A 144,179-nucleotide genomic window follows, 5' to 3' on the forward strand; every position below is an offset into this window, starting at 1 on the left:
CTGTTAAACATCAAATAAAATTATTTTACAAAATTTACAAAAATTGCCTCATAAATCAATTATATATATTAAAATATCATAGTCAACTGTTTTTCTTTTTTTTTTAGTGTGAATGTGCAATTATCTAGCCGTGCATTTGTCCTTTTGCGATTTGTAGCCCTTCAAAGGATTGTGTGTTCGGATCTGCAATATCTGGGTGGAGTCCTGAGGGTTCGACCCTTCCTTAAAGGTATGTTTCCACGTTCAGGAAACACTGCGTGTTTGACGCTGCGTAGAGCCGCAGCGTCAAACACGCAGCGTCCAGATGTTACAGCATAATGGAGGGGATTTCATGAAATCCCATCTCCACTATGCATTAAAAGACGCATGCGGTATACCCACGGAAAAGGACATGCGGCGCGTCTTTTTGTCCTTACAATGCTGAGACAACGCAGGTGACCTGCCAGTGACCTCAGGTGCAGATTTGGTCAGGATTTTACCTGAGTAAAATCCTGATCAAATCCTGAACGTGGACACATACCCCAAGGCCGGGATCACACATACGCGAGATACGGCTGAGTCTCGCAGGTGAAATCGCTCCTCTGGCGCCGGCACTCCAGAGCGGAGCATGCTGGCGCACAGCAATACATGGAGCTGCACGCTCCGCTCCCAAGTGCCAGCGCCAGAGGAGCGATTTCACCTGCGAGACTTGGCCGTATCTCGTGTATGTGTGATCCCGGCCTAAGACTTTTACATGCCGTGATAGAACATATAGAAATGAGCCGGGAAAAGACATCCCCTTCAAGGCCTCATGAACACAACTGGCACGTGTCATTCTTTATGATGTTATCTTAACATGTGCACAAGTGGCAGGCATGGTTTTTCTTATAACAGGAGTTGGCAAATATTTGTAGATGTGAACGCGGAGAACTTGTCACATATATATGTGAACTACTCGCGAAAAGAACGAAAGGCTGTAGCTCTTTACAGCTACCACATGGTGGCGGCGAGTCTGCTTCATGTTGATTCATGGAGCGATAATATCCCGTCACAATGTGAGGTCAGAATTATCCTTTCTTTAATCTTCGGATATTGTTACACATGATGACTTCTTATAATGACTGAATGACTTGGATCTGGGCAGGAGAAGGAAGGGAAAATGCTTTACAAAGTGAAGGAACGCAGAAGCAGAGCTTTACTATTTTTGGAATTTTTCTGCTATAAATTTGATTTTCTGTTCGTGAAATGTTGAAAAAAAGTCAAAAATTTAATTTAGTCTGATGGATGAGGATACTACTTCTGTGACCAACACTGATGGAGAGAGAGAGTGAGTGACGGTAGCTGCGTCGAGGAGAGAGTGACAGCAGCCGCGTCGAGAAGAGAGTGACGTCAGCCGCGTTGAGGAGTGACAGCGCCGCGTCAAGGAGAGAGAGTGACGCGCCCTGTCGAGGAGAGAGAGTGACGGCTGCTGCGTCGAGGAGAGTGACGGCCGCTGCATAGAGGAGAGAGAGTGACGGCCATCGAGGAGAGAGCAGCCGCTTCCAGGAGAGAGAGTGCCGGCAGCTGCATCCAGGAGAGTGACAGCTGCCGCATCCAGGAGAGAGTGAGTGGGGAGATGGACGCAGCTCACAGTTTCCCCACAGCTCTGCCCGATGGCAGACACAGACAGAACAGGCCCTTGTGCAAGAAGAATTTATGGGCCCTTTACAGTAAAATAGCTCCTCATTATGCACAATTCCCCCTGCCTTGTAGGTGTTGGTAGCCCCAGGGGTGAATTAAGGGAAGCCAGGGCCACGGGCTGTTCAGACACTGTGTCCCCCCCCTCCTTCATGTGACGGGGGTCATGTGACGGGGGTCATGATATACCTGAACCAGATTATTCCAGAAAAATCGCCGGGCCCTACTCTACTGTAACCTATTAAATATTTGTTAAAATATGCAATACAATTTAGGTATATTTTGATTTATTTTTCAATTTTTAAAATGACCAATATCACATACAAGGAACAAATACCACCGCACCATGACCAGACCACAAATTACAACCACAGTGATCGAATAATATCACATACAAGGAACAAATACCACCGCACCATGTCAAGACCACATATTACCACCACTTGGTGACCAAATAGCACATACAAGGGACAAATACCGCAACACCATTTCCAGACCACATATTACCACCACATAGTGACTGAATACTACAATACTGATCAGTAATAATAAAAAAAAACCACAATACTATCACCATAAGTGCCAGTATTAACAGGAGATCTGTACTTAGTATGCAGTGTCTGTGTAGAGCAGAGGTGTCAAACTGCATTCCTCGAGGGCCGCAAACAGGTCATGTTTTCAGGATTTCCCTGTATTGCACAGGGTGCTGGAATCATTCTGTGCAGGTGATTAAATTATCACCTGTGCAATACAAGGAAATCCTGAAAACATGACCTGTTTGCGGCCCACGAGGAATGCAGTTTGACACCTCTGGTGTAGAGGTAATACAGAGATCACTGGTGGTATTATACACAGGAGCTCTGTATATAATGTATAGGTAATACAGTGATCACTGGTGACATTGTACACAGGACCTCTGAATATAGTATACAGTGTATAGTGTCAGTGTATAGGTAACACTGACTCACCAGTGACGTCTCTAGGTGAAGTCCTTCATCTTCATCCAGCACAGACCGCCATCATTTCTTCCAGCCAGGACTCGTTTCTGCAGGAAATAACACAGTTATCTCAAGCTCCGCTTGCAGAACACATTAATTAATTTTTCACAACTACTACATTACACCAAATGAAGAAAAAAGGCGATATAGTGTCACTCTGCACAGTAACAGGACCGCCCCCCCCCCCATTTAAAACAGTATACTCAAAAAATAAAATAAATACATCAATGCAGTAATAATATCCCTTAATTAGCCCCTATGGTAATAATAATATCCCCCATCCTGGCCCTGTGTATCTCATTCCTGGCTCCAGCCATATGTTCTCGCATCCTGCACTCATGAGTATCCATTCTACCCCATATGATCTCCCCATCCTGCCCCATCTGTCTCCATCGTATCCATCCTGCCCCATGATCCAATCCTGCCCCATGTCTTTCATTCTGCCCCTTGTCTCCAATCATGCCCCGTATCTACATTCTTCCCATGCCTCCAGTCCTGCCCCCAGTGTGTCCAGCAATCTTTCCCAGTGTGTCCAGCATATTACCCCCAGTGTGTCCAGCATATTACCCCCAGTGTGTCCAGCAATCTGCCCCAGTATGTCCAGCATATTGCCCCAGTGTCCAGCAATCTGCCCCAGTGTGTCCAGCAATCTGCCCCAGTGTGTCCAGCATATTACCCCCCAGTATGTCCAGCATATTGCCCCAGTGTCCAGCAATCTGCCCCAGTGTGTCCAGCATTGCCCCAGACAGTGTGTCCAGCAATCTGCCCCAGTGTGTCCAGCAATTTGCCCCAGTGTGTCCAGCATTGCCCCCAGACAGTGTGTCCAGCAATCTGCCCCAGTGTGTCCAGCAATCTGCCCCAGTGTGTCCAGCATATTACCCCCCAGTATGTCCAGCATATTGCCACAGTGTCCAGCAATCTGCCCCAGTGTGTCCAGCATTGCCCCAGACAGTGTGTCCAGTAATCTGCCCCAGTGTGTCCAGCAATTTGCCCCAGTGTGTCCAGCATTGCCCCAGACAGTGTGTCAAGCAATCTGCCCCAGTATGTCCAGCATATTGCCCCAGTGTGTCCAGCATTGCCCCCAGACAGTGTGTCCAGCAATATGCCCCAGTGCCTCCAGCATTGCCCCAGTGTGTCCAGCAATCATCTGCCCCAGTGTGTCCTCCAGCATTGCCCCCAGTGTGTGCAGCAAACTGCCCCAGTGTGTCTAGCAATCTGCCCCAGTGTCTCCAGCATTGCCCCAGTGTGTCCAGCAATCATCTGCCCCAGTGTGTCCAGCATTGCCCCCAGTGTGTCCAGCAATCTGCCCCAGTGTGTCCAGCATTGCCCCCAGACAGTGTGTCCAGCAATCTGCCCCAGTGTGTCCAGCATATTACCACCAGTGTGTCCAGCAATCTGCCCCAGTATGTCCAGCATTTCCCCCAGTGTGTCCAGCAATCTGCCCCAGTATGTCCAATTGTCCAGCACTGCCCCAGTGTGTCCAGCAATCTGCCCCAGTGTGTCCAGCATTGCCCCAGTGTGTCCAGCAATCTGCCCCAGTGTGTCCAGCAATCTGCCCCAGTGTCCAGCAATCTGCCCCAGTGTCTCCAACATTGCCCCAGTGTGTCCAGCAATCATCTGCCCCAGTGTGTCCTCTAGCATTGCCCCAGTGTGTCCAGCAATCTGCCCCAGTGTGTCCAGCAATCTGCCCCAGTGTCTCCAGCATTGCCCCAGTGTGTACAGCAATCATTTGCCCCAGTGTGTCCAGCATTGCCCCCAGTGTGTCCAGCAATCTGCCCCAGTGTGTCCAGCATTGCCCCCAGACAGTGTGTCCAGCAATCTGCCCCAGTATGTCCAGCATATTGCCCCAGTGTGTCCAGCATTGCCCCCAGACAGTGTGTCCAGCAATCTGCCTCAGTGTGTCCAGCAATCTGCCCCAATATGTCCAGCATTGCCCCCAGTGTGTCCAGCAATCTGCCCCAGTATGTCCAATTGTCCAGCATTGCCCCCAGTGTGTCCAGCAATCTGCCCCAGTGTGTCCAGCATTGCCCCAGTGTGTCCAGCATTGCCCCAGACAGTGTGTCCAGTAATCTGCCCCAGTGTGTCCAGCAATCTGCCCCAGTGTCTCCAGCATTGCCCCAGTGTGTCCAGCAATCATCTGCCCCAGTGTGTCCTCTAGCATTGCCCCAGTGTGTCCAGCAATCTGCCCCAGTGTGTCCAGCAATCTGCCCCAGTGTCTCCAGCATTGCCCCAGTGTGTCCAGCAATCATCTGCCCCAGTGTGTCCTCTAGCATTGCCCCAGTGTGTCCAGCAATCTGCCCCAGTGTGTCCAGCAATCTGCCCCAGTGTCTCCAGCATTGCCCCAGTGTGTCCAGCAATCATCTGCCCCAGTGTGTCCAGCATTGCCCCCAGTGTGTCCAGCAATCTGCCCCAGTGTGTCCAGCATTGCCCCCAGACAGTGTGTACAGCAATCTGCCCCAGTATGTCCAGCATATTGCCCCAGTGTGTCCAGCATTGCCCCCAGACAGTGTGTCCAGCAATCTTTCTCAGTGTGTCCAGCAATCTGCCCCAATATGTCCAGCATTGCCCCCAGTGTGTCCAGCAATCTGCCCCAGTATGTCCAACTGTCCAGCATTGCCCCCAGTGTGTCCAGCAATCTGCCCCAGTGTGTCCAGCAATCTGCCCCATTGTGTCCAGCATTGCCCCAGTGTGTCCAGCAATCTGCCCCAGTGTGTCCAGCAATCTGCCCCAGTATGTCCAGCAATCTGCCCCAGTGTGTCCAGCAATCTGCCCCAGTGTGTCCAGCAATCTGCCCCAGTGTGTCCAGCAATCTGCCCCAGTGTCTCCAGCATTTCCCCAGTGTGTCCAGCAATCATCTGCCCCAGTGTGTCCTCCGGCTCCAGCATATTGCCCCCAGTCAGACAGTGTCACGGTCCAGCATTCTGGCCCGCCCGGATTGCCGTTAGCAAAAAAGCAAAAAAAAAAACGAGTTCTCCTCACCTGACCAGCGCTCCGGGTGGCGAGCTCCCTCCAGCAGCGCGCACTCGCCAGCGACTGACAATGATGTCAGACGCCGGCGACGTGTGCGCTTTGCCTGTGGCCGACTTCAGCTGCCAGCCTCCAATTGGCTGGCGGCTGTTGTTAACTATTGACGTGCAGGCGTGCGCACGCACGTCAATAGGTGAAACCGCCGCAGCGCCGGTAGGGGCCCGGTGAGCAGATGAGATGGGGCCCGATGTGGGCCCCCTCTCTGTCCACCGGGCCCATAAATGATATGCCAGTGAGGGCACGGGCAGTAATGCCCTGATGGCGGCGGGCAATCTGTGCGGTAGCCCAGGGTCCCCCCACACCACTGGGCCCTGGGCTACCGCCCAGATTGACCCTCTTATAATCCACCCCTGGGTGGCCCTCATACTTCTTGGGCCCCTGCACGGTTGCACAGGTTACACCAATGATATGTCCGCCCTTGTCTGCCATATAAGTGGCCAACTTGTCATTTTTCCTTTTGCATCACACAACACTACAAAAATCCACCTTTTGTATCATCTTCGGCTGTTACAGTTGGGGGTTTTATGTTAAGGTCTCTGCTCCTCTATGTCATTTCTATGCCCTGTGTGGACATGGGTGTAGAAACACTCCTTATGGAACACGTCCGGTAGATACATCTATACATCTCTTGCAGGGCTGGCATCAGGGGCAGGCAGACCAGGCAGCTGCCTAGGGCCCCAGGGGACCCCAGCTAGCGGCCCATCATGCAGCCGCTATGGGGCTTGCCGCCAGCGCCGACTGCCCCGCCGCTACATTGAACTATACCGGCGTCTGCCAGTACAGTTCAAAGCAATGATGGAGGAGAGAGTGTCAGCTGACGCTCCCTCTCCCATCATTCCCCGTTCTGCCTCTGACACTGCAGGTTCACGATGATGTCATCACGCACTCACTGTGTGCCAGACAGTGCAGCCGCTGAGGCGGGAGCAGCGCAGGCACCAGGAGAGGTGAGGATTGTGTGTTTTTTTGTTTGTTTTTTTAACTATAACAGTGAGTACTGGACTGTGGGTCCATTCTCGGGGGTGGGGGGATGTGGGCTGTGCTATATACTATGCGGGCTGTGCTATATACTATGCGGGCTGTGTTATATACTATGCGGGCTGTTCTATATACTATGATGAGCTGTGCTATATACTATGTGGGCTGTGTTATATACTATGCGGGCTGTTCTATATACTATGATGAGCTGTGCTATATACTATGCGGGCTGTGTTATATACTATGCAGGCTGTGTTATTTACTATGCAGGCTGTGCTATATTCTATGCAGGCTGTGTTATGTACTATGCGGGCTGTGTTATATACTATGGGGTATATTATATTCTATGGGGGAGGCTGTGTTATATACTATGTGGCTGTGTTATATACTATTGGGGGTATATTATATTCTATGGGGAGGCTGTGCTGTATACTATGCAGGCTGTGCTATATACTGTGCGGGCTGTGCTATATACTATGCGGGCTGTGTTATATACTATGCGGGCTGTGTTATATACTATGCGGGCTGTGTTATATACTATGCGAGCTGTGTTATATACTATGTGGGCTATGCTATATACTATGCAGGCTGTGCTATATACTATGTGGGCTGTGTTATCTGCTATGAAGCTGTGCTATATACGTTGCGGGCTATGTTATATTCTATGCAGGCTGTGGTATATACTATGGGGGGTATATTATTCTATGGGGAGGCTGTGTTATATACTATGTGGCTGTGTTATATACTATGGGGGTGAATGTACTACATGGATGACTATGGCGGTGCATTATACTATATCAAGCACTATGAGGAGTGTATTATACTATGTGGAGGACTGAGCAGTGTATTTTAATATATGGAGGACTATGAAGAGTGTGTTATACTATATGGAGGACTATGGGAAGTGTGTAATACTATCTAGAGGACTGAGGAATGTATTATACTATATGGTGGACTATGGGGCATATTATGTTATATGGAGAACTATGGGGTGTGCATTTTACAATATGGAGGACTGTGGTGCACATTATACTATGTGGAGGACTATGGGGTATATTATACTAGCAAAATGCTGCATATTCATCAAGTGATGGGATTGTTTATGCCGAAGCAAAAATAATTGTTCTCAGCAGCACATCGCCGGCGTAAACTGTAGATATGCTACTGATAATATGATACAGTATGGTGATCTGTTAGTGATCTATTAGTGATTGTTCTGTTCCCATTATTCTTTCTCAGATGGTGGAAAGAGGCCGGGAAACAAGCGTTGAATGATTTCAATATTGTCGATCACACTCATTTAGCGGCCTGAACTCCGTGCATGTAAATTCAACCGAAATGCTTCTGTGTGATGTGCAATATGTTAGCATTTGGGGCCCCATTTTAAACTTTGCCTAGGGCCCCATTTTTCCTAAAACTGGCCCAAGAAAGGAGGCAACCAGGGCATGTTCCAGGTGCCAGATTGCTATCTATAAATCACTTTGCCATAGCAAGAGTATTTAGTTAAAAGACTAGCGCAGCAAACTAAACTTTAAATGATGGAAAGTTGAACTTTGGTTCTGCCCAGGATTATTTTTGCACTTCCGACTGACAAACATCCGACTGACATTTCCATGACTGACTCTGACTCCACCAAAATGGGCTCCGACTCAGACTCTGACTCAACAGCCCCGCCTGAAATGGAGCAGAATTAGTGAGGGGTAGGTTCTGCGCCTTAATGCAGGTGTAGGCATTTTGGCCCTCTAAAACGGGCTCTGGAGAGCATGTGGCATGCCACTTTAGACTTCAGAGCTGAAATCTCCCAGCACTGCTAGCTGACTCAGTATCTGCTCTGGTGATATTGATTTAGCAATTTATATTCATTTTTGCACTGGGCAGAGTAATCTGCTGTAGGAAATGGTAATTATCAAAGCTCAGCTAAATTGTGGACTGTTTCCAGTGCCAGCCAGCAGAATTATGATTACAGCTCTGGAACCATTGGTGTACCAAGAAAGGAGGCAACCAGGGCATGTTCCAGGTGCCAGATTGCTATCTATAAATCACTTTGCCATAGCAAGAGTATTTAGTTAAAAGACTAGCGCAGCAAACTAAACTTTAAATGATGGAAAGTTGAACTTTGGTTCTGCCCAGGATTATTTTTGCACTTCACGATATCTTCTTATGTAGGGGGCCTCTAGAAGTTGATTCTGCATATTTATTCAGTCTGCATTGATTAATTTCGTCCTTATCCCTGACTTGCTACCCCATCTACGTGCACCTACAGGCCTCACTCACAGGTATATCTGGTTCATCGTGCAGAACCTGTCCCGTGGCGTAGGCAATGCAATAATTGTAGCTAGGAGGAATCAGAAAAGCAAAGAAATAGTTTATTAGATCATGAGAGAGCAAAAATCATTGTGTATATCTGTTACAGGTCGGTAAATAAAGGCTCTTGCTGAACTGTTAACCTTATGTTTGAGGAGCAGCGACTGTTGATCTGTGCTTGACAATTCTTCACAATATCTGGCACGGAGTCACGGCTGTTATCTGGAAACGTTCTGCATCAAAACTAAATTGCTATTGACTAAGTTGATGATTTACGTCTAATCTGCAATACATATATTATTGCCAGAAAAAAAAAATTACATATAAAGAAATCATAATTTTTTTCCTTTCCTTTAATTGCTCACATTCCTTTAGGAATCCACTCCAGATTTTATTCAAAATAACTGCATCAAAAAGTGTTTCATACAAATGGAAAAAAATAATCCCAGAAACTCGTTTAATAGTACACACGCTAGTGAAAGTGGCTTGCTAAATGTTATGCCACCATCATAGTCCACCTCACCGTGGCAATAGATCCCCCTTTATTTTATTTTTTTAATTAAATGCATGTATTTGGGGTTAAATAAAAAAAAATATTTTTACAACTGGGTTTTATTAAAAATGTTGCACCATTTGCCTTCCATAGTCTCGGTGTTCTGGCAGCAGAATGAGTTAACTGAGAATCTGTTAGTAAGCTCATTTAACAGGGAGAGATAAGTACAATTTATCATTAATTCTGTTTTTTAAGTCACTTTATTTTCCCCTACTATGTTATTTGTTGCTGTTTTTGATGCCAAGATGGCACACGCAAGTTCGGGAGTTTTACCCAAATTAAAAAAATGCTTTTTACTTTTGTCTTCTTTTTAGTGCAAAATGTTGTGTGAACTGTTACATGTCTATGCATTGTGGAAAAAATGGCATAGAAGAAAAATAACTCCAAGGAACTCTTAAAGCCCAGATTCATCAAGACCGGTGAGAAAATCGAGGGGGCATTGGCAGCATGAATCAGTCTGAATACATGATTGCAGCTAGGTATATAGGTATATTTTTCTCTGAAATGGTCTGGTGTTTCGACGTGGAAGATGCAACTGGAGACCATAGGAATAGGCCATATTAGGGCTCATATTCTCATGCGAGAAACTCGGATGAGTCTCACATGTTAATATCCGGCACTGCACTCGGCACTCAGATCGTAACATGCGGCCGTGTAGCAATACATGCAGCCGCACGCTCTGCTCCTGAGTGCCAGGTGCAGTGCTGGGTATTGACGAGCGAGACTCATCCGAATTTCTCGCATGTGAGTATGAGCTCTTAGTGCAGCACTGCCCCCATTTGGCTTTTCCTAGGGCTCCTGCAGGTGATTGACAGGTCTCTCCCTATATACACACATAGGAGACACCTGTCTATCAACTAGGCTGGTGTGGGGAGATGCTGGTTGGGGATGTTACTGTCACCAGCTATGGTCCCCAGCTGGATTTTCAAAGTATATTTCCTCTGAAACAGTGTAGCATTTCACCACCAGGCTCTTATTCATGAATTGAGTGACCGGTTCCCTTTAAATATGGAAAGAAACATGCAGTTCACAACAAGTTTCCATGCCAGGCTGTCTGCAGTATAGTTACTTCTCCATCCGAAAGCCACTTCCCTTACAGAATTGGATTGGATTGGACCGGCCTCATATTCAGAAAAGGGAAAACCGTTCATGAGTCAGATCCTGGCAGAGAGAATGGCCATTCCTGCCAATATATTCTCATTAACAAACCAAACGTCAAAATAGCTTACAGGCTTAATACCAGGAGGTAACTTTGTTGCGGGGACTCCAAAAGATTGAGGAGATTAAAACTGCAGCCTAAAAATACATAAAAGTTTATTAAAGAGATTCATAGTAATGTTAGGTAACCACGCAACTGAACTGCACCTGATTTAGTCATTGTTTGCTAGTTACTTGCCCTCGGTATTGCCTTGCCACACCCGACAACTGCCTGTGCGGCCATCCGTCCATTATTGTAACTGATACAAATAGAATGCAGCACACCCGCCTCCACTTTGCTCTGATTCCGCAGTCTATGACCGCCATTTATCATTGCTGTTTTTCCAGTTTTCTGACTAATTTTCTCCTTATTATTGGCTTTAGTTTTGCGCCTTCTCCTCCATTTTTAAGTCGCCTTTCTCTTTTATTTTTCCTCTACATCGTTGCTTATCCATATGTTTTATAAAGATTTGCTAAAGGCGATATTTTTCCAAAAGTTTCTGGTGCATTCCTTACTTTGGCGCAGTTTAAGACTAATGGGCTTCATTTTTACGGCTATGGTCACATTCATCCTTTTTTTTTCTGCTGTCTTGGCAGTAAAAAAAAAAACTATGTTCAAAATGCAGGTGCTGCTGCCTTTTTGGCTTTTTTTTGTTGTTTTTTTTTTTTGGAGGGGGAGCGGTGGACAGATTACATGTGTGATTTACGTATAGTACATGTTCGTTTTGTTCACCAATAACGCAGCTTTTAAAAAAAAAAATACACCAACACCGATTTACCATGTTTTTTGTTTTATTTTTCTTTGCTTTAGTGGGTGAAAAAAAACAGGAAAAAACACTGAAAAAGAATTGACATGTTGCAGTTCTCAATTTCATTCCTTTAAGAAAAAAAAATGAGTGTGCAAGAGATTTCTGGAATTTAATGGCTTTTGCTGCTGCTGTAAAACGCAGCTTTTCTGCATAAAATAACCAACAAAAATGGTTTATGTGAACATAGCCGGAAGTTTAATGTGACTTTTTTTCCAACAAAAAGAGTCACAAAACTAGATGAATACAGCTTTTTTAAATTTAGAGCCAAAATAATGAACCACATGAATTTGGCACAAAAAAAATCATCAGGGATGACACCATTAATCGCAAATGATCAGCTGTTACTTGAGGATGTTTTTATCTAGCCATACATCTAGATTGCCATAAAGGCTCATAAAGTGGAGTTTTGAACAAGAGGTCACGCTCTATAATATCCATATGTACTGTTATACATAAGAAGAGAGGTTTTCTTGATTATAATACCTCTTTTAAGGGTTATCTTCAGTCGCATACATAAGATGGTGAGACCTGGCCACCTAGGACAGAAAAGTGTAGCACTTGTTCCTCTGCTTACTTATCGTGGGTTTGTTTGCTAATAAGCAGTTCCTCAGGGGAGGGGAGTCCGAATTCCTGGTGTGCGTTTGTTTCTAGCTTGAAATGGGCTGTGACTGAACCTTTTAACCTTTTGAATTATTATGACAACATAAAGTTTTTTGGCTAATTCATAGCAAAAGACACACACCACAAAAAGTTAAATATATATACTACCGTTCAAAAGTTTAGGGTCATCCAGACAATTTTGTGTTTTCCATGAGAAATATACTTTTATTAATCAAATGAGTTGTCAAATGAATTTAAAATCTAGTCCAGACATTGACAAGGTTAGAAAAAAAGATTTTTATTTGAAATAATAATTTTCTCTTTCAAACTTAGCTTTCATCAAAGAATGCTCTCTTTGCAGCAATTACAGCATTGCAGACCTTTGGCATTCTAGTAGTAAGTTTGCTGAGGTAATCTGGAAAAATTTCACCCCATGCTTCCAGAAACCCCTCCCACACATTGGTTTGGCTTGATGGGCACTTTTTGCATACCATACGATCAAGCTGCTCAATGGGATTGAGATCTGGTGACTACGCTGGCCACTCCATTACAGATAGAATACCAGCTGCCTGCTTCTGCCCTACATAGTTCTTGCATAATTTGGAGGTGTAATTTGGCTCATTGTCCTGTTGTAGGATGAAATTGGCTCCAATCAAGCACTGTTCACCTGGTATGGCATGACGTTGCAAAATGGAGTGATAGCCTTCCTTATTCAATATCCCTTTTACCTTGTACAAATCTCCCACTTTACCTGCAACAAAGCAACCCCAGACCATCACATTACCTCCACCATGCTTGACAGATGGTGTCAGGCACTCTTCCAGCATCTTTTCAGTTGTTCTGCGTCTCACAAATGTTTTTCTGTGTGATTCAAACACCTCAAACTTGGATTAGTCTGTCCATAACACTTTTTTCCAATCTTCCTCTGTCCAATGTCTGTGTTCTTTTGCCCATATTAATCTTTTCCTTTTATTAGGTAGTCTCAGATATGGCTTTTTCTTTGCCACTCTGCCCTGAGGGCCAGCATCTCGGAGTCGCCTCTTCACTGTAGACGTTGACTCTGGCGTTTAGCGTGTACTATTTAATGAAGCTGCCAGTTGAGGACCTGTGAGACATCGATTTCTCAAACTCTCAAAAGACTCTAATGTACTTGTCTTGTTGCTCAGTTGTGCAGCGGGGCCTACCACTTCTCTTTCTACTCTGGTTAGAGCCTGTTTGTGCTCTCCTCTGAAGGGAGTAGTACACACCGTGTAGGAAATCTTCAGTTTCTTGGCAATTTCTCGCATGGAATAGCCTTCATTTCTAAGAACAAGAATAGTCTGTTGAGTTTCACATGAAAGTTCTTTTTTTCTGACCATTTTGAGGGTTTAATGGAACCAACAAATATAATGCTCCAGATTCTCAACTACCTCAAAGGAAGGTCAGGTTTATAGGTTCTCTAATCAGCCAAACTGTTTTCAGCTGTGCTAACATACTTGCACAAGGGTTTTCAAGGATATTCTAACCATCCATTAGCCTTCTTACACAGTTAGCAAACACAAAGTACCATAAGAACACTGGAGTGATGGTTGTTGGAAATGGGCCTCTATACTCCTATGAAGATATTGCATTACAAACCAGACGTTTGCAGCTAGAATTGTCATTTACCACATTAACAATGTATAGACTGCATTTCTGAATCATTTAATATTAGCTTCATTGGAAAAAACTGCTTTTCTTTCAAAAGTAAGGAAAATTCTAAGTGACCCTAAACTTTTGAACGGTAATGTATAACTTGTTCAAATGTAAAATATAACAAACATATATATTCCAAATCTGGGAAATATAAAAAGGTATAAGAGGACTTGTTAAGGGGAATGGTATAGCAAATTATTATGTATAATATCTAAAATCAATGGATGGAGACATAATTCAGGAAAGCATGTAACATCCAGGTGGATATAATGAATTCAATAAATTAATTTGCAAAAAATGGCATATAAAATGATGTGTAACGAAACGTGAAGGAGCCACACCTCGCCACCCCACCTGTTGTCAACATTACATCAGCGGGATCATGTGGTAAGGTCTCCCCATTTGTACCAAAGTGACGTTCCGCACCCCCTGGGGACACGTAATGTCAACTAGTCACAGTTATACATAGACCCCTGTCCACATGGGCCCAGAGAGGTATGGTGAGTGGTGAGAGAAGGTGGCCCACGCAGTCACTGACATGGCACCACACTCGTCCACATCCCTGACAGGCTAAGAGGCCCCTTTCACTACCCTCAGTGAAACAGGACCTAATCAGCCCAGTAGCACTGCCACCAGTTCCTCGTTCAATATACATCTGGTCCGTTAAAACGGTTATATCGGGCCAGAAACCTGCCCCAGTTGGCATGTGAATTTTGGCCGGAAAACGGACGTGGGGATTCGTGGATCGAGATAAAACATTAGCCCAAAGTTAAATTATATATTTAATCACCTTAAGGGCACACTAAATAATGCACTATATATACACAATGGTTATACATATAAAATGGTCAGATATGCAAATAGTGGTAGGACAAAAGGTATAAGCCAAACATATGGTCATTTACCAGTTAGGCTACTTTCAAACTTCCGTCTTCTGGGCTCCGTCGCAATCCGTCGTTATGGGAAAAAAACGCATCCTACAAATGTGCTTGCAGGATGCGTTTTTTGTCCATACACTTGTATTAGCGACGGATCGCGACGGATGGGCACACGTCGCATCCGTCGTTCGACAGATCCGTCGTGTTTTGGCGGACGCGACACACAAAAAAATGTTCAATGTAACTTTTTTTGTGCGACGTGTCCGCTATTTCCGGCCAGAACTCCGCCCTCTCCTCCCCGCTCATCACAATGGGCAGCGGATGCGTTGTAAAACTGCATCCACTGCCCACGTTGTGCTACAATTAGCACAATGTTCGTCGGTACGTCGGGCCGACGGTTTGCGACGGCCCCGTACCGACGGAAATGTGAAAGTAGCCTTAGATGAAACGCCTGGCTTGTGGGGGAGGAGCTGCCACATGGAAGGCTTGTGTTCCCCTTGGAGTGTGACTTGTCCTCACACAATGTCCTTGTGATGTCCCAGGGAAAAAGCCATAGGAAATGCTTCACACAAGCATTTAACCCTTTGGGTCACTCCCCTCCTGCCCTCTGGCCTGATCCTAATTCTCCTCCCCTGGAAGTTTGGAGATAAATCTCCCAAAACCTATGAAATATCATAACTCCTTTCTGGGTGGTCCTAGGGCAGCGGTTCTGGCGCCATCAGATCTGACTGGGACTCTGCTATTCATAGAGACTAAACACTATTTTGCTACCTAGCTGCTAGTGGCTGTTCTATGTATCTCACTTCCTGTGCATGTTAGAATGACTTGAGACTCAGACAAGCGCCTGTCTTGGTCTGGGGATCTCAGAAATGTATACGATGTATAGCTAGGACGTATAGTATTTCCATAACTCCTTTATGAAATCCTAGCTGGCTGAACAAAAGACTCAGGCTGTATGGCTTGGATCTACCCCCTGTCTTCCTGTAGAAGGTTGCATACCAGCTAGCTAGGTGGGGGTGTGAATCCTTTGTCTGAGCTGTCCAGGTACCATGTTACCAAAGCATTTCATACCCAATAGTATACAGGTGATTGGCATGGAATTATGTCTCTAATATTATTCACAATAAGTATAAACATATAGTCCACAGCATGATCAAGGTATAATACCTAAATGTAACCCAAATCGGCACTTACAATATCCATGCCCAGAAGCATGTTTCACATCAGACAGGGGTGCGGATATGATAAGAATGAAACATTATAACTACGAAAATAAAAAAAAACTGCTTCGGAAAGAACTGTGTGAGATTTTTTTTTAAATACTTGTCATAATACTCATATTCAGCATGCAGAGATTTTGAAATTGTGAGGAACATTTACTAACACAAGGTTCACTGCTTTCTATACATTAACCGTCCTTTAACAACAACACTGTAAAAATCACATGATCCTGGAATGCCATTATTATTATTATTATTATTATAATTTATTGTTATAGCGCCATTTATTCCATGGCGCTTTACATGTGAGGAGGGGTATACATAATAAAAACAAGTACAATAATCTTAAACAATACAAGTCATAACTGGTACAGGAGGAGTGAGGACCCTGCCCGCGAAGGCTCACAATCTACAAGGGATGGGTGAGGATACAGTAGGCAAGGATAGAGCTGGTCATGCAGCGGTTTGGTCGATCGGTGGTTACTGCAGGTTGTAGGCTTGTCGGAAGAGGTGGGTCATTAATCCGGAATGTCATAAAAAGTCCCAACCCAGATGTCTATGAGTAAAACATCCGACAGTTTCGAAATTCTAGTAATTGAAATTAACTATTTTTGCTTTACTCGATAGTACTTTGCTAGTTTTCCAGTTAGTGCTGGTTCTGCGCCCATTCGACCATCGAGAACCAGTTTTTTTTGTTTGTTTTCTAGTTACTAACAATGTACGTATTATGTAAAGCCTGGTTTATGTAATGCAGTCTAAATAGATACCAACACTGGTGCCGCACCTTTAGATTAGTCATCCATAGACATCTGCAGAATCCTACCTCTGGGCTAATGGGGTAAACAACCCCAAAGGTGTATTCATACTAAGGGTTTTTTCAAGAGTCTTTAACCCCTTAGCGACCCCCGATACGCCTTTTAACGGCGGCCGCTAAGGGTACTTAAACCACAGCGCCGTTAATTAAAGGCGATGTGGAAAAAGTAAATAGCGCCCCCCAGAGTCGGATTTTCTCCAGGGTCTCGGCTGCCGGGGGTAGCCGAGACCCCAGAGAACATGATTCGGGGGGTTTTGTACCGACCCCACATTTGCGATCGCCGGAAATTAACCGTTTACCGGCGATCGCAAAAAAAAAAACGCGATCTCTTTTTAATTTCTCTGTCCTCCGATGTGATCGCACATCAGAGGACAGAGAAAAGGGGTCCCCAATAGCCCCCCAATACTTACCTATCTCCCCCGATGCTCCTCGTGGCTCCCGGTGGGTGCCGCCATCTTCAAAATGGCGGGCGCATGCGCAGTGTGCCCGCCGGCCTGCCTCGGGAGAATCTTTGGGGTCTCGGCTGCCGGGGGTAGCCGAGACCCCAAAGAGCATGATCGGGGTCGGTTTTACCGACCCCTGTTTTGCGATCGCCGGTAATTAACTGTTTACCGGCGACCGCAAAAAAAAAAAAAAATAGCAAAGTGTAATTCTCTGTCCTCTGATGTGATCGCACATCAGAGGACAGAGAAATAGGGGGATTCGGGGACCCTATTATACTTACCGGTGTCCCTGGGTCCTCCTGCTGCTCCTCCTGGCCGCCGGCATCTTCTGGGGAAAAGAAAATGGCGGGCGCATGCGCAGTGCGCCCGACATCTGTCTCCATCTGCCGGCCGGCAGGAGAAGAGCAGTTGGGGCTAAAATTAGGGTTAGGGCTAGGGTTAGGGCTAGGGTTAGGGTTAGGGCTAGGGCTAGGGTTAGGGTTAGGGCTAGGGTTAGGGCTAGGGTTAGGGCTAGGGTTAGGGCTAGGGTTAGGGTTAGGGCTAGGGTTAGGGCTAGGGTTAGTGTTGTGAATTCTGTTGTCGAACTACCTGCTGTGGTTGTGAATGGTACTTCGGCGAGTTCTGTCTATGGGCTCCCTCTGGTGGCTATGAGTGAAGCTGCTGCTTCTGAGGTTCCTTACACAGGTGACGTGGTTTATCCTTTGGTTGGATTCTCTATTTAACTCCTCTCAGATCGTTACTCTATGCCAGCTGTCAATGTTTTTGCATTCGTTCAGTTCGCTCCTGGATCTCTCTGGTGACCTGCCTTCTCCTGCAGAAGCTAAGTTCCTTATAGTCTTATTTTGTTCTCTGTTTTCTTGTCCAGCTGGTTTTCATGATTTTGTCTTGCTTGCTGGAAGCTCTGGGATGCAGAGTGGTCCCTCCACACCGTGAGTCGGTGCAGAGGTCTTTTTTGCACACTCTGCGTGGTCTTTTGTAGGTTTTTGTGCTGATCGCAAAGTTACCTTTCCTATCCTCTGTCTATTTAGTAAGTCTGGCCTCCCTTTGCTGAACCTGTTTCATTTCTGCGTTTGTGACTTTCTTCTTTACTCACAGTCAATATATGTGGGGAGCTTCCTTTACCTTTGGGGAATTTCTCTGAGGCAAGGTAGGCTTTATTTTCTATCTCTAGGGCTAGATAGTTCTTAGGCTGTGAGGAGGCACCTAGGTCTGGTCAGGAGCGCTCCACGGCTATTTTTAGTGTGTGTGATAGGATTAGGGCTTGCGGTCAGCAGAGCTCCCACATCCCAGAGCTCGTCCTGTATGAGGTTTAATTATCAGGTCATTCTGGGTGCTCCTAACCACCAGGTCATAACAGGTTAGGGCTAGGGCTAGGGTTAGGGTTAGGGCTAGGGCTAGGGTTAGGGCTAGGGTTAGGGCTAGGGTTAGGGTTAGGGTTAGGGCTAGGATTAGGGTTAGGGCTAGGGTTAGGGCTAGGGTTAGGGCTAAATTTAGGGTTAGGGTTGGGGCTAAATCTAGGGTTAGGGTTAGGGTTGGCGCTAAATTTAGGGTTAGGCTTCTTTCACACTTACGTCGGTACGGGGCCGTCGCAATGCATCGGCCCCTCATACCGACGCACGTTGTGAAAATTGTGCACAATGTGGGCAGCGGATGTAGTTTTTCAACGCATCCGCTGCCCAATCTATGTCCTGGGGAGGAGGGGGCGGAGTTACGGCCACGCATGCGCGGTCAGAAATGGCGGATGCGACGTACAAAAAAACGTTACATTGAACGTTTTTTTGTGCTGACGGTCCGCCAAAACACTGATCCAGTGCACGACAGACGCGACGTGTGGCTATCCGTCACGATCCGTCGGCAATACAAGTCTATGGGCAAAAAACGCATCCTGCGGGTACATTTGCAGGATCCGTTTCTTGTCCAAAACGACGGATTGCGACGGATGCCAAATGACGCAAGTGTGAAAGTAGCCTTAGGGCTAGGGTTAGGGTTGGGGCTAAAGTTAGGGTTGGGGCTAAAGTTAGGGCTAGGGTTGGGGCTAAAGTTAGGGTTAGAGTTGGGCTTAGGGTTAGGGTTTGGATTAGGGTTAGGGTTGGCATTAGGGTTACGCTTGGGATTAGGGTTAGGTTTGGGATTAGGGTTAAGGTTAGGGTTGTGATTAGGGGTGTATTGGGATTAGGGTTAGGTTTGAGGTTAGGGTTGAGATTAGGATTAGGGGTGTGTTGGATTTAGGGTTTTGATTAGGGTTATGGTTAGGGTTGACATTAGGGTTGTTTTGGGGTAAGGGTTGTGATTATCGCTAGGGTTAGTGATTAGGATTATGGATTGGGTTGGGATTAGGGTTAGGGGTGTGTTGGGGTTAGGGTTGGAGCTAGAATTGGGGGGTTTCCACTGTTTAGGTACATCAGGGGGTCTCCAAACACGACAGCCAATTTTGCGCTCAAAAAGTCAAATGGTGCTCCCTCCTTCTGAGCTCTGCCGTGCGCCCAAACAGTGGGTTACCCCCACATATGGGGCATCAGCGTACTCGGGATAAATTGTACAACAACTTCTGGGGTCCAATTTCTCCTGTTACGCTTGTGAAAATAAAAACTTGGGGGATACAAAATCTTTTTTGTGGAAAAAAAATATATTTTTTATTTTTATGACTCTGCATTATAAACTTCTGTGAAGCACTTGGGCATTCAAAGTTCTCACTACACATCTATATAAGTTCCTTGGGGGGTCTAGTTTCCAAAATGGGGTCACTTGTGGGGGGTTACTACTGTTTAGGTACATCAGGGGCTCTGCAAACGCAACATAACGCCCACAGGCCATTCTATCTAAGTCTGCATTCCAAAACGGCGCTCCTTCCCTTCCGAGCTCTGCCGTGCACCCAAACAGTGGTTTACCCCCACATATGGCGCATCAGCGTACTCGGAATAAATTGGACAACAACTATTGCAGTCCAATTTCTCCTGTTACCCTTGTGAAAATAAAAACTTGGGGGCTACAATATATTTTTTGTGGAAAAAAAAATATTTTTTATTTTCATGACTCTGCATTCTAAACTTCTGTGAAGCACTTGGGCATTCAAAGTTCTCACCACACATCTAGATAAGTTACTTGGGGGGTCTAGTTTCCAAAATGGGGTCACTTGTGGAGGGTTTCTACTGGTTAGGTACATCAGGGGCTCTGCAAACGCAACATAACGCCCGCAGACCATTCTATCTAAGTCTGCATTCCAAAACGACGCTCCTTCCTTCCGACCTCTGCCGTGCGCCCAAACAGTGGTTTACCCCCACATATGGGGTACCAGCATACTCGGGACAAATTGGACAACAACTTTTGGGGTCCAATTTCTCTTGTTACCCTTGTGAAAATAAAAACTTGGGGGCTAAAAAATCTTTTTGTGGAAAAAAAAATATTTTTTATTTTCATGACTCTACGTTATAAACGTCTTTGAAGCACATGGGGGTTCAAAGTGCTCACCACACATCTAGATAAGTTCCTTAAGGGGTCTAGTTTCCAAAATGGTGTCACTTGTGGGGGGTTTCCACTGTTTAGGCACATCAGGGGCTCTCCAAACGCGACATGGCGTACAATCTCAATTCCAGCCAATTTTACATTGAAAAAGTAAAACGGCACTCCTTCTCTTCCAAGCTCTGCGGTGCGCCCAAACAGTGGTTTACCCCCACATATTGGGTATCAACGTACTCAGGAGAAATTGCACAACAACTTTTGTGGTCTAATTTCTCCTGTTACCCTTGTAAAAATAAAAATTTGGGGGCAAAAAGATCATTTTTGTAGAAAAAATGCGATTTTTTATTTTCACGGCTCTACGTTATAAACTTCTGTGAAGCACATGGGGGTTCAAAGTGCTCACCACACATCTAGATAAGTTCCTTAAGGGGTCTAGTTTCCAAAATGGTGTCACTTGTGGGGGGTTTCCACTGTTTAGGCACATCAGGGGCTCTCTAAACGTGACATGTCGTCCGATCTCAATTCCAGCCAATTCTGCATTGAAAAAGTCAAACGGCGCTCCTTCACTTCCAAGCTCTGCGGTGCGCCCAAACAGTGGTTTACCCCCACATATGGGGTATTGGCGTATTCAGGAGAAATTACATAACAAAATTTATGGTTACATTTCTGTTTTTACACATGTGAAAATAAAAAAAATGGTTCTGAATTAAGATGTTTGCAAAAAAAAGTTAAATGTTCATTTTTTCCTTCCACATCGTTTCAGTTCCTGTGAAGCACGTAAAGGGTTAATAAACTTCTTGAATGTGGTTTTGAGAACCTTGAGGGGTTTAGTTTTTAGAATGGTGTCACACTTCGTTATTTTCTATCATATAGACCCCTCAAAATGACTTCAAATGTGATGTGGTCCCTAAAAAAAAATGGTGTTGTAAAAATGAGAAATTGCTGGTCAACTTTTAACCCTTATAACTCCCTAACAAAAAAAAATTTTGTTTCCAAAATTGTGCTGATGTAAAGTAGACATATGGGAAATGTTATTTATTAACTATTTTTCGTGACATATCTCTCTGATTTAAGGGCATAAAAATACAAATTTTGAAAATGACAAAATTTTAAAAATTTTCGCCATATTTCAGTTTTTTTCATAAATAATCGCAAGTAATATCGAAGAAATGTTACCACTAACATGAAGTACAATATGTCTCGAAAAAACAATCTCAGAATCAGCGGGATCCGTTGAAGCGTTCCAGAGTTATAACCTCATAAAGTGACAGTGGTCAGAATTGCAAAAATTGGCTCGGTCATTAAGTACCAAATTGGCTCTGTCACTAAGGGGTTAAAGCAGAAAATGAAAAAACAAACAAACAAAATAAACCTTGAGTTTTGATTAGAGAGATGGGCAATAGGCACATATCATCTTTTATGGTATGTCCACACGTAGAAAGATCCTCTGCGGATGGAAAACTGCTGCGGTTTTTACTGCGGATTTATCGCGGTTTCTATTGCGAATTCCGCTGTGGTTTTACATCTGCAGTTTTCTATCGGAGCAGGTGTAAAACCGCTGCGATTCCGCACAAAGAACTAACATGCTGCGGAAAATAATCCGCTGCATTTCCGCTCGGTTTTTACCGCAGCATGTGCACTGCAGATTTCGTTTCCCATAGGTTATTATTATTATTATTATTATTATACATTTTTATAGCGCCATTTATTCCATGGCGCTTTACATGTGAATACGGGGCAAATATAGACAAATACATTAAACATGAGCAGATAACAAGGCACACGAGTACATAAGGAGGGAGGACCCTGCCCGCGAGGGCTCACAGTCTGCAGGGGGTGGGTGAGGATACACTAGGAGAGGGAAGAGCTGGCTGTACGGCTGTTCAGTAGGTTGAGGATCACTGCAGGCTGTAGGCTTGTCGGAAGAGATGAGTCTTCAGGTTCTTTTTGAATGTTTCTATGGTAGGCGCAAGTCTGATGTGTTGGGGTAGAGAGTTCCAGAGTATGGGGGAAGCACGGGAGAAGTCTTGGATGCGGTTATGGGAAGAAGAGATGAGAGGGGAGTAGAGAAGGAGGTCTTGGGAGGATCGGAGGTCGCGTGTAGGTAGGTACCGGGAGACCATGTCACAGATGTATGGAGGAGACAGGTTGTGGATGGCTTTGTATGTCAGTGTGAGGGTTTTGAACTGGAGTCTCTGGGCGATAGGAAGCCAGTGAAGGGCTTGACACAGGGGAGAGGCTGGGGAATAGCGGGGGGACAGGTGGATTAGTCGGGCAGCAGAGTGTAGGATGGATTGGAGTGGTGCCAGAGTGCTAGAGGGGAGTCCAGAGAGTAGGAGGTTGCAGTAGTCGAGGCGGGAGATGATAAGGGCATGCACTAGCGTTTTTGCAGTGTTGCGGTCAAGGAAAGCACGGATCCGGGAAATATTTTTGAGTTTGAGACGACAGGAGGAGGCAAGGGCTTGGATATGTGGCTTGAAAGAGAGGGCAGAGTCGAGGATCACCCCGAGGCACCGGGCGTGTGGGACTGGGGATAGTGAGCAGCCATTGACATTGATGGATAGGTCTGGTGGAGGGGTAGAGTGAGATGGGGGAAAGATGATGAATTCTGTTTTGTCCATGTTCAGTTGTAGAAAGCGAGCAGAAAAGAAGGCTGAAATGGCAGACAGACAGTGCGGGATTTTGGTAAGCAAGGAGGAGAGGTCAGGTCCGGAGAGGTAGATCTGCGTGTCGTCAGCGTAGAGATGGTACTGCATACCGTGGGATTCTATGAGCTGTCCCAGGCCGAAAGTGTAGATGGAGAAGAGTAGGGGTCCTAGAACAGAGCCTTGAGGAACACCGACTGACAAGGGGCGAAGTGAGGAGGTGGTGTGGGGGAGGGAGACACTGAATGTTCGGTCTGTCAGATATGACGAGATCCAGGAGAGGGCCAAGTCTGTGATGCCAAGGGATGAGAGGATTTGTAGCAAAAGGGAGTGATCTACAGTGTCAAAGGCAGAAGACAAGTCCAGGAGAAGGAGGACAGAGTAGTGTCGCTTGCTCCTGGCAGTTAGTAGGTCATTGGTGACTTTAGTTAGGGCAGTTTCAGTTGAGTGATGGGAACGGAAGCCTGATTGTAACCGATCAAAGAGGGAGCAGGAGGAGAAGTGGGAGGACAGTTCAAGATGGACGTGTTGCTCCAACAATTTGGAGGCATAAGGGAGAAGAGATATCGGGCGATAGCTAGACACAGAGGATGGGTCGAGGGAGGGCTTTTTGAGGATGGGTGTGATCTTGGCATGCTTGAAGGATGAGGGAAAGACACCTGTTGTGAGTGAGAGGTTGAAGAGGTGCTTTAGGGTTGGGATGAAGACCGTGGAAAGGTTAGGGATGAGGTGGGATGGGAGCGGGTCAAGCGTGCAGGTGGTGAGGTGTGATCTTGACAGGAGGGTGGAGAGCTGATCTTCTGTCATGGTGGAGAAGCTGGTTTTGGAGGAGCAGGGTTGAGCAGCTAAGAGGGGCAGTGGGCGCTGTGGGCCAAAGCTTTCTCTGATCGTATCGATCTTCTGTTTACATTGTACTGTAAACTCATGGGAAACTGTTGCGGATCCGCAGCAGCAAAATCCACAACGTGTGCACATACCCTTAGATGATAAAGAGCCATTGCGTTTTACCAGGTGAACCACAACAGGCAAACACCAGCAGTCATTTTCATGAAGTGGCTTAGCCAGCGGTGTTGTCGTGCTTTTTCAGCTAGGTTATGGAGAAAACGGCGCCATGTGCACATCTCTTTGGAAGTAAGGACACGTGCACATGTTCAGTATTTGGTGAGTTTTTTTACCTCAGTATGTGTAAGCTAAAACCATGAGTGGGACAATCAGAGGAAAAGTATAATAGAAACATGGCACCACTTCTGTATTTATCACCCACTCTTGGTATTGTTTTATAACTACTGCTGTAAAAAAAATTCACCAAATACTCAAAGAGGGCACGGGGCGTTACTGCTCCAAAAACCCAATATGAACACACGCTAAGGATATGGGCACATGGCGTCTTTTTCTTTTGTAGTTTCCTATGTGGTTTCCATTGATGATTTTTATTTGGACATATTGATGTAAAATAATGGCTGCTTCCAACAAGAATGGCCAGGTCACTTTTTTGTACCTTTCCAAGCCTGAAGCTGTTTAAAGACTTTCATAAAGAATGAAAATATATGTGTGTAGCAATATGTTATATGTTCATGTGACCTCTAGGGGTCTCACTATTTTTATGTGTGTTCTATATTCTTTGTTTGGAACTTGTTGGATGTTGTTGTACTCGGAATTCATGTAATGGAGGTTGAGACATGATGTGAATAAAGAGCCTGGAGATACTCACAGAGTGTGATTTATGACAGGATTCATCAAACAGAACATGGTGGCAGCCGGGCACAGAACCTGCAAATTCTTAGAGCTTATATGAGGCTGGAACTGCACAGATCACTGCAACTGTAAGTACAGATTCCCTGACAGTACAGAAAAATGGAGACTGGTCTGAAGCCCCCTCAGAGACTGGATGTCACTTCATGTAATCTGTCCCAGACTTGGAGACATTGGAAGGAAGAGTTTACACTGTATGTGGATCTGACTGTGGGCCCCACTGATGACAAACGGAAAGTAAAGCTGTTTTATTACCTAATTGGGGAAAATGGCAGAGAATTAGCCCACACCTTGCTCCCAGACACAGACAACCTCCTCCTAGCAGACATTGTGCAGGCATTTGATAAACACTGTGACCCAAAGAAGAATGAGACAGTGGAAAGATATAAGTTTTTCACAAGACATCAGGAGGATGGTGAAAATGTGGACAGATATCTGACAGAGCTGAGGAGACTTGCGGAAACATGTGGCTTTGGAGAGATCAGGGAAAGTCTAATCAAGGACAGAATGGTGTGTGGCATAAAGGACAGTCATCTCAAAGAAAGATTACTGAGAGAGGAAGGCATGACTTTAGAGAAATGTATGCAAATCTGCAGGGCTGCTGAGCTCACAAAGCACAGCCTGAAGATGATGGCAGGCACCAGTGAGAATGATGATGACAAGGTACATGCAGTATCTATGAAAGGAAAGACAGGACCAGACTACCCTATAAACACTGTCCACTGCAAGTATTGTGGGAAAAGACATGAGAGAGACAAAACCAAGTGTCCAGCATATGGGGAAACCTGCAGGTCATGTGGCAAGAAGAATCATTCCTCTGCTGTCTGCAGGCAAGGAAGAGGCAAACAGTACAGACAGCTCCACACTGTGACACCAGACACTGACAGTGCAGAGGACATTACATGGCTACAAATACAGTCTACAACAGAGAAAGTCAATGTAGTCGGGCAGTCAGTAGTGAAGGATGCCAAGCAGCTTTATGCAACATTCTTGTTGGATGAGAAGCCCATTAGATTTCAGCTGGATTGTGGAGCAAGCTGCAATGTAATTTCATTTGATCTGCTAAACAAACAGGTTTCTATTGAGCCAACTGACAAGGTACTGGTGATGTACAACAAAAGTGTTCTGAAACCAATGGGGACATGTAAGCCAAAAATACGAAACCCATGTAACAGAAAGAGTTATAGAGTTGAATTTACCGTGTTACGGGGTGGTAACCATGTACCATTACTGGGAGTAAAAGCAGTTCAGGCAATGGACTTAATAAAAGTACAGTCTCAGAACATTATGTCTGTTGAAGTTGCCCAGGATATACAAAATCCAAAACTAAATGCAGAGCACAACTTGGACATGCAGAAAATAAAAGCAGAGTATGCTGATGTATTTGAAGGTGATGGATGCTTTGAAGGTAAATATAGGCTAGAAATTGACAACACAGTGCAGCCCACCAGATTACCTACAAGAAGAGTGCCTGTAGCGTTAATGCAACCGCTGAAAGTAGAACTGCAAGATCTACAGAGAAGAGGCATGATAGCACCAGTCCATAAGAGCACAGATTGGATCAGCAGTTTGGTCATAGTGCAGAAACCATCGGGCAAGTTAAGAATATGTATTGATCCTAAGCCACTCAACAAGGCGCTGAAACGAAATCATTACCCAATGCCAACATTAGATGATGTTCTACCAGATTTATCAAAGGCTAAAATATTTTCTGTATGTGATGTAAAAAATGGATTCTGGCATGTGGCCCTGACTGAAGATTCAAGTTTATTGACAACATTTTCTTCACCATTTGGACGCTTTAAATGGCTGAAAATGCCCATGGGACTAAAACCTGCTCCAGAGATATTCCAGCAGAAATTGATGCAGGCTTTGGAAGGACTTACTGGAGTGGAGACAATAGCGGATGATATCCTAGTAGTGGGAGAAGGTGAAAATATGGAATCTGCAATCAAGGATCACGATCAGAAGATGATACAATTTTTGGACAGATGCAGAGAAAAAAACATAAAGCTGAATTTGGACAAATTCAAATTGAAAATGACAGAAGTGGCCTATATTGGTCATCGACTGACTTCAACTGGGGTCAAAGTGGATCCTGAAAAGGTGAGAGCAATACAAGATTTGCCTACCCCTACTGATGTTTCTGGAGTACAACGATTTTTGGGCATGGTGAATTATCTCTCAAAATTTTGCAGACATCTGTCAGACATGTGTGAGCCACTGAGACAGCTAACCCACAAAGATGTGCGCTGGGAATGGACAGAAAGCCAGGAGACTGCTTTCCGAGCAGTAAAGAATGCCATTGCAGATACAGCAACCCTAAAGTATTTTGATCCAGATCGAGAAGTGGTGGTACAATGTGATGCTTCGGAAAAAGGCCTTGGAGCCACATTAATGCAGAACAAACAGCCAATTACATTTGCAAGCAGAGCCCTTACAACAACAGAGCAGGGATATGCGCAGATTGAGAAGGAACTACTGGCTGTGGTATTTGGGATGGAGAAGTTTCACCAGTACACCTACGGTCGACGGGTAACAGTGCAGTCGGATCACAAACCATTGGAGAGCATTACAAAGAAAAAATTACTAAATGCCCCAAAGAGACTACAGCGCATGCTATTGCGACTTCAGAAATATGATGTTAACATCGGGTACTGTCCAGGAAGAGACTTACTGATTGCAGATCCGCTAAGCAGAGCTTACCTTCCTATCACAAATGATGATGAGGAAGACATTGAAACCACCAATATGTGTAACTACCTTGCAGTGTCAAAAGAAAAGGTCAAGCAAATCCAGACTTTTACAGAGAAGGATAAAAGTCTCCAGAGTTTAAAGACTGTCATCTTGCAGGGCTGGCCAAAATACAAGCAGCATGCTCCGAAGGAAGTCTCACCATTCTTCCACATAAGAGATGAATTGTCAGTGCAGCAAGGAATCATCTTTAAAGGAGACAGGGCTGTTATACCTGAAGTTCTCAGAAGAGGCATATTGAAGACATTGCACTCTTCTCACTTAGGTATGGAAGGATGCCTACGTCGTGCACGAGAATCAGTTTATTGGCCAGGAATGAATGACCACATAAAAAATTACATAGCACAATGTGAAATATGTGCATCCTGCAATGATAAGCAACCAAAGGAGACATTGCAACCTCATGAAATTCCACATAGGCCTTGGTCAAAAATAGGAACAGACTTGTTCACATGGAATGACAAAGAATACCTGATTACAGTGGACTATTTCTCTAACTTCTGGGAGGTTGATTTGGTGCAGGACACAAGGGCGAGAACAGTGATTAAAAAACTCAAGGCCCATTTTGCCAGGTATGGCATTCCAGATATCGTTTTTTCTGACAATGCGGCACAGTTTACGTCGGAAGAATTCAAAACTTTCAGTAAGAAATGGGAATTTGAACACCAGACGTCTTCTCCAAGATATCCTCAGAGTAATGGGAAAGCAGAGTCAGCAGTAAAAACGGCCAAAAAACTCATGCAGAAAGCAAACCAGGCAGGTGCTGATGTATATCTGTCTATACTGGATCATAGAAACACACCCACCCAAGGCCTAGACAGCAGTCCGGCACAGAGGCTCATGAGTAGGCGTACAAAGACACTAGTACCAACTGTGTGTCATCTGTTAGAGCCAAAGCTGCTGGGAAACATCGAAGCTAAATTACAGAAGAATCAAGCTAGGCAAGCTTTCTATTACAATAAATCTGCAAAGGATCTGCCTGAGCTCCAGAGAAATGACAACATTCGGCTGCAGCCAAGCACCACATTTGACAAACACTGGCAAAAGGCAAAGGTTGTCCAGAAACTGGGACCTCGGTCTTACGACATTCTAACAGACGACGGAAGAAGACTAAGGAGGAATCGAAGATATTTGAGGAAAACGCAAGAAAGAGATGATTCATGGCCTTTTGAACAGTATCCAGACACCCAAGACAATGAGGCAGCAAGTACAAGTCAGGCACCAACAGTGACAGCTGACCATCAGGGTGAGGACTCTGGCCAGAGACAGACAATATCAGAAGAACTACCAGATGTACCAGATGTAGAAAGTGACACATCTTATATTACCAGAGCTGGCAGAATTAGCAAAAAGCCGGCGCACCTCAAAGATTATATCTAACTGGACGTACTAGGTTAATTTCTAACTTTGTCATAGTATACATTAGTTTAGTATCTTTTATTGTTCCTCTAGTTAAAAGAGAAAGGATGTAGCAATATGTTATATGTTCATGTGGCCTCTAGGGGTCTCACTACTTTTATGTGTGTTCTATATTCTTTGTTTGGAACTTGTTGGATGTTGTTGTACTCGGAATTCTTGTAATGGAGGTTGAGACATGATGTGAATAAAGAGCCTGGAGATACTCACAGAGTGTGATTTATGACAGGATTCATCAAACAGAACAATGTGGCACCCCTAGGGTCCAGTCACCACACAGAGGTACGGCACCTAACCCAGAGGTGTGGTATCCCACTCTCCGGTAAGGAGGGGGCACTACCCAGGACTCTAACACTCACATCCAACACACACCAGTTCAGTCGGGGCATCTGGGTGTACCCTTAGGGAGGAAGGCCTCATCCTAGGTTGGATAGGAATAGGTGGTGGGAGTGGGTGGGGTAAGTAGGAAAAGGGGAGGAGCTTAGAAGGTGGGAAGATAGTGCAGAAGGGAGTCTGAGAGGAAAAGTGGAGCTGAGCAGACGTGAGCAACTGCAGCTCCTGACAGCCTGAAGAGAGAATTGAGAGAGAGAGACAGAAGGAAGCTCACAGAAGGACAGAAAGGGTCCTAGGGGCACGTGTAGTGCAGAAGCCACCTGTGGGGCCCGTATCCACATGCCGACCGTAGTCGGGTGGAGGGACAAGGTCGCAGTCAGGGGACTGGCCCCTACTTAGTGGAAATCTTCAAGTTCAGCTAAGAAACCGGAGGCTGTGGCTTTTGCAAGAGTCACAGCCACATCCACCCATACTTCACCAAAAAGGCAGCGTTATAGAATCCAGGGGACTGAGAGGATGTCGCCCAACCAAGTTCGTGGCTGCTGGCTTGGGACACTGTGGGTAATGCACTGGGCAGGAGAAGTGGAAGCCAGTGAAATTAGGAAATTAGACGGCCAGAGAAAGGGATACGAAAAGAGTCCTGGAAAGGTGCATCTTAATCTACCTGGGAGTTTGCTGGACCACTGACCCAGAGAAGACAGCATCCGGTTGGCGTTTGTGGACTGGAGAACTGTGAGTAAAGTGGAAACTGCACCTTACTGTGTCCTTCCGTCATTCCTACAACACCTGCCCAGCATAATCACCACCGTCCTCTTATCATTCAACATTACCTCTGCCCTGGGGTTAGCTCTCCCGTGGAGAGCTGCACCAACTCTGCTGCATCACCATCTGCCCCAGAGGATCTGAACTGCAGCGTCGGCCACCATCTCATTGCCAAATACCACGAGTGGCGTCATGAACATTTCCCCTTTTCCCCATAACCTTTATTCCCATTTTCCATTTCCTACAAATCACCCCTTTTATTGGACACCCAGAGCCACAGACCGGGTCACTGCTGTCATGACCTTCCACTTTAAAAACCATGTCGGACCTGGTACCGAGTAGCCCACAGCCCTATGGGGGCGCTCCATATACGTACATCACTTAGAATCTATTTTTTAGCAATTTTAAACACTTTTTCATTCATAATCCTCCCGTGCTCATACCCTTGTGCTTCACACAACAGTCTATTTAGTCTTTTATGAAAACCATTCTATTTATTAGCGCAGCAGACCGATTATTGGTCCATGTGTTAGTTTTTACAATGTTTGTTGCATCCATTTTTCTTTAACCCCTTATTTCCATCGGACAGAATTGTACGTCCGATGGCAGTACCCCCCTTTGATGTGGGCTCCGGCGGTGAGCCCGCATCAAAACCGGGACATGTCAGCTGTTTTGAACAGCTGACATGTGCCCACAAGAGGCGTGGGTGGAATCGTGATCCGCCCGCGCCTATTAACTAGTTAAATGCCACTGTCAAACTCTGACGCGTCACATGATCGGGGGTCAGCGGTGAGTCGGCATGACAACCAGAGGTCTCCTGAAGACCTCTATGGTTGTTGATGCCAGATTGCTGTGAGCACCACCCTGTGGTCGGCGCTCATAGCAATGCTGTAATTCAGCTACATAGCTACATGTGATCATCACCCCTATGTAGCAGAGCCGATCAGGCTATACCAGCTTCTACCCTTCACCCCCTTTCGCACCATTCAAAATAAAACAATTAAAAATAATCAAACCTACACATATTTGGTATTGCCGAGTTCAGAATCACCCAATCTATCAATAAAAAAAAAGTTAACTTGATCGCTAAACGGCATAGCGAGAAAAAAATAAAAAATGCCAGAATTACATTTTTTTGGTCGCCACGACATTGAATTAAAATGCAATAACGGGCGATCAAAGGAACGTATCTGCACTGAAATTATATAATTAAAAATGTCAGCTCGGTGCGCAAAAGATAAGCCCTCACCCAACCCGAGATCATAAAAGTTGGAGACGCTACGGGTCTCGGAAAATTGTCCAATTTTTTTTTTTTTAAGCAAAGTTTGGATTTTTTTTTACCACTTAGATAAAAAATAACCAAGACATGTTTGATGTCTGGGAACTCGTAATGACCTGGAGAACCATAATAGCAGGTCAGTTTTAGCATTTAGTGAAACTAGCAAAAAAGCCAAACAAAAAACAAGTGTGGGATTGCACTTTTTTGCAATTTCACCGCACTTGGATTTTTTTCCCGTTTTCTAGTACACGACATGGTAAAACCAATGGTGTCATTCAAAAGTACAACTTGTCCTACTAAAAATAAGCCCTCACATGGCCATATTGAGAGGAAAATAAAAAAGTTATGGCTATGGGAAGGAGGGGAGCGAAAAACGAAAGCGCAAAACCGAAAAAAGCTCCGGTCATTAAGGGGTTAATGAAGAAACCAAATTTAACTTTCCCTTATTCATTAAATAGTAAAATAATTACATAGCATGAACTGTTCTTATTTTTCACAGGGATACAACATTCACTGACTTAAGTGGACTAACACAATAAAATATAATCGTTATTATTATCAAATAAAATTAAATTCCCAACTCCAGAATGCTATGTACAATCTATCCACTACAGCCCTTGTATACATGTCAGGGTCGTAGTATGGACAGTGTAAAAACTCCCATGTGTCCTGTCATTGTGTTTGCCTCCATTACTCTATGCCATACATTATAATCTGCAGCATTGGTGAATTCTTGATATCCCAAAATTCTACCAAAGTGTGCGGTTATTGCAAGGGTTAACTAGAAAAATATTAGGAGATCCGTCTGTTATTATTGTACCTCTGCTGTCTCAGGTATACATGAGAATATTGCTTTCGTCCTTTTATGCTATGGAGCACAACTATATTATACAAAATCCTAATCTTAGGAATTAAACTCTTGGTCCAGATCCTCAAATGACCCTGACCTAATAATCAGGACCCACAGGTGTGAACCCTACAGACTGCCCTATGTACACACTCCTATCCTGATATCAGAGCATCCTATTTACTAGCAGGGGGGTTTATTGCTCCCCTAATCCCTGTGCTAATCTTACTATCTGGTGTCTCCTCAAATATTTCACCCCCCCCCCACAACACACATTCCTGGCCACGATAAGAGCGGCACGGACGTCAGACATTTATAGATAAAATGAGTAAAAATACCCTGAAGAACAATAAAATACGCACTGTCACAACCAGGTGCGCGACATACTCCGACAAGAATGTAGACAAGAGAGAAACAGGAGTACCAAACCACCAAAAAATATAAAATCAACGCGAAATGTGCGTTGGGGCTGCATTCAACCTTGTAAACGGACCTTGTTGGGTAAGATACAAATTTAGCTATTTTGACTCACATCACACTGGGCTGCGGATATTGAACCTTGGGTCATACTTGTGGTGATCTATGCGTTTCTTTTCCTTGGATCTCTCCGTATAGCCAGTGTTAAATGGAGATATGTATATCATACTATACACCCATGGTCCTTTTTTACACTATGTAAACTTGGCTGTTTCTGTCTGTGTCCTTCACATATTTTAACCTGTCTGTCCTTTGATATATAATTTTTATTATATTGTATTGTATGTTTTACATTTATTATTAATAAACAATTGATTTTATATTTTTTGGTGGTTTGGTACTCCTGTTTCTCTCTTGTCTACATTTATAGATAAAACCCTGCCTCCATATCTTGATGTGTACTCCATCCAACCAATCATGCAGTCCTTATCTAAGAACCAATCGCGTGTGGCCACGTCAAGAACGTGTGCACTTGCGTCATCTGTGATGGAGCGGTCTCCATGGTAAAGAGATGCCAGAAAATCTATGTGGAACGCTATTGCCAGCACCCCTGCATGGTTCCACTTCCCTCTCCATGCAGGGATGCCGGCATACTCACCACCCCTGCCGCAAGGCAAGTTCCCTTGGCGTGCTCCCTGCTTCCTTCCTGTTCTGAATCCCAGAGGCACGCCTAAGTTGTGCGCGCTGTGAGGCAGGGAGGGGGATCATATGTGAGAGTCAATATGTATCCCCTCAGGATACGGACAGAATCCTATTAGACCCACGGGAGTGCCTTGTGGTCACAGCAGGATGCCTATGAGTCACAGGGCAACAGAGCCAAGTGGAGCCAAAATGCCTGACACCCCCAGCGTACAAGGTGGTGTGAGTTGCCCCTACCAGGGCCTGGGGTACACGGCACCGAGTCCGGTCGGCTATTAAAGGGGATGTCACAGTGGCTGCGACCCGGTCCGTGGCCCTGAGACTCGATTAAAGGGATTTGGTATGATGTAGTCTATTTTTGATGCCACAAGTGGTTTTCGGTCAGTAGTGGGACCAACGCTGCATTGTAGGGGTCCCCTGAAGGATGTTGAGGCAGCATGGGTGTTAAGCTTCCCACAGATGGAGCGGGGTCCCCAGGGGTCCTATTGTGTGTGGTCAAGACGATGGTATGTGCCGATGAATAAATGGAAGAGACAAGTAGTAAAGTATTTACGTGGTTTACTGTAGTTAGCATGCCACAGTCCAGGGTACCAGGCACGGATGATGGTATGGCCCGGCCGGCCCAGAGGCAATGGAGGGTTCCCTTGTTCCAGTGAGGTCCGTGAGCCTTTCCAACTAGCGCTTGCTGTAAATGGGGTCCCTGCTGCCTGAAGCTTCCTGTAGAGTCCTCTTTTCCTCCTGTCCTGAGACAGGTACATGCATGATGGGCAGCTTGAGCCTTTTTACAGGGACTCTAGCATGCCCCGGGCTCCTTAGGTGCTGCTGCGTCTCAGGTGCGGTGTGGGCCAATCACATAAAGCTCTGAGCCCTCCGGTTCTGCCTAGTGTTGTACAGTTCCATTAAGGCCTCGGGCTCCTGGTACTGAGGGTGTCCCTCCGCTGCTCCCCTCTGAGCCCTTTTCCTCTCCTTTGCTCCTTCTCTTCCGGCTCCTCCACATTCAACCACTCAGGTCTTCCGCCTTCTAGAGGCTGCAGCTCCCTCGTGGCTGCCAGGCCTCTCACGTCTGCTTCAGACGTCCTTCTACTTCAGTGTCTCACTAACTACTCACTAACTCATCCTCCAGACCAGGACATATATCCATATTTGAGGGAAGCTCCCCTGAATCCGGGTCCTGAGCTCCCCCTCCTGGCCTGGATTCAGAATGTGTTGCATGTGTGTGCCTTACCTGGTGAAGAGAACCCCATTGCCTCTGAGCATGACATTACCTTCCCGAAGGAAATGCAACATCACTGCAGCAACCGCTTACCTGGGGTGCTGCAGGTGCAGTCGCCCACGGCAACAAGTCACAGACTGTGTGTTTCCCGATTGCAATCCGGAGGATCTGATTTACTTCTTTTGTTTGTGAGTATGCTGTTTTATTAAAAGAGACTTTACTTTGAACTTTTCCTGGGCCACTTCCTCATCGCTGCACAGTGTGGATACCGCTGCACTACAGCGCATATAGAAAAATGCCCCCAGCCTATAGCTGGCAGGCAGTGTAAGACTTCACCTGCAAGATGGCTCCAGCCAATAACTGGGAGGCACCTTGTTTAAAAGGCACCCTCCTCAATAGGTACTGTTACAGAACCCCAGCATTAAGAATATGTTATGCTATATATATATTATGTATAATAGGTTCCATGTGAAATGCATCAGTCCACAGGCTGCATCCCTGGGCAGAGGGGACAAGATATTCTCCTTCTGACCTCCCCCACCTTTGTAATTCCCACAGTAAATATCAGCAGGCTCCGGCCCCCTGCGGCTATTGTAATGTATGTCTGGCCTGTTTTTTCTATTGGCCTGCCCTGTGTATCTGTGTTATATATTCTGTTTGCTGTGAATAAAGTGTGTTCTTTTAGACTGGAAATACGTGGAGTAGCAGTCAGCTTTTATATGCTCCCATGTAATCAAGGAATTCCAGCCAGCGTCCTTCATTCAGAATCCAGCAAAAGCAGAGTGGACCTCCTGAAACCCGGGGAGTGCTGAAAGAGGTACTACAGCACAGTAGATCCCGTTACACTGGTGGCAGACAGCGGGATGTGATACCCCTTCTACAGGAGGAAAGGAATCAATGGAAGACAACTACCAGAAGTTAAAGAGGACTACACTAAAAGATCTGGTGGAAGCCCGAGGGTTAATCGCCAGCAACAAAACAAAAGCGGATTTGATAGCAGCCATCATGGAACACGACAGTGCAGCGCCCCCCAATGTGAACGTGGAGGAGACTGAATTCCAGAGGGAGGTAAAGAACAGACTGGCGTTCTATGGCCCAAACCTTGCAGTAGAGATCATACGAGAGGTGATGGCTGATGTGCATACTGATCTGAAGGAAGAGATGGCCGAGCAGACCAGGATAGAGCTAACCAAGATGGAGATGGCAGAGCGGACCAAAGTGGAGCTGGCCAAGATGGAGATGGCAGAGCGGAGAGAGGAGAGTCAGCGACCAAGGGGAGCTCTGGCCTCCGCCTAGGTACCTTCAACAGTAAGCCACAAAAAGATCCAGTATAATGCCTTCCGACAGTTGGGGGAGGCAGAGGAAGACATTGATGGCTTTCTGCAGGACTTTGAGCGGCAGTGTACCCTTCATCAAGTGAAGCCGGAGGAACGGGTTAAAATTCTGGCCAGCAAGCTGACAGGCCGGGCAGCGGACGCCTATCGCACGGTACCTGATGAGGACTGTATGGACTATGAGCGGATCAAAGAAGTGATCTTGGCCCGGTATGCGCCGACACCAGAGGCATACCGCCAAAAGTTCCGCGGACATATAAAACGAGTAACCGATACCCACGCTGAATGGGCCTGTAAATTACGGCGGTCACTGCTACAGTGGGTACAAGGGAGCCAAGCAACCACTAAGGAAGACGTCCTCCAGCTTTTCTTGTTAGAACGATTCTTTAATGGACTAAATCCCGAGACACAGGAATGGCTTCAGGACAGGCGGCCAATGACTCTTGAGGAAGCCGCTCGTCTGGCCGATGAACATCATGACGCCAGGAGGCCTCAGTTGTCCGGATCAAAGATGGTCACTAGGGGTCCGCCCATGGACCTGGAGGGCCCCAAATCACCGAAGATTGTAGGGGGATCAGCTAGAAACCCGGCCTACCACAGTTCCCCTGGGGCGCGATGCCACACCTGCCGTCAGCTGGGCCACCTGCAAAGACAATGTCCCAATCGGACTCAGCATACCCAGTGGCCAAAGGCGGGAACAGCTACCTTCCGCCGGGCCGCTGTACACTGCTACCAAGGCGAAGCTGACCCGGCATTGGGGGCTACAACTAATCAAGGGGTGGAAGACATGGAGGAAGTGCTGCATGAAGTAGACCCCGTGCAGGCAGCCCGGGCAGATAATCGACAACAGCATCGACAGGTCGTGTGGGTTAATGGGAAACGCATGCAGGGACTAAGAGATTCCGGAGCAACTTTGACCCTTGTGAAGCCTCATCTCGTCCGGGTCCAAGAGAAGACAGACCGGACAGTGGCAGTCCGTGTAGCAGGGGGAGCCATACATCGACTGCCCACTGCCAGGATTCACCTGAACTGGGGAGTTGGGGATGGTCTTCTTGAGGTCGGCTTGATGGAGGATTTGCCTGCAGACGTTTTGCTGGGAAATGACTTGGGCCCCATGTTGTCTGCCTTCTCGGTTGCCCCTCTGGCTGAGACATATCCTGTGACCACCCAGAGACAAGCTCGAGCTGCGGAGGCAGAATCACACTCAGAGGAGGCCCAGGTAAGACATCCCAGCCCTACACGTATTCCTATAGCCAGACACATTTCTTGGGCCACCCCAGATGAATTTAGGAGGGAGTTACTTGAGGATCCTTCATTGGAGGTATATCGTGGGAAGGCACAGGAGGGGAGAGGGGTACTGGAAGGGGAACAGTTTATATGCAAGCAGGGACTCCTCTACTGGATCACAGGGCAGCACCACACAGGGACGAGCCCCACTATAAAACGACAGCTGGTAGTTCCCAAGAAGTATAGGCAGGAGTTACTGCGAATCTCTCATGACATACCTTTGGCTGGGCACTTCGGCGTCAGTCGCACCAGGCATCGTCTGACACAAAACTTCTTTTGGCCGGGGGTAACCTATGATGTTCGTCAATACTGCCAGACCTGTGACAGTTGCCAGCGCATTGGCAAGAGGGGAGATCGATGCAAGGCCAAATTACGCCCCCTCCCCATTGTGGAGGAACCATTTAGCCGAGTAGCGGTCGATCTGATAGGGCCGTTTGCCAAACCCAGTCCGTCAGGGAACAGGTATATATTGACAATGGTAGATTATGCCACACGGTATCCAGAGGCGGTTGCGTTACCTAACATACTGGCAGAGACGGTGGCGTCTGCCCTGCTCCATGTTTTCTCACGGGTTGGATTTCCCCGGGAGATTATCTCAGACCAGGGTACCCAGTTTACAGGAGAGGTGACCAACCAACTGTGGAAGCTATGCAGCGTAAAGTCCATTAGAAGCGCCCCGTACCACCCGCAAACCAATGGGTTGTGTGAACGCTTTAACGGGACGTTAAAACAACTCATTGGGACTTTTACCAGGACCTACAGGAACTGGGAGAAATTCTTGCCTCACCTCCTGTTTGCCTATCGAGAGGTGCCCCAAGAATCCACGGGGTTCTCCCCATTCGAACTGGTATACGGGAGACGGGTAAGGGGACCCTTATACTTAGTGCTAGAACACTGGGAAGGGGAGGGCATCATAGAAGGGGTTCCTATTGTACCCTATGTGCTGGAATTCCAGGACCGCCTACAGGAGCTGACCCAGGCTGTACGTGGGAACATGCAGGTGGCCCAGCGGCGCCAGCGCGTATGGTACGATCGGAGGGCCAGAGAGCGCACCTTGGAAATAGGGCAGAAGGTCCTGGTGTTAGAGCCCACTAGGCAGAACAAGTTCCAAGCTGCTTGGTAGGGGCCCTACCAGGTAGTGGGGAAAATAGCCGACACCACCTATAATGTCACCGATTGTGACGACCCCAGGGTTATCCGCATGTTCCACATGAATATTCTGAAGCCCTATCGGGAGCGCCCTGAAGAGGTAGTGGCCATCTGTGGACCTGAAGCAGAGGATTTAGCCGGACTTCCCTTGCCAGATGTCTTATTGGAGAGGACTCAGTCTAAAACATGGGACCAGGTACACTGGGGTGAAGACTTAGGTCCCCGGGAGAGACAGCAGGCGGAGGAGTTGTTGAGGTAGCGACAGAGGGTTTTCGGGTACACTCACCTGGCACAACACAAGGTTGAGACCCAGGATCAGACCCCCCTGCGACAACCCCCCTTCCGCGTCCCTGAGTCTGTACGAGAAGGGATGCGACAAGAGATACAAGAGATGTTGCGTTTAGGGGTCATTGAAAAGTCAGTCCCTGGGCATCCCCCGCAGTGTTAGTGCCCAAGAAGGATGGGACTACACGGTTTTGTGTAGACTATCGTAAGCTTAATGAGAAAACAGTGACGGATGCGTATCCCATGCCGCGTGTGGATGAGTTGTTAGACCGGCTGGCGGGGGCAAAGTTTTTGACCACCATCGATCTATGCAAGGGCTACTGGCAGATTCCCCTTAGTCCTGATGCTATTCTCAAGTCGGCATTTGTCACCCCATTTGGCTTATTCCAGTTTCGAGTTATGCCATTCGGGATGAAGACTGCCCCGGCGACCTTCCAGAGGCTGGCTGACCGGCTTCTGGATGGTCTCCAGGACTATGCGTGTACCTACCTGGATGACATCGCCATCTACAGCGCGACATGGGAAGAGCATCTAAATCACCTAGAGACAGTATTAGACAGGATCCACAAGGCCGGAATCACCCTGAACCCAAACAAGTGTCACGTGGGCAAAGCAGAGGTTCAGTATTTAGGGCATTGGGTGGGAAGTGGGAAACAGAGACCAGAACCAGCCAAGATTGAGGCCATAGTCAAATGGCCCACCCCACGCACTAAAATCCAGGTCATGGCATTTCTAGGGACAGCGGGGTATTACAGGAAATTCGTTCCCAATTACAGCAGCGTGGCCAAGCCCCTCACTGATCTGACCCGTAAGAACCAACCCCGCCAGGTAACCTGGACCCCAGAGTGTGAGGAAGCCTTCCGCCAGCTAAAGGACGCCCTCACCAATACCCCTGTATTGGCCGCACCCGATCCAACTAAACATTTCCTGGTTCACACAGACGCTTCTATGTTTGGATTGGGGGCAGTACTAAGCCAAGTCGGGCCGGATGGCCAAGAACACCCGGTAGCTTACCTGAGTCGGAAACTACTGCCCTGTGAAGTGAGCTATGCGGCCATCGAGATGGAGTGCCTGGCAATAGTATGGGCACTCAAAAAGTTACAACCATATTTGTATGGACGACAGTTTTCCCTCCTAACGGACCATAATCCCCTAGTCTGGCTTAATCGGGTCTCCGGAGACAACGCCAGATTACTGGGGTGGAGTTTAGCCCTACAACTTCTGGACTTCACCATCCACTACAGACCCGGCAAACAAAACGGTAATGCCGATGGACTAAGTCGACAAACGGAACTTGTACCAACCCCATAAACTTCGGTCATCCCCAAACCGATCCGTTAAGGATCAGACTGTGTATGCCGATCGCGTCGCTGAAAAGGGGAGCCGTGTTACAGAACCCCAGCACCAAGAATATGTTATGCTATATATATATATATTATGTATAATAGGTTCCATGTGAAATGCTTCAGTCCACAGGCTGCATCCCTGGGCAGAGGGGACAAGATATTCACCTTCTGACCTCCCCCACCTTTGTAATTCCCACAGTAAATACCAGCAGGCTCCGGCCCCCTGCGGCTATTGTAATGTATGTCTGGCCTGTTTTTTCTATTGGCCTGCCCTGTGTATCTGTGTTATATATTCTGTTTGCTGTGAATAAAGTCTGTTCGTTTAGACTGGAAATACGTGGAGTAACAGTCAGCTTTTATATGCTCCCATGTAATCAAGGAATTCCAGCCAGCGTCCTTCATTCAGAATCCAGCAAAAGCAGAGTGGACCTCCTGAAACCCGGGGAGTGCTGAAAGAGGTACTACAGCACAGTAGACCCCGTTACAGGTACAGTAGGTGCCCAGCAACACAGTAAATCATTAGGTATTATATTAGTTTACAAATGAGTTGTGAGGTCCCCTGGTCCTTGTGTGACCAGTGTGCTGAACCCAAAGTCCCTGTTCCTTGTGCAACCAGTCCCTAACTCAAAATCCCTGGTCCTTGTGTGGCTAGTCATGCTCCTGAACCTGAATCCCCTGTCCTTGCGTGGCCAGTGCCTGTGCGAGTATTCCATGTCTCCGGACTGCTACACCTAGTCTCTGAACACTGAAGCTGCATCGACTAATAGAATTGCATTTTACAGGGAGAAATGCAAGATTCTATATCTGGATAAGAAAAACAAAAATTACATTTACAGAATGGAAGGAATAGAACTAAGGCCTCTTTCACACTTCCGTTTTTTACAATCAGTCACAATCCGTCAAAATGTTGAAAAGATGGATCCTGTGCAGATTGTAAAAAACAGGTGCATTGGTTCCGTTTCTTTACGGATCCGTCAAGGCTATGTGCACACGTTGTGTATGCGTCTTTTTTCGCTGTGAAAACGCATACACAACACAACCCAGGTTAAAAATAATTTTAAAAAATAAAAAATCATGATATTCTTACCTTCCGGCGTCCCCGTATGCGAGACCGCTACGTCATCACAGGTCATTGTCTCGCAAGGCATTACTGGGAACGGGAGCTGCCGGCAGCATAGCGAGCATTGGGAAGGCTGCAGGGGACGCCGAAAGGTAAGAATATCACAATTTTTTTTTATTATTTTTTATTATTATTATTTTTAACATTATATCTTTTTACTATTGATGCTGCATAGGCAGCATCAATAGTAAAAAGAGAGAGCGAGAGAGAATTTCCCTGACGGGAAATTCTTCCTCGCATGCTCAGTTTCAAAAGACGGCATCCGTCGCTGGATTCCTGCTTTTGACAGTCAGCGTCCATAGGCTTCCATTATAGCCAACAACGGACAGCGCAGGATCCGTTGCTGAGCGATTTTCCGACGTACAGAAAAAACATTCCTCTGTGCATTGTCTCCGCCCGACGGACAGCAATTTTACAAAACAAGTCTATGACAAAAAAAACGGATCCAGCAGAAACATTTGACACATTGTGACGGAAAAAGAAAGACGGAAGTGTAAAAGAGGCCTAAGCAACAGCATATGTGAAAAAGACTCTGGTGTACTAATAGATCACAGACCGCACAAGAGTCAACAGTGTAATGCAGCAGCAAAAAAGGCAAACACAGTTCTAGGATGTATTAAGAGAGACATAGAGTCTAGATCACGTGAAGTAATTAACCCCCTCTACTCCTCCTTCGTCAGGCCCATCTGGAATACATTTTAAAAAAGACATTGAAAACTTGGAGCAAGTTCAGAGAAGAGCTACCAGGATGGCGAGCGAATTGCAAAGTATGGTTAAAGGATCTGGTAATGTTTAGCTTGCCAAAAAGAAGGTTAAGAGGTGACTTAATAGCTGTCTACAAATATCTGAAGGGATGTCACAGTGTAGAAGGATCATCCTTATTCTCATTTGCACATGGAAACGCAAGAAGCAATGGAATGAAATTGAAAGGGTGAAGATGTAGATTAGATATTAGAAAAAACTTGTTGACAGTGAGGGTGATCAATGAGTGGAACAGGCTGCCACGAGAGGTGGTGAGTTCTCCTTCAATGGAAGTCTTCAAATAGAGGCTGGACAGACATCTGTCTGAGATGGTTTATTGAATCCTGCATTGAGCAGGGGGTTGGACAAGATGACCCTGGAGGTCTCTTCCAACTCTAACATTCTATGATTCTATGATATATGTTTGTGTGACCCTACCCTAATCCTGATAGCGGAACACTGGGCCTGCAGGGATTGGATCATATAATAATAACAACCAAATTTGGTTAATTATTACTATTCAAACAAGTGAGTTTAAGTATCAGTTTATGAAATCCTTCATTGTTTTGCAGACCCTGCTGTACACATTACTCCAGCCATTACATAAGGCTACTTTCACACTAGCGTCGGAATCTCCCCGTCGCAATGCGTCGGGCAGAGATTCCGACGCTAGCGTTTAACGCATTGCACAATGGAGGCAGCGGATGCATTTCTCCGGCGCATCCGCTGCCCCATTGTGAGGTGCGGGGGAGGTGGGGGCGGAGTTCCGGCCGCGCATGCGCGGTCGGAAAAAGCGGTCCGTCAGGAGCAAAAAACGTTACATGTAGCGTTTTTTGCTCCCGACGGTCCGCCAAAGCACGACGCATCCGTCGCACGACGGATGCGACGTGTGGCAATCCGTCGCAATGCGTCGTTAATACAAGTCTATGGGGAAAAAACGCATCCTGCAAGCACTTTTGCAGGATGCGTTTTTTCTGCAAAACGACGCATTGTGATGGATTGCAGTTAGCGCTAGTGTGAAAGTAGCCTAACACGTACAATCCAGTTTTACAGGCTTACTTGCAAGCTCTTGAAAAATGTCAAATATTCTGCTAGCCCTGGGGCAATAAATGGGTGAATTCTGCACAGAAACATAGATCAGTTCACATACCCACGAGTGCAAGGGATCCCAGAGTCAAGGAAAGGCAGTCCGAAAAGGGAGGGAGTTGGATCTAGGGCCGATAAAATGTAAAGTTAATCCCAGCAATAAAAACATTATTCAAAACAAAATCCACATTATCCAATGAGCAGTAATATCATCCGAGGAGAAAGTCCCAAGAAAGAAATTCAAGGTCCTGGTTGACACGTTTCGAAGTGATACTGCCTATTCATAACCTGAATTCTGCCCAGGGCTTATTCTTTGCCTACAGAACAAGGCAGACGTAGTTTTATGGGTGACGACATATTGATACTAATCATTCAGCGATAGTAACAATGTGATGATGGAGGAAATGTGCCAACTTGGCACCATCATAAAACACCAAAAAGTCCTATTTTTTTCATACTATTTTGCATTCTCTGCAGTATGTGGCTTTTTGCTGTTACTATACAGATTAGTTTATCATTATACCTGCAAGCAACATCGGTCCCTTTCTATGATATTATTAGAAGTCGTATCTAGATCAACCGCAAACTATCACTTGCATTGCCATGCATGAGGGCACATTGCCATAGGTAGTAATGGCCACATCTTCGTGGTGCTATCTTAAGGAATGTGCCAGTAAATACGTTACCAGGTACAGGAACCCTAATTGTCCATCACTGGTTTAGGTGGGGCTGTATGTCGACTTTGGCCAGGTCACATGTCCAAAGCTTGCTGTATGCCGCAAAACTCTCCAAATCCTCATAAAGTCAGTGTGAACATAAGTAGTGTTGGACATCCGTGGCCACGCTGCCGGGAGGAGGGGGAGTTCTTCAAATAAAACATTAAAGGATAACTAACAACAGCCGTCCTACATGTTCTGTATTCTGAGATGCAAAGAAAGTTTTTTATACTCAGAATTCTGAAATACAAGAAACACCCCTTTAAATCAGAAGAGTAAACCTAAGGCCACGTTCACACTATCAGTATTTGGTCAGTATTTTGCATCAGTATTTGTAATCCAAAATGAGGAAAGGAACAATCTATTATTTTTGGGAGAATTGTGCACCATCAGGGAGGGTTCGTAAATATTTAGTCCTCATTAGCTTCACTGTCTAAACAAACCAGTAACCCAAGAATCCTCCATGCAAATAAGCTTCCTATCATTTCCATCCAGCCTGCAGTGATCTGTGCCTATATTTGCTGCATGTCCTATGCAAAATACAACCACCCTTTCCTGAAAAGTGGTGGTCAGGAGTGTAGACATATTTCTGGTTTTCTTGTCTGTTTTCACATTTAAAACAAAGAAACAAACACTACAGCCTAGCTGTTAACCGGAAATAATAAATATGATTGATCTGCAGTCAAAATTCTAAATATGATAGATTTTAGATTTTGTATCCCTTTAAGTGAGTGGGTTTCTAAGAAACACGCTAAATAAACATTATTCTTCCTTAAAATATGTCCCCTCCCACTAAAAGAATGCAAAAATGTCAACTTGAGGGAGAGGCGGTGCCTGGTATTGACATTTTGGGTGTGTTATGTTCAGGTTTGGGTAGATGTTCCTGGATACGTGTGGTATTACTGGGCGTGCACACCGCCCCCTTCCACAATCAAAGCCCCCTTTATATTAGAGTGCTTGCTGCTGCAGAGTTGTGCTGACTTTTTTTTTTCTGCCCTTCTGCTTGTGGTTCCTGCCTGCCTCCATCAGTGAGTATACTTTGCTTGTTCCTTATTCCTACAGCTGGTTTTAGTTTTTGATAGCCAAATTGATACTGACATATGTATAGGCTAGAAAAAGAATAAGGTTTAACGAGGGGCGGACGAGCCAAAGATGCCACTTGTCCAGTTGCCCTAGCGGTAAAGGGGTCACTTCCACCTCCAAAACTGCAAGCGAAGATACCTAAGCGGGTGCGTTCTGATGACCTGTAAAGGACCCATATACTGTTCTTGCACAGGGGCCCTATTCTGTGTGTGTCAGCCCCGGGTATATCAGAGGAAGTCCCTGTATTCTTCTGGTTTGTGGGGAGGGAGGCTTCACTAATGCTGACCCCCCTTCTCCATGGATCGCGTGATTCTGTACAGAGTATTTCCTCTTTTTCATGCTACTAAAGGGCAAAAGGGACCTTCACGGGGTGCACGGGACCCTTAGTTACGGCAAAAGGATTTAACGATTGGTAAGGAAGGGTCTTGCCTTTTTGTAATATAATGGGGTATGTGACCATCAGGGCATGAACTTTGATGTAATTAATATGCATGAATTTCTCAGATAATTACTACAGTGCTTGAAAGGATAACGACGAAGGATCTATAGAAATCTCTCCAAAGACAATCACTGTATTGTAGTGGAGTGTAGGTTCACACGTCAAATATTTGAGATTTTTTATTTTTTTGTTTAAACTACAGCTTTGCGCAGAATCTGAATCCGTGTGGTAGAAAAGTGACCTCTGCACCAAATTTGTAGTAACACACATGGATTCTGCTGCAAGAGCGCGGCGGAACAATCCACCCCAAGCACACAACGTGCGGTTCCCAGCCTAAGACCTCGTTCACACGTCTGTGTCCGACCATCAGTGTGGTCAACCATGTTTTTTTTTTTTTTTTTTATGGACGGATAAAGAAATGACAAAGCTTCTTCTATGCTTTGCAATGTTTCACACGGACTGTACATTGATTTTTATTTTTTTTTTTCTTCAAGGACACAGACTTGTATTGGCCCTTGTCATCCGTGCTGTTGAGGGGGGATGGACATGTCTCCGTGTGTTTTGCATGGGCACAATCCAAGAAAAAAACACCTGTGAACAGCAGCAATAGGTTTTAATGGTTACACCTTGTACCCTTGAAAAAAAAAAAATACTGATACAAAAAAGACGTGCAACAAAGACGTCTTTAAGTATATTTAATGGGGTTGTCCGGTCAAACCCGGTTGTATGTATCACTCATACATATCCTCCATTCTTGGGTCTGAAACTGGCAAATCCCTGCAGCGCACAGTGCATGCGCTGGGGGGATTAATAAGTCTGCAGACTTATCGTTTTTGACCAGACATCCCTTAAGGGCTCCTTCTCACTTGCGAGAAATACGTCCGAGTCTCGCAGGTTAAAACCAAGCTGTGGCGCCGGCGCTCCATGTATTGCTGTGCGGCCACACGTTCCGCTCTGGAGTGCTGGCGCCAGAGCTTGGTTTTAACCTGCGAGACTCGGACGTATTTCTCGCAAGTGAGAAGGAGCCCTTGGGTGTCTAATGGGACAGAGCACTTTACATGTGCAAGTCTTAAAATGGTTGGTTAAAATTGACATGCCATTGCTTGTTCAGTGAAACTTTGAAGGCTAAAATGATCACCTGTAATTTCTGCCTTATTACTTTAAAGTGAATGTGTCATCAGAAAATTTCCTATTGTTGAAATGATGTGCTATGATTTTTTGTCTTTAGCATTTATGTTGTGTAACTTTTTAGATATCTATATCTAGATATTTCTTGTTTGTTTACATCACCATATTAGAAAGAAACCTTGTACATTTGCTATTAGTCCTTAACGAGTTTTCCTGTTTTTGATAACTCCTGCTCCATAGCTGCAGGTTTTTCCCTTTTTTTTTTTTTTTTTTTTTTTTTTTTTTGAGCTTTACTCGCCCTCACCAGGTCTAGCACTGAGGCTTTGTTGCTGCCTTCGGTGTCTGTCTGCTGCGCTGAAGTCACATCGACAACATTGCATCCAATAACCGAGCTCAGCGACTGTGCCCGAGTTGACTGCAAGTACCGCTGTACTCACTAACTGGCTGCAGCGCTGTCATGCACGTGACCTCGCTGCTGCAGACAATAAGACAACAGGAGCAGCAACAGAGACTCAACAGTAGACCCGGGTAGAGAGGCGCTAAGTGCAGTATGTTTACCCCCCCACCAAAAAAACAAAAAACAAACCTGCAACTGGGGGACAATGGTTTTCTACAATAGCTTAACCCCATTATCTCTCACTCAATGGTTTTCATATATCTTATATTCTGTGTATGGAGACTGTCTAAGGACTTATTCACACATGAGTATCTGGTCAGTATTTTGCATCTGTATTTGTATGCCAAAACCAGAAATGGAGCTTGCAGAGAAAAATAATTGAAAAAATGCAACTTCCTCTGTGTTTTGGAGACACTCCTGGCTTTGGTATACAAATACTGATCAAAAATACTGATGTGTGAATAAAGCCTAAAGCATTTCTTCTCCTGACCAAGCCTGTATAGCAGCACGCTGACAGACGGACACTGCGCAGTGTGGCCATGACACGTCTATGTGCAGATAAACCTGCGCTCGTGACCATCATTCCATTGCAATGATTAGTGAAGCCCACCGCTGCTTCCAGTGTGCCTCTAAGTGATGTCATACAACGGAATGATTGTGAAACCCCTTCATCAGTGTGACTTTCCATCTATGGCTGAATAATGACAAGTGCACGCAATGGCACCAGACACGCGTGATATGTTGCTTATATTCTCTAAAAATTCTCTGTAAATTTAGGCCTAAACTGTGGCGTGACAAGTAATTTGTCAGATCCATCGTAACCCCTGCGGCTACATAGCGACAGTCTCACACGGGTGTGATATATGTCCATCATGTTATTGCTCGTCTTTCTCTGCGATGAAGACTTCGAATGACTCTTGGTTTCATGAATGGTTACGAAACAGACTGGGTGCGACATGTCTGCATTAGCATTTATTGTTTAACTGCAAAACACTTGTAATGTTAGATTTTATTTTTATTTGTGACCAAATTTAAATAAAAAGCAAAATATAGGTTAAAATTGTGCTGGTTAGGGCCTACAGCGTCTGTGCAGTCTTGTCTCCATGGTTACAGGCTACAAAGTCTATGTAGTTATGTGGTAATCCCTCCTGCTCCTTAGTAAGAAATGGGGGGGCAGATAGAAATGAGTAACCTAGTGACATATGACTGCAGGATCCGACTACAAAGGGATTATTTGTAGTCTGTTACTACGGCGACACAGCCGATCGCTCTTGTGTAGGCCTCTGCTGAGGGCAAAATCTCAATATAGTTCTATTAGAAATTTATCTGATGAGGTCATCAGCATGGGTTGTGGCAAATGTCTTATGTGCATCATTTACCCCCAATTTAGATGCTAGAAGAAAGACATAGATGTTCAAATAAACATGGGGGTGATTAAAGGAGAAACAGTGACAGGATATTAAAGATGGCGGTCTAGAGAAATGCTGTTTAGTAGGAACAAGACAGATCCAGCTCCTGCTGCCGTTCTTACACGGTCTATGGGCGTAACATGGCTGAAATCTGCCTACGTTCAGCTCCTCGCCTTCCCCTCAGGCTCAGTTCTCTTTATACCACAATGAGTCATGATGTTGACATATCAGTTGTCTTAAAGCACAATGCACCATTTTCTGCTTCATGTAATCCTATACAATCTACAGGTCTAGGAGGAGAATAATGTTTTAAAACAAGGATTTGGTGATTCTTAGGCCTCATTCAGACTTGCTTATTGTTCATAACGTGTAGAGAAGAATATCAGGGCATCAATTTCTGAAGCCTTTTTTGGTGTCTGACTGACCCATATAGCTATTGCACAACCTCATGCACAAAGCCAAAACATATATTAAGCTTTCAAGAAGAAGGAATGTCAGCACTCACCCAGTCTGCAGGTTAATCAGTCCATTTTTATTTTCTTAACATCCTGGACAATATCATAAAGTACGGTAGTGCTAATATTGCAGGTGCAGGGATTTCAGAAAAAAAGTGAGACATGACTGACAACGACCGTTTCGCTATTCACTAACGCAAGGCTGATGGGAGTCACCGGTCCATAATCATCGCAAGTTGCTGCACTCACTGAATGGCTGCCAATGACTTTATTGGTGAACTTTACATTTATTTTGATACTTTTTTTGCTGTTCCTCCTTGTTGTTTTAAATCAGTTGCCAGCCACCATATGAAGCATATGTGGATTACTAGTTTTTTGTAGAGACCTGAGTAAGAGATTGGACCAATCTCAAAACGCCTTGTCCTAATTTTAATAATGACCCTTGATCTTCATCTTTAGTCCTGGCGGTGCTTCTGTTAGCAGTGATTGTGTTGTGTGGGTTTTTTTTTTTGTATATTGGTATTATTGATCTGAATCGTAACACAAATTCGCCAATGCGAGTCAACTGGTCTGTAGAAAGAAAGAAAAAAAAAAAAGTTGTCATTCATGTACTGTCCATTTTTTTTCCACTTTTTACTGAGTAGGTGAAGCTTGCAAACTTTTTTTTTTTTTTTTTTTAATTAATTTTTCTCTGAAGATACCGTTTTTCACCATGATGGTTAAAAAAGGCAAAGCTCCCTGCCCTCAACAAATGTGTGAATAAGGATTTGGCCTATGAGAATGGATTCTAAGAGTGTGTTTGTGAAGGATAACCCAGGTTCTACTACTAAAAACCCATAAATGATGAATTTAGGAGTTCCAGTGTTTGGCTCGTCAATGTACAATAAACGAGCGCAGATCTAGTAGACACAAATCAGTCAGTGCTTGTTTATTGGACATAATGATGGCTGATACATTCCTTCTGAGCGAATATACTCGTTGCTCGGGTGGTCTCCGAGTATTTGACTGTCGGAGATTTAGTTTACCTTGCCTCAGCTGAATGATTTACAGCTACTAGACAGCCTGAGTACATGTGGGGGTTGCCTGGTTACTAGGGAATCCCCACATGTAATCAAGCTGTCTAGTAGCTGTAAATCATGCAGCTGGGGTAAGGTAAACTAAATCTCCGAGCAGTCACAAATACTCGGAGACCACCTGAGCAACGAGTATATTCGCTCATCACTATTTGACAGTCATCAGACTCTTGTTCCTTGGGGTATCAGATAATTTATTCCAGAAAAATATAGATCTACTGATGTAGCTGTCAATTTTGGAGGGACTGACTGAGATCTTATGTGTACAATAGCCTAGCCACCATTATCTCACAGCATGCAGAAGAGGTGTAGTTTGGGCATTTTTTTCGATTCAATATAACCGATCCCTAGTTCTTGCATTAGTGTTGAAAAGACATTCACTTTTGGCTAGGCTGAGATTGTGTATGATGCTGCTGGGGAGGTGTTCAGACCTTAGTATACATTCATTCTAAATACTTTGACAAATTAGAGCTCTTCAAAACCTGGTGCCATAGATATTGAGCTAAGAATATAGTCCAAGAAGTAGCATCTCATAAAGCAAATGCAGCAGTAGGTGTGGACCTAGTCGGAATCTTTTCAATATGGAAAGCCATTCTATTCTTTTAGGGTTTGTTGGCCCCACGGATGGGTTCATGGGGTGGTTCAGGCTGAATCTATAAATCCACACCCACATCTCAATGTGGCCACATTTCTGTCATTTTGCTTGTTTAACAGAGGACATACAATCGTCCTTTGTTTCTCCTTTCTAAAGATGAGTTTAAGATGTCTCTACCTAAAGTGATCTATGTGCATTTTATGCCATTGTAATGCCACCACTCCAGCCAATGGCCAACATTGCCACCGGTAGTAAAGTGGCTCAATAATGCATGTCCCTATGATAACAACAAATTAATTATTTTGTAACTTTTTTTTCCCCCTTCTTGCTGAGACAAATCATTTTTTTTTTTTTTTTTTTTTTTTTTTTTCCTTCTCCACTTCCATGTGATATAACTTTTTTTTTTTTTTAAGTTTACTATGACATGGCTTTATTTGGCTACGTGTCCATGATCAGCAATGGCAGCATTGTGGACGCAGCGTATGTGTGCATTCTACATGACGAGCACAGTTGATAAGATTTTATTAGTCCCATGCCCACTGTGCTTTTTTTTTTTTTCTTTTTTTTACACGCTGCATAGACTTACAATTGTGTAATGGCAGGGCTGATGGGAGACGCGGTGTGCGCGCATGCATCGGCAATATCTTCATTCAAATGCCGGTGTCGGTGATTGACAGCAGCGTTTACTCCTCAGAGCTACTGCTGTTACAGGCTTGTGCACTTTATTTAGCACTTTCTTATTTTTTGGCACAGGTCCGTTATTATTTTCACACTATTTTTCAACATTTTTACACTTTCACTAGTGTATATTTGCATATTGGTTCACTTTTTTTTTTTTTTATTATACATTGCTATTTGGGCTCTGAATGTACTTTTATATAGTCGGATGTACGTCCGTATAATTTACTATTTTTCTACAAAAATTTTACTTTTTATACTAATTATGTAATCTGGTACTGTACTTGTGCATTGTGTCCCATTTCCTGATTTTTAATTTGCCTATAGTAATAATAAAAATATATTCTTTGGACTTTTTCTTTTCATGGATTCAAAGTACACCATTGTCATCAAGTCTAAGCTCTATTTTAATTATGTATGTACTGTGAAATTTGGTGACCATCAACTTTAAAGAGATCTCTCTGCTCTTACATGTCTTGCTCAGTGATTATCTCCATTTCCAATGAAATATCAATTCTTGAGCATTTTTTTTTATTACATTGTGGGAGTGTAGCCTAACTCGTCCTGAAAATATCTGAATAAATACACTATTTGGATGTTAGCATAGACCTAAATAAATGTTATAATGTTTTTTTTCTTGTGTATATAGAGGGACTGAGCTGCACCGACCTCTCTACTGGTCACTGTTTGATTTTATAATGTTATTGAGACTTTTTTTTTTTTTTTTCCTCCTTTTCATTTCAGAAAATGTCTGACGGCTTCTCGGTAAGTGGGAAGTCTTCTTACTTGCTGATTTCTAACTGAGGTGGTGTTTGGATGGGTTTTAGGTTGTAATTACCGTTATTGTACAGATTTACGGACCTTTCCTTTTTATATTAATGTTGAAATGTCCCATTGAACTTGCATTTCTGCTATTGAAACATTTCTACCAGACAGGAAAATAGTCAGTCAGTATTTTGCGCATACATCCCACCCCGTTCTGAAACAATGGGTAACCCCTAAGACATGGGGGTCAACAACCATAAAAAGTTGCCAGTCCCTAAAGATTTGATACTGAGCCTCCTAACACAATCTAATTAGCATTTCTAATTACTTTGTTACATTAGTCACTGTGATTTTTGGCAAAACAAAACCATTTTTATGAGATTTACAGGCATGTAGCAATTAGGGAAAACTGTCCCCAAAACCTGTAAACCTACCAGAAGATTTAAGCTCTGGTGGCCGAACTTAGTAGTGTTGTACACTAACTTTTTTTCTTTTTACCAGCTCTACGATGCTGTATCTGGTCAAGGGCAGAACTCGAATAATCCTTGGGGAAGTCAGAACCCTGGACAACCTGGTTTTCCTGGTCAGCAGTACCCAGGATATCCTGGACCTGGACAAGGTCAGCAGAACCCAGGATATCCTGGATCTGGGCCAGCACAAGGTCAGCAATATCCAGGGTATCCTGGACCAGCGCAAGGACAAGGTCAGCAATATCCAGGGTATCCTGGACCAGCGCAAGGACAAGGTCAGCAATATCCAGGGTATCCTGCAGCTGGCCAACAGTATCCAGGTTATCCCGGGCCAGGACAACCCTTTGCAGCAGGGGCAACCACAAGCCCAACAGCACCTATAGTAGCTCCTGGTCCAAAGGTAAGTCTGGAAGAATGGACACCTACAAGCATTTAACAAGAACGATTTATAGTTTCGCCACTCGACCTTCATCTGGCACAAGAGCTGGTGAAACGTTTGCAAAATGATTTGTTGTTTTGACGTTAAAAAGCATCACGTTTAATTTTTTTTTTTATTTATAGGCTGTACCATGTGCCTTACCCTTACCCTCAGGATGTACCCAAGGAATGATGTTGACTATTCAAGGCGTACCGACTGGTAACAGGTAGATTGCTGATAACTTTAACACCCATCATATGTCGACTAATAGTCATAATGGCCTCAACTCCAAAGCCGTGCCAACCACCAGCAGTGTAACTCTTGACGCTTGTGAGCCCCAATGCAAAGTCTCCAACAGGGCCCCTAATCTTTAATAGAATTTGTACTTGCCCCACTCTCCCCATAAGCTTCAGGGCCTGGCCCGGATGTAACTGCATCCCCATGCGCCTATTTTGATTATTAATTTCAAAGTTATAAACATTAGAATCGTTCCATCGCATCCTTGGCAGCGCTCCTGGGAGCCAAATTTTTGTTTCCCTTATCTGAATCCCACTTTGGTTATCGTGAGCCACATGGCCTCGCCATACAAAGTGTTGGCTATACCATCCCAGCTCCATATGCAGAATTCTCACCAATTTGTTGACATGACGCTTGAAGAAAGGTGTAAGGCACTTTGGAGGTATATAAAAGTATTTGTGCGCTGTGGCTTTTTTATAATATGAACCTCGGTGTATTTATAACCCCAGTAGTGTTGACTGCGTAGGTCCAGATCCCAAAAAACGCCATGGATTTCACAAACTAAGAGGCAGAGGTACTTTGTTATGCTGACATCCAAAGATAACTTGTGTATAACCTCTACACTTGCCATTGAGCCCCTCTGCTCACAATTGAGAAGCTGAGCACTTCTGCTTTGATTTTTGCCGTCTCCAGACCAGGCCCGGAAGAACGCTCATTTATCAGCCCTGTAAGAATTCTGGCAATCGCCCAACAACCAAAATGCTTGTTAATCAGATCACGAACGCTGGTATGAAAAATCATTGTAAGGCCAGGTTCACATGGATATACATTTTTCTGAGCTTTTTTTTTTTTTTGTGGACAGTACTTGGATCGAAAATAGTGGTGTGAACATCTCTTTAGCTGCAGCACATCGCCCTCTTTCTAATGAGATGTTCTGTCGATAATATATTTTCAGCCTTGCTCGGCTTCACAGTGGGGAATATTCTGATGCTCCGTTTATTCTTCCAGGTTTTCCATTGACTATGTAGAAGGAAATGACGTTGCTTTCCACATCAATCCCCGATTTGATGAAAAACCTTATGTAGTTGTGCGCAATTCAATGATTCAAGGTAAATGGGGACAAGAGGAACGTCAATGTCCAAAGTTTCCGTTTCAGATGCAACAACCATTCAAGGTAAAAATGAAGAGAGGAATAATCTCCACTTTTATAACCTTTTAAACATGCAATGTATACTTTTTTATTTTATCATAAATGATCTAAAAATTGTGCTGATTTAGCCCCATAGAGACTAAGGTTCCAGATCTCCTAGCCATAGGAAATGGTAAAGTCTACACTTCCTGCAGCCACCAATAGGGGGAGCTTTCTGTATAATATTTATTTAACAAAATGCTGTGCAGTAAGAGCTCCCCCTGGTGGAGGCAGCAGATTATATGATTATTTTTAAATCTGTCATTTGCTGTATTATCAAACATCTTGTAAGTTGGTAGTGCAGGGGAAGATTAACTTCGTTATTAAACGTGTCTGAGCTCAGTAGTAGGGTTATGAGCCTGTACAACACTCACTGATGGTGCTTAGCAGTGTGCTTTAAAACACTTTTGTAATAGCGGTGGGGTCGCAGGACTCTGCTATATGATGGGTAAATAAAAATGGCCTCTTATCACTCATCTCATTATGTACTCCTGATTGGAGATGAGCAAATTTGCTTAGGTTCCCTCTTATTCGGCAAGCTGCAGCGGGAACCCGGCTTCCTGGATCAGTGTCATAGCTGCATGTCAGTCACGACACATGCATGGAGAGCCCAACACACAGGCTCTCCAAAGCACGCCGTGACATGCAGCTGCGGTGCTGATAAGCTGGTATGCTCCATGTATCCGGGTTCCCCTGCAGCTTATTCAGCAAGCGCTATAGCTTGCCGAATAAGAGGGAACCCGAGCAAATCTGCTCCAGATTACTGCTAAATTCATCTTGGGAGTCTATTAGTTCACTGAGGTATCACATTACAGCCACAGCCTATGAAGATAGTGAAATATAAAGCAGCCTTCCTTTTTTTTTCTCTAGTGTTTCTCACCCCATTGCAGGATTATAGCATCTGTATAACTTCCATGTTTCTGATGGAGGAGCCTGATTTTATATATTTATTTTCTCAGCTTCAAATTCTTTTTGAACCAGACGGCTATAAAGTGTCCGTGAACAATGAGACCATCTGCAAGTACCCACACAGGCTGAAAAACTTCGCCGGGATTAGGACTATACGCATTAATGGTGCCGTGACAATCAACGACGCTTCAGTTACTATGGTGTAATCTGTATCTCCATTTCCTTATTATCACATCTAGCCACATTGTCCATAATCCGGTACATATAAATCTTGTATAGCAGCAGAGCTATATATCTGCGAAGCTGGAGACTTCAAATAAAATCTATACACCACCATGTCTGAATGATTGCTCCTTGTCTATAGGTTCATGCATGTCTAGGTGGAAACAGTAACAATATGCTGCCTCTGGTATTTGTCCTCTAAGCCAGATCTGAGACCTGAACTGGTGCAATATGAAATGCCAGTTACTTCCCATTACCAAATTGTTAATTACTGTTCTGTATATCTCAAGTGATGCCACCTTTATGCTCATGTTGTCCTAGCTGTAGCCACCCTGACTTGCTGTGGTTCCACATGGGATCTGAAACAAGCCTTAAAGGGCTTTTATTGATTTATTTTACTCCCTTGTATAGCACCATTAATTCCACAACACTTTACAGACATCATGACTGTCCTAACAATCTACATTCCCCATCAGTAGGTCTATGGAGAGTGGGGGGAAAAAAAACCTAGAAGAAAATGCACACAAACCTGGTGAGAACATACAAACTCCTTGGTGGGATCTGAACCCAGGACTCCACGCACTTTTTCCCCCAAAAAAATTGTGAGGGAAAATTGGGGGTGCGTCTTACAGTTCGAATGCAGGCTTACCAGCAGTGGTAGAGGTGCGGTGAGGACAAGGCGCGGTGAGCAGGGTCCCTGCCACAGGTGAGGTGACGCCGCTGCCCAGTATCCAAGGAGAGCAGCAGAGCCAGGTGAATCACAGCTTTCTTGTTTTAGGTGGCCATCTTCCTGAGGCCGCGCGTGCGCAGATTGAGTTGTCTGCTTCAGGAAAATGGCCGCGAGTGTGCAGATTGAGACTGTGGCGGCCATTTTCCTGAAGCCGATTGAGATCTCTGCTTCTGAAAAATGGCCACAATGATCCCCATCTGCGCACGTGTGGCCTCCTGCAGCCATTTTCCTGAAGCCCTGTAAAGCAGAGCACTCAATGTGCGCACGCGCAATCTCAGGAAGATGGCCGCCGCTACCGTGAAACCGATGATTAACACAGCTCTGCTGCTCACCTTGGATACCGTGCCGTGGCGTCACCTCGCCTGAGGTGACCGCATGTCTGCCACAGCACTGCGCTAACCCCCCAATGGACATCAGGCTGTGGCATCGCCCACCTAAGCAGGAAGGGACCCTGCTCAGGTGCATGCTGTACCGCCCACTATGCCTCAACATCACCGCACCTCTGCTGACACCATGCCTCCTGTGACCCTGCTCTGCCACCGCCAGCCCTAAGGTAAGATACCGTACCTTAAATTCGAACAATAAGAAAGACCCCCATCTTATAAAAAAAAAAAATCTTTCTTTATGCAATTTTCACCCCAAACTTGGGGTGCGTCTTATAGTCCAAAAAATATGGTACATTTATGTTAAATACTGTTATTGCTCTTAAATTATGTACCCAAGCAGATACTTGGCAAGCACTTGTTATCTGCAGGGTTAAACATGCCAGTAATTACTCAAAGTACAAGCAAAACACTTAATGCATGTATAAAAACTGGCAGCAGCACACTGCAGTGTAAACCAAGGATGTGCTGTAAGTAATGGTGGCAGTGCCCCAATCATCATTGTTCATATGCCTGTGTAAAACGTCAACTGGCACTAGTTGTTAGCCTTAAAATCGACCATAAAGCACGTGATTGATAGAAGCAAATGCCACATCTGCAGATGATCGGCTGCAGCAGTTTTGTGAATGAAAGCGCTTCAGATCCCACTGGAGAATCACAGCAGCAGAGAATAAGGGGAATAATCTCATTGCATCATCTTCGAACTCTCTCAGATTAAAGATTCTGGAACATAGGTTTGTTTTTTTAAAGAATTTATACAGAAAATGTAATTTTGGTTTAAGAAGTCTTTATCCCAGACCCCAGGTAAATGTGAGCTCAGGGTCCACACACTTTACTGCATTAGTATAAGTGATCTACTTCTGAGCTGCTAGGGAAATACATTAGATGGCCGGAGGCAAAGAATACAGAACTGTCTAAAATAACATTATATACAGAGGTGGGTGTATGATGGAGGCAATGCTTACAGTAAACTCCTGATATACATGTAACAGATCTCACTATACAAGAACACTATAAACACCAGCAAAACAGACTAGGTTTGTAAGGCGAGGCTCATGGCTTCCAGTCTGTACAGGTCCGATGTCATGTCGCTGCATTCCTCTTAAAGCCGATCAGTTCTCCATAGGTGAAAAAGTCATTAAATCTGTTAGTGCAGCAACGTCGACCATCATAGGCGAATGCTGAACCTGCAAAGAAAGACCTTCAGTTAGAACTAAGGGCTGATGAAATCGTGTAAAGGAGCATTATTCCTTATCCAGGTAGGTCATGTGTATAACATACAGATGCTCTTTACAGGGCCACTTTTCTAAAATTTAAATGACTGCCTGAAATACAAAAGGAAATGTGTCCTAAACGTTGCCTTCTAGAGATCATTTGATTTTCAGCTTGTTCAATGGTTTACAATAAGTCATTTTGAGCAGAGTTGCCTAAACTTTCACATGCCCCCAATCTCTAAATGCATGGATTTGGGGTTAGAAATAATTTTTGCAATTAGATTTCATTTAAAATTGGCACAGCACTTATGAAGCAGGGAAAACTATAGATTAAAATGGGCATAATGTTTAATAAAATACAATTGCTAACATAAATGAATTTTGTTAGAGTGAAAAAGAGCAAGCTATAACTTAAAAGGGTAATCCAACACTAGACATGGCTTATCTGTAATGCCCAAGTCTGTATTTTAAGGCCGGGGTCACACTCTCGGAGTGTGTAACTGCATAGAAATACATGCAGCCACACTCCAGTCCCGAGTGCTGGTGGCAGCGCCCGTTATTGATGCAAGGGACTCGTTCGAGTTTCTCACATTGCACTCGCAAGTGTGACCCCAGCCTAAGTATGTAGATACATCACAGTTACAGAGATGGGTCCGATACAGAGCAAAAGCAACTTCTAAGACATTTACAAACCAGACCCTGATCCCATTTTATGGCAGGAGGGAGGAAAACAAAAACCGTACACACTAAGCGATAGAAAAGTTTAATGTAGAACAGAATAAAAATATTTGGAACAGCGAAGACAGAACTGAGGCTTTTGTGTATATACAAGATCTGGATCGTTCCTCGGATGGCAATGATCTACTGGGAGGAATGAAGTCATTTCTCTACCATGATCGGGGTGCAGCTTCCAAGAAAGTGGAGTGGATCGTTGGTGGTCTTCACATCTGATAAGAGAAAAAGTGCACAATCAGGTTTAGCAGCTGCTTTATTTCCAGGTGTTATGCACAATCTCCTAGGAATGATTACATGTGTTGCTGTGCCTGGCCTGGCCCCTCAGGTTGCAGTATAGGCACAGCCCCACCAGTATGCACAGCGCTGTGCCTGGATAACCAATGAAGGGGCCATGGCACCGTTGTAGTGCTGATTAGGGAGAACAAAAGCTGAAGACCACCCCTGTATAGATTAAAGGTGTTATCCCATTTAGTACATTAATAGCATATAAACATATCTCCCCCTTCTTCCTAAATCTGATGTGCATGGCTACAGTTGCTATTGAAATTCCCTTTCAAAAAGTCTAAATTATTGGGCCCTATGATCACTACATAATCTCCAGGTCTAAGGAGCCCTTGAAGCATCAAGCAAAAGATTTGCACTACCCTCATCCAGACCAGGGTGGTATTAGTTGGCATCCTCCTCACCTCTTGCATTTACCAGGCCCCGAGAGGTTATGTTTCGTCATCCTCTACAGGTAAGATCAGGATTTTGGACACAACATGCCCACGACTATCGTCGTCTTAGCTGTAGTTAAGCCTCACGTGGCCTGGTAAATGCCAAGATGCTGCGCCACAAGTTCCAGTTGCAGAAGTAAAAGCTGACCAGGGCAAGACAAAGTTTTATGTTCTTTTCCAGCTCCACTTCTGTACTTTAGGTTTGTTGATGGTGTTACTGACATGCATTATGGCCTTTTCCATAGGGTATAGGGAGATGCATACCGTCATCAGGCCCCGGTTCTGAAGTCTCCAGTAATTGGGGAGCTTGTTGTGCATGTACATCTTTTTCTGGGCTGCCCATGAAGACGTCGTCAGTAGTCACATTTATGTCAATATCCGTCTCAAGGTCACAGCTAGCTTGAGTTGTTTCGCTTGCTTCAAGGCCTAAACATTGCATGAGGCCTGGAGACTCCGCTGCTCCCATGTGGACTGCATGAGTGGGAACTAAATACTGCGTCAGGTCCACTACTGCAGGGACCTACGTGAGACACGACAAACACAGTCACATCCATTCTATATAGTACCAAGAAAGAAAAAAAAAAGATATAGTAAAACAAAATAAAAGACAACTCACAGGATCAGCTTCTGTACGCTCCAGATTCTGCACTATAGGATTCGGTTCTTGATTCTGCAGACTGAAGACACAGTTGTGGTAAGTCAGAGAGAGCTCAGAGACGAGAGTGATAGGAACCATGCATGGCACATCATACCACATAGGTAAACCTAACTTTAACTGAGTCAGGAACCAGGCTTGGTACAACACTATTTAAAGTCAAGAAGCAAAGAACGGTGCAAATTTTTTTTGTTTGTTACACAATCCCTCCATGTGTTGCAGCTGTCAAACAGCCGTGAGACATGCAGCCGTGGGGACCCTAACATAGTATTTGAGCACACCCAAGTCACTTTATTAAACACAAGAGCATGCCCAGATAACACCTTATGCCAGCAGCACACATCAGTAGCTGGCACGCATTTGACATCTTTCTGCAGAGTAGCTGCTCTGCAGCAGAAGACAATAGCAACTTCAAGTGCATGGGGCCTGCACAGTAATGTGAGGCATGGTCAGCTATGACCTAGCACAATCATAAGTTAAAGGGAACCTGTCACCCCCAAAATCGAGGGTGAGCTAAGCCGACCAGCGTCAGGGGGCTTATCTACAGCATTCTGGAATGCTGTAGATAATCTTTTAGGATACATCCGGGCTTAAGAAAAGAGGTTAGATTACACTCACCCAGGGGTGGTCCCGGTCCAGTCCGATGGGTGTCGCGGTCCGATCCGGGGCCTCCCATCTTCATAGGATGACGTCCTCTTCTGGTCTTCACAGGAGCGTGAAAACCAGAAGAGGACGTCATCCTATGAAGATGGGAGGCCCCGGACCGGACGCCCATCGGATCGGACCGCCCCTGGGTGAGTATAATCTAACCTCTTTTTCTCATCTTTCAGGATACATCGGGGGCTTATCCACAGCATTCCAGAATGCTGTAGATAAGCCCCTGATGCTGGTCAGCTTAGCTCATCCTTGATTTTGGGGGTGACAGGTTCCCTTTAATATAAAGGCTAAAGTGCACATTGCATGTGTTTTATATAACATAACGGGACCCTATAGTAGACAGACACCACAACCTTCCAGACTGAGGCCACTGATTATCTTATATACAGGGGAGTGGGTGCAAAATCCCATAAGAACTTGGCCTAAAAAGTACAACTGCCAGGTCTTCCATAAGCCATAGTAGGGTATACAGTACAGACCAAAAGTTTGGACACAACTTCTCATTTAAAGATTATTCTGTATTTTCATGACTATGAAAATTGTACATTCACACTGAAGGCATCAAAACTATGAATTAACACGTGGAATTATATACTTAACAAAAAAGTGTGAAACAACTGAAATGATGTCTTATATTCTAGGTTCTTCAAAGTAGCCACCTTTTGCTTTGATGACTGCTTTGCACACTCTTGGCATTCTCTTGATGAGCTTCATGAGGTAGTCACCAGGAATGGTTTTCACTTACCAGGTGTTCCCTGTCAGGTTTAGGCTGCCGTCACACTAGCAGTATTTTGTCAGTATTTTACATCAGTATTTGTAAGCCAAAACCAAGAGTGGGTGATAAATGCAGAAGTGGTGCATATGTTTCTATTATACTTTTCCTCTATTTGTTCCACTCCTGGTTTTGGCTTACAAATACTGATGTAAAATACTGACCAAATACTGACCGTGTGACGGCAGCCTTAATACGTGGGATTTCTTGCCTTATAAATGGGGTTGGGACCATCAGTTGTGTTGTGCAGAAGTCTGGTGGATACACAGCTGATAGTCCTACTGAATAGACTGTTAGAATTTGTATTATGGCAAGAAAAAAAAGCAGCTAAGTAAAGAAAAACGACCATCATTACTTTAAGAAATGAAGGTCAATCAGTCTGAAAAATTGGGAAAACTTTGAAAGTGTCCCCAAGTGCAGTGGCAAAAACCATCAAGCGCTACAAAGAAACTGGCTCACATGAGGACCGCCCCAGGAAAGGAAGACCAAGAGTCACCTCTGCTTCTGAGGATAAGTTTATCCGAGTCACCAGCCTCAGAAATCGCAGGTTAACAGCAGCTCAGATTAGAGACCAGGTCAATGCCACACAGAGTTCTAGCAGCAGACACATCTCTACAACAACTGTTAAGAGGAGACTTTGTGCAGCAGGCCTTCATGGTAAAATAGCTGCTAGGAAACCACTGCTAAGGACAGGCAACAAGCAGAAGAGACTTGTTTGGGCTAAAAAACACAAGGAATGGACATTAGACCAGTGGAAATCTGTGCTTTGGTCTGATGAGTCCAAATTTGAGATCTTTGGTTCCAACCACCTTGTCTTTGTGCGATGCAGAAAAGGCGAACGGATGGACTCTATATGCCTGGTTCCCACCGTGAAGCATGGAGGAGGAGGTGTGACGGTGTGGGGGTGCTTTGCTGATGACACTGTTGGGGATTTATTCAAAATTTAAGGCATACTGAACCAGCATGGCTACCACAGCATCTTTCAGCGGCATGCTATTCCATCCGGTTTGCGTTTAGTTGGACCATCATTTATTTTTCAACAGGACAATGACCCCAAACACACCTCCAGGCTGTGTAAGGGCTATTTGACAAAGAAGGAGAGTGATGGGGTGCTACGCCAGATGACCTGGCCTCCACAGTCACCAGACCTGAACCCAATTGAGATGGTTTGGGGTGAGCTGGACCGCAGAGTGAAGGCAAAAGGGCCAACAAGTGCTAAACATCTCTGGGAACTCCTTCAAGATTGTTGGAAGACCATTCCCGGTGACTACCTCTTGAAGCTCATCAAGAGAATGCCAAGAGTGTGCCAAGCAGTCATCAAAGCAAAAGGTGGATACTTTCACAATATGTCTTATATTCTAGGTTCTTCAGTTGTTTCACACTTTTTTGTTAAGTATATAATTCCACATGTCTTAATTCATAGTTTTGATGTCTTCAGTGTGAATGTACAATTTTCATAGTCATGAAAATATAGAAAAATCTTTAAATGAGAAGAAGGTGTGTCCAAACTTTTGGTCTGTACTGTATAGACGGACATGGACGCATCTCATATAATGATAAATGTATGATGAATAAAATGAAGGCTAGGACAACACAGTGACTTGACAAGGATGGTAAATGTAGCAGCCCTACATTACAATAGTCCATCTCATGGCTACACGAGTCATTTATTAGGCACCAGGTCAGACTTACAGCCAAACTGCAGAAATTACCTTTCTTCTTCTGGCATATCAAACAGGGATTTTCTTATAGGGGACTTTGCTGGGCTTGGAGACTTCTCCGGTTTCAGGTCTTCTACAGCTTCTTCTACGCAACTTGTAATTGGCGTTCCAGAGTTCTGGGCAATTTTCTTTGTTGATCTCGGCGTTTTTGGCCGACAACATCGATTTCTGCCAAGACCTAAAAAGGAAAAGCAGAAAAAAAAGTGGAAATGTTAAAAAATTATAACAAGCTCCATCTGGAGATTATGGAATTAAGTGGAAAATGTCAAGAGAAGTCTCCGCAATGCTGCGTGGCTGAACAACGACCTGCAGTGATGGAAGCCGGACAAGGCAATGAATCACTTACTGCCGGGGACTTTGGCAGGACTCTCAATCCTAAAAAATCCAGCATCAAATACGATGGGGTCCACTTGCACTGGGATTACTGGCGCCTCTGCTTCTGAGGTCGGATCCTCAGTTTTAACTTTATTTTTCATTGCAGCTTTAATTGCAGCGAGGCGACTTCTGGCGGCCGCTCTCCCAACATCTTCTTGATTCGGTTTCCCAGGTTCTGCTGGACACATTTTTTTCTGCAAACCAAAAGTTGGGGAACTCACAGATCTGTAGTACAGAGGCGATACCCGCTCCCATTGAAGCGGATGCTTCTAAAAACGGGCTTGTCCAGATCTTTGACATTTGCAGTTCCTGACAGCTAATTAACTACAAATTGCACCAAAAAGGTAAACATTAAAAAATCCTTACCCTTACAGCCTTTTTAGCTTGAGTCTGAACTGTATTTTGCTGCCAGGCGATTTCTTCTAGTTTTCCAAGATTAACAAACTTTTTATTCACATCTTCAATCTAATTTAGAAGAAAAAAAAAAAAAAATTATACAGAAAAGAAAGCTGTATTCTCATAATAGACACCACCCACTACTATAAAGGATAAACTGCCCCCTGCTGGACAATGCGTGTCACATCCACATCTGTTATGCACCAAGCACAAGATGCAATAAAGCCAAAGTGCTAAGAAGTTTTTAAACTTTACTGTTATAATCCAAACATTGCAGGAAATATATTAAAGTGCAAGTGACGCTTGAATTATATAAATGAAAGGATGACTGTCGTAGAGGAAAAGTAAAATCCATGGAGATAATCTCCGGAGAGGGGACATTTCACCCTTACATTGAACATATGGGAATAAGTATAAATGAGGAAATGAGAATGAGGAAATGAGAAAGAGCTGACATTTCAACCTCCACTGAAGTAGGGACTTCCTGCAATGATCAGATAATTACAGTGGGAGAGTTGCTCTGATAACTAGACACCACAACACGGATTCATTTACTTAGTACTCTTCCAAGGGAAGAGCTTCCTCTGTTCAAAGCACTGGTCCTCAGGCTTTTTTGGAGCCAGCGGCAATATTGGGGTTTGCATCAATCCAATATTTATGGGAGATACAATTTTGGCGCTGTGGCGAAAAGATGAACATGATGATAAATTCACTCACACTGTAAAGCCATCCTAACTCCCTCCTACTTGGTATTGGTCCGATCAATGATGCTATCCATGTTTCAGCTCTATAGAGGGATAGAAACACGATGGGAAACATGACGACAGTGACTGTCACCTGGGACCTCTAAGGGTGAAGATTTGGTGATCTCATGGAGTTCTAACAGACCTGGCACGTCCTACAAGCAGCCCCCATATGAGCTGACCAAGGGGAGGTATGTGGGTGTAACCTTGATCTAATAAAATCGGAGTTTGGGTGTCCTCTACAAAAGGATGATTACAACCTTTTACAAAACTACAAAGAGCCGTCAGAGAAAAGTAGTGTAGACATGATCTTAAGACTTTGTTAATACCCCATTCCTTTTTGCAGGAACTCACCTGAAAATAAATCATATCCCAAAAGCCATCGAGATCTGTACATGTAGTTTCCTTCTCCCCTCTCTTAAATTCACAATTGTCAACCAGTCCCTCAAACTGCTTAAACCGCTCGGTCATCAATAGTCTTGTTTGCCCCACTGTGGTTCTAATCAGGTCTTTGGCTGGAGAAAATATAAAAAGGAGACACGTTGCACCGACACCGCTCCAAACAGAAAACTAAAGTCCCATTGTATAACAGTCATATTTCATGAGAGACACAAAAGTGTGTGGTTACAGAAAGAACACAGCCAAGTCTGGTGTCAGCCAAAAGCCATAGTAAAAATTACAACAGTGCAAAACTATTTCTCCCTAAAAGGAGGCAATGCCATGTACTTTGCACCACTGGGATTTTTACCACTGCCCCCATAGATCACTGCGGTTCACACGACTTACTTGTCTTGAGCAAAGCTCACGTGGATTTGAAAAAGAATCAGCCAGTAACCAGAGGTTGGCCCTCATGTTGCCACTATGGATTTTCAGCTTTAACTGCCAAGGGTCCCCATCTGGATTCCCCTAATACACAATATGTGGCTACCAGTCGTGGTCTTTGCGCAGAGCCCAGTACAATAGATCACTGTGCTTCCCACTGTTGTATGAAGTGCTTTGAGCAGCAGATTGGACCAGATGACCTAGGAGGTCACTTCCAACTTTGTTTGTTTTGTTTTTTTGTTTTTTTTTTAATGCTGAAAAAGCACCAAAATCTGCCCGGTACTTTCAGATGTCAAAATGGAGTTTTTATCTATTTGAAAATTACCATCTTCTGGAATATCCATGTCAATCCTTTTATCCCAGCCGCTACACAACAGTGTCAGCTTCTGAATCTCAGACTTCAAGATGTCCCTAGAATTAAAAAAAAAAAAAAAAAAAAAATTGGAATCACCTAAAAGTTAAGACGCTTAGAGAATAAAACCCATGATCACACCTAACAGACTAGTTATGGAAAATGTGCAATACAATATCAGAAAACCCCATTCACACCATGTACAGAAAATCCCCACTGATCGGAGAGCACGTCTGTCTTGCTGCAGTTCCAGTAGGGTCATGCAGTGGATTTCACTTGCTGAATTCTGATCTGCAGAAAGTTTTCACCTAAACGTCATTGAGCTTTGCAATCTTTGTCGGTCCCTTGGACTTTAAAACAGAGCTCCAGGGAGTATGTCCATCCAAACTCTTGACCCCCATATGTGAGATTAGTGGGGGTCCCAGTGCTCATACCCCTTGCGTTCAGCTTATTTGCACCTCATGTATACTGAAAAGTCCTAACAGAATCTGCTGTATTCTTTGATTGATACCATTAGCCATTTGGCTTTTTGTGCTATTTTGGCCAATATAAAACTGAATATGTCCCTGTAATACATTTCCCCTATATAGGGCGTCATATACAGACGAAAGATACGCCTTGGCGGAGACTAACCTGAAGTATGGCACGTCGTGTAGTGGCTCCTGTGCTGGTATGGTCCTCTCCTCCGTGCTTGGCTCACAAGGTGGTGGTGTCAGTGCCGGACTAGTGTGTAGGGCAGAACTGGCATCACTTGTACATTCTACTATTTACACACAAGACCATTTGACAGAATGAATTAGTATTAATTATTTAACAACAAGAGTAGTTATATAAATATATTAATCATGTCATTATTTATAAAAAAATATTTATAATTACAGCTACATAAAAAAAAAAAAAAAAAAAATTATATATATATATATTTATATATATATATATATATTTTTATATATATATATATATATATATATATATATATATATATATATATATATATATATATATATATATATATATATATATATATATACATACACACACACACATACATATATACATACACACACATATATACACATATATATATATATATACACATACTCAATTATAAGCCGAGATATTATATGGAGCATCTATGGGGCCATAAAGAACTGCATGGAGCATTATATGGGGCATCTATGGGCCATAATGAACTGCATGGAGCATTATATGGAGCCATAAAGAACTGTATGGAGAATTATATGGGGCATATTGTTATATGGAGCCATAAAGAACTGCATGGAGCATTATATGGAGCATCTATGTGGCCATTAAGAACTGCATGGAGCATTATATGGGGCATCTATGGGGCCATAATGAACTGCATGGAGCATTATATGGAGCCATAAAGAACTGTATGGAGAATTATATGGGGCATATTGTTATATGGAGCCATAAAGAACTGCATGGAGCATTATATGGAGCATCTATGTGGCCATTAAGAACTGCATGGAGCATTATATGGGGCATCTATGGGGCCATAATGAACTGCATGGAGCATTATATGTGGCATCTATGGGGCCATAAAGAATTGCATGGAGCATTATATGGGGCATCTATGGGGCCATAAAGAATTGCATGGAGCATTATATGGGGCCATAATGAACTGCATGGAGCATTATATGGGGCATTTATGGGGCCACAATGAACTGCATGGAGCATTCTATGGGGCCATAAAGAACTGCATGGAGCATCTTATGGGGCCATAAAGAACTGCATGGAGCATTATATGGAGCATCTTATGGGGCCATAAAGAACTGTGTGGAGCATTATATGGGGCATCTATGTGGCCATTAAGAACTGCATGGAGCATTATATGGGGCTCCTGATTCAATATGGATATTCAAAAACACTTAACCTACTGATGTCTCAATTAATTTTACATAGTAACATAGTTTTAACATAATTTTACTCTTATTAGTATCTATTTTTATTTTTGGCCTTTATTTATACTCGAGTCAATAAGTGTTCTCAGTTTTTTGTTGCAAAATTAAGGGGTCGGCTTATACTAGAGTATATACAGTACTTTTTTTTTTTAAATACACCCTTGCTTACTGTGTCAAAATACCTTTATCCGGGGGAGGAGCATTTACATTCTGGTCCTGCTTTACTTCCATGGTTATAGGTGATGGTTCAGATGGAAACACAGAATCAGTCTCTTCTGTATTATGTTCTCGTATAACCACAAAGTCCCTACAAATAATACAATATGCATCACCAACTGGTCCAGACCACAAAACTGTAAGACCACTAAATATAAAGCCTCGCACACATCATTACCTTCTACCATCCTGGGGACTCAATGTAAAAGTAGGGGTCAGAAATGCGTTGGCTTTGTTAGGAGTCATGGGCTGAAACTTGAATGTAGACAATCCGTCCAAAGGCTGAAAGACAAAGTTGTCTGGAGCGAAGGACGGCACTCGCAACCTTTCTTTAAGGATGGTTTCGAGCTCTTGCGCTTTTTCAGGAGCTCGATCAACTACAGGAGGCTATGAAGAGAGAGTAAAGACACAACAATTTATCATAAATCAGCCTATTGAGAATTTGATAGTATGACAGAACAGGTTCCCAGACTTTGCTGTGTGACAAACTTGCTGACTGCATTCTGCAGCCTGCGTTGCTCTGTATTAGTATGCATAAAAGCTACAGAAGTCACTTTTTTAAATGAAATCCTATAAAAAAAGGTAGAGAAAAAAAAAAAAATCTTGGGCTGCACACTGAAATACATGTAAGAGTCTCACCTCACTTTTATCAACGGCCATCTTTGGGTTGGTCTCCCTTGTAACCTGTGGTTTGGCAGCTGCAGAAATAACAGTGCAGATATTAAAAAAAATGAGAGGAGGAGGAAATCACAGGACCAGCTCATCTCTGATTGGTAGAATCATTTCTTCTTAAAGGGATTTTCTCAGAGACAGCCCCATTTATACTGGACACTATCAAGCAATCAGCTGATTTTGCCCATGGGGGCTACAGCCAGTCAATTGTATTAATGTATTAAAATGATGGGCATGTAATCTTACACGGCCAGAGCTGCTTCATTCTGGACTACACTAGGGGGTCCTGAACGGGGAAACCCACCTCTGCCCTCTTAGTGTATATGGAGAAGGGTTGTTTTTAGGAGACTGCGTTTCAAGGACAATCTTCAGTCAAATAACTTTTTTGGGAAGGGAAGTGATCTACTCATAGCGGCACAGTACACAGATTTATTAAAGGGGCTGTCTGGTGAAAACATGTTAATCAGAAGAGATGAGCGAAAATGCTAGGATAAAGTGTAATCTGAGCATGCTCCAGTGTTAATAGAGTATCTTCAGATTGCTCGAATACTATGTTCGAGACACGGCAGCTGCATGTCTATTGACTGTTGGCAATCCCTGCATGTGTTGTGGCTAGCTAACAGCCACGAGACATGCAGCCGCAGGGACTTGGACATATTATTCGAACATGCTGAAGGCACTCGGATAGAACAGGAGCATGCTCAGATAACACCTTATCCAAGAATGTTCGCTCATCACTCGTCATCAGCCATTTCCAGAATAGGCGATAAGTTACTGATGGGTCCCAGTGGCCGGACCCTCACCTAACATCGATTGGCAGAATGGGGGCACATTTATCCTGCAATGTCAGTGTTCAACCGCTGCTCTATTCATTCTCTATAAGGCTGCTGCGCATTTGACATTTTTCCCCCCCCCCCCCCGACAACCCCATAGTAAATTAATGGAGCGATCGGGTGTCGGACCTCCCAATATTTTGTAATGGGGCTGCCACCAATTGTCACGGATCCCACTCTGTGGTGTCATTAATTTGTCACGTACTCGCTCTCAGCACGTGACTTTAGGGGGTTGTGCCTGCAAGGGTAAATTTATCTCCCCTCTCTCAGTCCAACATTCAACCTCTGTCCTATGCTGTAATGGGAGCATAAATCACACACTGACCCAGGCCACACACCCGCTCATACACGCCGCCACCACTCACCGAATACACGGGCGATGAGTCCCAGAAATATTAATACTAATGTCTACCACTCATAAGGCTCACACACCTTAGGCTATGCATTCGTTAGAACATTAAGGTTCAACTTGTTAAAGTTTTATACTTTAATACAAAAAGGTTCAATGCTTACAGTAAGAAAAAGGTATAAAAATATGATAATAAAGAGACATACAACTATGCAAAAACAGTATAAAAATAAACAGTAGAATCTTACAGAAACATCTAACTTTGTAGTCTGCTTTCTGCTCCCTGAGGAGGGTGAATATGGAGTTGGTGGAACATATCAGCTTCCCAGGGCTGCCCTCACATGTGAACACGATTCTATGTATACAGGCCTAATTTATAGATTTACCTGGAGGTCAGATTTCTAGACCAGCCCCCCCTAAGGTTAATATCATAATTTGTTGTTTTTGATTGGACCGCGGCCGCTCCCCCAATGAATATATTATTTTCTATGAGATTTAAAGAGCTAGGTGGTATCAAATATTTATCTTTTTCTTGGTTCCCAGCACGACCTCCTGGTGAGAGTGGAGACAGTAGTCTGCCTTCTCAAGATATGTATGCTGTGACCTTTGTGAGGCCTGCAGTTCCAGGACAGATGTTTAACTACTGCTAGTTACACATAACCCTAGACATATGTCACTACACACATATAGATATCTACATATTTCACCACATCCAGTCTCTTCGGGGGCGTGGGATAGAATTATTTCTATTAGAGCATGGTTTAAGCAATTATTCCCTGTACTAAAGATTTGGTATCCTTGCGAGGAGTGCACCAGTTCTACAAGATTCAACTCAGTGCTTACTTAGACATATGTTATGGCCTGGTGGTTAGGAGCACCCGGAAAGACCTGATGGTTAAACTCACAGGACAAGCTCTGGGAAGTGGGAACTTTGCTGACCGCAATCCCTAATCCTATCACACACATTAGAACTAGCCGTGGAGCGTACCTAACAGGCCTAGACGCCTCGGCACAGCCTAAGAACTAGCTAGCCCTAGAGATAGAAAATAAAGCCTACCTTGCCTCAGAGAAATTTCCCCAAAGGAAAAGGCAGCCCCCCACAAATATTAACTGTGAGTTAAGATGAAAGTCACAAACACAGAAATGAAACAGGTTTTAGCAAAGGGAGGCCAGACTAACTAAATAGACAGAGAATAGGAAAGGTAAATTTGCGGTCAGCACAAAAACTACAAAAGACCACGCAGAGTGTGCAAAAAGACCCCCGCACCGACTCACGGTGCGGAGGCGCCACCCTGCATCCCAGAGCTTCCAGCTAGCAAGGCAAAATCATGAAAGCAAGCTGGACTAGAAAACCATGAACAGAAAATAACAAACGGGAACTTAGCTTCTTGCAGGAAGAGACAGGTCTCCAGAAAGATCCAAGAGCGAACTGAACCAGCACAGGAACATTGACAGCTGGCATGGAGCAACGATCTGAGTGGAGTTAAATAGAGCAGCCAACCAAAGGATAAACCACGTCACCTGTGTAAGGAACCTCAGAAGCAGCAGCTTCACTCACAGCCAGAGGGAGTCCATGGACAGAACTCGCCGAAGTACCATTCACGCCCACAGGAGGGAGCTCAACAACAGAATTCACAACAGACATACTTGCAGTTTTCCCTCCCCGTTTTTCTTTTTTATCTTTTATTTGGCAAAGGCTGTTCATCAATATGGCAGCCTAGTACAAGAAGGAGAGCAAAGGGGCTATGACCGACCTCTGTGAGCAGAGAGGAATAGAGACAGCCGACAGATCCAGGGAGCTGCTGATACACGCCTTGGTTGAGCAGGACATAGAGCAAAGTGCTGAAGCATGTGGCCAAGGAGAGAGTCCACCTCAGAGAGACCCAGCAATGCCAGCTCTTACACCGGAGATACCTGATGGAAATGCCAGTGCTGAGGAGCCTATGGACGGTACTTTACAAATGGACTTACAACAGCTGGGAACAAGTGATCCGAATCTGCTCCTGCAGCTTATTCTACAGTACCGACAGGCTGCAGAACACCGGGACTGGGCTGAGAGAGAGGCTGCAGAATGCCAGGCTGAGAGAGAGGCTGCAGAAAGCTGGGAGGACAGAGCTTTCCAGCTTTAGATGGCTCAAATAGAGAGGGGTATCAGTCCTCAGCTAACCCCCTCCCCGGACATAAGTCCGAGGAGACCACGTCTGGAAAACTTCCCTGTGATGGAGAAGGATACGGACTTAGATACTTTCCTTCAGGGGTTTGAAAAAATCTGTAGGCAATACCATTTACCCCGTGAGCAGTGGGCGCAGTATCTAACCCCAGGGTTGAGAGGCAAAGCCCTGGAACTTTTTGCTGGCCTCCCACCAGAGCTAGATGGGAACTATGAGGCCATAAAAGAGGCCCTGATCGGGAAATACAACCTAACACCAGAAGTGTATCGGAGAAAGTTTTGGAACCTACAATGTGGTTCAACTGACAGCTATGCAGATGTTGTGAGCACCTTGAGGACCACGTTCCACCAATGGATCAGGGGACTTTCTGTTAACAGTTTTGAGGACTTAACAGATCTTATGGTCAAGGATCAATTTCTTCACATGTGCCCCACGGATGTAAGACTTTGTGTGTGATCGGAAGCCACAAACTGCGGATCAGGTTGCAAAGATTGCTGACTGCTATGTGGCTAACAGGATGCCTGAGGTACGGAAGCCATCGGGATTCAGCTGAAGGGGAGGTAAGCCAAACGGGGACCCTTCTCCCTCTGCCGGTCGATCACGAGTGCTGTCCAAGCCCACCTCCTATGGGATCCCGGGGAATAGACATTCTTTAGGTGATGCACGCCAGTGCTTCTCCTGAAACAAAGTGGGACATGTTAGCACTGTCTGCCCTGATAGGGAGAAACGCCCAACTACAACCACAAATCCATCTGTGTCCCCACGTCTGTTCTCTTTGTAGCCGGCTCTGATGCGAGAGCTAATGAGAACTGTCAATCTGTCACTGTTGGCAATAAAGTCACCACTGGTTTCAGGAACACTGGGGCAGAGGTGACCCTGGTGCGTCCAGCCATGATAACCCCTGCCGATATCATACCAGGAAAGACTGTCTATAACTGGGATTGGAGGGGTCAGCCCTGCAGTGCCCATGGCCCGTGTGTACCTGGACTGGGGAGCAGGGAAAGGATTGAGAGAAGTGGGAGTATCCGAGGCTATTCCCACCAATGTGTTGCTAGGCACGGACCTGGGGAGGATGGTGTCCCACTAAGTTCCTCCCTTGCAAGTAAATGCTACAGAGAAGGTGGAAGCAAGTGACCCACCTGAGATTCCGTGCAAGGAGGGAAAACGTCCCAATGCACAGGACTGTAAATATGTGACAGCTGTGACCCGGAGTCAGGCTGCGGCTCAGACTCAGGCCCAGAGATTAGAGGATGAGTCTCAGACAGAACTGCCAGGACAGGAGGCCCATACTGTGGCCCCGGCGCCTCCTCACATGGCAGATCCAACAAGGTCCCTGACAGGGCCGCACTGGGACTAAAATTCAGCCCTGGCATTTGAAGTTACACAGGCCCACTTGTCACATGGTGACGGTATAATATCTTTGTAAACTTGTAAGTTACAAGAAGTGAGGGGAGAGTAACACGACTATATAACATATAATCACAGCTTTATCCAGCATTACAGCTCAGTCCTATTTATTGCTTTTAGTTGCAGTACCAAGAAAAGCTGCTACTTTACCTACATAACTGGATCTCGTAGATAATGCAGAAATGAGACGACCAAAGGCTATGGAACCTCATTCTGATGCTCCATAAACTTTACCTACAGCCACTTTTGGTTCCGCTGCGCGGAACGAGACCCGGAGACTCTAAAGAGCGGTGACATCAGTAACGTCACCACTCTTCAGATATTCCAGGTCTTGCGCTGAGCTCGGCGACTGTGAAGAGCGGTATTGTTACTACCGTCACCGCTCTTCAGAGTCGCTGGATTTCGCCAGGTCTGGGCTAGTAGTGGGGGTGTCTGATAGACACCTCTCCATTACTTACACCAGGGATTGATAGCAGCTGAAATCAACCCTAAAAATCATTACAAATACCAGAATTAAATGCTTTGACGGCTGGGAAAAGCAGTAGAGTTAGCGCTATTCCCAGGCGTCAGGTGCTAACTACAACTGTCATCATCCTTGCCTCATCTCCCTGTGAAGCATTTCTGCTGTATTTACATGTGCTGATCTCAGGCCACTAAACGAGTGTGATCGACAATACTGAAGTCGTTCGCTTGTTCCCGGTCTCTTTACACCAACTGAGAAAGAATGTAGGGAACAGAACAATCACAATTAGATCAATCTATGCCCATACAGTATCATGTTATCAGCAGCACATCTACAGTTTACACAGGTGATGTGCTGCTGAGAACAAGGATTTCTGTTCCTACATAAACAATCCAATCACTCGATGAATAGGCAGCATTTTGCTTGTTCAGTATTGTGACGCCTGAGAGACCGGGGTACCCAGCAACGGACCAATGGGGTCTGTCTCTTGAGGGGGGATGTCACTGGTGGCTTGACCCGGTGCTGTGGCCTCAGGCAATGCACAGTGTAAAGGGTATCGTGAGGGAACAGGCACTTACTTGATCAGCAGCAGGTTCTCCCAGCGGTGATGATCCCAATCCTGGATAGATGGCTATTGTCCAAATGAAAGACTGAGGCACTGAAACGTTTAACCAGTTTACTTTAACAAAAAAAAGGATTTACAACCAGTCCTGTCACCGGAGTCTGTATGGGAACTCTGAGTTACTTTGACCCTGCCGGGGTCTTCGCCTCTTATTGTACGCAATATCTGTGTGGCCCTGCTGCTGTATGTGAACTGGCTGCCGGCCCAATCTGTCCCCTCCGGGTCCTGGTTCGACGGGCAACCCGAGTCCTTTTATCGGCTTACCCCCTCCGGGAGTACCGCTGAACTCTGTGTCTGTTGCTGCGTCCGACCCTAGTGAAGCTGATATCACCTCACGTTTTTCCGGTTGCTGTATTATATGTAATGAATACAGCCACGGATCCGGTATCCGTCTTTGCGCCTGTTCTGGGTAGTGATTAATGCTACCCGGTTCTCACAATGTCCTTTTTCTCTGTCCCTCTTCTCCTCAGGCCGGTGATTTAGGCCTGGAAACCGTCACAGGACTGTTAGAAATTCAGCTGTATGACCTCTCACTATCAGCTCCTTAGCCCAACTGCCATTTCTTCTCTCAGACCAGAATGGATCAAGGGGAGTCTCTGGAGCTCCCCCTTCTGGCCGGAGGTGGTAGTGCAGTCTTGCTATTTTAGTATTTGTATTTACTGTCAGTAACTATTTTTGTGGCAAATACCCCTAGGGGTGCCACAGTATAATACACCTCATAGTCCTCCATATATTATAATGTGCACCTCAGTCCTCCATATAGTATAATACACTCCCTATAGTCCTCCATATATTATAATGTGCACCTCAGTCCTCCATATATTAAAATACACTCCTTAGTCCTCCATATAGTATAAATGTACTGCCACAGTCCTCCAAATAGTATAATACACTCCTCATAGTGCTCCATATAGTATAATGCACCGCCATTGTCATCCATGTAGTACAATTCACTTCCCATAGTATAATGCACCCCATAGTTCTTCACATAGTATAATGTATTCCCCATAATCCTGGATACAGTATAATGCAGCCCACATATAGTATAATGATGCCACTCCAGAGTATAATGCAGCCACCCCACAGAATATATTGTAGCCCCCCCACGAGTATAATGTAACCCCCAGAGAATATAATGCAGCCCCCTCATATAGTATAATGCAGCCCCTGCATATACAGTCCAGCCCCCATAGAAAGTAATACAGTCCAGCCCCCATAGAAAGTAATACAGCACAGCCCCCTTAGAATGTAATAAAGCCCCCCCAATAGAATGTAATACAGCACAGCCCTCATAGAAGGTAATACAGCCCTCCCCCCAATACAATTATCACTCACTGATATATTAAAAGAAACAAAAAACAAAACAAAACCACAATACTCTCCTCGTGCCCCGCGCTGCGGTTGGCTCCGGTCTCAGTAGCTGCAGTCTGCCCGGCCACACAGCAGGTGCGCGATGATATGACATCATCGCGCACCCGCAGTGTCAGCGCGAGGAATGATGGGAGAGGGAGCGACAGCAGACGCTCTCTCCTCCATCATTGCATTGAACTGTACCAGCATCATAGACACCGGTATAGTTGAATGCGGGGCGGGGTGTGAGTCAGCGCTGGCGGGAGGAGTCAGCCCTGGCGCCGCTGATAGTGGCACACTCCTGGTACCGGCCCTTCTAGCATTTGCCAGAATTGCCCTATGGCCAGTCCGGCTCTGGTCCCTGATAACAGACACTGCAGACTTAGCTTCAGACCAGGGCCTGGCAGTCACATTAGGCCAGGGCCTGCAGACTGACAGAGCTTCCAGGAGGCCCTGCGGACAGATGTCAGTCTGGAGGAGCTCAGATGTCTTGCAGACCGACCGCCTGCTGCTTCTGGCAAAGATGGAGTATACTGGGACCAGGGCAGACTGTATACAGAGCCTATCCCCACGGATATTACAGAATCTTGGGACTATGAAAGGCGGCTGATCGTCCCTTATCCATTTAGGGAACAATTATTGAGGATTGCCCATGAAATTCCTTTGGCCGGACACCTTGGAATACAAAAGACTAAAGCTCGCCTGACACATAACTTCTATTGGCCCAAGATGGGGACAGATATTGCCAATTACTGCCGATCATGTGTAGTTTGTCAGAGAGTTGGGAAGTCCGGGAATATACAAAAAGCTCCATTGATACCACTGCCTGTGATCGATGAGCCTTTCCAGCGAGTGGCTGTGGATATCATAGGACCACTTGCAATCCCTAGCAGCTCTGGCAAAAAGTACATCCTCACAGTGGTGGACTATGCTACACGATACCCGGAAGCTGTGGCTCTATCCTCCATCCGAGCAGACAAAGTGGCGGATGCTTTACTGACTGTGTTCTCTCGTGTGGGTTTCCCCAGGGAAATGTTGACTGATCAGGGAACCCAGTTCATGACTGATCTGATGGAAAGCCTCTGTGAAAGAATACAAGTACAGCATTTTGTGGCCAGCGCCTATCATCCCCAAACCAACGGACTCTGCGAGCGTTTTCATGGAACACTAAAGCAAATGCTCAAAATGTTGGTGGAGACTGAAGGGAGAGACTGGGAGCGGTACCTCCCCCATCTGTTTGCCTTCAGAGAGGTACCCCAGGCATCTACTGGATTCTCCCCCTTTGAACTGGATTATGGGGGGAGGGTCAGGGGGCCACTTGATTTGATTGACTGTTGGGGAGGACGACCCCAGAACTACTGGAGTCTCTGGTTGAATATGTGCTGCGGCTCAGAGAGAGAATGCAAAAACTGAGCAACCTAGCCCATGAGAACGTGACCCAGGCCCAAATCAACCAGAAGGTCTGGTACGACCGTAATGCCAGACTGAGGGCCTACGAGGAGAAGCAGAAGGTTTGGGTGTTGGGCCCTATGTTATGCAGGCCGCATGGGAGGGACCATATACTGTACATAAGCGGCTAAACGATGTTAATTATGTGGTGACACCAGATGAGCATGCAAAGCGACAGAAAATATTTCATGTGAATATTATGAAGGCTCATCATGACAGGGAGACCTGCGTCTTACCTGTCTGTAGCCTGCCTGAAGAGGGGGAGGCTGATCTGTTACTAGATGTGGGGGCCAGGACTCAGTACATGGAGTCAGCAGAGTTTAACCCTGAGCTATCCCACAGTCAGAGGCCTGAGCTGATGGGGGCGCTCAGTGAGTTCACCGAAGTCTTCACAGGGGAGCCTGGGAGGACACACTTAGCAGCTCACCATGTGGACACTGGTACTAATCCCACAGTACGGCAGTCTGCATACCGGGTGTCAGCAGAGGTGAAGGCACACATGAGGGAACAGGTAGAGGAGATGCTGAACCTCAAGGTAATATAAAAATCCCAGAGTGCCTGGGCCTCGCCTGTGGTTCTTGTCCCAAAAAAGGACCGTACTGCCCGGTTCTGTGTAGACTACAGGAAAATAAATCTACTGACTACATGTGAGGTCTAGCCCCTGCTGAGGATAGATGAGCTGTTAGAGCAGTTAGCAACCATCATGTACCTAAGTAGGGGATATTGGCAGGTACCCCTGCCTGGGGAAGTGGCTTATGCCACTATTGAAAAGGAATGTTTGGCAATTGTGTGGGCACTGCAGAAGCTGCAACCATACCTCTATGGGCGCAACTTTACCGTGATCACAGATCATAACCCATTGAGTTGGCTCAACAGAGTAGTTGGGGACAACAAGCAATTGCTTAGATGGAGTCTGATGTGAAATCATATTGTTGCAATAATTCAGCACATGAAAGGAATCGATCACGGCAATGCTGATGGCCTATCTCGCCAAGATGGGGCATAACCAGATACAAGCTCGGGAGCTGACCTGTAAGTCAACCCCCATGCACGTTCATAAGGAGGGAGGTGTGGTGAAATATGTATATATATGTGTGTAGTGACATATGTCTAGGGTTTTATGTGTAACTAGCAGTAGTTGAACATCTGTCCTGAAACTGCAGGCCTCACAAAGGTCACAGCATACATATCTTGAGAAGGCAGACTACTGTCTCCACTCTCACCAGGAGGTCGTGCTGGGAACCAAGAAAAAGATAAATACAGTTATATGAAAAAGTTTGGGCACCCCTATCAATCTTAAGCTTAATGTTTTATAAAAATAGTTTTTTTGCAACAGCTATTTCAGTTTCATATATCTAATAACTGTTGGACACAGTAATGTTTCTGCCTTGAAATTAGGTTTATTGTACTAACAGAAAATGTGCAATCTGCATTTAAACAAAATTTGACAGGTGCATAAGTATGGGCACCCCACCAGAAAAGTGACATTAATATTTAGTAGATCCTCCATTTGCAAAAATAACAGCCTCTAGTCGCTTCCTGTAGCTCTTAATGAGTTCCTGGATCCTGGATGAAGGTATTTTTGACCATTCCTCTTTACAAAACAATTCCAGTTCAGTTAAGATTGATGGTCGCTGAGCATGGACAGCCCTCTTCAAATGATCCCACAGATGTTCAATGATATTCAGGTCTGGGGACTGGGATGGCCATTCCAGAACAGTGTAATTGTTCCTCGCATGAATGCCTGAGTAGATTTGGAGCGGTGTTTTGGATCATTGTCTTGCTGAAAGATCCATCCCCTGCGTAACTTCAACTCTGTCACTGATTCATGAACATTATTGTCAAGAAACTGCTGATACTGAGAGGAATCCATGCGTCCCTCAACTTTAACAAGATTCCCGATGCCGGCATTGGCCACACAGCCCCAAAGCATGATGAAACCTCCAACAAATTATACTGTGGGTAGCAAGTGTTTTTCTTGGAATGCTGTGTTTTTTGGCCACCGTGCATAACGCCTTTTTGTATGACAAAACAACTCAATCTTGGTTTCATCAGTCCACAGGACCTTCTTCCAAAAAGAAACTGGATTCTCCAAATGTGCTTTTGCATACCTCAGCCGACTCTGTTTGTGGCATGCTTGCAGAAACGGCTTCTTTCGCATCACTCTCCCATACAGCTTCTCCTTGTGCAAAGTGCGTTGTATAGTTGACCGATGCAGTGACACCATCTGCAGCAAGTTGATGCTACAGCTCTCTGGAGGTGGCCTGAGGATTGTCCTTGACTGATCTCACCATTCTTTTGCTCTGCCTTTCTGATGTTTTTCTTGGCCTGCCACTTCTGGCCTTAACAAGAACTGTACCTGTGTTGTTCCATTTCCTTACTATGTTCCTCACAGTGGAAATTGACAGGTTAAATCTCTGAGACAGCTTTTTGTATCCTTCCCCTGAACAATTATGTTGAATAATCTTTGTTTTCAGATCATTAGATAGTTGTTTTGAGGAGCCCATGATGCCACTCTTCAGAGGAGATTCAAACAGGAGAACAACTTGCAAGTGACCACTTTAAGTAGCTTTTCCCATGATTGCATACACCTGGCTATGAAGTTCAAAGCTCAATGAGGTTAGAAAACCAAAAAAAGTGCTTTAGTAAGTCAGTAAAAAGTAGGTAGGAGTTTTTAAAACAAGAAAATGATAAGGGTGCCCATACTTATGCACCTGTCAAATTTTGTTTGAATGCAGATCGCACATTTTCTGTTAGTACAATAAACCTAATTTCAAGGCAGAAACATTGCTGTGTCCAACAGTTATTAGATATATGAAACTGAAATAGCTGTTGCAAAAAAAACAATTTTTATAAAACATTAAGCTTAAGATTAATAGGGGGTGCCCAAACTTTTTCATATAACTGTATTTGACACCTCCTAGCTCTTTGAAGAGAGATGTCAATTACAGCCTGACACTATCTATTTGTGAAGACTTTTACACAGGGAATCTCAGAGCAAATAATATATTCATTGGGGGAGCAGCTGCAGTCCAATCAAAAATAAACAATTATGATATTAACCTGAGGGGCTGATCTAGAAATATGACCTCCAGGTAAATCTATAAATTAGGCCTGTATACATAGAATCGTGTTCACATGTGAGGGCAGCCCTGGGAAGCTGATGTGTTCCACCAACTCCATATTCACCCCCCCCCTCAGGGAGCAGAAGGCAGACTACAAAGTTAGATGTTTCTGTAAGTTCCTCCTGTTTATTTTTATACTGTTTTGCATAGTTGTTTTTCTCTAGTAACCACCACGACAGCACACCTGGAGGATGTTACCCCTTTCCTAATAGGGACAGGAAATGACAAGAGGTTAAATAACCCCTCCCTCATCCTCCCCCCCAGTGTTTTTTCCTGTCCCTACTAGGGATGAAGAGGTCATCCCAGGTGTGCTGTGCCGGCAGCGGTCACCAGGGGGAAAGCGATTCTATGCCGGGCAGCTGGGGAGCAGACTTACCTCTCTTCCCCGAGCGCTGCTCCCGTCTCTCCGGACTCGGGACTTCCGCCACCAGTCCGCACCGTCAAGGCAAGGTCTGGGCGGCATTCTTCGGCTGGAGGCCTCTCTGAGCTCTCCAGCCCCTCTCCTCCTCCGGCGCTGTGCGCGCAATGAGGGCTTCCGGTCTGAAGCCGGCGGCAGGAAGTGACGTCAGACGCCGGCCGGCTTCGGTACTCAGGAAGCTCCTTTGCGTTCCACGCTGGAACGCATGTCAGTTAGCGTGGATTTCGGCGGTTTCTCCCCCCACATCCGGACATTGGAGGAGGAGGTCCTCTCACAGGAGGACAGGTGCTGTGTCCGGTCGCCTATTTAAGAGCCCCGGACAAGAAGACGTCTCAGGTAAGACCACGGTGTGGTGAAAATCATGGAGACGTCTGCCTCTCGCTCTGCTATTGCAGATCCCAGCACCATCCCGGCCCCAGTAAGTAATCTGGCCCTGGGTGTCCACTCCCTGATGCGGGTTGCAATCTTATGATTCCTTCTCCCCCTTTTTTTCAGGGGGACAAGGAACCCGCATCAGGAAGCAGATCCAAAGCGGCACGAAAATGTGCTGTCTGTGCAAAGAAACTGTCCTCTTCATATAAGAAGACATTATGCAAAGAATGCACAGAAAAAGTGGTCAGAGAAGAGCAGCCATCTCTAATGGAAGAGATTAAAGGCTTGATCCAGCACGAGATCAGAAGCTCTCTGGCCACACTCTCCCAGCCCACACCCTCCCCCAGTACTCCTCCGGAAGCTAAGAGAAGGAAGCTTAATCCAGAGGATGAGAGGCATGAGGAATCTCAGGAGGAGATGTCGGACGAACATCCAGAGGAAGGTGAAATATCCTTAAACTCAGAGGCTTCTCAGCAGGAGAGATACTACTTCTCCTCCAGTGACATAGAAGAACTCCTTACAGCAGTGAGGAAGACTATGGAGATTGAAGAAGAGAAAACAGCTCAATCAGTACAAGATGAGATGTTCGGGGGTCTTCGTTCTAAGAAAAAACAAGTATTTCCCATCCACAGAAACATCCGTGATTTAGTTCTAGAAGAATGGGAGACTCCGGAAAAGAGGTTGACCACCCCGGCAGAAATTAAGGAACGTTTTCCGGTAGATGACGAAACTGCTTCATGCTGGTCGGAGATTCCTAAAGTAGATATCCAGATCGCTAGGGTAGCTAAGAAAACCACGCTACCATTTGAAGATGCCTCCCAGTTAAAGGACCCTCTGGAGCGTAAAATGGACGGGCTGCTAAGAAAGTCTTGGGAGACATCTGCATCTTTACTTAATATCAATTCGGTGTCTACCTGTGTAGCCAGATCAATGCACCGCTGGCTGGGTCAATTAGAGGAACACCTGTCCTCAGGCACTCCCAGGGAGGAGATCCTGGCCTCTCTACCTATCTTCCAGAAAGCGACAGGATTTCTAGCGGATGCCTCAGCTGAGTCCGTGAGGGTGGCAGCAAGGTCATCAGGATTATCAAATTCTGTAAGACGGGCACTCTGGCTGAAATCATGGTCTGGAGACATGACCTCAAAGATGAGGCTCTGTTCGATTCCCTTTAAGGGGAATTATATGTTTGGGCCGGCCCTGGATGATCTACTGGAGAAAGCTTCAGATAAAAAGAAGACATTGCCAGAACCTAGAAACCCTAGGAAAAGACCCTTTCGCTCTCAACAAGAGCATACTCCTCAATACAGAGGCAAGGGTAAAACAGGGCGCTGGAGTTACCCAAAAGGAGGGAGAGACAGAAATCTCTTTCTTTCCCAGCCTCAAAACCAGAGAAAACAATGACGCCACCAGGGTAGGGGGTCGTATTTCAAACTTCCTCCCATACTGGCAAGCAATCTGCTCAGACCAATGGACGTTAACATCAGTCAGAGATGGAATAAAAATAGAGTTGATATCATATCCTCAAAAGATGTCAAGAACAACATCTTTAGCTACACCAAAGCTACAGTCCATATTGATAGCGGGAGTACAAGATCTTCTACTCAACAAAGTAATCTCCTCAGTCCCGGAAGACGAGAAGAACAAAGGACATTATTCAAATTTGTTTCTAATAAAGAAACCAAACGGATCCCATCGAATAATAATCAACCTAAAACCTCTGAATCAACATGTCGCCTACAGAAGGTTCAAGATGGAATCGGTAAGGTCCACAGTACCCCTCATAGGACAAAATTTCGTCATGGCGACGATAGATCTACAGGACGCGTATTACCACGTCCCAATCCATCCAGCTTATCGAAAATTCCTAAGATTTGCAGTCGCCAGGGGAAAAGACGTAGACCATTTCCAATTCGATGTCCTGCCATTCGGGCTATCCTCCGCCCCGAGGATATTCACGAAGATCATGTCCGAAGTAATGGCCTACATCAGAGGTCAACGAATATGCATAATTCCATACCTCGACGACCTACTGATAGTGGCCCCCTCAGTTCCCACTCTTCAGGAACACCTTCAGAAGGTAGTCCAGATCCTATCGTCCCTAGGCTGGATAGTGAACCACAAGAAATCGGAGATGGTTCCATCAACAACAAAGGTCTTTCTAGGGGTCCTACTAGATTCTCGCAGCCAGACATCTTTTTTACCAGATCAAAAACGGACCTTGCTTACAGCAAAGATCAGAACATTGAAGGACAAGAAGATAACTTCTCTAAGATGGGCCATGTCGGTTCTCGGGACCATGACGTCATGCATCCAGATGGTGTCATGGGCACAAGCCCACACCAGAGTACTCCAGACTTAAATTCTGTCAAATTGGGACGGATCCCCAGATTCTCTGGACAGAAAGATCAGGATACCACCGCACGTAAAGTCATCCTTGACGTGGTGGCTACAAAAGGAAAACCTACTGAAGGGAATTTCCTGGTCGCAGGATCCAGCAATCTCTATAACAGTAGATGCCAGCGAAAAAGGTTGGGGAGCTACGGTAGCCCAACACATATTTCAAGGGAGCTGGCCAAGCGAGATAAGTCAACGATCCTCAAACTTCAGAGAATTAAAGGCTGTAGAGGAAATCCTCAAAGCAGCGGTAACGCTTGTACAGAATTCCCATATCAAGATCTACTCGGACAACATGACAACAGTTGCCCATCTTCGTCATCAGGGAAGTACAAGACACGAGGATCTAAAGGCCATATCAGCCAGAATATTTTCCTGGGCCGAAGAACATGTTCTCTCTCTTTCTGCCCTGCACATAAGAGGGGAAATAAATGTACAGGCCGACTTCCTGAGCAGAGAAAAGATCCATCCCGGAGAATGGGGTCTAGACCCAGAGACTTTTCAGTTTTTGGTCAGGAAGTGGGGTCAGCCGGAAGTGGACCTGTTTGCGAACGCCCAGAACACAAAAGTGGATCAATTTTTTTCTCTAGATCCAACCGATCCGGGGCTAGGAGTAGACGCATTGGCCCAACCATGGACATTCTCTCTGGCCTACGCGTTTCCTCCATTACCAATTCTACCAAAGGTCCTACAGAAGATAAGGACAGAAAGAGTCAGTGTAATCTTAGTAGCTCCATTCTGGCCCAAAAGAAGTTGGTTTGGGTCCCTCATCAGCCTAAAAGTAGATGGACCAATAGCACTACCTCCGATCAAGAACCTCCTCTATCAGGGGCCAATACTTCATCCAGACCCCGAAAGATTACACCTGAATGCCTGGCTTCTGAATTCTCAATTCTGAGAACCAGAGGGCTATCAAAGAAGGTCATTAGTACGCTACAGAAAAGCCGGAAGACCGTTACCAATTCCATTTATCAGAAAATATGGAAGACCTATATATCATGGAGTGCTCCTGAACGGCCCAACCCAGATAGGCCGAACTTAGCCCGAATCCTTGATTTTCTACAGGATGGATTAGAAAAAGGTCTCAAACCCAGCACCCTCAAGGTACAGGTGTCGGCACTAAGCTCGTATTTCGACCAACCTCTATCCGAACACAGATGGATAAGAAGGTTTATGACGGCAGCATCCCGCATATCTCCAAGATCCATTAATATAGTCCCGTCTTGGGACCTCAATATAGTTCTGAAGGGACTTACACTTCCACCTTTTGAACCCTTGTCATCAATACCAATGGATAGACTCGCCTGGAAAACCACCTTCCTGATAGCTATAACGACAGCCAGGAGAGTAGGTGAACTACAGGCCCTGTCGATCAATGAACCTTACATGAGGATTCTACAAGATAGGCTTATTCTGCGATTGGATCCATCATTTCTTCCAAAAGTCGTCTCTGACTTTCATAAGTCACAGGAGATAATTCTCCCTTCCTTTTATCAAGAACCAAAAAATGAAGAGGAACAACAGTTCCATACTTTAGACGTTCGAAGAACGGTACTTTATTACCTTCAGATCTCAGATAAAATTAGGAAGGATCAAAATTTACTTATCCATCTTCATGGGCAGAATAAGGGAAAGAAGACTTCCAAATCTACAATTGCCAATTGGATCAAGAGAGCAATCTTGGAGGCCTATCAGATCCAAGGCCTTCCACCGCCAGAGAAATTCACAGCTCACTCTACCAGAGCAACAGCTGTCTCCTGGGCCGAGAAAGCCAGTGCTTCCATTGAGCAAATATGCAGAGCGGCCACGTGGTCCTCGGTCCATACATTTTCTAAACATTACAGGCTAGACCTGATGTCAAAGGAGGACTTAGCCTTTGGAGAAAAAGTCCTTGGGGCTATAGTCCCTCCCTAATAGATTACTCTTGGGTACTGCTCCAGGTGTGCTGTCGTGGTGGTTACTAGAGAAAATAGAATTATTCTTACCGTTAATTCGGTTTCTAGTAACTCACCACGACAGCAGGAGTAATCCCTCCCTATGCTTGTTATACGTTCTGAAAAGAATAAATATAATTTGAAGCATTCATTCTCCTGTGGTCCTTTATAATAACACTGAGGGGGAGGATGAGGGAGGGGTTATTTAACCTCTTGTCATTTCCTGTCCCTATTAGGAAAGGGGTAACATCCTCCAGGTGTGCTGTCGTGGTGAGTTACTAGAAACCGAATTAACGGTAAGAATAATTCTATTTTCTCTTTATTATCATATTTTTATACCTTTTTCTTACCATTAGCACTGAACCTTTTTGTATTGAAGTATAAAACTTTAACAGGTTGAACCTTGAATGTTCTCACGAACCCATAGCCTAAGGTGTGTGAGCCTTATGAGTGGTAGACATTATTAGTAATATTTCCCGGACACATCGCCCGTGTATTCGGTGAGTGGTGGCAGCGTGTATGAGCGGGTGTGTGATTTATGCTTCCATTACAGCATAGGACAGAGGTTGAATGCTGTACTGAGAGGGGAGATAGATTTAACCTTGCAGGCACCCCCCCAAAGTCATGTGCTGAGAGCGAGTACGTGACAAAATTAGTGACATGACGGAGTGGGATCCGTGACCGGGATGAAAACATGTTAATCAGAGATGAGCGAAAATGCTGTGAAAAGGTGTTATCTGAGCATGCTCCAGTGCTAATTGAGTATCTTCAGCGTGCTTGAATGCTATGTTCAAGACCCCGCAGCTGCATGTCTATCGACTGTTAGGCAATCCCTGCATGTGTTGTGGCTCGCTAACAGCCACGAGACATGCAGCCGCTGGGACTCGAACATATTATTCAAACACGCTGAAGGCACTCGGATAGAATAGGAGCATGCTCAGACAACACCATATCCAAGAACGTTCGCTCATCACTCGTCATCAGCCATTTCCAGGATAAACGATACCTTACTGATGGGTCCCAGTGGCCGGACCCTCACCCAACATCGATTGGCAGAATGGGGGCACATTTATCCTGCAATGTCGGTGTTCCACCGCTGCTCTATTCATTCTCTATGAGGCTGCTGCACACTTGACATTTTTCCCCTGACAAACCCATCGTAAATTAATGGAGCAGTCGGGTGTCGGACCTCCCACTACTTTGTAATGGGGATAAAAATGTCCCATTCTGTCCATTGGTGAAGGACCCAGCTCTCGGACCCCCACCAATTAACAAATCATCAGCTATTCTGTGGATGGGTAATAAGGGGTTGTGCAGCGAGAAGTTAAATACTTGTGCAAGTATCTCTCCCCTATATATTCTTACAGGGGGTTCACAATTATGGGACTTGGCCCCCCACAGCACCAATTGAGGTGATGAACAGTGATTACCTGCAGCCTTTTTCACTGGTGCTTTGCCAGCAGTTGTGGCAGTTTTGGAGGTTGCATTTGCAGCCGATCTTGTGATTCTTGTAGATTGAATGGAAACTGAAAAAGAAGAGCTCGTTTTATTACTGATCATAGATCTGGTCCTACAGGAGTGTAAAGTGAAGAGCTCGCAGGAGCGGTAATAAATGACAGTGGTGGATTTGGTTGCAGACTTGTCCGCCGCCTACAATGCAGGCGAGCCACAGTGCAGCGTGATTGACAGCTCTGTGCTCCGGTACATCGTGATCCCGTGTAGGGAGATCACTAGACACAGTGATTCACATATGCAGAGAAAGAATAGTATTAAAGGGGTTGTCCAGGAAAAAGATTTTCCTAATGCAGAGCCTATCATACATCCACCCAAAAAAAGGAAGATTATTGGGGGTCTGACCCTTCTCCGCCTCTCTAAAGCCATGTCCCATTTTATTACAAGCCAGGTCTCATTACGCTCATCCTACAAATGGCTACAGATATGTTCCCATCCTTTATTGCCTCCTGTGCCAGTTTCCATTCAGCACGGGGGTCATGGAGGATAATGGGAGTCGCTTTAATACAGTCTACAGGATAAGTCAGTTTCCTATATATCCATTACAAGCTCTGCTGTACAGACCATATACTATATAGTGTGGCCACCTCCTTTAGGACAAGTGGCACAATATACACATTATCTCCACATTTAGTATTTCATGCACCTTTGTTTTCCTTTTCATTCTTTCTCAGGACGGACGTCTGTCCCCGACTTTTTGGAATTGCACCATCTACTCTGCTGTTCAGCACGTTTACCTGTTAATAAATAAAATAAAAATTCACATTTCAGAGTTACTTCCAATATATAGCTATATACAGAGCAGATGTCAGATGGGGTAATAAAAAAAAAAAAAAAAAAAAAAAGCTTACAGGAACGGCCTGGGTGCGGGTCTTGTTAGCGGGAGGCTCCATTATCGCTGTGGACCGTGTAATTCTTGTTACGCTGGGTGCAGCGGGCTAGGTGTGAAGGAAAGAACATCATCTAATACAATGTTAAAAGGAGACTTTTTTCTTTTTTAACTGAAGAAGTGCGAGTACTTGGGAATAGAAGTAATTTTTTGCAATTAGGTTTCATTAAAAATGTGCACCGTTTGACTTTTACAGGCACTTTGTCCCCTGTCAATCAACCTTGATGCGGTCTGTGGTCATAAATCAGCTGAGAGGAGGTCAGAAAAAAAAAAAAAAAAGACAAAAGAATAACACTTTCAGAATGAGCTCACTGACAGTTTCTTAGTGAACTCATTCAATAGTGCAAAAGAGAGGCTATAAGAAAGCAAACCGTGCAGAATTCGTAATGTAACCCAATTACAAAAATTATGTTACCTCCAGATACATGCATGCATGCGGACAACTGCTTTTAACTTGCAGTGGACGGTTAATAAATTCGTGCACGGCGCTACCTTCTCTTTGACTTTGGCACCAGTCTGGATTTTGAGGACAGGAATTAATGATTCCTCCGGCCTGTAGATCCCACATTTAAAGATGCCTTTACTGGCTTTCTCTCTTTGTTCCTTCAGTTTCCTCAGTTGCTTCTCTTCTTTGTAGCGCTGCAACATCGCCCGTCGTTCATCCTTGATGACCTGCTCCTTTGTTCTTCCTTGATTTCCTGCATGGAAAAACCGGGAAACAAAATGTTTAAGACTTTAACTTGCAATGTGACGAAACCACCACCACAACTTTGCAATTTACTCCAGTTTTTAAAATCCTCTACATACAAGAGCGTAAGACTTTTAAATTCTATAGTTAGCTACTAATTTCCTACATTGCCGGCCACTGCCGCAGTCCATCAGTGGTGGCCGATTTCCTAAGTGAGGAGTGCAGTGCTTACAAGCTCTTTTCTATAGAGCTTACAAGTGCTGCTCTGAAACTAACCAGATCATTGGATTGCCTCAGTCTTCCTGCAGCATCAGAGAGCAAAAAGATCAGGCCAACGCAACATTGCTACTGTCCCGAACTGTTAAACAGGAGCACACACCGCACCTCGAAGACCCCGTTTAACAGAGGTGACCAAACTTGCTGCTCATGGCTCTCTGCTTTGGAAGGCTACATTTTAAAAAAGGGAAAATCCAAGCATCCAGCCCCCACTGATGAAATCTGAACACCAAATGCCAAACAAATAGTTACAGATTTGTCTTGCAGATAATATCCCCTATATAGCAAATCTAGTGACCCTCATTGGCATAAAGACCCCCAATGCACAACAGATAGCCGTTATCTGGACTATAGCTTGGCCATTAGGTCTTCTGACTCCTCCATACACAGCAGCGCTCGGTATGCCGATAGTTCATGTGTTGTCAAAAAGCAGCTGACAGACATTTCTGGCGGTGACTTATTTTGCTGAGAACAAAAGGATCGGGGGAAAAAAAAAACAAAAAAAACAAAAAAAAAAACAGTAACAGAACATGTAAAGCAGTGCGAGGAATCTCCGGGGCCAGCAGCAAGACTGAGCAATCATGCGACCACAAGGATGTGATAAGCAAACTTCCAGCCATATTCCAACTAGACAAGTGCGGCCTTGCTCAATACAAGTGCAGCGCCCCAGGGTCCTGGTCGTTGCAGTAATATAATTTTCCTCTAGGGGGAGTGATGTTACGATTGGAGGCAATAAAGGAGATCTCTTTACCAGGTATCACAAACATACAACACATTTCACACTCCAGTCCACCAGGGGGACTCACAGAGTGTCCTATTTATTAGGGCACTCTTCACAATTAAGTGAAACTGGTGGTCTGGATAGGAAGTTAGTTACCGTAGTTGCTAGCTGAGCTCCGCTCAGTTAGTTGGTCCCTGACAGGGGTGGGATCCTGTCAGAGGCCTAGACAGAAGATCACGGAGCTGTGCCTGCCCCACGTGCGGCAGCATCCAGAAAGAGACACAAACAGAGAACAGTATTGTAGAGGGTGAGAAAGAAATCATAGCAAAAGGAGTGGAAACCAGAAGGAGTTCTGCCCTGCACAGGCTGCCTCCTTCTGAGGCGCAGGATCCCGGTAGCCGGAACACCGAGGGAGCAACAGTCCTTTATGAATTGCTCCAGAGACCAGCAGGACAGCTAATAGCAAGTTAATGATCCGCCCTATACTCAGGAGGCAAGGTGGCACCCACGAGAGGCCAGGGCATGATAGAATCCATGTAAAAAGCCTCACGCCACCGGTCATACGGGTTTGTCCTACCCATCTGGGGGAGAGAGACAACATCAATAACATCTACAATATCTGCAAGGACCTTATGAGAGGCTTATCAATAAGGTACTACAACACCACGGTGCTAGAGGAAGGCTACTGATTTCTACCTGGATAAGGGGACTCTGGACTTGCCTCCAAACCGGCCGGACTGTCTGCCCTGTGGTCTGGTGCTCTGGACTTTACTGAAGGCTTCAGCATCCACAAGGTAAAGAGACTGCCACCTTGTGTCCTTGTTCTTCTCTGCGCCTTTCACCATACCAACATCTACACACTGGGAAGCCCTGGGGACACACTTCACCTGTGGGAAGGTATACCATCTAGCTGCCATAATATCACTCCAGCGGACCCCTTAAAGCAGCGGTCACTCTGATCGAATACCACAGGTGGTGTCACGAACATTTCCCCTTTAAAGACCTTTCCCCTTTTACACCGGACGTCCCAGGGCCACGGACTGGGTCAGCCACCGTGACATCCCCCTGTGAACCGAAGGGCTCGATACCGAGTACCCCACTGCCCTACGGGGGGCGATCCACAAGCGGTGAGATAATTCACAGACTTTAATGATAAGCCTAAACAACCCCTTTAAATAACACCATGTACATTAAATATCATAGAAACCATTTTTCTTCACTATATTCATTTTTTTTTTTTTATATGGAGTCATTCTTGCAGGATCTTTTATATTTCCTTAAAAACCCTTGGCGACGCGCGCTACACATATGGCAGATGCGCGTGAACTAACTACATGGAGCGGCTCAGGAGCTGCCAACGCCGCACAGCCAGCACCCAAATGCAACAGTTTAATATCCTAGGAGGCACTTTGGAGGTTAGAAAGAGGTGGTGGGGGCATCAGATCACCTTCCCAATAAAATGGAGAATAGATGAAAAGTCTTATCGACCCAAAAGCAATATATGGTAGGTAAAAGCAAAAAGCAAGCCCTCATTTATCGATCGACCCCCCCTCCCCAAAAAATATAAGATATATATTCTTGCAAACTTGTTTAAATTTTATTTCTTAGATTTAAAAAAGGGGTGAAAAAAGAGCCCTGTATAAGTTTAGCATCACCACAACTGTACTTGTAGAACAAAGTCATGATTGTAAAAACAAAGCATGGAAAAGATTTTTTTGTTTTGTTTTCTTTATCATTGTCAGTCCCATTTAGATACAGGAAAGATATATATCTTGGTATCGTGTTAGCCAGTAGATAGAAAAATATGGCCTGATGAAGAGACCTGTGTAGTCTCGAAAGCTTGCAATTTGTTACCATCTTTTCAGTCAGCCATTAAAAGGTATCAACCACTGAGGACTCAATTCTAAATATTTTTCAGTCCCATTCAGAATTTTTACGGAACATTATAAAACATGCCATCATGCAAATTTATTAGTAAAATAAAAAGAATTAGGCTATGTGCACACGTAGGAAATGTGGTGCAGAATTTTCTGCACTAAATCTGCATCTCCTGGCAGAATCCGCAGCTGCGGTTTTGATGTGTTTTTTATGCGGTTTTGTGCAGTTTTTACCACTGCGGATTTCTATTAATGGAGGGGTGCAGAAACGCTGCGGAACTGCACAAAAGAAGTGACATGCACTTCTTTGAAATCTTCAGCGTTTCTGCGCAGATTTTTCTGCACCATGTGCACAGCTTTTTTTTTTTCACATTGATTTACATTGTACTGTAAATCACAGTGCAGATCTGCAGAGTTTCTGCAGCAGAAAAATCTGCTGCAGTTCTGCACTAAGGCTACGTTCACATTAGCGTTATGCATGTTTGCGTCGGGCGACGCATGCGTCACTATATTTAACATGGAGGACGCATGCGTCTTTTTGTGCTGCGTTGTGCAACGCATGCTTTTTTTTTTGCCGCAAGCGTCGGGCCAAGAAAACGCAACAAGTTGCATTTTTCTTGCGTCCAAATTTCGGCAAAAAACGACACATGTGTCGCAAAACGCAGCGTTTTTGTTTGCGTTGTGCGTTGCGTCGCCAACGCAGCGGCGCACAACGCAAATGTGAACGTAGCCTAAATCTGCATTGTGCGCACACACCCTAAATAGTAAAAATAAATAAATAAAAAGAAGATGATAATAAATATCAGGGCTCTTGGAAGGTTGTCCGCCGAGGAAGCGAAACGTGCGTTGGGGCGCGTGTGTATCCACATGGACAGGAACATGGGTAAGATAAGCTGATGGGGACACTTTTGTGGACATTTAGAGGCTCCCTTGCTGATTGTGTTTGATTAACCTGTGACTAGGTTGGTAATATCTGCACTTATCTTGACTAGTGAGTAGATTACAACTATTATGACTCTTTATGCACTGGCACTTTAGTTTTCAATTTATTGGTTGTATCTAGATTGGACCCTCTACCCATATACCCATGATGGTCCTGTGGTGGAACACATTTTAATGGGTGCATCCTTGTTCCTGATTCAAATTTGCTCTGGTTGTGTAAATTGTACGTTGATTGTCATATATAAATTCTGCACAGTTCTTGTGTGTATTTTGTACTAATGTAAAATAAAGTGTATTTTTACTTCTTTGATGTGACTTTATGCTTCAATTTTGTGTTTTGGAGCTCTTGGAAGAACAAGCAAGGTGTCTGTTCTGCAGGCAGCATGTGACGGAGCAGGAAGGGTGGATCAGAGTGATTCAGTTTGCTAAAAAGGATTCCAAATAAATTGTAGTTATGGTAATTTTAATCCTCCCCTCATTCTGTGCTTAGGAGTCCAGTGGGCGGTCCTAGTCTGTGATGGTCCTTATATGCCTGCAATAATTAATTAGGACCTGCTACCTCCCTAAATGCAAGAACAATGGAGGAACTGAGCCCCTGCTTACTGACAAGGAGATGATAAATGGCCTCTTACCCGGCTGATTTTCAGGCCCTCTTACACTGCAGGACTCGTTCACCTCCGCGACCACCGTCAACTCCTGCTCCTTTATAAGGGAGACATTGGCGTCGGCCAACGACAGGCCCCGACTCTTCCCGAACTCCTTGTGTCTGTTCTCCTTCTGCGATATTGATTTTCGTCGGGAGACTTTGGCTCTTAGGTTCTCCAGGCTCATGTCCTTCTTATATCGGCCTGAAAACTTGGAGCGAGCCTCCATTTTTGTTTTGTTACCTAAAAGGAAAAAAAAAAAAACATTTGCGGCGTTGAGGATGAGTGATCAGGAGCTTCTTGGTGCAAACGGCTAGAAGTCTATGAATGCGGAGGAGACGAAGAATCACACAGACGAATGAGCCAAACGTAGGTCTAGAAACCAAAGAATACACCGCATTCAGAATTATGCAAGTGCTATTTTTCTTTGATTTTCCTACATGGCCAATACCAATGAGTCCATACACTGTCACGAATTGCCTCGTCACGTACCCGCTCTCAGCACGAGACTTGGGGTTGAGCCTGCAAGGGTTAATCTATCTCCCCACTCTCAGTCCAGCATTCAAACTCAGTCCTATGCTGTAATGGGAGCATAAATCACACACCGACCCAGGCCACACACCCGCTCATACACACTGCCACCACTCACCGAACACACAGGTGATGAGTTCCGGAAATATTGCTACTACTGTCTACCACTCATAAGGATCAAACAGTCTAAGGCTATGGATTATTTAGAACATACGAGGTTCAACTTAAGTTTGAAACTTTAATATAAAATGATACAGTGCCTACAGTAAAGAAAAATGTATAAAAATATGGTAATAAAAAGACATACAGGTATGCAAAACAGTATATAATAAACAGGAGAAAACGTACAGAAATAGCTAACTGGTAGTCTGCTTCTGCTCCCTGAGGTAGGGGGGGGGGTGAATATGGACTGGATCACATCAGCTTCCCAGGCTGCCCTCACATGTGAACACGATTCTATGTATGCAGGCCTAATTTATAGATTTACTCTGAAGGCCAGATTTCTAGACCAGCCCCTCAGGTTAATATCATAATTGCTTGTTTTTGATTGGACAGCTGCCGCTCCCCCAATGAATATATTATTTGCTGAGATTCCCTGTGTAAAAGGTCTCAGAGATAACGTCAGGCTGTAATTGACATCTCTCTTCAAAGAGCTAGGAGGTGTCAAATGTTTCCCTTTTTTCTTGGTTCCCAGCACGACCCCCTGGCGAGATTGGAGACAGTAGTCTGCCTTCTCAAGATATGTATGCTGTGACCTTTGTGAGGTCTGCAGTTCCAGTACAGATGTTCAACTACTGCTAGTTACATATATAATAATAATAATAATAATAATAATAATAATTTTTTTTATTTATATAGCGCCAACATATTCCGCAGCGCTTTACAAATTATAGAGGGGACTTGTACAGACAATAGACATTACAGCATAACAGAAATACAGTTCAAAACAGATACCAGGAGGAATGAGGGCCCTGCTCGCAAGCTTACAGACTATGAGGAAAAGGGGAGACACGAGAGGTGGATGGTAACAATTGCTTTAGTTATTCGGACCGGCCATAGTGTAAGGCTCAGGTGTTCATGTAAAGCTGCATGAACCAGTTAACTGCCTAAGTATGTAGCAGTACAGACACAGAGGGCTATTAACTGCATAAAGTGAATTAGAACATGATGCGAGGAACCTGTTTTTTTTTTTTAATATATAAATAGGCCACACAGGGATCATTAGGTTAATGCATTGAGGCGGTAGGCCAGTCTGAACAAGTGAGTTTTTAGGGTACGCTTAAAACTGTGGGGATTGGGGATTAATCGTATTAACCTAGGTAGTGCATTCCAAAGAATCGGCGCAGCACGTGTAAAGTCTTGGAGACGGGAGTGGGAGGTTCTGATTATTGAGGATGCTAACCTGAGGTCATTAGCGGAGCGGAGGGCACGGGTAGGGTGGTAGACTGATACCAGGGAGGAGATGTAGGGTGGTGCTGAGCCATGGAGTGCTTTGTGGATGAGGGTAGTAGTTTTGTACTGGATTCTGGAGTGGATGGGTAACCAGTGTAATGACTGGCACAAGGTAGAGGCATCGGTGTAACGGTTGGTGAGGAATATGATCCTGGCTGCAGCATTCAGGACAGATTGGAGCGGGGAGAGTTTGGTAAGAGGGAGGCCGATTAGTAGAGAGTTACAATAGTCCAGACGAGAATGAATAAGTGAAACAGTAAGAGTTTTTACAGAGTCGAAAGTAAAGGTACCGTCACACTAGACGATATCGCTAGCGATCCGTGACGTTGCAGTGTCCTCGCTAGCGATATCGTCCAGTGTGACAGGCAGCAGCGATCAGGCCCCTGCTGTGCTGTCGCTGGTCGGGGAAGAAAGTCCAGAACTTTATTTGGTCGCTGGACTCCCCGCAGACATCGCTGAATCGGCGTGTGTGACACCGATTCAGCGATGTCTTCACTGGTAACGAGGGTAAACATCGGGTAACTAAGCGCAGGGCCGCGCTTAGTAACCCGATGTTTACCCTGGTTACCACCCTAAAAGTAAATAAAAACAAACACTACATACTTACCTACAGCCGTCTGTCCTCCAGCGCTGTGCTCTGCTCTCCGACGCTCACAGTCAGTGCAGGAGGTCAGCCGGAAAGCAGAGCGGTGACGTCACCGCTCTGCTTTCCGGCCGCTGTGCTCACACAGCCAGTACAGGAGGAGTGCAGAGCACAGCGCTGGAGGACAGACGGCTGTAGGTAAGTATGTACTGTTTGTTTTTTTTACTTTTAGGATGGTAACCAGGGTAAACATCGGGTTACTAAGCGCGGCCCTGCGCTTAGTTACCCGATGTTTACCCTGGTTACCGGCATCGTTGGTCGCTGGAGAGCGGTCTGTGTGACAGCTCTCCAGCGACCAAACAGCGACGCTGCAGCGATCCGGATCGTTGTCGGTATCGCTGCAGCGTCGCTTAGTGTGATGGTACCTTAAGAAAAGGGCGAATTCTAGAAATGTTTTTGAGGTGCAGATAAGAAGAGCGAGACAGTGACCGGATGTGGGGGGTGAAGGAAAGGTCAGAATCAAGGATGACCCCAAGGCAGCGGGCATGTTGCTTTGGAGTAATGGTGGAACCACACACAGAGATGGCAATGTCAGGCAAAGGTAGGTTAGTAGAGGGAGAGAACACGAGGAGTTCAGTTTTTGACAGGTTTAGTTTCAGATAGAGGGAGGACATGATGTTAGAGACAGCGGTAAGACAGTCACTGGTGTTTTCTAGACATATGTTACTACACACATATAGATATATACATATTTCACCACACACTGCTCAATTCTCCACCCGTTAAAGGATAAATCTCCCAATGATAACAGGACTTATCAAAACTTAGAAAACACAAAACACTCAGACTGCACCACATTATTCTGCACAACAGTCTCCAAACATTTCGTAGCTTGTAAAAAAACAGAAAATTGTCATTTGTTGAATTTGCAGCATTAATAAGTCATTACTGAAATCAAAGACATCCTAACAGGCCAAGTTACATGTTAACATAGGACTCCTTCTTTGATATCACCTTCACAATTCTTGCTTCCAATGAACTTGTGAGTTTTTGGAGAGTTTCTGTTTGTATTTCTTCCCTCCCAGAGCTGCTGTTTTGATGTGAACTGTCTCCCACCCTCATAGATATTTTGCTTGATGATACTCCAAAGGTTCTCTGTAAGGTTGAAGTCAGGGGAAGATGGTGGCCACACCATGAGTTTATCTCCTTTTATGCCCATAGCAGCCAATGACTCGGAGGGATTCTCTGCAGCATGAGATGGGGCATTGTCAGCATGAAGATGATTTTGCTATAGATGGAATGGTTATTTTTTTTGTTCCATGGAAGAAAGTGGTCAGGTTTAGCTTTATCAGAAAGAGATTATTACTAGAGGACTAGTAAATCAGCTGCCGGGTAGTCCAGCCCCTCCCCCACAGGCTGGCAATCATAGCAGCACCGTCATGCCAATCACTGGGATCTCCAGTTGGCCCCTTGCGAGCCACCAGCACACAGCTTTATTCACCCTCCCCAGGTCCGACACCGCTGCACCCAGCATCCGTCATTGTCTGCAGCGCTGACATCACCTCGACAGTGCTGCAGCCAATCAGCGAGCTCGTCAGCTTGTGCCGTGTTACATAACACAGCCGCAGAGCTCAGAGATTGGCTGCAGTGCTGATTTGACACTGGGAACAGAGGTGGTCGGTGGAGACTCAGCCCTGGACCTGAGGAGGGAGAGTAAAGAAGAGTTAAACTGCGCAGGGGAAATCCCATCTCCATGATGAAGGGGTGTTCTCCAGGAGCATTACAGGACATGAGTGTGAGACCACCCCTATACCAGAGCCGTGTACTACACAAGGCTGACCCTGCAATGCCCGCGGTAGGAGCCGGAGCAGCAGCGCTCACGGCTTGTCCGGCATCATCACACAACGTGCCCTAATGAGCACGGACATCTGATAATCTGCCATGTGTTTACAGCTCGGTACCACAACGTGGGATGCACGGCACGTCTGCAATAACGAGCGGGAGAGATCTATGTGCACATGATAGCAGGTCCCACACACCACAGTACTCACGGGATCCCGGGACCGAGATGTCGCCTCTTCCGCAGCTCCCGCACTCTCTAATTTCGAATCAGCGGAAGCTCTTCCCCCATTGGACGCGCTACTGCATTCTGATTGGCTGAGACGCAAACACTCGTAGGCGCCTATTTGTTTTTGAAATCTGCGTCACAGTTATTGCGGGGCGGGGTCCTGTTCGATACACGCATGCGTCCTGCTGGAAATGTGATAAAGTGCGCACGCGCATTATCAGTGTGTTTTGTTTTGCTTCTGCTGCCTTGACAGACAGTAGAACGGAGTTGTTTTTTTTTCTAGAGAATTATGTCACCACTCACCAGTAATAAGGCTGCCGGAGAGCTTTAACATTGAATTAGGGTTTCCCCTGCGCAGTTTAACTGTTCTTTACTCTCCCTCCTCAGGTCCAGTGCCGAGTCTCCACCGACCACCGCTGCTCCCAGTGTCTGCTGATGTGAAATCAACAGCGCTGCAGCCAATCTCTCAGTTCTGCGGCTGTGTTATGTAGACGGTACAAGCTGCCGAGATCACTGATTGGCTGCAGCACTGTCGAGGTGACGTCAGCGCTGCAGACAATGATGGACGCTGGGAGCAGCGGTGCTGGACCTGGGGAGGATGAGTAAGGCTAAGTGTGCTGATGGCTGGCAAGGGGCCAGCTGAAGACCCCAGTGCTTAGCATGACGGTGCTGCTATGATCGCCAGCCTGTGGGGCAGCAGACTAGTCCTCTAATCTCTTTCTGGTAAAGCTAAACCCTGGTGATAAATTCCCTTTAATTAAAAGGGAACTTCACCTTTAATAGTTTTGCCTTGTCCAGAAAAAGCTGCTTGTCTCTGTAGAGACTAGGGGTACATTGTGTGTTGCATTGGGGCATGCTGCCCTTCTGGTGTATGGTGGCAGCATTGATCCTCTTGGGGGTCCATGGTCTCAGTCTGTAGCCCGCATATAAGATGGAGTTGTGGAGAGGAGCTGACACCTTACATCAGGGGTCTCAAACACGTGGGCCACATGCGGCCCCTGAGGCTGCTTCATGTGTCTCAGGCAGGGCCGGCATTAGGGGCAGGCAGACCAAACTGCTGCCTAGGGCCTCCACTCTCTCAGGGGCCCCTAGCCAGTGGTGAGTGCTAATAGCGGCACACCACGCGGCCGCTAGGGGACCCCTACAGCATCATAGACTCAGAACTTACAGTTCTTACAACACACAGGCTAGCCATGCATATGTTGTGACTGTGACACAGCCGCGACACATGCAGCTGCGGCATCAATCAGCTGATCAGCCGGCGCGCTCCAGGTATCCAGGTTCCCTCTGCAGCTTATTCGGTAAGTGCTATAGCTTGCTGAATAAGAGGGAACCCAGCAAATTAGCTCATCTCTATTCCCTATCAGGGCAGTAATAAAAGCATTGCCTATGTCTAGGGGGGCCACAATGCATGTTGTCAGATGCACGATGGAGGAAGCAGGCAGAGGTGATGGCCAGGACTCCGTAGTGAGTTAGATCTTTGCAGGCTCACTTCTAATGCAGGATACTGAAAGCATTTATCCACTTCTGTAGTAATCATGGAACTCCTGCCACTTCGCTCTCTGCCCCCAAGAGGTCCAGGAAAGCCTCTGGGAAGTGCTAAAGATGCCCCATTTGTAATTTGAAATTTCCTGAAGCTTAAGGGAAGCTGCCTTGTGAAGGCTGCACCTCTAAAATTGTTACAGGCGAACAGCCATCATTCCTTTAAGAGATGAGATCCATACAGTAGTAGGTTCAGGCCTCTATCTGTAACTTCGCCCCACTGCAGACCACCAACCGGGTACACACTGCTAAAAGACTGAGATGGGAGATGGAGTTGAGCTCAGAGCAAGAGTTGCAGTTCATAGGATTGCACCAAGAGGAGGAAGGCGAGGGAGTCTCAGGGAATCTGGATTTGGGTGAAAGATCTGTTCATCTCTGAGGATACTGGCGAGCTCATCCAGGCAATCAGTTGGAGGAAGCCCCTAAGCCGCAGTCAATCCAGGACAAGATGTTTTGGGGCCTCAGGTCCCAAAAACCGGGTATTCCCAGTAAACGATCATATCCAGGCAATCATCCTGGAGGAATGGGAGGATGTGGAGAAATGTCTGGTCATACCCCGTGACTTCAGGATTCGGTTGCCCTTTGAGCCTGAGGATATTAAGAATTAGGAGGAAATCCCCAACATTGACATTCCTGTGGTTAAAAAGACTTCTATACCATTCGATGACTCCTCAAGCCTTAGAAAGCCGATGGCTAGAAAGGCGGATAAACTGCTGAAGAAGGCCTGCGAAGTGTCAGCGGCGATAATGAAAACTAACATTGCCGCCACCTCAGTAGTTAGATCCTTGTTCTTGTGGATCAGGAACTAGAGGAGCATTTGAGTAGCAAAACACCTAGGGAGGACATCCGAGCTTCCCTAACATTAATGAAATCAGCAACGGGTTTATGGCTGATGCTGAACTAGTCAGGTACGCGGCTAGGAACCGCTTTTTATCTATTGCGGCCTGTAGGGCCATTTGGATGAAGACATGGTCAAGGGATAACTCCTCTGAAAAATAAACTTTGCTCTATTCCCTTCTCGGGGCTGAGTGTAATTGGGTCTGCCTTAGACAAAATTTTTGAAAAAGCATCAGCTGAAAAGATGGGGATTCTGAACTAGGAAGTTTCAGTCTTTTCAGAGACCTAGGCCGTCCCAGAGGCAGGACTAAAGAGGGAAAGGAAAATCGGGCAGGTGGAGTTTCCCCAAAGGGAGAAGGGGTAGAGGCTTCCATTTTGGCTCAAGCTCAGGGCTAAGGAGACAATGACACAACCAAATGGGGGGGCTCACGCAGTACGCAACAAATTGGCACATTACTAGGACCAATAGACTCCTCAAGAACCATTTCCGAAGGGTACCCAATAGAATTTTCAGGGCCTCCTCCCGAAAGGTTCATAAATCCTTGCCCGTTGACCGTCAGTTCTCTTGTGTGGTCAGACATAGGCGAGCTGGTGTAAACAGGAGTATTACTACCTGTTCCCCAGTCGGAAGAAGGCCAGGGCCCCTATTCAAACCTATTCACCATCAGGAAACCTTCAGGCGACTCCCGCACCATAATAAACTTGAAACCTTTCAATTTTTGGGTAAAGTACAAGAGATTCAGGGTGGAATCTATAAGATCAGCCATTCCCCTAATAAACAAGGATGTGTGCACACTAGACCTAAAGAGAGCTTATTATCATGTACCCATACATCCCTACTGTCAGAAATTTCTACGGTTCGCGGTAAAAATTGAAAACCAGAACTGCCGCTGCCAATTCCCTGACGAAGTGATAACGAAATGCGCATTGGAGTGATGTGAAGGGGGCAGTGGTGTGTCATCTTGGTTAGCATCATTTTGTTATTATGTACTACTTTCATTAGGTGGCCACCTAGGTCTCAGTTACTGCACACACAGCCTTATGTCTCAGATTGCACTATGCACTTTTTCAAGTTACTAATATAAACTTATACCCCTATGATGCGTTTATTCCACTGATTTTTTATTTTACTCTGTTTTCTGTATACTTCAGTTCGGAACTTTTTTGCCTTATACAATAAAATATTACATACTAATAATAAGGGAATATCTTGCAACTAATGGACTATGCTTTGTTAATGAATTTATATGTTTTGTCATCTTAGTACTTATTAATATAGAGCAATCTTGGAATTGTGCTTTCTGCTACAGTCGGGGAAAAAAGTATTTAGTTAGCCACCAATTGTGCAAGTTCTCCCACTTAAAAAGATGAGAGAGGCTTGTAAATGACATCATCGGTAGACCACAACTATGAGAGACAAAATTGAGAAAACAAATCAAGAAAATCACTTTGTCTGATTTGGCAAGATTTATTTTTTAAATTATGGTGGAAAATAATTATTTGGCCACCTAAAAACATTAAAGATTTCTGGCTCTCACAGACCTGTAACTTCTTCTTTAAGAGGCTTCTCTGTCCTCCATTCATTACCTGTAGTAATGGCACCTGCTTGAATTTGTTATCAGTATAAAAGACACCTGTCCACAACCTCAAACAGTCTGACTCCAAACTCCACTATGGAGAAGACCAAAGAGCTGTCGAAGGACACCAGAAACAAAACTGTAGCCCTGCACCAGGAAGGGAAGGCTGAATCTGCAATAAGCAAGCTGCTTGGTGTGCTCAACTGTGGGAGCAATAATAAGAAAATGGAAGACATACAAGACCACTGATAATCTCCCTTGATCTGGGGCTCAATGCAAGATCTTATCCCGTGGGGTCAAAATGATCACAAGAACGGTGAGCAAAAATCCCAGAACCACACGGAGGGGACCTAGTGAATGACCTGCATAGAGCTGGGCCCACCGTAGCAAAGGCTACCATCAGTAACATACTATACCACCAGGGACTCAGATCCTGCAGTGCCAGACATGTCCCCCTGCCTAAGCCAGTAAATGTCCGGGCCCGTCTGAAGTTTGCTAGAGAGCATCTGGATTATCCAGAAGAGAATTGGGAGAATGTCATATGGTCTGATGAAACCTAAGTAGAACTGTTTGGTAGAAACAAAACTCATCGTGTTTGGAAGAGACAGAATGCTGAGTTGCATCCAAAGAACACCATACCTGCTGTGAAGCATGGGGGTGGCAACATCATGCTTTGGGGCTGTTTCTCTGCAAAGGGACCAGGACGACAGATCCGTGTACATGAAAGAATGAATGGGACCATTTATCGTGAGATTTTGAGTGCACACCTCCTTCCATCAGCAAGGACATTGAAGATGAAATGTGGTTGGGTCTTTCAGCATGATAATGATCCCAAGCACACTGCCAGGGCACTGAAGGAGTGGTTTTGTAAGAAGCATATGAAGGTCCTGGAGTGACCCAGCCAGTCTCCAGATCTCAACCCCATAGAAAACGTTTGGAGGGAGTTAAAAGTCTGTGTTGCCCAGCGACAGGCCCAAAACATCACTTCTCTAGAGGAGATCTGCATGGAGGAATGGGCCAACATACTACCAATGGTGTGCCAACCTTGTGAAGACTTACAGAAATTGTTTGACCTTGTCAAGGGTATATAACAAAATATTGAGATGAACTTTTGTTAATGACCAAATACATATTTTCCACCATAATTTGCAAAATAAATCGTGCCAAATCAGACAAGGTGATTTTCTGGATTTGTTTTCTCATTTTGACGCTCACAGTTGCGGTCTACCTATGATGTCAATTACAGGCCTCTCATCTTTTTAAGTGGGAGAACTTGCACAATTGGTAGCTGACTAAATCCTTTTTTTCCCCACTGTATATTCTGCGCTATCTGCAGACAGCTTCCACAGCTCTTTCTGCTGGTTGTCGCTGGCATCAGGTAAACTCTGTTCTTTTTGTCTTGGCTGTCCCACAGCAGTTTCCCCAAGGCTCAACTTATGCCCTACCCTAGTGAGGCTTCTTCTTGCCCCTCTAAGCCCACTGTAATTCACTTCGCCTGTGACCTCTGCAAAAGGAAGTGGTCTTCAGGCCAGCCCTCCCCTTTCTGCCTGTTCTGCAACCCCTCTACCATGTCTACCCCACAGGAACACCCTAACGCCCGGGATGAGAGCGCTCTCCTCCCTCCGGAGTGGGCTGTTGCCACTTCACAGTCGATCTCAGATCTGACAATAGTTTCACAGTCGCTGGTCCAGGTCCTGGAAAGACGTCCACAATTGCCAACTTCCACCAGTGCTCCGAACGCCTCCCATGGTGATTCGCACGAACCTGACCACTACCTCCACAGGGTCAAATAGGGTACAAAGCAAAGGAAGCGGGCTCTTTCCAGTTCTTCCTCTAGTTCTCTGGGTCCCTCTGCATCCTCCTGGATGTATTCCTCATCCCATGCCCCCTCCTCGGAGGCGTCTTTTGGGTCGGAAGTGGATTCCCAGCCTGAGTCTGAGTCTGATACGGGCCAGAACTCAAAGATGCAAGACATGGTCAATAGCCTTATCTTGACAATTACCCAAACTCTGAATATAACAGAGAACGAGGCACCTGCTCAGGAGCACTCTGTTTCCTTCAAACAGGTAAAATATCCTTCCTGGAATTTCCCTAATCACAGGGAATTTGAAGCGATTATGTCTAAACACTGGGAACACCCTGAAAAGCGCTTCCCAGGAAGGAAGCAACTAGATATTATCTATCCCTTTAGGCCAGTGTTATGACCTGGTGGTTAGGAGCACCCGACCTGATAGTTAAACTCATACAGGACGAGCTCTGGGATGTGGGAGCTCTGCTGACCGCAAGCCCTAATCCTATCGCACACACTAGAAATAGCCGTGGAGCGCTCCTGACGCTCCCTATGCGCCTCGTCACAGCCTAAGAGCTAGCTAGCCCTAGAGAAGAAAATAAAGCCTACCTTGCCTCAGAGAAATTCCCCAAAGGAATAGGCAGCCCCCCACATGTAATGACTGTGAGTAAAGATGAAAGTCACAAACGCAGAAATGAGATAGGTTTCAGCAAAGGGAGGCACGACTTACTAAATAGACAGAGGATAGGAAAGGAATCTTTGCGGTCAGCACAAAAACCTACAAAAGACCACGCAGAGTGTGCAAAAGGGTCCTCCGCACTGACTCACGGTGCGGGGGTGCCACCCTGCATCCCAGAGCTTCCAGCTAGCAAGACAAAATCAAGATAACCAGCTGGACAAAGAAACAAGAACAATAATAACAATCAGGAACTTAGCTTCTGCAGGAGAAGACAGGACACCAGACAGATCCAGGAGCGAACTGAACCAATGCTAAAACATTGACAGCTGGCATGGAGAAACGATCTGAGTGGAGTTAAATAGAGAAGCCAACCAAAGGATAAACCACGTCACCTGTGTAAGGAACCTCAGAAGCAGCAGCTCCACTCACAGCCACCAGAGGGAGCCCACGGACCGAACTCACCGAAGTACCATTCATGACCACAGGAGGGAGCTCGACAACAGAATTCACAACAGGCCAGACCTCGTTGGTAAATGGGCAGAATCCCCTAATGTGGATCCGCTGGTTTCTCACCTGTCTTCCAAGAAAGCCTTGTCTCTGCCAGACGGTGCATCACTTAAGGATTGTACAGATAGACATTTTGACTTTGGCTAAGTCATCCTTTGAAACAGCTAGTGCCGCCCTCTGTCCCATATTTGCCTCCACCTGGGTGGCAAAGTCCATGTCTGACTGGGCAAGAATGCTTCGTCAGGGTATTCTAGCAGAAGCTCCCCCAGATGAGATGGCAGATCAGATCACCTATGCCGGCAATTATCTCATGACCGCTTCCTTAGATGCGGCTGTGTGCCGCGCAGGGCCGCTTGAACACCTAGAAGGCCGCTCTCCCCATGTATCTTCTGAAGATCAGGGCACTTTTCTTTGCCTTTTGCAGCTGGGCGTGGCTTACATAAACCATCAAGGCGGAACTCACAGCAAACGGGTTATGATAGAGGTAACAAGGATTCTGTGGTGGGCAGAACGTCATGTTTCTGCCATATCATCCGTGCACATTCTGGGGATAGAAAATTGGGCAGCCGATTTTCGGAGCCGTCAGGGTCTCGCAATCTGGCAAGTGGTCGCTCAGCCCTGCCATCTTCAACCAGATATGCCAGAAATGTGGCACCACGGACGTTGACCTAATGGCGTCTCGGAGGAACCACAAGGTTCCTCAGTTCGTAGCCAGGTCCCAGGATCCGCTAGTCATCATTTGCAAAGCTCTAGTAATCCCGTTGTCACAATTCCAACTGCCTTATCTTTTTCCGCCTCTTGCCTTGATCTGAGAGTTGTGAAAAAGATAAAGGCAAAAGGGATCCCCGTAATCCCGATAGGTCCGGATAGCAAGCGGGTCTTGCCTCGGGTCTATCGCTCTGTCAGTTCTTTTCCAACAAAATCTGGCTTCTCATTCCCAGGACCTTTCTTCAAGGACTCACCCACCTGGCACCTCCTTATCGTCTTCCATTAGAGCCATGGGATTTTAACTTTGTCTTGGTTGTGCGCCATTACACTCCTTTTGAGACATTACGTTTTCTCTCCTGTCATGGAAAGTTGTGTTCTTAGTTGTATTACGTCCATCAGGAGAGTTTCCGAATTAGCGGCATCATCTTACCGTTCCTCGTTCCTAATTCTACATCAGGACAAGGTAGTTTCACATCAATGACGACATTGTCCTTCTCTACGTCACTCTCCTGTCCTACTCCTGGAGAAGTCCCTTCACAAGCTGGATCACGTCAGGGCTATCCGAGTCTACTTTTCAAGGACTGCTCCCTTTCGTCTGATGCCCTGTTCATCATCTCTGAAGGTCGTCGTGATGGGGTCCCAGTTTCTAAGTTCACAATTGCCATTGGATTCGTTCGGCAATTTTGGAGGCATATGGCGTTCAGGACAAAGAGCCTCCTCTGGGGATGATGGCTCACTACGCTCGGCGGTGGGGGCTTCCTGGGGTGTTCGTCACCAGGCCTTGGCTTTCCAGATTTGCAAGGCCACAACCGGGTAATCTTTGGACTCCTTTGCGAGGTTTTACAGGGTTCATACTCATGCCTCGTCTGATGCAGGCCTGGGAAGGAAGGTGCTGCAGGCAGCGGTTACGCACCGGCCAACCTGAGTCCATTTTTTCCTTGCATCTTTTCTGTTTCCCACCCTAGGGACTGCTTTTGGAAGTCCCATGATTACCTGTGTTCCCCAATGAAGCGATAAAGAAAGAGGAATTTTTAGTACCCACCATAAAATCTCTTTCTTGGAGCCTTCGTTGGGGGGACACAGCACCCTCCCTAATTGTTTGTACCATTATTGGGCCTATGTGCCTTCGTTGTTGGGTTGGTACATATGTTAAGTTTTTGGTTGCTTCTCCTACTGCTTTAACACTAACTGAGGTACTTTGTCCTTGTCGGTGGGTGTACACTGCTGACGAGGAGCCATTTTCCCTTTTTTTGCTTAGTGTCAGTCTCCTAGCGACAGCAGCATATACCCATGGTTACCTGTGTCTCTCAATAAAGGCTCCAAGAAAGATTTTACGGTGAGTACCAAAAATCCCTCTTTTCCACTGCGCCTGGTTATTGACTTTATTTTATAGTGTTGCACCATGCCTGTTTCTGCCTTTAACTAAGTACGGAACCAGACGTGGCGCAACACTATTTAAAGAAAGGCAGGAATCGTGCATGGCATATCATACCACATAGGGTTACCTATCACTCTAGTCTCTAATAAGCTCCGTCTTAGGCTACTTTCACACTAGCGTCGGCGTCGGCCCGTCGCAGTGCGTCGGGCCGACGTACCGACGCATCCTGTGCCAACGCAGCACAACGGGGGCAGCGGATGCATTATTACAACGCATCCGCTGCCCCATTGTGAGTTGCGGGGAGGAGGAGGCGGAGTTCCGGCCGCACATGCGCGGTCGGAAATGGCGGACACAACGCACTAAAAAACGTTACAAGCAACGTTTTTTTGGTGCCGACGGTCCGCCACAACATGACGCAACCGTCGCACGACGGTTGCGACGTGTGGCAATGTGTCGCTAATACAAGCCTATGGAGAAAAAACGCATCCTGCAAACAACTTTGCAGGATGCGTTTTTTCTGCAAAACGACGCATTGCGACGTGCATCGTACGACGCTAGTGTGAAAGTAGCCTAACTTATTACAACTGTGTCTTCAGTTTGCAGAATCAAGAACCGGATCCTATAGTGCAGAATCCAGAATGTACAGAAGCTGATTCTGTGAGTTTGCTTTTATTTTATTTGTTTTGCTATATATTTTTTTCTATGAAAATCATATAGCGGACATGCACCACCAGGAATCAATCTATATATATAATTGTCTAAGGGGCACTACCGTCTGTTTGTCTGTCACGGAAATCCCACCTGCCGGCCGCGACCAATCAGCGACGAGCACAGTCCGGCCGCGAATTCGCCCCTTCCTACTCTCTGTCTGGTACAAAAATGTAAGCAGTTCTTTGTTTGATGGCTTGTGACTATCCATCATCCTCTTGATTACATTCCAGAGGTTTTCAATGGGGCTCAGGTCTGGAGATTGGGCTGCCCATGACAGGGTTTTGATGTGGTGGTCTCTTAATTTTTGCTAGAGCTGTAGTTCCACTAGTAACAATTAACTGCAATACAAAATGGTACCTTAATATATTGGTCTCTCAGCATTATGCCCCGATTGCAGGGGCTGACTGGCAAATTTTAGCCTGGGGGGCAAGTACACAGCAGTGGCCCATGAGTAGCGGCCCATCCTTAAAGGGGTTGTCGGATCTTAAAGGGCACCTGTCACCCCGAAAATCGCGGGTGAGGTAAGCCCACCGGCATCAGGGGCTTATCTACAGCATTCTGTAATGCTGTAGATAAGCCCCCGATGTTACCTGAAAAAGGAGAAAAAGACGTTAGATTATACTCACCCAGGGGCGGTCCCGCTGCTGGTCAGGTCGGATGGGCGTCTCCGGTCCGCTGCGGCGCCTCCTATCTTCTTTCCATGACGTCCTCTTCTGATCTTCAGCCACGGCTCCGGCGCAGGCGTACTTTGCTCTGCCCTGTTGAGGGCAGACAAAGTACTGCATTGCGCAGGCGCCGAGCCTCTGACCTTTCCGGCGCCTGCGCACTGCAGTACTTTGTCTGCCCTCAACAGGGCAGAGCAAAGTACGCCTGCGCCGGAGCCGTGGCTGAAGATCAGAAGAGGACGTCATGGAAAGAAGATAGGAGGCGCCGCAGCGGACCGGAGACGCCCATCCGACCTGACCAGCAGCGGGACCGCCCCTGGGTAAGTATAATCTAACGTCTTTTTCTCCTTTTTCAGGTAACATCGGGGGCTTATCTACAGCATTACAGAATGCTGTAGATAAGCCCCTGATGCCGGTGGGCTTACCTCACCCGCGAATTTCGGGGTGACAGGTTCCCTTTAAGCTACATGTCTACAGTCACTATGTGTGAATCCTCATATCGTGCGCACTATGCTCTGTGAGGATTCTCCGGTGCCTGCGCCGGGAACAGGTTGTCCTGTGACGGCAAACATGCGAGATTTATATATATATATATAACACACACGCACAGTCCCAAAGTATAATTGACACACGCACAGCCCCACTGTATATATAGTGCACACACTCACAATCCCACTGTATAATCACACACACACATACACACACACACGGCCGGACAGGGACAAAAAAGCAGCCCTGCCACAAAAAACCCCACCAGTCCACATACTCAAACACTCCCTACCCCCGAAAAGTGAATTTTGCTATACTTTGTCCTGCCCTTCAACACTCCTCTTAAAGGCGTTATTTGAAGAGCCACATGTGAATGGCGCCGAAGTGCGCATGATCGACCACAGGTCCATTTACATGGTGCTCTTTAGCCACGTAGCATATTGCCCAGCCACGTAGTTTACGTAGTATATTGCCCAGCTACGCACAGAGCCACGTAGTATACAGCACAGAGCCACGTAGTATACAGCACAGAGCCACGTAGTATACAGCACAGAGCCACGTAGTATACAGCACAGAGCCACGTAGTATACTGCCCAGCCACGTAACTGGGCAGTATACTACGTGGCTCTGTGCTGTATACTACGTGGCTGAGCAATATACTACGTGACTGGCCAATATACAACGTGGCTCTGTGCTGTATACTACGTGACTGGCCAATATACTACGTGGCTCTGTGCTGTATACTACGTGGCTGGGCAATATACTACGTGGCTGGGCAATATACTACGTGGCTGGGCAGTATGCCCAGTTACGTAGTATACAGCACAATCACGTAGTATATTGGCCAGTCACGTAGTATACAGCACAATCACGTAGTATATTGGCCAGTCACGTAGTATGCACCATATCCCTGTTAAAAAAAAAAGAATTAAAATAAAAAATAGTTACATACTCACCTCTTGGAGCCTCCGGATCGAAGCGTCCGTTCCCCGATGCTTGGCGTGCGGTCCGGTCTGAAGATTGCATTGCGGTCTCGTGAGAACGTACGTCATCATCTCGCGAGACCGCAATGCATGCAGCGGTCACCGGGACGTCGCGCGGAGCGGAAAAGGCCGGTTCCTGATCCGGGGGGGCCACCGGAGGGTGAGTATGTAACTATTTTTTATTTTTTTATTATTTTTAACATTAGATATTTTTACTATTCATGCTGCATAGGCAGCATGAATAGTAAAAATGTGGTCACACAGGGTTAATAGCGGCGGTAACCGAGTGCGTTACACCGCGGTCAATGCTGCCATTAACCCTGTGTGAGCGCTGACCGGAGGGGAGTATGCGGACGCCAAGCACTGACTGCGGGGAGTAAGGAGCGGCCATTTTCTTCCGGACTGTGGCCGTCGCTGATTGGTCGCGGCAGCTATGACAGGCAGCTGGCGAGACCAATCAGCGAATGAATAACCGTGACAGAAAGAAAGAAGGACAGACGGAAGTGACCCTTAGACAATTATATACAGTGGGGCAAAAAAGTATTTAGTCAGTCAGCAATAATGCAAATTCCACCACTTAAAAAGATGAGAGGCGTCTGTAATTTACATCATAGGTAGACCTCAACTATGGGAGACAAACTGAGAAAAAAAAATCCAGAAAATCACATTGTCTGTTTTTTTAACAATTTATTTGCATATTATGGTGGAAAATAAGTATTTGGTCAGAAACAAACAATCAAGATTTCTGGCTCTCACAGACCTGTAACTTCTTCTTTAAGAGTCTCCTCTTTCCTCCACTCATTACCTGTAGTAATGGCACCTGTTTAAACTTGTTATCAGTATAAAAAGACACCTGTGCACACCCTCAAACAGTGACTCCAAACTCCACTATGGTGAAGACCAAAGAGCTGTCAAAGGACACCAGAAACAAAATTGTAGCCCTGCACCAGGCTGGGAAGACTGAATCTGCAATAGCCAACCAGCTTGGAGTGAAGAAATCAACAGTGGGAGTAATAATTAGAAAATGGAAGACATACAAGACCACTGATAATCTCCCTCGATCTGGGGCTCCACGCAAAATCCCACCCCGTGGGGTCAGAATGATCACAAGAACGGTGAGCAAAAATCCCAGAACCACGCGGGGGGACCTAGTGAATGAACTGCAGAGAGCTGGGACCAATGTAACAAGGCCTACCATAAGTAACACACTACGCCACCATGGACTCAGATCCTGCAGTGCCAGACGTGTCCCACTGCTTAAGCCAGTACATGTCCGGGCCCGTCTGAAGTTTGCTAGAGAGCATTTGGATGATCCAGAGGAGTTTTGGGAGAATGTCCTATGGTCTGATGAAACCAAACTGGAACTGTTTGGTAGAAACACAACTTGTCGTGTTTGGAGGAAAAAGAATACTGAGTTGCATCCATCAAACACCATACCTACTGTAAAGCATGGTGGTGGAAACATCATGCTTTGGGGCTGTTTCTCTGCAAAGGGGCCAGGACGACTGATCCGGGTACATGAAAGAATTAATGGGGCCATGTATCGTGAGATTTTGAGTGCAAACCTCCTTCCATCAGCAAGGGCATTGAAGATGAAACGTGGCTGGGTCTTTCAACATGACAATGATCCAAAGCACACCGCCAGGACAACGAAGGAGTGGCTTCGTAAGAAGCATTTCAAGGTTCTGGAGTGGCCTAGCCAGTCTCCAGATCTCAACCCTATAGAAAACCTTTGGAGGGAGTTGAAAGTCCGTGTTGCCAAGCGAAAAGCCAAAAACATCACTGCTCTAGAGGAGATCTGCATGGAGGAATGGGCCAACATACCAACAACAGTGTGTGGCAACCTTGTGAAGACTTACAGAAAACGTTTGACCTCTGTCATTGCCAACAAAGGATATATTACAAAGTATTGAGATGACATTTTGTTTCTGACCAAATACTTATTTTCCACCATAATATGCAAATAAAATGATAAAAAAAACAGACAATGTGATTTTCTGGATTTTTTTTTCTCAGTTTGTCTCCCATAGTTGAGGTCTACCTATGATGTAAATTACAGACGCCTCTCATCTTTTTAAGTGGGGGAACTTGCACTATTGCTGACTGACTAAATACTTTTTTGCCCCACTGTATATATATATATACATATTTAAGACAGCATTATACTATGTTATGATGCATACATCACATAAGAGACACTGCGACTGCTGAATATATATCACATTGAAACTACTGTATATACAATACATAGTTGATACTGCGACTGATGTGTATAGTTGTAGTATCACCTATATATTGTATGTGATACTGTGACTGCTGTACATACATTATATAGGTGAAACTGAATATATATATATATATATATATATATATATATATATATATATATATATATATATATATACACTATATAATTGTTGTCTAAGGGTCACTTCCGTCTGTCTGTCACGGTTATTCATTCGCTGATTGGTCTCGCCAGCTGCCTGTCATGGCTGCCGCGACCAATCAGCGACGGGCACAGTCCTTACTCCCCGCAGTCAGTGCCTGTCGCCCGCATACTCCCCTCCGGTCACCGCTAACACAGGGTTAATGCCGGCAGTAACGGATGGCGTTATGCCGCGGGTAACGCACTCCGTTACCGCCGCTATTAACCCTGTGTGTCCCCAACTTTTTACTATTGACGCTGCCTATGCGGCATCAATAGTAAAAAATGTAATGTTAAAAATAATAATAAAAAAAACCTGCTATACTCACCCTCCGTAGTCGCTCGCGCCGGCCGCCTTCTTCCGTTGCAGGTTCCGGTGGCAAAGATGGTATGGGAGAAGGACCTGCCATGACGTCACGGTCATGTGACCGCGACGTCATCACAGGTCCTGCGCTCATACCAACCCTGGGACCGGAAGCTGCCGTGGACTACAAGGGGCCCTCGGAAAGGTGAGTATATGTTTATTTTTTAACCTGTGACAAAACTGCCTGGGTAATATACTATGTCACTGAGCAATATACTACGCGGCTCTGTGCTGTATACTACGTGGCTGGGCAATATACTACGCGGCTCTGTGCTGTATACTACGTGGCTGGGCAATATACTACGTGGACATGCATATTCTAGAATACCCGATGAGTTAGAATCGGGCCACCATCTAGTGTGTGTGTGTGTGTGTGTGTGTGTGTGTGTGTGTGTGTGTGTGTGTGTGTGTGTGTGTGTGTGTGTGTGTGTGTGTGTGTATATACTGCGACTATACACAGCAGTGTCGCCTATATAACGTATATGCAGTAGTCTACATATTATACAGGTGATACTGCAAATGTTGGATACACATTATATAGGCGATACTGCTACTGCTGTATATGATAGTATCACCTATATAGTGTATATACAGCAGTCTATATACATTATATAGGCAATACTGCTACTGGTGTCTATATACATTATATATAGGTGATACTGCTGTGTATATATGTACGTGTGTGTATATACACACACACACACACACACACACCAGTATCGCCTATATAACGATATACAGTATATACACAGCAGTATCACCTATATAATGTATATACACATCAGTAGCAGTATTGCCTATATATAGACTGCTGTATATACATTATATAGGTGATATTGTGATTATATACAGCAGTAGCAGCCAGTATCACCTATATAATGTATATATAGCAGTCTGTATCTTATATATGCGGGCAATACTGCTACTGATGTGTATATACGTTATATAGGTGATACTGCTGTGTATACAGTGGTGTGATATATACACACACACACCCCAGTGTCACCTATATAAGGTATATACGCATCAGTAGCAGAGTGTCACCTATATAACATATAGACTGCTATACGTACATTACATAGGTGGTATAGTGATTATATACAGCAGTATCACCTATATAATGTATATATAGCAGTCTATACACATTATATAGGTGCAACTGCTGTATATACATAAAAAAAATTCATCTTGGGACTCACCCAGGTCCCTGGTGAGGTCGGGAGGATGAAGGGCTGAGGTGGGACGGGTCCTGTCCAGCGTGACAGCATCGGCGGTGAAGAGGATTCCAGGCATTGGTGAGCAGTTTTCTCTGACGCTGGTGCAGGCCGGCCTGCGTCAGACACACACACAGTCAGGTGGAGGCGCCGGACATTTCAAATCTTTCAATGCGCGCGCGTCGTCTGATCTCCTGCGTGCCCGCGCTGGCACAGGCAGCAGACGAGCGCGCGCAGGACCTAGGAACGCGGCCGTGCTCGTGCACTAGCACGGCCGCCACGGCGCTTCTCAGCGCCGGCAATGCGCGTGCACACACAGGACCTGACTTTACAAGATTTAAAGGGCCGGCTGGCGGAATGCGCTACGTATTAAAATCGCTGCCGGTCCTCCAGCGGCCCTGTCCAGCTGCTCTGGCACCGGCCCGGGGGGCATATGCATTCCTGCCACCCGGCCCAGTCCGCCCCTGGTGCAACTAGACAACTTATTACTCTGGGCAAATAATTCAGTTCACTGATCCACTATTACCTGTAGCCACCAATTGTAAACGTTGAGCAAAGCAGAACACATGGCTCCCTCACACTGTTTAATGTTCACTCCCAGGAAATGCACATCATCTCCAATTAATTTGCTCCGTCAACTATCTACACATGGCCCCTGATGCAGCTAGTAACATCTGATCGGTGGGGATACCAGGCGATGGACACCCATAGATCTGATACTGATGACCTATCATACTGACATCAATCTGTGCAGGGCCGGACTGGGACTAAAATTCAGCCCTGGCATTTGAAGTCACACAGACCCACTTGTCACATGGTGACTGTATAATATCTTTGTACACTTGTAGGCAGGGCCGGTTTTAGGCAAAGTTTATAATGGGGCCCCAAATGCTAACATACTGCACATCACACTAAAGCATTTCAGTTGTATTCACAAGCGCTGAGTTCAGGCCGCTAAATGAGTTTGATCGACAATACTGAAGTTGTTCAACGCTTGTTTCCCGGCCTCTTTCCATCAGCTGAGGAATAATGATGGGACAGAACGATCACTAACATATCACCATACAGTATCATGCTATCAGCAGCACATCTACAGTTTACGCCGGCGATGTGCTGCTGAGAACAATGATTTTTGTTCCGGCAAAAACAATCTGAATATGCAGCATTTTACTTGTTTAGTAAAATACACCCCATAGTCCTCCATATATTATAATGTGCACCACAGTCCTCCATATTGTATAATACACTCCCTATAGTCCTCCATATATTAAAATACACTGCTCAGTTCACCACATAGTATAATACACCATATAGTATAATACAATTCACTTACCATAGTATAATGCACCCCATAATTCTTCATATAGTATAACGTATTCCCCATAGTCCTCGATACAGTATAATGCAGCCCACATATAGTATAATGCAGCCACCACCCCACAGAGTATAATGCAGCCACCCCACAGAGTATAATGTAACAATCATAGAAAATAATGCAGCCCCCCTCATAGTTTAATGCAGCCCCCTCAGAGTATGATGCAAGCACCCCTCATAGAATATAAATATAATACAGCCCCCCATAGAATATAATGTAGCCCTGAATAGAATAGAATACAGCCCACTTCACCATAGAATATAATGCAGCCTCATCAGAGTATGATGCAATCATCCCTCATAAAATCTAATACAGCCCCCCCCATAGAATATGATACAGCCAACCTCCCCATAATATATAATGTAGCCCCCCATAGTATATAACACAGCCTCCCCCATAGAATATAATATACCCCCCATAGTATATAGCAAAGCCCGCGTAGTATATAGCACAACCTGCATAGTATATAGCACTACCCACATAGTATATAGCACAGCCTGTATAATATAGCACAGCCCACGTAGTATACAGCACAGCCCACAGAGTAGTATACAGCACTCACAGCCCATGTAGTAGAGTACAGCCCACACAGTAGTATACAGCACACACAGCCCACGTAGTAGTATACAGCCCACACAGTAGTATACAGCACACACAGCCCACGTAGTAGTATACAGCCCACACAGTAGTATACAGCACACACAGCCCACGTAGTAGTATACAGCCCACACAGTAGTATACAGCACACACAGCCCACATAGTAGTATACAGCACAGCCCCCCCCCTCGAGAATTGCCCCACAGTCCAGTTAAAAAAAAAACCACACTCCTCACCTCTCCTCGTGCCCACGCTGCTCCCTGCTCCGGTCTCGGCAGCTGCCGCTTCACTGCCGGCCACACAGCAGGTGCGCGATGACGTCATATGTCAGCGCGAGGCAGAGCGGAGAATGATGGGAGAGGGAGCGTCATCAGACGCTCTCTCCTCCATCATTGCATTTAACTGTACCGGCGTCATAAACACCGGTATAGTTGAATGCGGCGGCGCTGGCAGTGGGGCAAGTTGGCGCTGACAACGGCACAGTGTGCAGCGGCCCACTACTGGCACCGGCTCTTCTGGCATTTGCCAGAACTGCCCGATGGCCAGTCCGGCCCTGAATCTGTATAAACACAAGGATATCCCCACAACAATGAGATTCGTAGGCACAACTCAACGTACAATTGGCATACACAACCCTTATAGGCTAATTAAAGCAAAGGGGGAAAAAAAGAGTAGCTTGTACCAAATAAGTTTTATTTCAATAGAATGCATAAAAATAGTAAACAGTATCATACTGCTGAAGCAGGGATAAATGGGAATCCATACTGGTTATAACAACCAGTAGTAAATCATAATATCCAGCATCTCATATATATGTACTTAATGAATAAAAATTACCCTAAAAGCACAAGCTAATATTGAAGTACAGAATATGACTCAAATTAGAGGTTGTGTAATACCAGCAGATTGCTTTAGTGCAAACAATATGAGACAGTACTCTCAAGTGAGGACAGAGTAGTTGCACACAAGTGTGTACATATGAAAAAATATAAGGTGATTAGTAGTGCTAATGGTGCAGCGCCACTAGTGGATTAAAGTGCATGAGATAGGCAGATACTTACTGGTGTAATGTAATTATCGGGACCCGATCTGTAACAATATAAAGGTACTAAGGACGCTGATAGCGTGGGATAAAACCAGTCTGAGAGCAAAGCTGTAATAAATGATGTATTTAAACAAAACAAAAATGCAAACATAACTAACACAGAAATTCCTGCAATTGTAACGAGGTGCTCAGCACAATATGGTAATCACAGCATAGTGAATAGTGGGATGCGACCGCTAATATTAACCAGTCCTGCAAGGATATGACGAGGGAACAAACAAGACACTTGACAAGGAAGTCCAGTAGGTTATTAGTGAAAATGCACACAGTACTTAAACTTGGGAATCCAGCAGAAGTGTAGTAGAAATGCACACAGTACTTAAACGAGGAAGTCCAGCAAAACTTGATCCCACGTGCGCAGAGCACTTGTTTGTGGAAGTCCAATAATTCGCAGGTGGTGCATTGAGCATGAAGTCCTGAGAAAGAGGATGAAGGGAAAAAGAGGCAGAGCGCTATCTAAGCGTAGTAGTTGAGTAAACTCTCTTGATGAGAAAAGCAACACTAGATTCTTGCTCACCTGGTGTGGTTGTGCAAAGAGGCACAACACTGGGAAAAGTTTAGCAAACAAGGGAAATCCTTCCACAGGTGTGCTGCCCAACACAGCAGTTCCAGAGGTGAGATGCAGCTGAAAGGAGCGAGGAAGACCACCGAGTAGTGAGCAGCTGAAGCAGGGAGTTCCCCAGAAGCTCAGTTGCCAGCAGCACAAAATACTCAGGCACAAAACACCACATGACTTGGACTTAAATAATCAGGACAGACAGGAAGTTCCATGACAGGGTGAGATCCAAGACTCCATCTTGGATCAGGGCGAACAGGAACAAGGGAAGTCCGGAATCCTTACACGATCCTGCGGCCCCTACACGCGTTTCGCTTTGTCTTCATCAGGAGACGGGACTTATCTTGGCAACGAGGTTAGAATGTAAAGAGGCCGTCAACCAATCATGAAGAGCTGTGAGTATAACGTAAGTCCATGCCAGCGCATGCGCCGACTAAGGCTCACTAGGCAGCCGAGAACGCTGACGGGCCATGCGAGCACTTCAGGAAGATACGGTTGAAGCCGGGTCTGCGCATGCGCACTGTACTAGATAGAGTGTACGAGTATACGGAATTCAATCGGGCAGGGGCGGACTGGGCCGGGTGGCAGGAATGCATATGCCCCCCGGGCCGGTGCCTGAGCAGCTGGACAGGGCCGCTGGAGGACCGGCAGCGATTTTAATACGTAGCGCATTTAAATCTTGTAAAGTCAGGTCCTGTGTGTGCACGCGCATTGCCGGCGCTGAGAAGCGCCGCGGCGGCCGTGCTAGTGCACGAGCACGGCCGCGTTCCTAGGTCCTGCGCGCGCTCGTCTGCTGCCTGTGCCAGCGCGGGCACGCAGGAGATCAGACCACGCGCGCGCATTGAAAGATTTGAAATGTCCGGCGCCTCCACCTGACTGTGTGTGTGTCTGACGCAGGCCGGCCTGCACCAGCGTCAGAGAAAACTGCTCACCAATGCCTGGAATCCTCTTCACCGCCGACCCTGTCACGCTGGACAGGACCCGTCCCACCTCAGCCCTTCATCCTCCCGACCTCACCAGGGACCTGGGTGAGTCCCAAGATGAATTTTTTTTATGTATATACAGCAGTTGCACCTATATAATGTGTATAGACTGCTATATATACATTATATAGGTGATACTGCTGTGTATAATCACTATACTACCTATATAATGTATATATAGCAATCTATATCTTATATAGGTGACAGCTACTGATGCATATATACCTTATATAGGTGACACTGTGGGGTGTGTTTATGTGTGTATATATATATATACAGTGGGGCAAAAAAGTATTTAGTCAGTCAGCAATAGTGCAAGTTCCACCACTTAAAAAGATGAGAGGCGTCTGTAATTTACATCATAGGTAGACCTCAACTATGGGAGACAAACTGAGAAAAAAAAATCCAGAAAATCACATTGTCTGTTTTTTTTATCATTTTTTTTGCATTTTATGGTGGAAAATAAGTATTTGGTCAGAAACAAACAATCAAGATTTCTGGCTCTCACAGACCTGTAACTTCTTCTTTAAGAGTTTCCTCTTTCCTCCACTCATTACCTGTAGTAATGGCACCTGTTTAAACTTGTTATCAGTATAAAAAGACACCTGTGCACACCCTCAAACAGTCTGACTCCAAACTCCACTATGGTGAAGACCAAAGAGCTGTCAAAGGACACCAGAAACAAAATTGTAGCCCTGCACCAGGCTGGGAAGACTGAATCTGCAATAGCCAAGCAGCTTGGAGTGAAGAAATCAACAGTGGGAGCAATAATTAGAAAATGGAAGACATATAAGACCACTGATAATCTCCCTCGATCTGGGACTCCACGCAAAATCCCACCCCGTGGGGTCAGAATGATCACAAGAACGGTGAGCAAAAATCCCAGAACCACGCGGGGGGACCTAGTGAATGAACTGCAGAGAGCTGGGACCAATGTAACAAGGCCTACCATAAGTAACACACTACGCCACCATGGACTCAGATCCTGCAGTGCCAGACGTGTCCCACTGCTTAAGCCAGTACATGTCCGGGCCCGTCTGAAGTTTGCTAGAGAGCATTTGGATGATCCAGAGGAGTTTTGGGAGAATGTCCTATGGTCTGATGAAACCAAACTGGAACTGTTTGGTAGAAACACAACTTGTCGTGTTTGGAGGAAAAAGAATACTGAGTTGCATCCATCAAACACCATACCTACTGTAAAGCATGGTGGTGGAAACATCATACTTTGGGGCTGTTTCTCTGCAAAGGGGCCAGGACGACTGATCCGGGTACATGAAAGAATGAATGGGGCCATGTATCGTGAGATTTTGAGTGCAAACCTCCTTCCATCAGCAAGGGCATTGAAGATGAAACGTGGCTGGGTCTTTCAACATGACAATGATCCAAAGCACACCGCCAGGGCAACGAAGGAGTGGCTTCGTAAGAAGCATTTCAAGGTCCTGGAGTGGCCTAGCCAGTCTCCAGATCTCAACCCTATAGAAAACCTTTGGAGGGAGTTGAAAGTCCGCGTTGCCAAGCGAAAAGCCGAAAACATCACTGCTCTAGAGGAGATCTGCATGGAGGAATGGGCCAACATACCAACAACAGTGTGTGGCAACCTTGTGAAGACTTACAGAAAACGTTTGACCTCTGTCATTGCCAACAAAGGATATATTACAAAGTATTGAGATGAAATTTTGTTTCTGACCAAATACTTATTTTCCACCATAATATGCAAATAAAATGTTAAAAAAACAGACAATGTGATTTTCTGGATTTTTTTTTCTCAGTTTGTCTCCCATAGTTGAGGTCTACCTATGATGTAAATTACAGACGCCTCTCATCTTTTTAAGTGGTGGAACTTGCACTATTGCTGACTGACTAAATGCTTTTTTGCCCCACTGTATATACCGTATATACTCGAGTATAAGCCGAGATTTTCAGCCCAAATTTTAGGGCTGAAAGTGCCCCCCTCGGCTTATACTCGAGTCACGGTAGCGGTGGGGTCGGCGGGTGAGGGGGAGAGGGCGCTGAGGCATACTTACCTAGTCCCAGCGATCCTCGCGCTGTCCCTGCCGTCCCACGGGCTTCGGCGCTGCAGCTTCTTCCTCTCTTCAGCGGTCACGTGGGACCGCTCATTACAGAAATGAATAAGCGGCTCCACCTCCCATAGGGGCGGAGCCGCTTATTCATTTCTCTAATCAGCGGTGCCGGTGACCGCTGATAGAGAAAGAAGCTGCAGCGCCGAAGACAGGAGGGGACAGCGCGAGGATCGCCAGGACTAGGTGAGTATGTTATATTCACCTGTCCTCGTTCCAGCCGCCGGGCGCCGATCCATCTTCCCGGCCGGCGCCTCCATCTTCCCGGCGTCTGCGCCCTCTGCCTGATCAGTCAGAGCAGAGACGCCGGGAAGATGGAGGCGCCGGAACGAGACACTGGGAGCTGCAATCAAGGGAGGTGAGTATGTGCTTTTTTTTTTTTTATTGCAGCAGTAGCAGCGGCAGCACAGATTAATGTGGAGCATCTATGGGGCACAGTGAACGGTGCAGAGCACCGTATATGGAGCACATCTATGGGGCACAGTGAACGGTGCAGAGCACCGTATATGGAGCACATCTATGGGGCACAGTGAACGGTGCAGAGCACCGTATATGGAGCACATCTATGGGGCACAGTGAACGGTGCAGAGCACCGTATATGGCACATCTATGGGGCACAGTGAACGGTGCAGAGCACCGTATATGGCACATCTATGGGGCACAGTGAACGGTGCAGAGCACCGTATATGGAGCACATCTATGGGGCACAGTGAACGGTGCAGAGCACCGTATATGGAGCACATCTATGGGGCACAGTGAACGGTGCAGAGCACCGTATATGGAGCACATCTATGGGGCACAGTGAACGGTGCAGAGCACCGTATATGGCACATCTATGGGGCACAGTGAACGGTGCAGAGCACCGTATAAGGCACAGCTAGGGGGCACAATGAACGGTGCAGAGCACCGTATAAGGCACAGCTAGGGGGCACAATGAACGGTGCAGAGCACCGTATAAGGCACAGCTAGGGGGCACAATGAACGGTGCAGAGCACCGTATAAGGCACAGCTAGGGGGCACAATGAACGGTGCAGAGCACCGTATATGGCACAGCTATGGGGCACAGTGAACGGTGCAGAGCACTGTATATGGCACAGCTATGGGGCACAGTGAACGGTGCAGAGCACTGTATATGGCACAGCTAGGGGGCACAGTGAACGGTGCAGAGCACTATATGGGGCACAGCTATGGGGAAATATGAATGGTGTAGAGCACTATATGGCACAGCTATGGGGAAATAATGATCTATTTTTATTTTTGAAATTCACCGGTAGTTGCTGCATTTCCACCCTAGGCTTATACTCGAGTCAATAAGTTTTCCCAGTTTTTTGTGGCAAAATTAGGGGGGTCGGCTTATACTCGGGTCGGCTTATACTCGAGTATATACGGTAATTGTCTAAGGGTCACTTCCGTCTGTCCTTCTTTCTTTCTGTCACGGTTATTCATTCGCTGATTGGTCTCGCCAGCTGCCTGTCATAGCTGCCGCGACCAATCAGCGACGGCCACAGTCCGGAAGAAAATGGCCGCTCCTTACTCCCCGCAGTCAGTGCTTGGCGTCCGCATACTCCCCTCCGGTCAGCGCTCACACAGGGTTAATGGCAGCAATGACCGCGGTGTAACGCACTCGGTTAACGCTGCTATTAACCCTGTGTGACCACATTTTTACTATTCATGCTGCCTATGCAGCATGAATAGTAAAAATATCTAATGTTAAAAATAATAAAAAAATAAAAAATACTTACATACTCACCCTCCGGTGGCCCCCCCGGATCAGGAACCGGCCTTTTCCGCTCCGCGCGACGTCCCGGTGACCGCTGCATGCATTGCGGTCTCGCGAGATGATGACGTACGTTCTCGCGAGACCGCAATGCAATCTTCAGACCGGACCGCGCGCCAAGCATCGGGGAACGGACGCTTCGATCCGGAGGCTCCAGGAGGTGAGTATGTAACTATTTTTTATTTTAATTCTTTTTTTTTTTAACAGGGATATGGTGCATACTACGTGACTGGCCAATATACTACGTGATTGTGCTGTATACTACGTGACTGGCCAATATACTACGTGATTGTGCTGTATACTACGTAACTGGGCATACTGCCCAGCCACGTAGTATATTGCCCAGCCACGTAGTATATTGGCCAGCCACGTAGTATACAGCACAGAGCTACGTAGTATATTGGCCAGTCACGTAGTATACAGCACAGAGCCACGTAGTATATTGGCCAGTCACGTAGTATATTGCCCAGCCACGTAGTATACAGCACAGAGCCACGTAGTATACTGCCCAGTTACGTGGCTGGGCAGTATACTACGTGGCTCTGTGCTGTATACTACGTGGCTCTGTGCTGTATACTACGTGGCTCTGTGCTGTATACTACGTGGCTCTGTGCTGTATACTACGTGGCTCTGTGCGTAGCTGGGCAATATACTACGTAAACTACGTGGCTGGGCAATATGCTACGTGGCTAAAGAGCACCATGTAAATGGACCTGTGGTCGATCATGCGCACTTCGGCGCCATTCACATGTGGCTCTTCAAATAACGCCTTTAAGAGGAGTGTTGAAGGGCAGGACAAAGTATAGCAAAATTCACTTTTCGGGGGTAGGGAGTGTTTGAGTATGTGGACTGGTGGGGTTTTTTGTGGCAGGGCTGCTTTTTTGTCCCTGTCTGGCCGTGTGTGTGTGTGTGTGTGTGTGTGTGTGTGTGTGTGTGTGTGTGTGTGTGTGATTATACAGTGGGATTGTGCGTGTGTGCACTATATATACAGTGGGGCTGTGCGTGTGTCAATTATACATTGGGACTGTGCGTGTGTGTTATATATATATATATATCTCGCATGTTTGCCGTCACAGGACAACCTGTTCCCGGCGCAGGCACCGGAGAATCCTCACAGAGCATAGTGCGCACGATATGAGGATTCACACATAGTGACTGTAGACATGTAGCTTAAAGGGAACCTGTCACCCCGAAATTCGCGGGTGAGGTAAGCCCACCGGCATCAGGGGCTTATCTACAGCATTCTGTAATGCTGTAGATAAGCCCCCGATGTTACCTGAAAAAGGAGAAAAAGACGTTAGATTATACTTACCCAGGGGCGGTCCCGCTGCTGGTCAGGTCGGATGGGCGTCTCCGGTCCGCTGCGGCGCCTCCTATCTTCTTTCCATGACGTCCTCTTCTGATCTTCAGCCACGGCTCCGGCGCAGGCGTACTTTGCTCTGCCCTGTTGAGGGCAGACAAAGTACTGCAGTGCGCAGGCGCCGGAAAGGTCAGAGGCTCGGCGCCTGCGCACTGCAGTACTTTGTCTGCCCTCAACAGGGCAGAGCAAAGTACGCCTGCGCCGGAGCCGTGGCTGAAGATCAGAAGAGGACGTCATGGAATGAAGATAGGAGGCGCCGCAGCGGACCGGAGACGCCCATCCGACCTGACCAGCAGCGGGACCGCCCCTGGGTGAGTATAATATAACGTCTTTTTCTCCTTTTTCAGGTAACATCGGGGGCTTATCTACAGCATTACAGAATGCTGTAGATAAGCCCCTGATGCCGGTGGGCTTACCTCACCCGCGATTTTTGGGGTGACAGGTGCCCTTTAAGATCCGACAACCCCTTTAAGGATGGGCCGCTACTCATGGGCCACTGCTGTGTACTTGCCCCCCAGGCTAAAATTTGCCAGTCAGCCCCTGAGTTGCACCATATGTGGGAGGTATGACCCTACTGCTTATTTGGCCACTTCTTTAGCACAATGAATAATACTAGTTCTGTAATGATGACAATGGCAAATAATGGCTACAGACAAAGCTGCAGTACCAGTGTGTACACTGCCACTGGGTGTCAGTTTGTCCCTTAATCGTGCCCTTGTCTGTGTGCAGCGTCGGACTGGAGCACCTTGGGCCCACCAGAGAAAATCATTCTTGGGGCCCACAATATAGTGTGGTGTTGCACTCACTAACGCGTTGGGGAATGCTCGCTTGGCACGGGATTCAAACACTCAAGCATGGCTTTTAAAACACAAAACAGTCCATACGGTTTATTTTATACAGCATGAACCGCACCGTAAGCCAGGTTACACATCATTGGCTTACACATAGTCCGTTACTTCATCGTTAGCTTGCATCATTAATTTGCGGCAACTAAACACGCTGGTCCTCTCCTGACCAGTTGCCGTAGGTTACCACACAGTTCATAGAACATCATAAGCACCAACAGTCTATTGAGGTACCTTACGGGAGCTCCTGCTCCACCTGCTGACTCCTTGTCAGTCCTCTCTCCTGGGGAAAGCTTCCTCACAGGGAAAACCAACTTGCCTGGCAGGCACACCTCAGTCAGTCCAGACCCACCGAAGGACGGTAACTTCCCCAACACAGACTGTCCAGATCCACGGTCTCTCAGGTGCTCCAGGAAGACTCCACTCACAGGAGCTTCCAACACTGACCGTCCAGGACCACGATCACACTGTGCTCTTCAGGACGTCCATCCCACCTGGGACCGTCCAACACATGGGCATGTGGCCTGTCAAGGTGCTATTCAGGACTTGGTCCAACACCCCAGGCCACCAGAGCGCTATTCAGGATGTCCGTCCCAACCTGGGATCGTCCAATGCACAGGCATGTGGCCTGACCAGGGGCTATTCAGGACGTTCGTCCAATACTCCAAGCCACCAGGTCCAACATGGGCTATTCAGGGAGATAGCACTCCCAACACATAGGCTCTCCAAGACCTTGAGCACAGACCATTCAGATCCATACTCAGAGACCATTCAGGAACATGTGACCCACACCCTGGTCACATTATCAAGCTGTAGCCACTCCCCTAGATGGGAGTGTGTGTGTGTGGCTAGTTTGACCCGCCCATCTCTCATAACTAGCCCTGCCAGCCTCCCTTCATAATTATACAAACACAACACAGTTACTTGTGGGACTACAGGTCCCAGAACATCCTTACCTCAGGCTGACAGTGCAGTGTATCTTCCTCTGCAACACACATACCGGCCATTCACAATACTGCCGGGTTTTGACTCATTGCCACCATTATGCCTGTGATTGCCATGCGTTCCTATGGCCTCAATACGCCTTCATGCGTATTGCGGGAAGACCATGCAGCGCCCCCTACCTGTAACAGGGGTCACTGCATCACAGTAACTACATAGAAATAAATACAATACCACCAATTGTGTGGTAAAACCCGCTAATAATATAAGGTATTATTATAAGGTATAATATAAGGTAGTACACATCTTAATTATGTAGCAGGAGTTGGGGTAGCCCCCTCATAGAATATAACGAATGATTGTGCGCCCTTTGGGCGCGCGCTGTGATTACGAACCACGCAATGGGGTGTAACCACGCAGCAGACTGGCCTCGCAATGGGGTGTCCCCACGCACCAGACTGGCGTATGTGCAGGCTACTAGCAAACATAAACACCTGGTGTACCTCTCCTGCCACTCCTACCTTGTGTATGAAAAAGTTCTGTAGTTAATACTGTTCTGGTAGAGCTATCCGATAGCGTTATCCATGAAGAAAGTGAACGGGTAGAGCTATCCCATAGCCCTATTCCTAAAGGAAATGAACGGGTAGAGCTATCCGATAGCGCTATTCCTCAATGTTCCTGAGTGTAAGCTATTTCACATGGTTGAGTGCACTTGGGATCTGTCCCCAAGGCCCTGCCCATGCCCAATGTTTGGTCTGCAGACCGCGGCTAGGAGTTAGTCCCGCTTTTGTATACAACATTTTTTGACTTTTACAATTGTTAAAAAGCTTAATAAAAGACTTCTTTGTACACACAGTTGACAGTAAACTATTTGTCAACTTTAGGAATAAGTTTACCTTGCTTCTGTATCTCAAATATTTTGACCCTTATTTGTTGGATTTTCCTTCCCCTGGAGAAAGCCACATATAACTGCCTGTGTGAGAACACTGGGAGAGGCAAATACATTCCTATAATATCCAAGGACTGTCCCTGAGATTTATTGATGGCTATTACAAAAGCCAACATGATAGTAAACTGACGCCGTCGCATCTGGACTGGCAAGTTTTTATCTTTGGAAATCAGGTCAATTCTTGGAATAAGAACTGTCTGACCCTTTGCTTTTCTATTTAAAGCAACTGCATGAATAACATTTGCTTTTAAGCATTTCACATAAAGCCTTGTGCCATTATAAAGGCCACGCTTTCTGTTAAGATTAGGCAGGAGCATAATTACAGCTCCTGGTTTCAGCTTTAGTTCATTAGGATGAATCCCAGTGGGATTCAAAGAGTTAAGAAACTCTACCGGGTAATCTGTGAGAATCACACCCTCCTCTTCCGCAATTGTGTCGATGGAGCGATATGTTGAGTGTTCACCTTGAACTTTACTAAGAATTTTCTTCTTCAAGGCGTGAACGTCATCATTCAGTGGTGTAAGAATTGCTTTATTAGCAATTCCTTCTACCGTTTCAATGGTAATCTCAATTGAGTTGCCAAAATAGCTGTAATTAAATCACCCTCTTCAATAAAAGAATTCGGGATTTCAATTGCGTCTTCTGGTAGACCAAATACATTTGACAACTCTCCATTGCCAAGTTTCAGTAACCATGAGTTGTACTCAACTTCGTTCGGAGACATTCTCATATTCTGTTGTAATAGGAACCATGAAAACTGATTCCAGGATTTTGAGTATTTAATGGTGGACTGTACAATTTGGGTTATTTTTCCACCTTCCAATATCGGTAGGGTTTGACAAAAGTCACCCTTTTGAAGTTATGAAAACTTTTCCACCAAATGGTCTTTTTTTTCCACATATGTCTTGGAACAAATTATCCACAGCGTTCATATTAAAACAGAGAGTCATTGTTACTTCGTCCCAAATAGCGACAGATGACTCCCCAAGCTCCTTTGCTTGAAGTGAGTTTGGCTTAATTTTTGACACTGTGGTCTCATTTGTTGTAATTCCAAGGCCATACTTGGAATGGTAGGTGCTACCATTTCGTAGTAATGCAGTTGCCAATCCAGTGGAGGCTACTGAGCAAATAGACTTCTTTTCTGCTTGTAGTGTCTTGTGCTAGCAGTTGTACAAAAATGTCTTCCCACTGCCTCCTGGGCCATCCAGAAAAAAACAGTGTGAGCTAGTGTCGTCTGTCTGTGATGCAGCATTGACTGCTTGCATAATTGCATCGAAAGCTGATCTCTGAGCTTCATTAAACATAGCTTTCAATTGCTCAGCCTCCTGCTTTATTACAGCATAATTCAGTTGGTCCAGTATTTCATCTGGAACATTTACTGGAGTTGGCAATCCGTAGTCAGCACAGGACTTTTTATTGCTTAAGAGCACTTCATTAATATCACAAAGAGCCAGTTGCCCAGCAATTTCTGGAGTATACCGCCTGGTGTAATCCTCCATAAATTCGGTTTTATATTTTTGCCATAATGCCAATGGTTTAGCTGGTTCCCCATATACACAAATTATAGCAATTAATTCACGAAGTTGGTAGGGCATTGGAAAGCAATTGCATCCGTTATATTGTCTTCCCATTGGGAATCATCTTCGAAAAGATGAAGAGCTATGCACGCATTTTTATACGTGTCCTGTACGACTCCATTGACAGTCCTTAAGTCAGCATAAGACTTTGCTCCTCTTACGTGAAGTAAAAGGAGTCTTAGGAAATACAGCCCACCATCTGTTAAAGAGACTGTATACATTCGGGCAATTGTTTTCCCAAATTTAGCCCGTCGTTTTTTCCATCCTTCTGGTACAGGTTTTCTATCCCAGACATAGTGTTCAGGGATTTCACTGTACAAATACTGACGGGCGGAATCATCAACTCTGTTTAGCTCAAAATAAGCCTGCAGAGTAGGGGCTTTTGAGTCCGAAATAACCATATCCACATTACCATCTTCGAAAAACACTTGCTGCATGTTTTCAAGGTGAACAGCAAGCCTTTTAATGGTATGTGAAGCATCATGCATTTTATTTTTTCTGATTCTCCACATGCCCTCAGGGGCGCTTATATACCGAGAATCTAGTTACATGGCTGGTTCATTCCAGTTTAATGTATCAAACTTGATATTGGCACAGTCATGTCCTTTGTATACATATTTGAAGCACATATCTCCACATTGATTGGCTTCCAATGAAAGTGGACGGTAAAATTACTGGTATCCCAGTTTTTAGCCTTGGTGTAACGCAGTATTATGGATGTGATCCATAACCCCGGCATAACTGTCGACGCGTAATGCCTTTTGATTTTGTTTTTTATATTCGATCCTGTTGGATTCAATTTTGACGTAACTGTCAACGATAAATTGTTGCGTTAACTTCCCAGCATTTAAAAGGGGATTGAACTCGTCACGAATGGCAAGCCTGTATGCATAGTACTGCAACATGGTGATTTTTTTCTTGTCAATCTTGATCCACTGGTATGAATGGTAGATGAATGTCACCAATACCTTGATGTTGCACACTTAGGGCAATTGGAGTTGTCAAATTTATTGTCCATCCACTGTCCCCATATGGGAATAGAAGTGGATATGTCATTGCATCACACTTTCTGTGAAGAAAGCTGATTTGAACAGTTTGGTTTTCACTTTTGAGGTGAACTCTGATGTTCCAATTAAATGGGGTTCATCCATTGCATTTTGATAAATTATAGCTACTTCATTGCACCTTGGTGCATTGTTGCGCCTCTGGTCATCATTGTAGTTATTTATAATTGACATTGTTATTTCGAGTGGATCACGATTTTCTAATTCAGCAATCCTCTCTTCCCCTATTTCAAATTCCCTCATCAATGTGAAGGCTCTTGTGAGTGGGTTAATTGCTTTCATTTTCTCTCCAAGAGATGATAGCAGTGCTGGGGGGGGCACTTTTTATTTGCTTGACTTTTTGTACTTAATGCTTTTTCACTGTCCAATATATACAGTGGGGCAAAAAAGTATTTAGTCAGTCAGCAATAGTGCAAGTTCCACCACTTAAAAAGATGAGAGGCGTCTGTAATTTACATCATAGGTAGACCTCAACTATGGGAGACAAACTGAGAAAAAAAAATCCAGAAAATCACATTGTCTGTTTTTTTAACATTTTATTTGCATATTATGGTGGAAAATAAGTATTTGGTCAGAAACAAAATTTCATCTCAATACTTTGTAATATATCCTTTGTTGGCAATGACAGAGGTCAAACGTTTTCTGTAAGTCTTCACAAGGTTGCCACACACTGTTGTTGGTATGTTGGCCCATTCCTCCATGCAGATCTCCTCTAGAGCAGTGATGTTTTTGGCTTTTCGCTTGGCAACACGGACTTTCAACTCCCTCCAAAGGTTTTCTATAGGGTTGAGATCTGGAGACTGGCTAGGCCACTCCAGGACCTTGAAATGCTTCTTACGAAGCCACTCCTTCGTTGCCCTGGCGGTGTGCTTTGGATCATTGTCATGTTGAAAGACCCAGCCACGTTTCATCTTCAATGCCCTTGCTGATGGAAGGAGGTTTGCACTCAAAATCTCACGATACATGGCCCCATTCATTCTTTCATGTGCCCGGATCAGTTGTCCTGGCCCCTTTGCAGAGAAACAGCCCCAAAGCATGATGTTTCCACCACCGTGCTTTACAGTAGGTATGGTGTTTGATGGATGCAACTCAGTATTCTTTTTCCTCCAAACACGACAAGTTGTGTTTCTACCAAACAGTTCCAGTTTGGTTTCATCAGACCATAGGACATTCTCCCAAAACTCCTCTGGATCATCCAAATGCTCTCTAGCAAACTTCAGACGGGCCCGGACATGTACTGGCTTAAGCAGTGGGACACGTCTGGCACTGCAGGATCTGAGTCCATGGTGGCGTAGTGTGTTACTTATGGTAGGCCTTGTTACATTGGTCCCAGCTCTCTGCAGTTCATTCACTAGGTCCCCCCGCGTGGTTCTGGGATTTTTGCTCACCGTTCTTGTGATCATTCTGACCCTACGGGGTGGGATTTTGCGTGAAGCCCCAGATCGAGGGAGATTATCAGTGGTCTTGTATGTCTTCCATTTTCTAATTATTGCTCCCACTGTTGATTTCTTCACTCCAAGCTGGTTGGCTATTGTAGATTCAGTCTTCCCAGCCTGGTGCAGGGCTACAATTTTGTTTCTGGTGTCCTTTGACAGCTCTTTGGTCTTCACCATAGTGGAGTTTGGAGTCAGACTGTTTGAGGGTGTGCACAGGTGTCTTTTTATACTGATAACAAGTTTAAACAGGTGCCATTACTACAGGTAATGAGTGGAGGAAAGAGGAGACTCTTAAAGAAGAAGTTACAGGTCTGTGAGAGCCAGAAATCTTGATTGTTTGTTTCTGACCAAATACTTATTTTCCACCATAATATGCAAAAAAAATGATAAAAAAACAGACAATGTGATTTTCTGGATTATTTTTTCTCAGTTTGTCTCCCATAGTTGAGGTCTACCTATGATGTAAATTACAGACGCCTCTCATCTTTTTAAGTGGTGGAACTTGCACTATTGCTGACTGACTAAATACTTTTTTGCCCCACTGTAAATCTGGGCAAACCTGGGAGTACTACCCACAGGGGGATGCAGTGGGGCAGTTCTGTGGTAAATTTGTCCATGAATTCGAAAACAGTATGGACCATGCCCAGGAGGTGGCGGTACTTATGCACCCATTGATGCCAAAGCAAGCGAGCTATTGTATTGCCTTATATCAGCCATAAAGGTATTGGAGTGCTGATGCTCTCCTTTCATCAACTTGACTAATTGATCATCCATACCAATGGGATGTAATTGGATGCGAGCTCTCTTGCAGCAGAAAGGGAATGTTTTGTCTTGCACCATTTCGTCTTTTAAATTTTTAGATTGGCAGAACTTACATCGAAATGTGAGTTCGCCAGTATAGTGCTCTTCAATACGTGTCTCATCAATTTGATTGAGAAGTTCTCTAGCGGCAAATATAACTTGCCGTCGTCGAGTGGCTCTTGCATTTTGGACACGTATTCTATCTTGTTCTCTTTTTTGTGAAATACAGTACAGACCAAAAGTTTTGACACACCTTCTCATTTAAAGATTTTTCTGTATTTTCATGACTATGAAAATTGTACATTCACACTGAAGGCATCAAAACTATGAATTAACACATGTGGAATTATATACTTAACAAAAAAGTGTGAAACAACTGAAATTATGTCTTATATTCTAGGTTCTTCAAAGTAGCCACCTTTTGCTTTGATGACTGCTTTGCACACTCTTGACATTCTCTTGATGAGCTTCAAGAGGTAGACACCAAGAATGGTTTTCACTTCACAGGTGTGCCCTGACAGGTTTAATAAGTGGGATTTCTTGCCTTATAAATGGGGTTGGAACCATCAGTTGTGTTGTGCAGAAGTCTGGTGGATACACAGCTGATAGTCCTACTGAATAGACTGTTAGAATTGTTATCATGGCAAGAAAAAAGCAGCTAAGTAAAGAAAAATGAGTGGCCATCATTACTTTAAGAAATGAAGGTGAGTCAGTCCGAAAAATTGGGAAAACTTTGAAAGTGTCCCCAAGTGCAGTGGCAAAAACCATCAAGAGCTACTGGCTCACATGAGGACCGCCCCAGGAAAGGAAGACCAAGAGTCACCTCTGCTTCTGAGGATAAGTTTATCCGAGTCACCAGCCTCAGAAATCGCAGGTTAACAGCAGCTCAGATTAGAGACCAGGTCAATGCCACACAGATTTCTAGCAGCAGACACATCTCTACAACAACTGTTAAGAGGAGACTTTGTGCAGCAAGCCTTTATGGTAAAATAGTTGCTAGGAAACCACTGCTAAGGACAGGCAACAAGCAGAAGAGACTTGTTTGGGCTAAAGAATACAAGGAATGGACATTAGACCATTGGAAATCTGTGCTTTGGTCTGATTAGTCCAAATTTGACATCTTTGGTTCCAACCACCCTGTCTTTGTGTGATGCAGAAAAGGTGAACGGATGGACTCTACATGCCTGGTTCCCACAGTGAAGCATGGAGGAGAAGGTGTGATGGTGTGGGGGTGCTTTGCTGTTGACAGTGTTGGGGATCTATTCAAAATTGAAGGCATACTGAACCAGCATGGCTACCACAGCATCTTGCAGCGGCATGCCTTTCCATCCGGTTTGCGTTTAGTTGGACCATCATTTATTTTTCAACAGGACAATGACCCCAAACACACCTCCAGGCTGTGTAAGGGCTATTTGACCAAGAAGGAGAGTGATGGGTTGCTACGCCAGATGACCTGGCCTCCACAGTCACCAGACCTGAACCCAGTTGAGATGGTTTGGGGTGAACTGGACCACAGAGTGAAGGCAAAAGGGCCAACAAGTGCTAAGCATCTCTGGGAACCCCTTCAGGATTATTGGAAGACCATTCCAGGTGACTACCTCTTGAAGCTCATGTAGAGAATGCCAAGAGTGTGCAAAGCAGTCATCAAAGCAAAAGGTGGCTACTTTGAAGAACTTAGAATATAAGACATAATTTCAGTTGTTTCACACTTTTTTGTTAAGTATATAATTCCACATGTGTTAATTCATAGTTTTGATGCCTTCAGTGTGAATGTACAATTTTCATGGTCATGAAACTACAAAAAAATCTTTAAATGAGAAGGTGTGTCCAAACTTTTGGTCTGTACTGTATGTGTATCACTTTGTGCATTGCATGTTGCTCGTTGTCGTGCAGCATTTTACGTTATTCAGTTACTTCATTCGTTTCTCTTGCTCTGGCCGCCCTCTGTCGGGCTGCATCAGCAGTTCTTCGACAATTTTGTTCGTCTTCTGTTTCATTCAGATGCAGGTTACACATCCATATGCAATTCGCTTCTCTACGTGCAGCAGCGCACTCAATTTGATCCATCTTTGCAATGTTGCCTCACACTGTTGCCTCAGTGTTCCAAAAAAGGCTTATGCCTTAACTCGCCACCAGGGAGAGCTCCGCTTCTTAGGTATCCATGGTTACGCCCAGGCAGTTAGCTGCTAACGGTAGTAACTATGGATACCTAAGTTACTGTTCAGCTGTGGATGACTCATTGTGAACAGACACACGGACACGTCCAAATTAGGTATATTGATGTAGCCCCCTCATAGAATATAATGTAACCTACCTCATGGAATATAATGCAGCCCCCCTCATAGAATATAATGTAGCCCCCTCATAGAATATAATATACCAAAAGAATAGACCAAACAGTATATGAGGCGTACCTCCAAAAGAATATATATCCAAAAAAGAAGGGAAGTAACAGACCAAAAATTAAAATATCAGAAATTTTATTCAATGTTATTAAAAGACAAAAATGCAATTCAAATATAAATTTAAACATAAACTAAGGGGAAACATGGCAGAATGAACCCACAGCAATCCGTACAGTTGAATATATATAACGGAATGAGGAAAATCCACCAACTCAATACACATGCATCAGCAGGCTCTGGACTACAGAGGAAAAAATGACCACAAAGTAGTGCAATAAAAACCAATGGGATTGATCTCAAGGAATCATATAAATAATATAGTGTATGTAATTATATGTCTATGAATGACAAATGAGGGGAAACATGTCTCCTAAAAATTATTGAAGTAAACTGAGTAGGAACCATATGGTTAAATCTATGCACGGTGCCAAAGTGGCCAGAGGATAGCAAATGAACCCCATCCTGTCCCACGGCAAGTCCTCCCCTCAGCAGGTATGCACACTATGGTAATAATATGCGTATGACCCGCCTGATTTGGCTTCCACATGGATGTATATGGCCCTTAGCGTTATTTGCACTAAGCACTGACACTTTATTTGCTATCCTCTGGCCACTTTGGCACCGTGCATAGATTTAACCATATGGTTCCTACTCAGTTTACTTCAATAATTTTTAGGAGACATGTTTCCCCTCATTTGTCATTCATAGACATATAATTACATACACTATATTATTTATATGATTCCTTGAGATCAATCCCATTGGTTTTTATTGCACTACTTTGTGGTCATTTTTTTCTCTGTAGTCCAGTGCCTGCTGATGCATGTGTATTGAGTTGGTGGATTTTCCTCATTCCGTTATATATATTCAACTGTACGGATTGCTGTGGGTTCATTCTGCCATGTTTCCCCTTAGTTTATGTTTAAATTTATATTTGAATTGCATTTTTGTCTTTTAATAACATTGAATAAAATTTCTGATATTTTAATTTTTGGTCTGTTACTTCCCTTCTTTCATAGAATATAATGTAGCCTCCCTCATTGAATATAATGCAGCCCCCTTCATAGAATATAATGTAGCCTGTTATGATCTGGTGGCCTTGGAGCCAGTGGCGTAGGAAGGGGGGTGCGGGGGGGGCGGTCCGCCCCGGGCGGCACAATGCTGGGGGCGGCCGGCGCTGCAGAAGAAGATAAAAAAAAAAAAAAGACGCCCCTTTAAATCTTCGGGCGGCGCCGTCCGCCGCCACGACCAGGGCCAGCTCCCCCCACCCCCGGGTCCCGCCCCCGCCCCCCGCTCTATACTCACCTCTCCTGGTTCCTGCGGCGCCGGCAGCTGCAGCCTCCTCTGACTCTGCGACGTCTCAGAGCAGAGGGCGCGATGACGTCACTACTGTGCGCGCCGCTCTGCCTCTCTGTCCTGAGCGTCGCAGAGCCGGAGAGACGCTGACTGCACCGGACCTGCGCTGGGAACGGGAGAGGTGAGGATTTTACTTTTTTTTTTTTTTCTTTATTTCTGACTGTCTGGGGCTGGGGCAATGCTGGAGACCATGGGGCAGAATGCTGGACACACTGGGGCAATACAGGAGACCATGGGGCAGAATGCTGGACACACTGGGGCAATACAGGAGACCATGGGGCAGATTGCTGGACACACTGGGGCAATACTGGAGACCATGGGGCAGATTGCTGGACACACTGGGGCAATACAGGAGACCATGGGGCAGATTGCTGGACACACTGGGGCAATACAGGAGACCATGGGGCAGATTGCTGGACACACTGGGGCAATACAGGAGACCATGGGGCAGATTGCTGGACACACTGGGGCAATACAGGAGACCATGGGGCAGATTGCTGGACACACTGGGGCAATACAGGAGACTATGGGGCAGATTGCTGGACACACTGGGGCAATACAGGAGACCATGGGGCAGATTGCTGGACACACTGGGGCAATACAGGAGACCATGGGGCAGATTGCTGGACACACTGGGGCAATACTGGAGACCATGGGGCAGAATGCTGGACACACTGGGGCAATACTGGAGACCATGGGGCAGATTGCTGGACACACTGGGGCAATACAGGAGACTATGGGGCAGATTGCTGGACACACTGGGGCAATACTGGAGACCATGGGGCAGATTGCTGGACACACTGGGGCAATACAGGAGACTATGGGGCAGATTGCTGGACACACTGGGGCAATACTGGAGACCATGGGGCAGAATGCTGGACACACTGGGGCAATACTGGAGACAATGGGGCAGAATGCTGGACACACTGGGGCAATACTGGAGACCATGGGGCAGAATGCTGGACACACTGGGGCAGTACAGGAGACTATGGGGCAGAATGCTGGACACTCTGAATACTGGAGACCATGGGGCAGATCTCAGGACACATTGAGGCAATGCTGGAGACCCTGGGGCAGACTTCTGGACATACTGGGGCAATACTGGAGACCATGGGGCAGATTGCTGGACACACCGGGGCAATACTGGAGACCATGGGGCAGAATGCTGGACACACTGGGGCAATACAGGAGACCATGGGGCAGATTGCTGGACACACTGGGGCAATACTGGAGACCATGGGGCAGAATGCTGGACACACTGGGGCAGTACAGGAGACTATGGGGCAGAATGCTGGACACACTGGAGCAATACTGGAGACCCTGGGGCAGATTGCTGGACACACTGGGGCAATACTGGAGACCCTGGGGCAGATTTCTGGACACATTGAGGCAATGCTGGAGACCCTGGGGCAGACTTCTGGACACACTGGGGCAATGCTGGACACTGGGGCAGATTGCTGGACACACTGGGGGTAATATACTGGACACACTGGGGCAATGCTGGACACTGGGGGTAATATGCTGGACACACTGGGGCAGACTGCTGGACACACTGGGGAAAGGCTGGACACTGGGGCAGATTGCTGGACACACTGAGGGCAGATTGCTGGACACACTGGGGGTAATATGCTGGACATACTGGGGCAGATTGCTGGACACACTGGGGGTAATATGCTGGACACACTGGGGCAGATTGCTGGACAACATGGGGGTAATATGCTGGACACACTGGGGCAGATTGCTGGACAACATGGGGGTAATATGCTGGACACACTGGGGGCAGGACTTGAGGCATGGGCAGAATGTAGATACGGGGCATGATTGGAGACACGGGGCAGGATTGGATCATGGGGCAGGACGGATACGATGGAGGCTGGTGGGGCAGGATGGGGAGATCATATGGGGTAGAATGGATACTCATGAGGGCAGGATACGACAACATATGGCTGGAGCCAGGAATGAGATAAACGGGGCCAGGGTGGGGAATATTATTACCATAGGGGATAATTAAGGGATATTGTTACTGCAGTGATGTATTTATTTTATTTTTTGAGTATACTGTTTTAAATGGGGGGGCGGTCCTGTTACTGTGCAGAGTGACACTATATCACCTTTTTTTCTTCATGTGGTGTAATGTAGAAGTTGTGAAAAATTAAGTAATGTGTTCTGCAAGCGGAGCTCGAGATAACTGTGTTATTTCCTGCAGAAACGAGTCCTGGCTGGAAGGAATGATGGCGGTCTGTGCTGGATAAAAGATGAAGGACTTCACCTAGAGACGTCACTGGTGAGTCAGTGTTACCTATACACTGACACTATACACTGTATACTATATAGAGGTCCTGTGTATAATGTCACCAGTGATCTCTGTATTACCTCTACACAGACACTGCATACTAAGTACAGATCTCCTGTGAATACTGGCACTTATGGTAACATAGTAACATAGTAACATAGTTAGTAAGGCCGAAAAAAGACATTTGTCCATCCAGTTCAGCCTATATTCCATCATAATAAATACCCAGATCTACGTCCTTCTACAGAACCTAATAATTGTATGATACAATATTGTTCTGCTCCAGGAAGACATCCAGGCCTCTCTTGAACCCCTCGACTGAGTTCGCCATCACCACCTCCTCAGGCAAGCAATTCCAGATTCTCACTGCCCTAACAGTAAAGAATCCTCTTCTATGTTGGTGGAAAAACCTTCTCTCCTCCAGACGCAAAGAATGCCCCCTTGTGCCCGTCACCTTCCTTGGTATAAACAGATCCTCAGCGAGATATTTGTATTGTCCCCTTATATACTTATACATGGTTATTAGATCGCCCCTCAGTCGTCTTTTTTCTAGACTAAATAATCCTAATTTCGCTAATCTATCTGGGTATTGTAGTTCTCCCATCCCCTTTATTAATTTTGTTGCCCTCCTTTGTACTCTCTCTAGTTCCATTATATCCTTCCTGAGCACCGGTGCCCAAAACTGGACACAGTACTCCATGTGCGGTCTAACTAGGGATTTGTACAGAGGCAGTATAATGCTCTCATCATGTGTATCCAGACCTCTTTTAATGCACCCCATGATCCTGTTTGCCTTGGCAGCTGCTGCCTGGCACTGGCTGCTCCAGGTAAGTTTATCATTAACTAGGATCCCCAAGTCCTTCTCCCTGTCAGATTTACCCAGTGGTTTCCCGTTCAGTGTGTAATGGTGATATTGATTCCCTCTTCCCATGTGTATAACCTTACATTTATCATTGTTAAACCTCATCTGCCACCTTTCAGCCCAAGTTTCCAACTTATCCAGATCCATCTGTAGCAGAATACTATCTTCTCTTGTATTAACTGCTTTACATAGTTTTGTATCATCTGCAAATATCGATGTTTTACTGTGTAAACCTTCTACCAGATCATTAATGAATATGTTGAAGAGAACAGGTCCCAATACTGACCCCTGCGGTACCCCACTGGTCACAGCGACCCAGTTAGAGACTATACCATTTATAACCACCCTCTGCTTTCTATCACTAAGCCAGTTACTAACCCATTTACACACATTTTCCCCCAGACCAAGCATTCTCATTTTGTGTACCAACCTCTTGTGCGGCACGGTATCAAACGCTTTGGAAAAATCGAGATATACCACGTCCAATGACTCACCGTGGTCCAGTCTATAGCTTACCTCTTCATAAAAACTGATTAGATTGGTTTGACAGGAGCGATTTCTCATAAACCCATGCTGATATGGAGTTAAACAGTTAGTCTCATTGAGATAATCCAGAATAACATCCCTCAGAAACCCTTCAAATATTTTACCAACAATAGAGGTTAGACTTACTGGCCTATAATTTCCAGGTTCACTTTTAGAGCCCTTTTTGAATATTGGCACCACATTTGCTATGCGCCAGTCCTGCGGAACAGACCCTGTCGCTATAGAGTCACTAAAAATAAGAAATAATGGTTTATCTATTACATTACTTAGTTCTCTTAGTACTCGTGGGTGTATGCCATCCGGACCCGGAGATTTATCTATTTTAATCTTATTTAGCCGGTTTCGCACCTCTTCTTGGGTTAGATTGGTGACCCTTAATATAGGGTTTTCATTGTTTCTTGGGATTTCACCTAGCATTTCATTTTCCACCGTGAATACCGTGGAGAAGAAGGTGTTTAATATGTTAGCTTTTTCCTCGTCATCTACAACCATTCTTTCCTCACTATTTTTTAAGGGGCCTACATTTTCAGTTTTTATTCTTTTACTATTGATATAGTTGAAGAACAGTTTGGGATTAGTTTTACTCTCCTTAGCAATGTGCTTCTCTGTTTCCTTTTTGGCAGCTTTAATTAGTTTTTTAGATAAAGTATTTTTCTCCCTATAGTTTTTTAGAGCTTCAATGGTGCCATCCTGCTTTAGTAGTGCAAATGCTTTCTTTTTACTGTTAATTGCCTGTCTTACTTCTTTGTTTAGCCACATTGGGTTTTTCCTATTTCTAGTCCTTTTATTCCCACAAGGTATAAACCGCTTACACTGCCTATTTAGGATGTTCTTAAAGATTTCCCATTTATTATCTGTATTCTCATTTCTGAGGATATTGTCCCAGTCTACCAGATTAAGGGCATCTCTAAGCTGTTCAAACTTTGCCTTCCTAAAGTTCAATGTTTTTGTGACTCCCTGACAAGTCCCCCTAGTGAAAGACAGGTGAAACTGCACAATATTGTGGTCGCTATTTCCTAAATGCCCAACCACCTGCAGATTTGTTATTCTGTCAGGTCTATTAGATAGTATTAGGTCTAAAAGTGCTGCTCCTCTGGTTGGATTCTGCACCAATTGTGAAAGATAATTTTTCTTGGTTATTAGCAGAAACCTGTTGCCTTTATGGGTTTCACAGGTTTCTGTTTCCCAGTTAATATCCGGGTAGTTAAAGTCCCCCATAACCAGGACCTCATTATGGGTTGCAGCTTCATCTATCTGCTTTAGAAGTAGACTTTCCATGCTTTCTGTTATATTTGGGGGTTTGTAACAGACCCCAATGAGAATTTTGTTACCATTTTTCCCTCCATGAATTTCAACCCATATGGACTCGACATCCTCATTCCCTTCGCTAATATCCTCCCTTAAAGTGGACTTTAGACAAGACTTTACATAGAGACAAACCCCTCCTCCTCTCCGATTTTTACGATCCTTTCTAAACAGACTGTAACCCTGTAAGTTAACTGCCCAGTCATAGCTTTCATCTAACCATGTCTCGGTTATTCCCACTATGTCAAAGTTACCTGTAGATATTTCTGCTTCTAGTTCTTCCATCTTGTTTGTCAGGCTTCTGGCGTTTGCGAGCATGCAGTTTAGAGGATTTTGTTTTGTTCCAATCTCCTCACTGTGGATTGTTTTAGAAATGTTCTTACCTCCCTTCTGAGTATGTTTTCCTGGGTCGTCTTTGTTCGAGTCTAATGTTTTTCTTCCCGTCCCCTCTTCTTCTAGTTTAACGCCCTCCTGATGAGTGTAGCGAGTCTTCTGGCGAATGTGTGTTTCCCAGGTTTGTTGAGGTGCAGTCCGTCTCTGGCGAGGAGTCCATCATACCAGTAATTCACACCGTGGTCCAGGAATCCAAATCCTTGTTGTCTGCACCATCGTCTTAGCCAGTTGTTTGCATCAAGGATCCTGTTCCATCTCCTGGTGCCATGCCCGTCTACTGGAAGGATAGAAGAAAAAACTACCTGTGCATCCAGTTCCTTTACTTTCTTCCCCAACTCTTCAAAGTCCTTGCAGATTGTCGGTAGGTCCTTCCTTGCCGTGTCATTGGTGCCAACATGTATCAGAAGAAATGGGTGGACGTCCTTGGAGCTGAAGAGCTTTGGTATCCTATCGGTCACATCCTTGATCATCGCACCTGGAAGGCAGCATACTTCTCTTGCAGTTATGTCCGGTCTGCAGATGGCTGCTTCGGTGCCTCTCAGTAGTGAGTCTCCCACCACCACCACTCTTCGTTGCTTCTTGGCTGTACTTTTTGCTATCACTTGTTGCTGTGTGCCCTTTTCTTTTTTGCTTGCTGGTATTGCTTCATTCTTAGGTGTGCCATCTTCATCCTCTACAAAGATTTGATATCGGTTCTTCAGTTGTGTGGTTGGTGATTTCTCCATGGTCTTCTTGCTTCTTTTGGCCACATGCTTCCACTCATCTGCTTTTGGAGGTTCTCTGACACTTTTTGCACCTTCTGTGACCAGTAGAGATGCTTCTGTTCTGTCTAGAAAGTCTTCATTCTCTTTGATGAGTTTCAAAGTTGCTATTCTTTCTTCCAGACCCCGCACCTTTTCTTCTAAAAGGGCCACTAGTCTACACTTCTGACAGGTGAAATTGGATTCTTCTTCTGGTCGATCTGTGAACATGTAGCACATGCTGCAGCTCACCATGTAGGTTGTCACATCTGCCATGTTGCTCCTAGATCCTGCTGACTTGCTGTGTGTTTTCCTTCTTGTGTAATCTACTCAGCCAAGCTCTCTTGCAATAATGTCCTACAGGCAAAAATTACGGCGCGCGGTTTGGTGATGCTTTCGAAGCAGCTGGTCCCGGCTGTACCCAACGATCTTCTAGCTTAGGGAGACTTCGCTTCTCCCAGAAGGCACCTGGAATATGCAAATTAGCCTCCTGAAGCTTGAATCCCTGGTTTGGTGATGCTTTCGAAGCAGCTGGTCCCGGCTGTACCCAACGATCTTCTAGCTTAGGGAGACTTCGCTTCTCCCAGAAGGCACCTGGAATATGCAAATTAGCCTCCTGAAGCTTGAATCCCTGGTTTGGTGATGCTTTCGAAGCAGCTGGTCCCGGCTGTACCCAACGATCTTCTAGCTTAGGGAGACTTCGCTTCTCCCAGAAGGCACCTGGAATATGCAAATTAGCCTCCTGAAGCTTGAATCCCTGGTTTGGTGATGCTTTCGAAGCAGCTGGTCCCGGCTGTACCCAACGATCTTCTAGCTTAGGGAGACTTCGCTTCTCCCAGAAGGCACCTGGAATATGCAAATTAGCCTCCTGAAGCTTGAATCCCTGGTTTGGTGATGCTTTCGAAGCAGCTGGTCCCGGCTGTACCCAACGATCTTCTAGCTTAGGGAGACTTCGCTTCTCCCAGAAGGCACCTGGAATATGCAAATTAGCCTCCTGAAGCTTGAATCCCTGGTTTGGTGATGCTTTCGAAGCAGCTGGTCCCGGCTGTACCCAACGATCTTCTAGCTTAGGGAGACTTCGCTTCTCCCAGAAGGCACCTGGAATATGCAAATTAGCCTCCTGAAGCTTGAATCCCTGGTTTGGTGATGCTTTCGAAGCAGCTGGTCCCGGCTGTACCCAACGATCTTCTAGCTTAGGGAGACTTCGCTTCTCCCAGAAGGCACCTGGAATATGCAAATTAGCCTCCTGAAGCTTGAATCCCTGGTGATAGTATTGTGGTTTTTTTTTTTATTACTGATCAGTATTGTAGTATTCAGTCACTATGTGGTGGTAATATGTGGTCTGGAAATGGTGCGGTGGTATTTGTCCCTTGTATGTAGTATTATTCGGTCACTATGTGGCCTGGTCATGGTGTGGTGGTATTAAGTCACAGGTGTGGCATGTGGGGGTGACACCATTAGGCCCAGTTTAAGTTCTACAAAACAGGAAAACCATTTTTGGTAACCTTTGTGTGTATTGAGCTGGAGGGGGGGTGGGATGGGGGGGGGGGGGGGGGCGCCAAACTCGGGAACAGCCCCGGGCGGCAAAAGCTCTAGCTACGCCTCTGCTTGGAGCAGCATGAGACGTACTCTGGAGAAGGTGGTCCCTGTACTGACCGCAAACCCTGAACCTAGCAGCGCAACTAGAAATAGCCGTGGGGGGAACCTAACACTCCCTAGACCCCTCGATCTAACTTCCCCTAAAGACAGAAACAGGAAACCTATCTTGCCTCAGAGAAAATCCCCAAAGGATAGATAGCCCCCCACAAATATTGACTGTGAGAGGAGAGGGAAATAACATACGCAGATATGAAATCAGATTTTAGTATAGGAGGCCATACTAGCTAAAAAGAAAGGATAGAACAGAGTACTATGCGGTCAGTATAAAAACACTAGAAAATATCCACCGCAGAAAATACGGATCACCACATCTGACTAAAGACATGGGGGGTATATCTGCATCTCCAGAGCAATAGCTAGGCTGCAAAAAATCCTTCACAGACCAAGCTGGACAAGACAAAAACATGAAAATGCACAGAACTATAAGGTCCACTGCAGGTGGACAGCAAAAACAAAGCCAGGACTTATCTTTGTAGAAAAACACAGCAAACTGGAGAGACCAGCAGGGAAATGAATCCTTCAAGAACAATGGACAACTGGCACTGACCAAAGGATCCAGCAAAGCTATATACCCCAATCAGTTTTGCAATTAGTAGATACACCTGTCCACTCCTGCAGTCCAGGCACAACTGCATTACCCTCTACAACCACCGGAGGGAGCCCAAAAGCTGAATTCACAACAGTACCCCCCCCTTGAGGAGGGGTCACCGAACCCTCACCAGAGCCCCCAGGCCGATCAGGATGAGCCCGATGAAAGGCACGAACCAAATCAACGGCATGGACATCAGAGGCAAAAACCCAAGAATTATCCTCCTGGCCATAACCCTTCCACTTGACAAGGTACTGAAGCTTCCGCCTCGAAAAACGGGAATCCAAAATCTTCTCAACAACATATTCCAACTCCCCATTGACCAATACAGGGGCCGGAGGATCAACAGAGGGAACAACGGGCTCCACATATTTCCGCAACAAAGATCTATGGAAGACATTATGAATAGCAAAAGAGGCCTGAAGCGCCAGGCGAAAGGACACCGGATTAATAATCTCAGAAATCCTATAAGGACCAATAAATCGAGGCTTAAACTTAGGGGAAGAAACCTTCATAGGAACATGACGGGAAGATAACCAAACCAGATCACCAACCCGAAGCCGGGAACCAACACACCAACAACGGTTAGCAAAACGCTGAGCCTTCTCATGAGACAGCACCAAATTGTCCACCACATAAGCCCAAATCTTCTGCAACCTGTCGACCACAGAATCCACACCAGGAAGGTCAGAAGGCTCAACCTGCCCAGAAGAAAAACGAGGATGAAAACCAAAATTACAAAAAAAATGCGAAACCAAAGTAGCCGAACTAGCCCGATTATTAAGGGCAAACTCGGCCAATGGCAAAAAAGCCACCCAATCATCCTGATCAGCAGACACAAAGCATCTCAAATAGGTCTCCAAGGTCTGATTAGTTCGCTCAGTCTGGCCATTTGTCTGAGGATAAAATGCAGAGGAAAAAGACAAATCAATGCCCAGTTTGGCACAAAAGGCCCGCCAAAACCTAGAAACAAACTGGGAACCTCTGTCGGACACAATATTCTCCGGAATACCATGAAAACGTACCACATGCTGAAAAAGCAATGGAACCAAATCAGAAGAAGAAGGCAATTTAGGCAAAGGCACCAAATGAACCATCTTAGAAAATCGGTCACAGACAACCCAGATAACCGACATTCTTTGGGAAACAGGAAGATCGGAAATAAAATCCATAGAAATATGCGTCCAAGGTCTCTCAGGGACCGGCAATGGCAAAAGCAACCCACTAGTGCGGGAACAGCAAGGCTTAGCCCGCGCACAAATCCCACAGGACTGCACAAAAGAACGCACATCCCGTGACAAAGAAGGCC

The 144,179-nt window shown here is 45.5% G+C and overlaps 2 protein-coding genes and 1 long non-coding RNA gene across 6 annotated transcripts; 1 reads left to right on the forward strand and 2 right to left on the reverse strand.

Annotated features, from left to right (window-relative positions):
• Positions 1-44,664: 44,664 nt before the first annotated feature.
• On the forward strand, positions 44,665-55,371 carry LOC138644366 (galectin-3-like). 2 transcript variants are annotated; one of them, XM_069732663.1, is made up of 6 exons: positions 44,665-44,816; positions 51,790-51,810; positions 52,312-52,680; positions 52,842-52,924; positions 53,944-54,109; positions 55,084-55,371. In XM_069732663.1, the coding sequence occupies exons 2-6, from the start codon at positions 51,793-51,795 to the stop codon at positions 55,237-55,239; spliced, it is 792 nt and encodes a 263-aa protein (XP_069588764.1). In that variant the 5' UTR covers positions 44,665-44,816; positions 51,790-51,792; the 3' UTR covers positions 55,240-55,371. The 2 variants fall into 2 exon arrangements, with proteins under 2 accessions (XP_069588764.1, XP_069588775.1); XM_069732674.1 differs by lacking the exon at positions 44,665-44,816 and adding an exon at positions 45,182-45,283.
• A 1,732-nt stretch (positions 55,372-57,103) lies between these two features.
• Positions 57,104-97,526, reverse strand: DLGAP5 (DLG associated protein 5). 3 transcript variants are annotated; one of them, XM_069732654.1, is made up of 19 exons: positions 97,393-97,526; positions 92,764-93,018; positions 88,120-88,325; positions 87,590-87,676; positions 87,385-87,475; positions 86,657-86,752; positions 68,307-68,365; positions 67,846-68,054; positions 67,634-67,758; positions 66,160-66,286; positions 65,500-65,585; positions 64,707-64,867; positions 63,580-63,678; positions 63,185-63,407; positions 62,830-63,016; positions 59,650-59,710; positions 59,298-59,553; positions 58,474-58,529; positions 57,104-57,555 (listed from the first exon to the last, which is right to left on the reverse strand). In XM_069732654.1, the coding sequence occupies exons 2-19, from the start codon at positions 93,002-93,004 to the stop codon at positions 57,481-57,483; spliced, it is 2,445 nt and encodes an 814-aa protein (XP_069588755.1). In that variant the 5' UTR covers positions 93,005-93,018; positions 97,393-97,526; the 3' UTR covers positions 57,104-57,480. The 3 variants fall into 3 exon arrangements, with proteins under 3 accessions (XP_069588755.1, XP_069588737.1, XP_069588745.1); XM_069732636.1 differs by having other exon boundaries at positions 66,160-66,289; XM_069732644.1 differs by having other exon boundaries at positions 66,160-66,289; positions 97,381-97,461.
• Positions 97,527-115,921: 18,395 nt separating this feature from the next.
• LOC138658062 (uncharacterized) lies at positions 115,922-117,040 on the reverse strand. The gene is made up of 2 exons (XR_011317317.1): positions 116,872-117,040; positions 115,922-116,770 (listed from the first exon to the last, which is right to left on the reverse strand). It is a non-coding gene; the product is annotated as an uncharacterized lncRNA (long non-coding RNA).
• Positions 117,041-144,179: the final 27,139 nt, after the last annotated feature.

The sequence above is a fragment of the Ranitomeya imitator genome, chromosome 1, assembly GCF_032444005.1.
Source record: "Ranitomeya imitator isolate aRanImi1 chromosome 1, aRanImi1.pri, whole genome shotgun sequence".
Lineage (NCBI taxonomy): Eukaryota > Metazoa > Chordata > Amphibia > Anura > Dendrobatidae > Ranitomeya > Ranitomeya imitator.

Excerpts from the sequence above, each read along its gene's own strand:
- DLGAP5 (XM_069732636.1), bottom strand. The coding sequence starts at position 93,004 with ATGGAGGCTCGCTCCAAGTTTTCAGGCCGATATAAGAAGGACATGAGC. Across the intron at positions 87,476-87,589 it reads CCCGCACCCAGGCCGTTCCT|GTAAACGTGCTGAACAGCAG; the intron begins GTAAGCTTTTTT and ends ATTTATTAACAG. Across the intron at positions 86,753-87,384 it reads GAATGAAAAGGAAAACAAAG|TTTCCATTCAATCTACAAGA; the intron begins GTGCATGAAATA and ends CTTCTTTTTCAG.
- LOC138644366 (XM_069732663.1), top strand. Across the intron at positions 52,681-52,841 it reads TAGTAGCTCCTGGTCCAAAG|GCTGTACCATGTGCCTTACC; the intron begins GTAAGTCTGGAA and ends TTTTATTTATAG. Across the intron at positions 54,110-55,083 it reads AGATGCAACAACCATTCAAG|CTTCAAATTCTTTTTGAACC; the intron begins GTAAAAATGAAG and ends TTATTTTCTCAG.